At 40.5% G+C, this 144,179-nt stretch overlaps 7 protein-coding genes and 1 long non-coding RNA gene across 22 annotated transcripts in view; 3 read left to right on the forward strand and 5 right to left on the reverse strand.

The window, feature by feature from the left end:
• Positions 1-1,032: 1,032 nt before the first annotated feature.
• Positions 1,033-7,701, reverse strand: polr2f (RNA polymerase II, I and III subunit F). The gene is made up of 5 exons (XM_053684016.1): positions 7,545-7,701; positions 6,404-6,473; positions 6,155-6,285; positions 4,091-4,162; positions 1,033-1,546 (listed from the first exon to the last, which is right to left on the reverse strand). The coding sequence occupies exons 1-5, from the start codon at positions 7,562-7,564 to the stop codon at positions 1,456-1,458; spliced, it is 384 nt and encodes a 127-aa protein (XP_053539991.1). The 5' UTR covers positions 7,565-7,701; the 3' UTR covers positions 1,033-1,455.
• Positions 7,702-22,207: 14,506 nt separating this feature from the next.
• LOC124628704 (uncharacterized) lies at positions 22,208-46,507 on the reverse strand. Of its 4 annotated transcripts, none has more exons than XM_053684017.1 (11): positions 46,349-46,507; positions 40,186-40,248; positions 38,080-38,382; positions 36,831-37,118; positions 33,959-34,021; positions 30,834-31,133; positions 29,695-29,982; positions 27,640-27,702; positions 24,864-25,163; positions 23,719-24,006; positions 22,208-23,138 (listed from the first exon to the last, which is right to left on the reverse strand). In XM_053684017.1, the coding sequence occupies exons 2-11, from the start codon at positions 40,244-40,246 to the stop codon at positions 23,086-23,088; spliced, it is 2,007 nt and encodes a 668-aa protein (XP_053539992.1). In that variant the 5' UTR covers positions 40,247-40,248; positions 46,349-46,507; the 3' UTR covers positions 22,208-23,085. The 4 variants fall into 4 exon arrangements, with proteins under 4 accessions (XP_053539992.1, XP_053539993.1, XP_053539995.1 ...); XM_053684018.1 differs by having other exon boundaries at positions 40,186-40,276; XM_053684020.1 differs by lacking the exons at positions 30,834-31,133; positions 33,959-34,021.
• Positions 46,508-47,517: 1,010 nt separating this feature from the next.
• LOC108272517 (uncharacterized) lies at positions 47,518-54,569 on the reverse strand. 2 transcript variants are annotated; one of them, XR_008397252.1, is made up of 3 exons: positions 54,327-54,569; positions 54,195-54,247; positions 47,518-48,226 (listed from the first exon to the last, which is right to left on the reverse strand). It is a non-coding gene; the product is annotated as an uncharacterized LOC108272517 (long non-coding RNA). The 2 variants fall into 2 exon arrangements; XR_006983322.2 differs by lacking the exon at positions 47,518-48,226 and adding an exon at positions 50,938-51,687 and having other exon boundaries at positions 54,327-54,562.
• Positions 54,570-55,400: 831 nt separating this feature from the next.
• On the forward strand, positions 55,401-108,189 carry LOC108272504 (GTPase IMAP family member 7). 7 transcript variants are annotated; one of them, XM_047158855.2, is made up of 4 exons: positions 55,402-55,535; positions 55,742-55,810; positions 99,480-99,557; positions 103,920-108,189. In XM_047158855.2, the coding sequence occupies exons 1-4, from the start codon at positions 55,523-55,525 to the stop codon at positions 104,831-104,833; spliced, it is 1,074 nt and encodes a 357-aa protein (XP_047014811.1). In that variant the 5' UTR covers positions 55,402-55,522; the 3' UTR covers positions 104,834-108,189. The 7 variants fall into 7 exon arrangements, with proteins under 7 accessions (XP_017336440.1, XP_047014811.1, XP_017336438.1 ...); XM_017480949.3 differs by lacking the exons at positions 99,480-99,557; positions 103,920-108,189 and adding exons at positions 56,474-56,542; positions 59,035-61,581 and having other exon boundaries at positions 55,403-55,535; XM_017480945.3 differs by lacking the exons at positions 55,402-55,535; positions 55,742-55,810 and adding exons at positions 95,648-95,734; positions 96,538-96,606.
• Positions 79,534-88,903, forward strand: LOC108272501 (GTPase IMAP family member 9). Its single transcript, XM_017480939.3, has 7 exons — positions 79,534-79,612; positions 79,756-79,848; positions 80,470-80,719; positions 81,918-82,632; positions 85,190-86,175; positions 86,417-86,522; positions 86,640-88,903. Exons 4-5 carry the CDS (start codon positions 82,056-82,058, stop codon positions 85,939-85,941), a joined length of 1,329 nt encoding a protein of 442 aa, XP_017336428.1. The 5' UTR covers positions 79,534-79,612; positions 79,756-79,848; positions 80,470-80,719; positions 81,918-82,055; the 3' UTR covers positions 85,942-86,175; positions 86,417-86,522; positions 86,640-88,903.
• A 13,585-nt stretch (positions 108,190-121,774) lies between the features above and the next one.
• On the forward strand, positions 121,775-128,575 carry LOC108272945 (GTPase IMAP family member 8). The gene is made up of 3 exons (XM_017481833.3): positions 121,775-121,858; positions 126,178-126,788; positions 126,977-128,575. Exons 1-3 carry the CDS (start codon positions 121,791-121,793, stop codon positions 128,038-128,040), a joined length of 1,743 nt encoding a protein of 580 aa, XP_017337322.3. The 5' UTR covers positions 121,775-121,790; the 3' UTR covers positions 128,041-128,575.
• Positions 122,976-124,151, reverse strand: LOC128634062 (actin nucleation-promoting factor WASL-like). The gene is made up of 2 exons (XM_053684027.1): positions 123,818-124,151; positions 122,976-123,454 (listed from the first exon to the last, which is right to left on the reverse strand). The coding sequence occupies exons 1-2, from the start codon at positions 123,819-123,821 to the stop codon at positions 123,006-123,008; spliced, it is 453 nt and encodes a 150-aa protein (XP_053540002.1). The 5' UTR covers positions 123,822-124,151; the 3' UTR covers positions 122,976-123,005.
• A 3,589-nt stretch (positions 128,576-132,164) lies between the features above and the next one.
• LOC108272942 (trinucleotide repeat-containing gene 6B protein) overlaps positions 132,165-144,179 on the reverse strand; it is a 15,799-nt gene continuing 3,784 nt past the window's right edge. Inside the window, exons 5-21 of one of the 5 annotated variants that reach the window (XM_017481828.3) lie at positions 140,872-142,674; positions 140,546-140,701; positions 139,989-140,167; positions 139,803-139,877; positions 139,476-139,601; positions 137,934-138,056; positions 137,607-137,708; positions 136,296-136,400; positions 136,000-136,057; positions 135,485-135,625; positions 135,222-135,389; positions 134,975-135,100; positions 134,783-134,860; positions 134,485-134,679; positions 134,320-134,387; positions 133,832-133,971; positions 132,165-133,564 (exon numbers count right to left, since the gene is read on the reverse strand). In XM_017481828.3, coding sequence (XP_017337317.1) covers positions 133,216-133,564; positions 133,832-133,971; positions 134,320-134,387; positions 134,485-134,679; positions 134,783-134,860; positions 134,975-135,100; positions 135,222-135,389; positions 135,485-135,625; positions 136,000-136,057; positions 136,296-136,400; positions 137,607-137,708; positions 137,934-138,056; positions 139,476-139,601; positions 139,803-139,877; positions 139,989-140,167; positions 140,546-140,701; positions 140,872-142,674 — 3,992 coding nt within the window. In that variant the 3' untranslated portion in view covers positions 132,165-133,215. Of the gene's footprint in view, positions 133,565-133,831; positions 133,972-134,319; positions 134,388-134,484; positions 134,680-134,782; positions 134,861-134,974; positions 135,101-135,221; positions 135,390-135,484; positions 135,629-135,999; positions 136,058-136,295; positions 136,401-137,606; positions 137,709-137,933; positions 138,057-139,475; positions 139,602-139,802; positions 139,878-139,988; positions 140,168-140,545; positions 140,702-140,871; positions 142,675-144,179 lie in introns of all 5 variants that reach the window. The other 4 variants (XM_017481831.3, XM_017481830.3, XM_017481827.3 and 1 more) reach the window with 4 other exon arrangements.

Consider the following 144,179-nt stretch of genomic DNA (forward strand, 5'->3'; position numbering starts at 1 on the left):
TTTACAATTATTGGATCTCAAGTGACTATTTCCAAAATCAAAACTACCAGATCCACATGTACAATGACCAGATCCAGATCTACAACCACCTAATCTAGATCTCAAACAACCAAGCAGAGATCTTAAACCACAAAATCTATTTGCAACCATATTTGCAATATCCAGATTCAAATATAATCAGATCCACATTTGTAATAATAAGATCCAAATGTTTGCTATGCTAACAAAATTGGCTGCAAGGGTGTCGCTATGATATTCCAGTTGGTCGCTAGGCGGTTGCTGTGTGGCCGTCATGGTGTCCCAGGTGGTTGCCATGATGTTTCTAGATGTTCCAGTATGATCCAAGGTGGTCGCAAGGTTGTAGCTAGTTGGTTGCTAAGGAGACTCAGCTGGTTGCCAACACTGGTTGGTTGGGAGGGTTTAGTAGGTGGAACAGTGCAGTGTTAATTGTCCTCAGTACAGCTGATTAAAGAAAAGCTGAAATCCCACAAAAGCACAAAATGTATTCAGTGTATTTTTCCAATAGAAGAACTCCTCTAACTCCTAAGAGTTTTGTGGTTCTACGTCAAGATGTGACCCATGAAAACAGAAAGAAATGAATAATAATAATAATAATAATAATATTGCGAACACTTACTACTCGTAATCTCATTTACTACGACTTTATCCACAATCCAAATAAACATTCAGATTTAGAACAAACAGGTCAACACTTTCTGTACATGGTCATTATAAATCTGATCTAAAACTCATATTCAAAGTAAAAAACAAACCCCGTAGAATCAGATTTAACAATCCGACCATGATCTAAAACAGTGAAGAGAGAAAACAACTGAAATACATTTACATCAACACTACTTTAGAAATATACAGTTTCATTAAATATTAACTCGTTCAGTGATTGAGATCCACATGTGTCTGCAGAACACATGACATTATTCAAGATCCTTCCCTCAGTAACTTTATATTTATACTCAGATATTCTGCATCTTCTGTCGAGATTTAATGACAAACAGCCCAGAACTCACCAGATCCAGAGCTACTAGTTTATTTATTTCAACATCCTACAGGAAAATTGAGCTTTACTGAAACATCCGAGCTCTTTTCAAGAGAAACCAAACATAATGGCTCCGGATATCTTTTATACAAAAACATTTACTGTGTTACATTAATAATAAAACCAACTAAAATCCCCTTCACAATGAAAACGTGACTGTACTGCCTCTAGTGGAGAGAGTTACTCACTGCACACATACACACACTGAGGCCATTGTACAGGATGAGTACTGGTGTGTGTTTATTTGTGTGTTTATTTTAAACCAGAGACCCTTGCTGATGATTAAGTTTACATGTGTGTGTTTTAGCATTAATCGCTGTTTACAGATTCACCAGTGTTTCGTTCCCAGTCAGAACACTGAGACTGTATCAATGTGTGTGTGTGTGTGTGTGTGTGTGTTAGTCAGTGATGATAAGCTCGTCACAGCCCCAGTCCTCATAGCTCCCGTCAGGCAGATACCTCCGGATGATGATAGGGATTTTTCTGCCTCTGTAAACCACACAATGAATAAGGTTTAAACACTACCTCAATGTCTGAACACCAGAATAAAGGTTTCAGTGTTCGAATACTAACTCCTGTTCCACACTTCCTGTTCAACAGGAAACAGGAGAACGTGGTACTGTAAACCAGACAATACATTCAAACTATTATAAGTCTCATGGCTGCTAGTTCTGGACTGTGATTGGTCAGAAGGTGTTGATTAGTTCTCTATAACAGCAGCTCAGACAGTAGCACAGGTTTATATTAATACACTCCCTCTGATATGTTATCGTTTCTATAGTAACAGTTCATACACAAGGACGTGTGCAGCGCACGCTTCACTGGTTTAAAAAGAAAAATGTGTGTAACAGTGAAACAATATGGGGAAGTGTGTAAAGTCAATCAGGAGAAATGTGTTTATGTAACATTTATGGAAGGAGTCTCCAGTGTCAGTGTTGTGTAACAGTCAGAGGTAACGCTGTAATGCTAATTCTTCCCACATCTTCAGGACAGAGGAGTTTACACGTCTTTATGATTTCTCTGAAACATGACAAGTTGCTATTTGTTTTTATCTTATTAACTTTGAGAGGGAATAAAAAGAGGGAATAGAAAGACCGGGAATAGAGAGAGGGAATAGAGAGAGAATAAAAAGAGGGGGCATAGAGAGAGAGAATAAAGAGAGAAAAGAAAGCAAGAGAATAAAGAGAGAGAATAAAAAGGGGAAACAGAGAGAATAGACGAGAGAAAAGAAAGAGAGGGGGAATAGAGAGGGGGAATAGAGAGAATAAAGAGACAAAAGAGAGAAAAGAGAGAGAATAGCGAGAGAGAACAGAGACAGAGAATAGAGAGAGAATAAAGAGAGAATAAAAAGGGGGAATAGAGAGAGAATAGAGTGAGAGAAAAGAAAGAGAGGGGGAAGAGAGAATAAAGAGACAAAAGAAAGAGAGAAAAGAGAGAATAGCGAGAGAGAACAGAGACAGAGAATAGAGAGAGAATAAAGAGAGGGAATAAAGAGAGGGAATAGAGAGATGGGGTATAGAGAGAGGAATAAAGAGAGAATACAGAGAGAAAAGAAAGACAATAGAAAGAGAGAATACAGAGGGGGAACAGAGAGAGAATAGAGAGGGGGAATAGAGAGAGAGAATAGAGAGAGGGAATAAAGAGAGAATACAGAGAGAAAAGAAAGAATAGAAAGAGAAAAGAAAGACAGAAAAGAGAGGGGGAATAGAGAGAGAGAATAGAGAGAGGGATGGTGAGGGAGTGAGTGTTTATAGCTGCTATAATGTAAGTGAGAAAAGGAACTAACTCACTGTCCAGTATTAAAAGTATGGCGTGCTCTTTAATAAGTATAAAATTGTAAGTGTTGGTAAACTGCTGTGGTGTAAGAGGAATGTGCTGGGGATTGGGGATGTGCTGTTAGAGGAAAATAATCAACATCAGTATGAAAGTAACAGAAAGTCCACTTCATCACACACACACACACACACCCCATTACTAAGGGTTTTTATGCATGTTTGTTTTACTGATTATTACAGTTAATTACAGGCAGAAATCATGGGGTTTTACTGTGTATACACAACTTAGTCTTAAAAACAGAATAGTTAAAAATAAAAACTGTTTGTTGAAATATAGAGTATATATAGATCAATTAAATATTAAACTAGAATTGAGATTTTTTAGAAGAAAATGTGAGTGGTGTTTGCCCATGAAAATTCTGACATGCCGCTGCACATGTGGGCCAGTAGGGGGCGCTACATGTGTATCTACATGGCTATCTGTAAGATTGCATTTCACTTGAGTTTTAATGTTATAAGCTTTATGGAAGTCCGAATACCCATAATGCAGTTCTCCTCACTGAGCCGAGTGCATTTGTATCATGTGTTTGTTGCGGCAGTTTTGTGATTCCAAATAAGTAAGTAAACACTAAAGTAGTCCAAAAAATAAAATATAAAGTTACAAATACAATATAAAGTTAAAAAATATATACTGAAAAATATGAATCTAGTTAAAATATAAAGTGTAGATATAAAGAAATTAAATATAAAATGAACTCAAGATAAAGGCGTTTGTCCCAAAGTGTACAGTGCATAAATAGTGCGTAAATGTACAGTGCGTAAATAGCAAACACTTTAATTAGTTTCTGAGTAACCATGGAGACGGTTCAGGGAGTGGGTGATGTCTCCATCTGGTGGTGACTGTTGGAGTTGTCATTGTGGTGGTGATGGAGAACGTAAATAATTTGGGAAAACAATGAGTATCAAAATATTTAGTTTAATTTCTATACACTAATAACTCCACAGTGTCACTGTACTGAAAACTGTATTTACTAAATATTATAAATATACACTACAGAGAAATTTTAACATCAGATGATTTACATTTCTGAGAGCACACACGCACGCACACCCCGACACACGGTTTGAACGTCAAGTATAAATTAGTATAAATTATAATAAGTGCGGCATTTACCAAATTATTAATAATAATAATAATAATAATAATAATAATAATAATAATATGGTGTGTGTGCATGTATGTGTGTGAGAGACGTACTTAAGCTCCTTCATGGCGATCTGCAGAGGGTCTGTCTCTCCTTCCAACTCCACCATTACTGGTGCACACATCCTGTGTGAACAGGAAGTGACATCACTCAACGTTTACTGGCTTACCATTATAATATTAATACAGTGAGATGGTATGCATCAAGTGAATATGTATGTGAGAGAACAGATACAATCACTGGTCACTTTATTAGGAACACCAGTACATATCTATGTAATCATTCCATCAGCCAATCACGTGATTCATTATTTATGCCAGTTATCATAAGGTTATGAGTTTATATCCCAATTAAAGCATACTTGAGTAAGACCTTTAACCCTCAACCTCTCAGCTGTTTCCTGTGTTGTTTCAGCTAAATGAGATGAATGTAAATAATTGCACGAAAGAGCAAGTGTTTCTATTAAAATGGACAGAGAATGTGTGTGTGTGTGTGTGTGTGTGTGACTAGCAAGAACAACCTCTAGATCAAGGGTTGCCAAACTTTTCCAGGGCAAGGCCCCCCAAATGGCATTAACATTTGACCGAGGCCCCCTTTTGCAAGATGTCTTTAAAACACATTAAACATACAGACTTCTGAATATATCCCCCTTTTTTAATTAATATTTACATCTTTACATTACATATTTATTTTTCACAGCAAATTGTTGAGGCCCCCCGGGCACCCCCTGGCCCCACCTTTGAAAACCACTGCTCTAGATATCTGTCCTCATCCTACTCCACCTCTCTGCTGCTTTCGACACTGTGAACCATCAGATCCACCTGTCAACTCTCTCCAGCCTGGACATCACTGGAACGGTTCTGCGCTGGGTGGAATCCTATCTCTCTGACAGATCCTTCAAGGTATCATGGAGGGCAGGTATTTCTGAAACTCAGCAACTCACTACTGGCGTTCCACAGGGGTCAGTTCTGGGTCCACTCCTCTTTTCTATCTACACCACATGTCTAGGGCAGGTGATTGAGTCTCATGGCTTCTCATATCATTGCTATGCTGATGACACCCAGCTCTATTTGTCCTTCCAGCCTGACGATCCATCTGTCTCTGCACGCATCTCTGCTTGCCTGTCGGACATCTCGGACTGGATGAAGGAACACCATCTTAAACTTAACCTGGCAAAATCTGAGCTTCTCGTCATCCCAGCCTGTCCCTCAATCAACCACAACCTCACTGTACAGCTTGGCTCACTCACACTCAAGCCAACCAGGACGGCCAGGAACCTTGGGGTGACTCTTGAGTACAGCTTGACCTTTACAGACCACATCTGAACAACTGCACGGTCCTATAGGCTCATACTGTACAACATCAAGAAAATCAGACCCTACCTCACCGAACAGGCTACACAGATACTAGTCCAGGCGCTTGTCATCTCTAAACTGGACTACTGCTACTCACTACTCTCGGGCCTTCCAGCCAGCTCCACCAAACCCCTTCAGATGATTCAGAATGCTGCAGCATGCCTCGTCTTCAACCAGCCCAAGAGAACCCATGTCACACCCCTCTTCATCTCCCTCCACTGGCTTCCTGCAGCCGCCCGCATCAAATTCAAGGCCTTGATGCTCACCTACAAGACCTTGTCAGGAACAGCGCCCCCTACCTCAACTCTCTCGTGAAGGCTTACGTTCCCTCTCGCAATCTGTGATCGATCAGCGACCAGCGCTTAGTAATATCTACCAAGTGTGGCTCAAGATCCCTTTCCAGAACATTCAAACTAACTGTTCCTCAGTGGTGGAATGAACTTCCAACCTCAATCCGGACCGCAGAATCTCTCACTATCTTCAAAAAACAGCTAAAGACCCACCTCTAATGTGAACATCTAACCTAAAAAAACATCTACAAAATTTTGTATATATATATTTTTAATCTGCACCTCTACTCTGTGCACTTTGCTTCTTCTGGAACTCAATTAAAGATCTTGTACAGTAGCACTAATTGTATTGTTCTCTGCTTGATATATCGCTTTGCTTGTATTTTCTCATTTGTAAGTCGCTTTGGATAAAAGCTTCTGCTAAATGAATAAATGTTATGTAAAATGTGTGTGTGTGTGTGTGTGTATTTACGCAATCTGTAGTGCTCTAGTGCCCAGCACTCTGGCTCTCTCGTATTTGGTCATGTACGGTGTAGTGATCCTCTTCTGATTGGCCTGCTGTCCTTCTCCTGCAGGGAGGATCTGTACGTTCTCCTGATCCTCCTACACACACACACACACACACACACACACACACACACACACAATGAATTGAGAGTATGATGAATAGTATGCTTTCACATTACTAATAACTAAACTATGGATTGGTGATAAATCTTACATCCTCCACGTTCTCCAGATCGTCCAGACCTTCATCCTCCTCCACATCATCAAAATCTCCATCATCAAAACTGTTAACCCCACACACACGCACACAGACACACAGACACACACACACACACACACACACACACACACAGACAGACAGACACACAGACAGAGACACACACGCACACAGACAGAGACAGAGACACACACACACAGAGACACACACACACAGACAGAGACACACACACAGACAGAGACACACACACACAGACAGAGACACACACACACAGACAGAGACACACACACACAGACAGAGACACACACAGACAGAGACACACACAGACAGAGACACACACAGACAGAGACAAAGACACACAGAGACAAAGACACACAGAGACAAAGACACACAGAGACAGACACACACAGACAAAGACACACACAGACAGAGACAGAGACACACACAGACAGAGACAGAGACACACACAGACAGACAGAGACACACACAGACAGACAGAGACACACACAGACAGACAGAGACACACACAGACAGACAGAGACACACACAGACAGACAGAGACACACACAGACAGACAGAGACACACACAGACACACACACACACAGACAGACAGACAGACACACAGACAGACAGACACACAGACAGACAGACACACACACACACACACACACACAGACACACACACACAGACACACACACACAGACACACACACACAGACACACACACACACACACACACACACACACACACACAGACACACAGACAGAGACACACAGACACACAGACACACACAGACACAGACACACAGACACACACAGACACAGACACACACACACACACACACACACACACACACACACACACACACACACACACACTGATTTGACTCTGTGATCATGTGAAGAGTCTCAGCTCCACTTTCAGCTTTTATGTTACACTGTTATTGTAAAACAAACTGTAATACTTCATTCTAGGATCAGATCAACTTCTACAACACTTTATAATATAAAATAATGATGAACTGTGAGTTTGTGAAACACACGGACGCCATGTTCATGTAAAACTACCGCATTATTAACTCTTATTAAATAATATAACGGCTTTAAATTCGTTAAATAAGTATAAAGTTAACTTACTTGTCCTCGTTGTCAGACATTTTCCTTCACAACCGAACACTTACACCGCGGAAACAAAATAAACTGCAACGAAATGTTCCCCTAACACAGAACACACGCCGGGAGGATAAGTAAACTTCCGGTTACTTCACACTGACTTCCGGTTGTCGCGTTATAATATCTCCGGGTAAAAACTTGCGCTTTAACGGTAAAGTTCCGTAATTCAGTATAAACTTACTGTAAACGTACACCTTTATTTTTATTTATTTATTGATTAAACCTTCCTCAAAACGGCTCAGTAACACGAGCTCGTGCTCTGAATCTGCTTTCTGAAAGTCGGTTATAAACCTTCACACAGCGCGCTACAGAAACGAATAAAAACACTATAAATCAGTGTATATAAACTATAATTACACCATTATACATTATACTGGCGTGCATGATATAAAAAAAAACTGACATTACTGGAGCTTAAAACTATTTAACAAGATCTAATCATAAAATTTTCAGTACTTTCTGAGTTATTACGGTGTAAACTATGTCCTGTAGGTGAACTGACAGTGTGTAGACTTTGTGACCTTATGCTCCTCCACCTTACTTTTGAGGATGCTCCACAGAGGTTCAATGGGGTTTAGGTCTGGAGACATGTTTGGCCAGTCCATCACCTTCACCCTCAGCTTCGTTTGGGGCATCCTCAAACAGAAGGTGGAGGAGCACAAGGTCTCGAACATCCACCAGCTCCGTGATGTGGTCATGGAGGAGTGGAAGAGGACTCCAGTGGAACCTGTGAAGCTCTGGTGAACTCCATGCCCAAGAGGGTTAAGGCAGTGCTGGAAAATAATGGTGGTCACACAAAATATTGACACTTTGGGCCCAATTTGGACATTTTCATTTAGGGGTGTACTCACTTTTGTCGCCAGCGGTTTAGACATTAATGGCTGCGTGTAGAGTTATTTTGAGGGGACAGCAAATTTACACTGTTACACAAGCTGTACACTCACTACTTTACATTGTAGCAAAGTATCATTTCTTCAGTGTCATCACATGAAAAGATATTAAATATTTACACAAATGTGAGGGGCACATTCACTTTTATGAGATACTATATATATATATATATATATATATATATATATATATATATATATATATATATATATATATATATACAGTGAGGGAAATAAGTATTTGACCCCTCCGCAAAACATGACTTAGTACTTGGTTTAAAAACCCTTGTTGGCAATCACAGAGGTCAGACGTTTCTTGTAGTTGGCCACCAGGTTTGCACACATCTCGGGAGGGATTTTGTCCCACTCCTCTTTGCAGATCTTCTCCAAGTCATTAAGGTTTCGAGGCTGACGTTTGGCAACTCGAACCTTCAGCTCCCTCCACAGATTTTCTATGGGATTTAGGTCTGGAGACTGCCTAGGCCACTCCAGGACCTTAATGTGCTTCTTCTTGAGCCACTCCTTTGTTGCCTTGGCCGTGTGTTTTGGGTCATTGTCATGCTGGAATATCCATCCACGACCCATTTTCAATGCCCTGGCTGAGGGAAGGAGGTTCTCACCCAAGATTTGACGGTACATGGCCCCGTCCATCGTCCCTTTGATGCGGTGAAGTTGTCCTGTCCCCTTAGCCGAAAAAAACCCCCCAAAGCATAATGTTTCCACCTCCATGTTTGACCGTGGGGATGGTGTTCCAGGGGTCATAGGCAGCATTCCTCCTCCTCCAAACACGGCGAGTTGAGTTGATGCCAAAGAGCTCCATTTTGGACTCATCTGACCTCAACACTTTCACCCAGTTGTCCTCTGAATCATTCAGATGTTCAGTGGCAAACTTCAGACGGGCATGTATATGTGCTTTCTTGAGCAGCGGACCTTGCGGGCGCTGCAGGATTTCAGTCCTTCACGGCGTAGTGTGTTACCCATTGTTTTCTTGGTGACTATGGTCCCAGCTGCCTTGAGATCATTGACAAGATCCTCCCGTGTAGTTCTGGGATGATTCCTCACTGTTCTCATGATCAATGCAACTCCACGAGGTGAGATCTTGCATGGAGCCCCAGGCCGAGGGAGATTGACAGTTCTTTTGTGCTTCTTCCATTTGCGAATAATCGCACCAACCGTTGTCCCCTTCTCACCAAGCTGCTTGGCAATGGTCTTGTAGCCCATTCCAGACTTGTGTAGGTCTACAGTCTTGTCCCTGACATCCTTGGAGAGCTCTTTGGTCTTGGCCATGGTGGAGAGTTTGTAATCTGATTGATTGATTGCTTCTGTGGACAGGTGTCTTTTATACAGGTAACAAACTGATATTAGGAGCACTCCCTTTAACAGTGTGCTCCTAATCTCAGCTCATTACCTGTATAAAAGACACCTGGGAGCCAGAAATCTTTCTGATTGAGAGGGGGTCAAGTACTTTTTTCCCTCATTAAAATGCAAATTAATTTATAAAATTTTTGACATGTGTTTTTCTGGATTTTTTTGTTGTTATTCTGTCTCTCACTGTTCAAATAAATCTACCATTAAAGTTATAGACTGATCATTTCTTTGTCAGTGGGCAAACGTACAAAATCAGCAGGGGATCAAATACTTTTTTCCCTCACTGTACATCCACCCAAAAATATGACACACACACACACACACACACACACACACACACACACACACACACACACACACACACACGAGCACTTGTGCTCCTAATTACAAAAATATAGGAGCACGGATGAGGTTTAGTTTTTTCTGTGTTTTTTTTTTATGGTAACATTAATGTGCCACAATATAACACACAAGTAGGCACGAGAAAACTTGAGCAGGTCAATTATGACAGAATTTAGGAACATAGTGTGAGCCGTGACACATTAATTTACCTTCTGATAAACTAAATCTAATATTTTCAGTTAATTTTACAGACTGTATGCAAAAAATAACATTTAACCTGTTCCACCTTGTAAACAAATACAATAAACATCAATGTTCAGTGTTTGAAGTCGGCTCCTTTTAAATATATTTAAAGCTACTGTGGGCTAAAATTCTGACCCCTACACAGTTACTATTATAAGTTATTTACAAAATCAAGTATACTTACAACCAATTGCCCGGGTGCAGAGTAAAGTACCACACGGAACCAGAGAGTGAGGAAAAGCAAGGTCCAATTTTATTGTTCCACCACACGAGATCCCCATAGTTTGAGACGTCCCAAAATGCAATCTGACACCCGGAGCTGAAGCTAAACATCATCACTGGGCTTTCTAAAGCCAAACATCATCATTTTAGAAATAGTTTTCCCAGACTACCATTACAAACAGGAATCAACAATTTTGAGAGACCTTGTTGTCTCTTTGTTGTAAAGTCTGCTGATCTCATAGACAGTTATGATGCGGCCTTTGCCGTTCCAGGGACAGTTATCTAGTAGGTGTAGCCCAGCTCCAATACCCATACAGTATTGTCACGTATCGTGACAGATCGGAGATAGAACGGATGCAAGTGCAGTATGAACAGTTGTTTATTTTAAAAGAGAGACAGGCAGACAAATCCAAAACGTGATCCAAAAACGTAATCCAAAACAGGCGAAGGTCAGGCGATCTGCAAACAGGCATACACAGGGTTAAACATGAATCAAGGTCGTGGTCACGGAAAATAGGGTCGATAAACTAAACGAGAAACATGAACTATGACGAGGAACTGGGAGTGGATAACCCAGCATGAACTAACTCTAAACATGGAACATGACTATGATTACTAAACGAACTACTCTAACTCTACGATAATCTTCCGCGCCGTGTGCTGGGAGGCGTGCGGTAATTATGTGGACATGACCAGCGTCTAAACTGCTAGCAGCTGAGGGCAATACAGACACACGTGAAATCCCAGCCAATGACAGAACAGGGAGGAGACATGACAGAAACATAAACAAAACACACGTGTCCAGATGTCACTACTGTCAACAATGGAAAAGCAGGTACTCGCGCATTCGCGCTTAGAGCACGCTGCTTCAAGGGGAAATCATGACAGAACTCCCCCAAAGGCACTCCTCCCGGAGTGCCATGAGTCATCCCATTTCATTGGCAGCCCTGGCCCCCTGGGCTGAATGTCCCAAGCAGAGCCAGGAAACTGCACGGTGTTCTTGGTGGTGCAGGGAAGCGGAGCGACGTCCCAGGCTGAACAGGGAGGCAGAGTAACGACCGCAGCCAGGCAGACAGGCTGAGCGACATCCTCGGCGGAGCAGGGAAGCAGGGTGACATCCTCGTCGGAGCATGAAAGCGGAGCGACGTCCCTGGCTTGTTGTCGGGTCCAGAAGGCGGCGCAGACGGCGGAGGGAGAGGAAGCAAAAGCGGGGATGCAGGTCTGGTATTATGCTAAGGCTAAGAAAACAACCACACAAGCCACCTTTACCGAGCCTGTTTCTCTCCAATGCCAGATCCCTAGTGAATAAAATCGACAACTTGGAATTACAACTAGCTGGAAATCGCTATGTTCGCGACTGCTGTGTTTTGATTATTACTGAAACCTGGCTTCATTCGAGGATACCCGATGCTAGCATGCAGCTAGCAGGTCGTACTATGCTTCGCTGGGACAGGACTGAGGACTCCGGTAAGAGCAGAGGGGGGGGGGGGGGGGGGGGGGGGGGGGGGCTCTGTATGTATGTGCATGAGAATTGGTGTAACAACGGAACAATGATAGACAAACATTGTTCCCCTGACCTCGAGTACATGTCCGTAAGATGTCGGCCCTTTTTTCTACCGAGAGAGCTAACAGTGGTGATTATCACGGCTGTGTATATTCCACCTGATGCCAATGTGAACACGGCGCTCTCTCTCCTGTTGAACACCATAAACGAGCAGCAGAGGGCTTACCCCGACGGTGTTCACATAATTGCAGGTGACTTTAATAAGGCGAGCTTGAAGACTGTACTCCCGAAATTCTATCAACATGTTAAGTGTTTTACTAGAGGGGCGAACACTTTGGATCATGTTTACTCCAACATCAAGCACTCGTATAGAGCCATACCTCTCCCCCACCTCGGCCAATCAGACCATCTCTCCCTCCTGCTCTCCCCTGCCTACACCCCCCTCAGACGCAGTGTCACGACCACTATAAAGACTGTTACCACCTGGCCTGATGATGCATTCTGCAAACTACAGGACTGCTTCGAACAGACAGACTGGGATTTGTTTGAACATCAAGAGCTAGAAACATTAACAGGAACGGTACTGGACTACATCAAGTTCTGTATCGGAAATGTGACTGTGGAAAAAAACATCCGGATTTTCCAAAACCAGAAACCATGGATGACCAAACAGGTCCGCACACTATTCAAAGCCCGCGACGCTGCCTTCAGGTCTGGTAATAGAGCTCTGTACAGAGCTGCCCGTGCCAACCTGAAAGGCGGTATTAAGGAAGCTAAGGCGGTCTATAAAAGGAGCATAGAGTCCCACCTGTCCAGCAAAAATAAACGGGAGGTGTGGCAGGGTATACAGAACATCACGAACTACAGAGGCCGTGAGGCGACAACAGGAGACCTGAGTGCGATTCTGGCAGAAGAGCTAAATTGCTTCTTCGCTCGCTTTGAAACATCACAACAACAGCACTCATATGCTCCAGCCCCACCTCCACCCTCATCTGGCCCCCGTACCAGTCCAGCCCTGCCTCCATCCCCTTCTGGTTCCTGCACCACTCTACTTACTGTGAGGGAACACGATGTTAGACGGATGTTTCTGGCAGTGAACCCCAGGAAGGCTGCTGGCCCAGACGGTGTACCTGGTAACGTGCTCAGATCATGTGCCCACCAGCTTGCCCACATCTTTACCAGAATTTTCAATCTCTCCCTGGCGCAAGCAGTCATCCCGTCCTGCCTAAAATCAGCCACAATCATTCCAGTGCCAAAGAAATCGCCCACCACTAGCCTGAATGATTATCGTCCTGTAGTCCTCACTCCAGTTATCATGAAGTGCTTTGAGAGATTGGTTCTTCAGCACATCAAGGACTACCTCCCCCCAGATTTCGATCCTTTTCAATTTGCTTATCGTGCAAACAGATCCACAGAGGATGCTATCGCCGTAGCTGTCCACTACGTGTTGAGACATCTTGAGCAGCAACAGAGCTACGTACGGATGCTTTTTGTGGATTACAGTTCGGCTTTTAATACAATAATTCCGGACATTCTCGTCACCAAATTGGTCACCCTTGGCCCCCCCCGCCTCACGTGTTCCTGGATAAAGGACTTTCTGACCAACCGGTTCCAGACAGTGAGACTCGGGCCCCACCTCTCCTCCACTCGCACGTTGAGCACAGGTTCTCCACAGGGCGGTGTGTTGAGCCCCCTCCTGTACTGTCTCTACACATATGACTGTAGAACATGTCTACAACAATAATATTATCATCAAGTTTGCTGACGAAACCACAGTGGTCGGACTTATCTCAAAAGGAGAGGAGGCAGCCTACAGAGAGGAAGTCCTAAACTTGGCAGCCTGGTGTTCAAAGAACAACCTGACTCTAAACACCAAGAAAACCAAGGAACTTATTGTAAACTTCAGAAAACACAACACGGAGCTGGCCCCCCTCTTCATTAATGGGGAGTGTGTAGAGAAGGTCCACACCGTCCGGTTTGTTGGCGTCCTTATCTCTGTTAACATCTCCTGGACGGACAACATCACAGCGGTCATCAAGAAGGCTCAAACGCGGCTACACTTCCTGAGAGTTCTCAGGAAGTACAATCTGGACTCCAATCTGCTGCTGATCTTCTACCGCTCGTCTGTCGAGAGCTTGCTGACATACTGTATCACGGTGTGGTATGGTAGCTGCACCGCAGCAGACAGGGAGAGGCTTCAGAGGGTAGTAAGAGCAGCACAGAAGATCATTGGCTGCCCTCTCCCCTCCCTGATGGATATTTATACTTCCCGTTGCCTCAGCAGAGGAAAAACTATCATTAAGGACAGTTCTCAAACTGGCTTTGATCTGTTCAATCTGTTGCCCTCAGGGAGACGTTACAGGTGCATCAAAACAAGGACTAGTAGATTTAAGAATAGTTTCTTCCCAAAAGCTATTACCATGATAAACAAACACATGTACTGAGTCCACAGCATATGTATATATTGTCTCAAACTGTGCATTTCATAGTACCTCCCCCATCCACCCTAATATCTGTATATCGTGCATATATCTTGCATATATTGTATATCTTGTTTATTTATTTTGTTTATTTATCTTATTTATTTATCTGTGTATTATCTGTTTATTCTTCTTGTGTATTGAATGTATATGTTTGCACGGAACAAAAAGGAGTGGCTCTTAATTTCATTGTACATATGTATAGTGACAATAAAAGGCATTCATGAACAGGTAGGCAGAGCGACGACCACAGCCGAGCAGGCAGGCTGAGTGAAGTCCTCGTCGGAGCATGAAAGCGGAGCGACGTCCCCAGCTGAACAGGTAGGCAGAGCGACGACCACAGCCGAGCAGGCAGGCTGAGTGAAGTCCTCGGCGGAGCAGGAAGGCGGAGCGATGACCACAGCTGAGCCGGCAGGCTGAGCGAAGTCCTCGGCGGAGCATGAAGGCAGGGTGACGACCACAGCCGGGCAGACAGGCTGAGCGAAGTCCTCGGCAGAGCATAAAGGCAGAGCGACGTCCTTGTCGGAGCAGGAAAGCAGAGCGACGTCCTCGTCGGAGCATGAAATCGGAGCGACGTCCTCGTTGGAGCATGAAAGCGAAGCGACGTCCCCGGCTGAGCAGGAAGGCAGAGCGACGTACTCAGCGGAGCCTGCAAGCTGAACTTGGCTGGTCACGTCAGCAGACGGGGATGTGAGCAGAGCTTGGTTGTCCGTGTCAACAGACACTTGGTTGTGCATGTCAGCAGACGTGGACGTGAGCAGAGCTTGGTTGTCCCCATCAGCTGACTTGGGCGTGAACATAACTTGGTTGGTTGGGTCATCAGACAGGAACATGAGCAGAGCTTGGTTGTTTGTTTCAACAGACACTTGGTTGTGCATGTCAGCAGACATGGACGTGAGCAGAGCTTGGCTGTGCATGTCAGCAGACTCGGGTGTGAACAGAACTTGGCTGTTCGTGTCAGCAGACTCGGGCGTGAGCAGAACTTGGCTGTGCGTGTCAGCAGACTCGGGCATGAGCAGAACTTGGCTGTGCGTGTCAGCAGACTCGGGCGTGAGCAGAACTTGGCTGTGTGTGTCTGCAGACTCGGGCTTTGGCAGAACTTGGGCAACCGGGTCGGTAGACTTGGGATTGAGCAGAACGTGGTCGGCCGTATCAGTAGACTTGGGTGTGACATCAAGAATTTGAGACTTGACCTGGACTTCAGAGACTGGAGACTTGACTTGGACTTGGACCTCAGGGACTTGAGACTTGACTTGGATTTCAGAGACTTGAGACTTGACTTGGACTTCAGAGACTGGAGACTTGACTTGGACCTCAGGGACTTGAGACTTGACTTGGATTTCAAAGACTTGAGACTTGACTTGGACTTCAGAGACTGGAGACTTGACTTGGACTTCAGAGACTGGAGACTTTGACTTGGACTTCAGAGACTGGAGACTTGACTTGGACTTCAGAGACTGGAGACTTTGACTTGGACTTCAGGGACTTGAGACTTGACTTGGATTTCAGAGACTTGACTTGGACTTCAGAGACTGGAGACTTGACTTGGACTTCAGAGACTGGAGACTTGACCTTCAGAGACTGGAGACTTGACCTGCAGAGACTAGAGACTTGACTTGGACTTGGACCTCAGGGACTTGAGACTTGACTTGGATTTCAGAGACTTGAGACTTGACTTGGACTTCAGAGACTGGTGACTTGACTTGGACTTCAGAGACTGGAGACTTGACTTGGACCTCAGGGACTTGAGACTTGACTTGGATTTCAGAGACTTGACTTGGACTTCAGAGACTGGAGACTTGACTTGGACTTCAGAGACTGGAGACTTGACCTTCAGAGACTGGAGACTTGACCTTCAGAGACTAGAGACTTGACTTAGACTTGGACCTCAGGGACTTGAGACTAGACTTGGACTTGGACCTCAGGGGCTTGAGACTTGACTTGGATTTCAGAGACTTGAGACTTGACTTGGATTTCGGAGATTTGAGACTTGACTTGGATCTGGACCTCAGGATTGAGCTCTGGTGCTGGAGCCTCCCTGTTGACCTCTAGCTGGAACTCGGCAGGTGAGCCCACCTCGTGGGTCACAGGTTCGAGCTCTGAGGTCGCCAGGTTAACCTCCAGCTGGGGCTCTGATGCTGGGGCCGCCCTGTTGACCTCTAGCTGGAGCTCGGCAGGTGAGCCCACCTCATGGGTCTCAGGCTCGAGCTCAGAGGTCGCCAGGTTAACCTCCGGCTGGGGCTATGATGCTGGAGCCTTCCTGTTGACCTCTAGCTGGAGCTCGGCAGGTGAGCCCACCTCATGGGTCTCAGGTTCGAGCTTAGAGGTCTCCAGGTTAACCTCCGGCTGGGGCTATGCATGAGTTTGCCTGTAGTAGTGGGTAAACGGCAGGGCAGGTTTGCCTGCCAGGTTTGCCTGCCCCCCCCCCCCCCCCCCCCCCCCCCCCCCCCGCATCTTGAACTCCCCCACAAACTGTTCTACATTATCCAGGTTCCTACAGTGCTTATCCAGTTGGAGCTGCACCCCCTGACGGGCCGGTCCAAAGAACCGGGACCACATGAATCGGAGCCATTGCTTCTCCTCTGGCTTAGGGCCTAACAGGCTGGAGAAATAGAATTGACAGTCTACCAGAAAATATTCTGGGGCACCGAAAAAAATCCGTCAAATGGATCAGGAAGCTCCATAAATGTCCATTGTGGGAATTGGACTGAGTCCATAGCGGGGACGGTTGGTGTCAACTTCCGGGTTCTGCGTTTTCTCTGTTCTCCTGCTGCATCCATGTTTATTTTAAAAGAGAGACAGGCAGACAAATCCAAAACGTGATCCAAAAACGTAATCCAAATCAGGCGAAGGTCAGGCGATTGGCAAACAGGCATACACAGGGTTAAACATGAATCAAGGTCGTGGTCACGGAAAACAGGGTCGATAAACAGAACAAGAAACATGAACTATGACGAGGAACTGGGAGCGGATAACCCAGCGTGAACTAACTCTAAACATAGAACGTGACCGTGACTGCTAAACGAACTAAACTAATTTGAAACATGGACCACGACTACGACTACGACTACGACCTAATCTAACTCTACGATAATCTTCCGCGTTGTGTGCTGGGAGGCGCGCGGTATATATGTGGACATGCTCAGCGTCTAAACCGCTAGCAGCTGAGGGTAATACAGACACACGTGAAATCCCAGCCAATGATGGAACAGGGAGGAGACATGACAGAAACATAAACAAAACACACGTGTCCAGATGTCACTACTGTCAACAATGGAAAAGCAGGTGCTCGCGCATTCGCGCTTAGAGCACGCTGCTTCAAGGGGAAATCATGACAAGTATAATATAATTGGCCCGTCACATTTCATCCTTAAAAAATAACCAGTGTCAGTGTCAGTCCTGACTGGTTCATCGTGAGAAGAGGATTCTCCACACCTACACACACATTATGAGTAAGTTTCTTTCATAGTTGTTCTACATTTTCTGTTTATAATGCTTGCAAATAGTTTACCCCCTTTACTTTACTCTATACCTTATAATATCCTTATACTCCTTATACGCCTTTTATTATCCTTATAATATCCTTAGAATCCTCATAATATTCTGCATTCCTTCCGTGTATGTGTGTGTGGCTGCATAGGCCTCTGTGTGTGTGTGTGTGTGTGTGTGTCTGCACGTGCCTCTGTGTATGTTTGTGTGTCTGCATTCCTCTGTGTGTGTGTGTGTGTGTGTCTGTGGCTGCATTCCTCTGTGTGTGTGTGTGTGTGTGTGTGTGTGTGTGTGTGTGTGTGTATGTGTGTGTCTGCGCATGCTTCTGTGTATGTGTTCCCCAGTTCCTTGGTTTCATTGTGAATAATAAATTAATCTTAACGTTAATCTTAATCTTTAAGTAGAGTCCAACTCATCAATATCACCGCCTCATACATTTCATTCTCTTCTATGTGTCCTAAGTGACCGTCACTTTTCCTTATCTCCTCTACTGGAGGGGCTGGATTTGGATCTGAACACTCGCAATCAGCTTGTGCATCTCACTGCTGACATCATTATGCTACTCGAGGTTCTTCACACCCCCTCTGGAGATGCGGGGTTCCCCCCACCTCTCAGATATAGAATCCAGTGAATTCCCAATAAAGTTACTTAGTACTTATCCTTGGTCTCCCTCGTGTTTATTTCTTGTATTTTTTATATACAACACTACACTATGAGACATTTCCCACTGTCGTGATTCTGGGCTGGAGTCAGTTCTCGAACCGCTCTGTGTATATTGTGTATATATCATTACTGATGCATTAGTGATGCTCCGATCAGGATTTTTACAGAGGATACAGATCCAGATCTTTTTAATTTAAACTTTAATCAGGAGTCCTGTCATAAACAGTTAAATGTAAGCTCTCTGCTCATGGTCACTGTTAACTGAATTAAAATAATAGCAATGAGAAATACTGTTGGTTAAATGATAAATAAAAAAACAGAGTTACTCGTCATCATAATGGCTTCTCTGCAGTATTTCCACATTTGTTCGGTTGTCTGAAGAGATGAAAAGCAGTATGAAAGTAACTGTTGTGTGGTGTAGATGCATTTAGGGGTCTTAGTTTTTATTCCGATTGTATTATACAACTCAGAACAGGTCACTGGCACCGGTGCGAATAAATATTTATTCAGTCGCACAAAATACAAAATACAAAAAACTTTTCAGTCACAAATGTGAGTGATGGTCGCAATGTAGAGCCCTGCACACACACACACACACACACACACACACACACACACACACACACACACACACAAGATACTCCCTGACCAATCAGAACAAAGAAATTAAAATGCTCCATCCATTAGATGGCGGTATATACACCATAGGTTTTTAGAAGAAGAAGAAGACCACACCCACCCTCTTGATTTTAAATACTCTGGATGAAGAATAAACTGTATTATCTTTCAACATGGCTGCTGCTTGCCCTAATTCACCAAAAATGTTCACTCTACTTTGGGAAGATTCTAATAAATTTTAGAGCAGGAAAAGGTTCAGTATTGTTTAATGTTAAACGGTTGTACAGACGGATTTTATTTCAATGCCGAAAAAGGAGACGTTGTGCTTTTCAGGTTCTCGGTCCGGGGTCACATCCACTGGAGCCATGCTACTGGAACTTTTGACGAGTGTGACTGGAACAAGGTCAGAAAACGGTGTAAGGATTTTGACTACATTGTTAGAATGGACTTCTTTTCACCGGATGTGTACAGGCGTAAATGGAACAGTACACCTCTGCAATGCAAATACCACATCAGAGCAGAAAATTTCTCCAAGAACCAGGTTTCACTGCACTGTGCTGCTGTATTAACCGGTGACGATGCTCCTGATAACAAAGAGAACTGTGAAGTGAGGTATGAACCAACCAGCTGGCACGATCTACAACACTACTTCCAACAAATCCATGAATTATTCCAAAAATTTGGAAGAAATAAAGAAAAAGCAGAAATAAAAGTAAGCCTAGAAGATCTCTTCTGAGATCATCAATATACTATTCTTCATCAGAAACCCCACCTTCCCCAAGACTCCTCCCACATGATGTATAAATGAGTCTAACTACATATCTAGTGAAAGCCTTCTGAGCATCAACAAGCGATATGGCTCGTGAACTCAGACCCGGTTTCTACAACTCTGGTGCTACCCTGGATGATGATGATGATGATGATGATGTGACCAGTTCAGGATTTGAAGATAGTGAAAACCTTGGAAAAATAAATCTGACCTATCTGACAACGAATTATGAAAATGACGGGTCTGACCATCTCTCTCTCTACCGGTTTAAAGTTTAGGTTACGTCTAACATCATCATCTGCTGAGATCACAAGACGACTTTGGTTTTAACAGGAATCTTAGAGAATCAAATCACTCTCGCTTTGTTTGATGGTGAGAAGCTCAGACTTATTTATATTCAGAGATAATCCAGAGGAAGCAGAGGTTATCTTTTTCTAGTCACTCGTAGGTTTTCCGTCAATTTCCGAAGAGTATTAACGAACACCACATCATACTTCTTTATCCTTTTATACTTACATTTAATGTTGTGGAACATCTGCCCAGAAATGTAGCTCCTGTGCTACCAGGTGTCTGAGTTCTGGACTGTGATTGGTCAGTTGTTCCACATTAAATGTAATATAACCTGATAAACCTGTGATGAGTTTTTCTTTAATAAATGTTAAAATAGTTGGTAAATTGCAGCGCTATAAGAGAAATAATCCACATGGAGACTTGCTGTTGTAGGAAAAGAATCATCTTCAGGATGAACTGCATTGTGTGTCAGCCGCATCACACCAGCCTGCTGTGGATTATTTACCTAGAACTAGCCCCCAAGTGTTTTATTTAGAACTCATCGTCTGTTTGTTAGCGCTTCATGATGCAGGTGGATCAGGACCTGGTGGCCTGGATCACTGACTACCTCACTGACAGGCCGCAGTATGTCAGGGTACATGGCTGCCTGTCAGATGTTGTAGTGAGCAACACTGGCACACCCCAGGGAACTGTACTGTCACCATTTCTGTTCACACTCTACACTTCTGACTTTTGCTTCGACTCCGGAATGAGCCACCCCCAGAAGTTCTCAGATGACTCCTCCATCGTTGGCTGTATCACAGATGACTGAGAGGAGGAATACAGAGACTTGATTAAGAGCTTCATCGGATGGTGTGACAGCAACCACCTCCAGCTCAATACAGGAAAAACCAAGGAGCTGGTGGTGGACTTCAGACACAGCAAGAGGCCCCACACCCCTGTTGTAATAAGGGGTGAAGGGGTAGAGATGGTGGACACCTATAAGTTCCTGGGGGTGCACCTAAACAATAAACTGGACTGGACAGACAACACAGAGGCCCTCTACAGGAAAGGACAAAGCAGGCTGTTCTTCCTGAGGAGGCTCAGGTCCTTCAATGTGTGCACCAGGCTGGATGTTCTACCAGTCTGTGGTGGCCAGTGTCATCTTCTTTGCTGGGGTGTGCTGGGGAGGTGGTATCGGGACTTGTGACGCCAACAAACTGGGCAAGCTGGTGAAGAAGGCCAGCTCAGTGGTGGGGATGGAACTGGACGGTGTGGAGGTGGTGACTGAGAGGAGGATGAGAAGGAAGCTGAAAACCATCATGAACAACCCCTTTCATCCTCTCTATGCTGAACTGAGGCAGCTCAGGAGATCATTCATACACAGACTCATCCAGCCTCGAGCCTCAAAGCGCTTTGGAGGCTCATTTGTGCCATCAGGCTCCACAACACCACAGCATCAAACTGACAAATTTATGCCTGATCATATGTGAGACATTATCTGGCTGTAACTAATTATTATTGATTGTAAAGTGTAAATAGTGAGTGAATACTTCTATAATACGGCATCTGTTCTGTTCTATTCTTTTATATTCCTTCGTGCTGCTATGTCGACCTAAATTTCCCCCATGGGGAATTAATAAAGTTAGATCTTATCTTATCTTATCTTATCTTATCTTATCTTATCTTAAGTGGAACACACACTGATAGATTTTAGTCCCCTTCCCCTCCCCCACACACAGCTGTCAATCATTCAATTCAATTCCATGTGATTTGTATAGAGCTTTTAATGATGGAGGTGATCACAAAGCAGCTGTACAGAAATAAAGCGAGTGTTAGAATAAAACATTCCACAGATACATGCTGATTTTTATTGGGGAGAAGAAGAGAGGAACTTCTGGTGGAGTTTTGAGTGAGAACTTGTACCACCGTGCTCCAACCTTCAATTGTCGAGCTCCTACACAAAGTGTAAATGTTTACAGAAGGAATTCTGATGGATTTCCTTCCAACTAAACACTCTTCACTTACTGGCCACAGCGGAGGAGTCAGTTTTATTGCTATGCTGCTAAACCAGATTAGACTATTGTCCATGTGGCACTTCAGCACCTTCTCACTATCTCTACAATGGCTCCTTACGTGTACTACTACTACTACTACTACTGCAATATGGCCCCCACTCTGCTCCAAGCGAGGGTGGGGTGCTGAGGTCTGACTTCTCCCTTGTGACCTCGGATTACACACGAAATATGAAAAAATAATAAAGAATGATGTTGGATATTGTTCACACACAAGCCTGAAGAATTCTTCTTCTCTAATTACTGCTCAAACATCACGTCTCAACTGTGATCACATTCATGCTGCACAGAAGAGGAAGTGCTCCAACACACACACACACACACACACACACACACCCCTTATTTCCTACACAATACAGGTGTGTTAGTGTCCTACACAGTAATATAATGCTGAAAGATTATAAAGATATGATTCTACAGCTGGTTAGTCAGTTTATATAACGTAATATGTGCTATCACTGTGCTTCTCCTTGAAGATGTCTACATTATTTCTCTTCTTCTTGGACCAGGTTGCTATATTCTTCAGCTGTGATTCCAGATGGGTATACACAAGGACCAGCAGCATAGACGATTCAAAGCACTTCACCATCTCCTCCAGCAACTGGAGAAGAGATACACTTACATCCTGTACACACACACACACACACACACACACACACACACACACACACACACACACACACACACACACACACAGGGTAGTAATGAGAGTGGTGTGTGTGGAGGACGATGTTCTTGCTAGTGCAGTTACAGTGGAGTTTAAGTATTAGGATTAAAGCCCAAGTTTGTAAACTATTCACTAAAGTGAAAATACACCCACATGTCCACGAAAGATTTTTCCAATAAAAACTCAGAGCTTCAGTATAAAATGAATCTTTGTGGGTCACTGAAGATGTTCATTCTAAAAATGAAGATCTCCGCTGTTCAGGGTGGAGTTCTCCTTTTAGAGTTCCTCTAGAGAGAAGCTTCTAGATTCGACCTCTGTAAAGGTTCACAGGTTAAAGAGCTACTTCTCAATAAAATGCTGAAAATGACAAGTAAACGTTCCTCCTGAATCCTCCGAGTGCTGCCTAATAACGTAAACACCACAAACACGTTCATGCAGATCGGTGTGGAATTCTTTAAGAACGCTGAACACCACCGTATATAACGTTTCCCATAATTCAGTGTTTAACCCCTTCATTACACATCACACTGAGACGTACCTGTCACAGCGACGGCGTACACACGGATGTCTTCATTATTCTCCGTGTCCCGGATGGTGTAAAGTCCACTATCACTGTGCGTCACGTCTCTCAGTGTGAGCTCTGGGTATCTGAGTGATGCTCTGTGTGTGTATTCAGCTTTACACTGTAGTGAGTGTTGAGTCACAGTGCAGATCCGTTCACCATCAGCTGAATCACTGCTTGTATAAATCACCTCCACTGGCTCTGGTACGGTCAGATCCAGGATCAGATCTTCACCAGGGTTCTTCTGAACTGCTGAGATCACGGCTGAAGAGAAAACACATTCAGCTGTATTTATTCAGAGTCCACAACTAAAGTTCAAAGGTCACGTCAGTGTTTGCGTGGGGAAAGTTGCTGGTATTCAGAGTCGGTTACGCAGCTGCTTCAGTGGATTTTCTGAGCTCTAAAGCTAAGATGATTAAAATAAGACAATTTAAAAATGAAGAGATCTCAGGTTTAGATTTGTAATTAATGTTTAAAAACATGTTTTCACTTCATCATTAGGGGAGATTAAGTGTTGATTGATGGGTAAAAATCTCAATTCTATCCGTTCAACATCAAATCCACAACACAATAACGTGTGCACCAAGTGAAGGGGTGTGAATACTTTCTGAACCCACTGTGTGTGTCTGAACGAACAGCACTAGCTGTAATTATCAGATTAATCACCGGTTTCATTAAACAATAATGAAAGAAGCATTTCTACATGATTATGTGAAGAACTGTGATGATGTTGTGCTCCAACAGCAGCACTTCATGAAGCTACGAGACTCTAAATGGAGGAGATGAAACTGTAAGTGAAACTGTCATTTAATAAATTGAGAGTGTCATTTAATATTGTCCTTGAATGGTGCTCTGTGTGTGTGTGTGTGTGTGTGTGTGTGTGTTCAAGATCAGAATCGAGTGAAACCGAGACATGCCTCTGTTTTAGATAAACTCCGCCCCTGCATGCGTGACTCTCACCTGACTTCTGAACAGTGTTGAGTGTGTAGTTACGTCTGAGTTCTGAGTACTGATGTGTGGAATTTCAGGATTAAATCCTAACTGTGCTCTTAACTCTGAATGTGACCCCAATAATTCAGACTGAATGTTTTATCAGCAGTAGAAGAGATAAAGACACTTACTATCAATTCTGAGACGCCAAACAGCGTAATCGTTGCTGTGACACTCACACACGTACGTGTCCCTCATACTGAATTCAGCTGCAGTGATGGTGAGAGAGAGATCTCCCTTCAGGTACTGATCATGAGACATTTCATATCCCTTCACCACTGAGCTGCATGATGTCTGATCACACCGAGCGAAGACAGATCGAGTACTTTTCAAGGTCCACATGGCCTCACCAGAACATTCATGTTCACATGGGAGAGTCACACGCTGATGAAGCTTCGCCTGGACACGACAGTCAGCAACTGCTACAGGAGCTGAAAGAGAGAATAAACCCTTTATGTCAAGGCCAAAACTATGAAGATGAGTTTAGATTTAAATTGAAGAATAAAGTGATAGCACTGCGCTCTTTTCCACCGTGTGGATTAATCTGACTGCTGCAGGTGTAAAAACTCATACAGACAAAATTCAGGGCTGTGTCCCAAACCACGTAAAGTGCACTAAGATTCCTAAACATTTAATAACATGGTGTAGTGACATTTAATGTGAAAGTGCAGCGAGAGTGTGCAGTGAGAGTGCACATTGACAGTGTGCAGTGAGAGTGCACAGAAAGAGTGTACAGTGAGAGTGTGCAGTGAGAGTGCACATGGACAGTGTGCAGTGAGAGTGCACAGAAAGAGTGTGCAGTGAGAGTGCACAGAAAGAGTGTGCAGTGAGAGTGTGCAGTGAGAGTGTACATTGACAGTGTGCAGTGAGAGTGCACAGAAAGAGTGTACAGTGAGAGTGTGCAGTGAGAGTGTACATTGACAGTATGCAGTGAGAGTGTATATTGACAGTGTACAGTGAGTGTGTACAGTGAGAGAGAGCAGTGAGAATGTGTAGGTGAGTGTACAGTGAGAGTGAGCAGTGAGAGTGTACAGTGAGAGAGAGCAGTGAGAATGTGTAGGTAAAGTGTACAGTGAGAGTGAGCAGTGAGAGTGTATAGTCAGTGTGAGCAGTGAGCGTGTATAGTGAGTGTGCACTGGCAGTAAATGTTGTGAGTGAGAATGTACAGTGAGAGTGTACAGTGAGAGTGTGCAGTGAGAGTGTGCAGTTAGAGTGTGCAGTGGCAGTAAATGTGAGTGAGAGTGTACAGTGAGAGTGTGCAGTCAGTGAGCAGTGAGATTGTACAGTGAGAGTGTGCAGTGAGTGAGCAGTGAGAGTGTACAGTGAGAGTGTGCAGTGAGTGAGCAGTGAGAGTGTACAGTGAGAGTGTGCAGTGAGATTGTACAGTGAGAGTGTGTAGTGAGTGAGCAGTGAGAGTGTACAGTAGGAGTGTGCAGTGAGAGTGTGCATTGGGAGTGACCAGTGAGAGTGTGCAGTGAGAGTGTGCAGTTAGAGTGTGCAGTGGCAGTAAATGTGAGTGAGAGTGTACAGTGAGAGTGTGCAGTCAGTGAGCAGTGAGATTGTACAGTGAGAGTGTGCAGTGAGTGAGCAGTGAGAGTGTACAGTGAGAGTGTGCAGTGAGTGAGCAGTGAGAGTGTACAGTGAGAGTGTGCAGTGAGATTGTACAGTGAGAGTGTGTAGTGAGTGAGCAGTGAGAGTGTACAGTAGGAGTGTGCAGTGAGAGTGTGCATTGGGAGTGACCAGTGAGAGTGTGCAGTGAGAGTGTGCAGTCAGTGAGCAGTGAGAGTGTACAGTGAGAGTGTGCAGTGAGAGTGTGCAGTGAGTGTACAGTGGGAGTGTACAGTGAGAGTGTGCAGTGAGAGTGTGCAGTCAGTGAGCAGTGAGAGTGTACAGTGAGAGTGTACAGTGAGAGTGTGCAGTGAGAGTGTGCAGTGAGTGTACAGTGGGAGTGTACAGTGAGAGTGTGCAGTGAGAGTGTGCAGTCAGTGAGCAGTGAGAGTGTACAGTGAGAGTGTGCAGTGAGAGTGTGCAGTGAGTGTACAGTGAGAGTGTACAGTGAGAGTGTGCAGTGAGAGTGTGCAGTGAGAGTGTGCAGTGAGTGTACAGTGAGAGTGTACAGTGAGAGTGTACAGTGAGAGTGTGCAGTGAGAGTGTGCAGTGAGTGTACAGTGGGAGTGTACAGTGAGAGTGTGCAGTGAGAGTGTGCAGTCAGTGAGCAGTGAGAGTGTACAGTGAGAGTGTGCAGTGAGAGTGTGCAGTGAGTGTACAGTGGGAGTGTGCACTGAGAGTACACACACATGCACACCATTCATACAGTCAGTACACACACACACACACACACCATACTTACAGTCAGTACACACACACACACACACACACACACAGGGTAGTAATGAGAGTGGTGTGTGTGGAGGACGATGTTCTTGCTGGTGCAGTTACAGTGGAGATTAAAACATGAGTGATAACGGTCAGGTTTCACTGTTCGCTCCTAAACACACAACAGCAGGAGTTTCTTTCTCACTCAGCGTTTTCCAGAAGCTTCCAACCTACCCTTAAACAATAATAAAAAAAGCATTTATTAATGATTATTTATGTAAAGGATTCTGTTTGATGTTGTGCTCCAACAGCAGGACTTCATGAAGCTACGAGACTCTAAATGGAGGAGATGAAACTGTAGTGAGAGATGTAGGAGATTTTAACTCTCTTTAATTAATTAATCAAATCATCTCAGTGTTTGTGGGAATTCGATGCGCTCTCCTGTACAGAAAACTTCACATTCTTTACAGTTTAATTTTTATAAGTTTTATTTTTAAGTTAATTCACAATTTAATGTCTGATTACACCGAGCGAGGACAGCTTGAGTACTTTCCAAGGTCCATTTAGCCTTACCAGAACAATCATATTTACCTGGGAGAGTCACACGCTGATGAAGCTTCGCCTGGACAGGAAGGACCGCATCTGCTACAGGAGCTGAAAGAGAGAATAAACCCTTTATGACAAGGCCAAAACTGTGAAGATGAATTTAGAGTTAAATTGAACAATAAATGTGAGTAAATGTGAGTGAGCAGTGAGAGTATGGTGAGAGTGAGCAGTGAGTGTCCAGTGAGTGTATTGTGTGAGTGAGCAGTGAGAATGTGCAGTTAGAGTGAGAGTGAGCAGTGAGAGAGAGCAGTGAGAGTGTGCAGTGAGAATGTGCAGTGAGAGTAAATGTGTGTGTTGTGAGTGAGAATGAGCAGTGAGTGTGCAGTGATAGTGTGCAGTGAGTGTATTGTGTGAGTGAGCAGTGAAAGAGTGCAGTGGGAGTGAGAGTGAGCAGTGAGTGTATAGTGAGAGTGAGCAGTGAAAGTGGGCACTGAGAGTGAGAGTGAGAGTAAGCATTGAGAGTGTACAGTGGAAGTAAATGTTGTGAGTCGTGAGAGTGAGCGGCAAAAGTGTGTAGTGAGAGTGAGTCGTGAGAGTATGGCGAGAGTAAGCAGTGAGTGTGCATTGAGTGTGTGCAGTGAGTGTATTGTGAGAGTGAGCAGTGAAAGAGTGCAGTGGGAGTGAGAATGAGCAGTAAGAGAGTGCAGTAAGAGTGTACAGTGGAAGTAAATGTGAGTGAGAGTGAGCAGTGAGTGAGCAGTGAGAGTGTACAGTGAGAGTGTGCAGTGAGAATATGGAGTGAGAGTGTACAGTGAGAGTGTACAGTGAGTGTACAGTGAGAGTGTACAGTGAGTGTACAGTGAGAGTGTACAGTGAGAGTGTGCAGTGAGTGTACAGTGAGAGTGTGCAGTGAGAGTGTGCAGTGAGTGTACAGTGAGAGTGTGCAGTGAGAGTGTTCAGTGAGAGTGTTCAGTGAGAGTGTACAGTGGGAGTATGCACTAAGAGTACATACACATGCACACCATTCATACAGTCAGTATACACACACACACACACACACACACACACACACACACACACACACACACCATACATAGTCAGTATACACACACACACACACACAGACACCATACATACAGTCAGTATACACACACACTCACACACACACACACACATACACACACACACCATACATACAGTCAGTATACACACACACACACACACACACACACACACACACACACACACACACACACACACACCATTCATACAGTCAGTATACACACACACACACACACACCATACATACAGTCAGTATACACACACACACACACACACAGACAGAGTAGTAATGAGAGTGGTGTGTGTGGAGGACGATGTTCTTGCTGGTGCAGTTACAGTGGAGGTTAAAACATGAGTGATAACGGTCAGGTTTCACTGTTTGCTCCTAAACACACAACAGCAGGAGTTTCTTTCTCACGCAGCGTTTTCCAGAAGCTTCCCACCTCATATTCATGAGAAACCCAGTGCAGAAGCAGTGGAGACGTCGGAGCTATCGCTGGACTCAAAGTCCCAGAATGCACTGCAGCTACAGGACGCAGAGTTAGGAAGGAGAACGGGCTAGGCTAGTTAGCGATCTAGGAGGTGAGGAGCGTGATGGAGGATTAGGATTAAAGCCCAAGCTTGTAAACTATTCACTAAAGTGAAAATACACCCACATGTCCATGAAAGACGTTTCCACTAAAAACTCAGAGCTTCAGTATAAAATGAATCTCGGAGGTCACTGAAGATGTTCATTCTAAAAATGAAGATCTCCGCTGTTCAGGGTGGAGTTCTCCTTTTAGAGTTCCTCTAGAGAGAAGGTTCTAGATTCGACCTCTGTAAAGGTTCACAGGTTAAAGAGCTACTTCTCAATAAAATGCTGAAAATGACGAGTAAACGTTCCTCCTGAATCCTCCGAGTGCTGCCTAATAACGTAAACACCACAAACACGTTCATGCAGATCGGTGTGGAATTCTTTAAGAACGCCGAACACCACCGTATATAACGTTTCCCATAATTCAGTGTTTAACCTTCATTACACATCACACTGAGACGTACCTGTCACAGCGACGGCGTACACACGGATGTCTTCATTATTCTCCGTGTCCCGGATGGTGTAAAGTCCACTATCACTGTGCGTCACGTCTCTCAGTGTGAGCTCTGGGTATCTGAGTGATGCTCTGTGTGTGTATTCAGCTTTACACTGTAGTGAGCGTTGAGTCACGTTACAGATCCGTTCACCATCAGCTGAATCACTGCTTGTATAAATCACCTCCACTGGCTCTGGTACGGACAGATCCAGGATCAGATCTTCACCAGGGTTCTTCTGAACTGCTGAGATCACGGCTGAGGAGAAAACACATTCATCTGTATTTATTCAGAGTCCACAACTAAAGTTCAAAGGTCACGTCAGTGTTTGCGTGGGGAAAGTTGCTGGTATTCAGAGTCGGTTACGCAGCTGCTTCAGTGGAGTTTCTGAGCTCTAAAGCTCAGATGATTAAAATAAGACAATTTAAAATGAAGAGATCTCAGGTTTAGATTTGTAATTAAAGTTAAAAACATGTTTTCACTTCATCATTACGGGAGATTAAGTGTTGATTGATGGGTAAAAATCTCAATTCTATCCGTTCAACATCAAATCCACAACACAATAACGTGTGCACCAAGTGAAGGGGTGTGAATACTTTCTGAACCCACTGTGTGTGTCTGAACGAACAGCACTAGCTGTAATTATCACATGAATCACCGGTTTCATTAAACAATAATGAAAGAAGCATTTCTAAATGATTATGTGAAGAACTGTGATGATGTTGTGCTCCAACAGCAGCACTTCATGAAGCTCCGAGACTCTAAATGGAGGAGATGAAACTGTAAGTGAAACTGTCATTTAATAAATTGAGAGTGTCATTTAATATTGTCCTTGAATGGTGCTCCGTGTGTGTGTGTGTGTGTGTGTGTGTTCAAGATCAGAATTGAGTGTATCTGAGACACGCATCTGTTTTAGATAAACTCCGCCCCTGCATGCGTGACTCTCACCTGACTTCTGAACAGTGTTGAGTGTGTAGTTACGTCTGAGTTCTGAGTACTGATGTGTGGAATTTCAGGATTAAATCCTAACTGTGCTCTTAACTCTGAATGTGACCCCAATAATTCAGACTGAATGTTTTATCAGCAGTAGAAGAGATAAAGACACTTACTATCAATTCTGAGACGCCAAACAGCGTAGTCTATGCTGCGACACTCACACACGTACGTGTTCCTCATACTGTATTCAGCTGCAGTGATGGTGAGAGAGAGATCTCCCTTCAGGTACTGATCATGAGACATTTCATATCCCTTCACCACTGAGCTGCATGATGTCTCATCACACCGAGCGAAGACAGATCGAGTACTTTGCAAGGTCCACATGGCCTCACCAGAACATTCATGTTCACATGGGAGAGTCACACGCTGATGAAGCTTCGCCTGGACACGACAGTCAGCAACTGCTACAGGAGCTGAAAGAGAGAATAAACCCTTTATGTCAAGGCCAAAACTATGAAGATGAATTTAGATTTAAATTGAAGAATAAAGTGATAGCACTGCGCTCTTTTCCACCGTGTGGATTAATCTGACTGCTGCAGGTGTAAAAACTCATACAGACAAAATTCAGGGCTGTGTCCCAAACCACGTAAAGTGCACTAAGATTCCTAAACATTTATTAACATGGTGACATTTAATGTGACAGTGCAGCGAGAGTGTACAGTGAGAGTGCACATTGACAGTATGCAGTGAGAGTGCACAGAAAGAGTGTGCAGTGAGAGTGTACATTGACAGTGTGCAGTGAGAGTGAACATTAACAGTGTGAAGTGAGAGTGTACATTGACAGTGTGCAGTGAGAGTGAACATTAACAGTGTGCAGTGAGAGTGTACATTGACAGTGTGCAGTGAGAGTGAACATTAACAGTGTGCAGTGAGAGTGTACAGTGACAGTGTGCAGTGAGAGTGTACATTGACAGTGTGCAGTGAGAGTGTACATTGACAGTGTGCAGTGAGAGTGTACATTGACAGTGTGCAGTGAGAGTGTACATTGACAGTGTGCAGTGAGAGTGCACAGAAAGAGTGTACAGTGAGAGTGTGCAGTGAGAGTGTACATTGACAGTGTGCAGTGAGAGTGAAGATTAACAGTGTGCAGTGAGAGTGAACATTAACAGTGTGCAGTGAGAGTGTACATTGACATTGTGCAGTGAGTGTGTACAGTGAGAGACAGCAGTGAGAATGTGCAGGTAGAGTGTACAGTGAGAGAGAGCAGTGAGAGAGAGCAGTGAGAATGTGTAGGTGAGTGTGTACAGTGAGAGTGAGCAGTGAGAGTGTACAGTGAGAGAGAGCAGTGAGAGTGTGTAGGTAAAGTGTACAGTGAGAGTGAGCAGTGAGTGTGTACAGTGAGTGTGAGCAGTGAGAGTGTGTAGGTAAAGTGTACAGTGAGAGTGAGCAGTGAGAGTGTACAGTGAGTGTGAGCAGTGAGAGTGTGTACGTAAAGTGTACAGTGAGAGTGAGCAGTGAGAGTGTATAGTGAGTGTGAGCAGTGAGAGTGTGTAGGTAAAGTGTACAGTGAGAGTGAGCAGTGAGAGTGTATAGTGAGTGTGAGCAGTGAGAATGTGTAGGTAAAGTGTACAGTGAAAGTGAGAGTGTATAGTGAGTGTGAGCAGTGAGAGTGTGTAGGTAAAGTGTACAGTGAGAGTGAGCAGTGAGAGTGTATAGTGAGTGTGCATTGGCAGTAAATGTTGTGAGTACTTTCACGTATACAGTGAGAGTGTAGAGTGAGAGTGTGCAGTGGAAGTAAATGTTATGAGTGAGAGTGTGCAGTGAGAGTGTGCATTGGGAGTGACCTGTGAGAGAGTGCAATGAGAGTGTACAGTGAGAGTGTACAGTGAGAGTGTACAGTGAGAGAGAGCAGTGAGAATGTGCAGGTAGAGTGTACAGTGAGAGCGAGCAATGAGAGTGTATAGTCAGTGTGAGCAGTGAGCGTGTATACTGAGTGTGCACTGGCAGTAAATGTTGTGAGTGAGAGTGTGCAGTGAGAGTGTACAGTAGGAGTGTACAGTGAGAGTGTGCAGTGAGTGAGCAGTGAAAGTGTACAGTGAGAGTGTGCAGTGAGAGTGTGCAGTGAGAGTGTGCAGTGAGAGTGTGCAGTGGCATTAAATGTGAGTGAGAGTGTGCAGTGAGTGAGCAGTGAGAGTGTGCAGTAGGAGTGTGCGGTGAGAATATGGAGTGAGTGAGCAGTGAGAGTGTACAGTAGGAGTGCGCATTGGGAGTGACCAGTGAGAGTGTGCATTGGGAGTGTACAGTAGGAGTGTACAGTAGGAGTGTGCAGTGAGTGAGCAGTGAAAGTGTACAGTGAGAGTGTGCAGTGGTAGTGTGCGCTGAGAGTACACACACATGCACACCATTCATACAGTCAGTACACACACACACACACACACACACACACACACACCATACATACAGTCAGTACACACACACACACACACCATACATACAGTCAGTACACACACACACACACACACACACACACACACACACACACCATACTTACAGTCAGTACACACACACACACACACACACACACACACACACACACACACACACACCATACATACAGTCAGTATACACACACACACACACACACACACACACACACACACACACGCACCATACATACAGTCAGTACACACACACACACACACACCATACATACAGTCAGTATACACACACACACACACACACACACACACACACACACACACACACACACACACAGGGTAGTAATGAGAGTGGTGTGTGTGGAGGACGATGTTCTTGCTGGTGCAGTTACAGTGGAGATTAAAACATGAGTGATAACGGTCAGGTTTCACTGTTCGCTCCTAAACACACAACAGCAGGAGTTTCTTTCTCACTCAGCGTTTTCCAGAAGCTTCCAACCTACACTTAAACAATAATAAAAAAAGCATTTATTAATGATTATTTATGTAAAGGATTCTGTTTGATGTTGTGCTCCAACAGCAGGACTTCATGGAGCTACGAGACTCTAAATGGAGGAGATGAAACTGTAGTGAGAGATGTAGGAGATTTTAACTCTCTTTAATTAATTAATCAAATCATCTCAGTGTTTGTGGGAATTCGATGCGCTCTCCTGTACAGAAAACTTCACATTCTTTACAGTTTAATTTTTATAAGTTTTATTTTTAAGTTAATTCACAATTTAATGTCTGATTACACCGAGCGAGGACAGCTTGAGTACTTTCCAAGGTCCATTTAGCCTTACCAGAACAATCATATTTACCTGGGAGAGTCACACGCTGATGAAGCTTCGCCTGGACAGGAAGGACCGCATCTGCTACAGGAGCTGAAAGAGAGAATAAACCCTTTATGACAAGGCCAAAACTGTGAAGATGAATTTAGAGTTAAATTGAACAATAAATGTGAGTAAATGTGAGTGAGCAGTGAGAGTATGGTGAGAGTGAGCAGTGAGTGTCCAGTGAGTGTATTGTGTGAGTGAGCAGTGAGAATGTGCAGTTAGAGTGAGAGTGAGCAGTGAGAGAGAGCAGTGAGAGTGTGCAGTGAGAATGTGCAGTGACAGTAAATGTGTGTGTTGTGAGTGAGAATGAGCAGTGAGTGTGCAGTGATAGTGTGCAGTGAGTGTATTGTGTGAGTGAGCAGTGAGAATGTGCAGTTAGAGTGAGAGTGAGCAGTGAGAGAGAGCAGTGAGAGTGTGCAGTGAGAGTGTGCAGTGGAAGTAAATGTGTGTGTTGTGAGTGAGAATGAGCAGTGCGTGTGCAGTGATAGTGTGCAGTGAGTGTATTGTGTGAGTGAGCAGTGAAAGTGTGCACTGGGAGTGAGAGTGAGCAGTGAGTGTATAGTGAGAGTGAGCAGTGAAAGTGGGCACTGAGAGTGAGAGTGAGAGTAAGCATTGAGAGTGTACAGTGGAAGTAAATGTTGTGAGTGAGAGTGAGTCGTGAGAGTGAGCGGCAAAAGTGTGTAGTGAGAGTGAGTAGTGAGAGTATGGCGAGAGTAAGCAGTCAGTGTGCATTGAGTGTGTGCAGTGAGTGTATTGTGAGAGTGAGCAGTGAAAGAGTGCAGTGGGAGTGAGAATGAGCAGTAAGAGAGTGCAGTAAGAGTGTACAGTGGAAGTAAATGTGAGTGAGAGTGAGCAGTGAGTGTGCAGTGAGAGTGTGCAGTGAGAATATGGAGTGAGAGTGTACAGTGGGAGTGTACAGTGAGAGTGTACAGTGAGTGAGCAGTGGCAGTGTGCAGTGTGAGTGTACAGCAGGTGTGCATTGGGGGTAACCAGTGAGAGTGTACAGTGAGAGTGTGCAGTGAGAATATGGAGTGAGAGTGTACAGTGGGAGTGTACAGTGAGAGTGTACAGTGAGTGAGCAGTGACAGTGTGCAGTGTGAGTGTACAGCAGGTGTGCATTGGGGGTAACCAGTGAGAGTGTACAGTGAGAGTGTACAGTGAGAATATGGAGTGAGAGTGTACAGTGGGAGTGTACAGTGAGAGTGTGCAGTGAGAATATGGAGTGAGAGTGTGCAGTGAGTGAGCAGTGACAGTGTGCAGTGTGTGCGTGCATAGGGAGTGACCAGTGAGAGTGTGCAGTGAGAGTGTGCAGTGAGAGTGTTCAGTGGGAGTGTACATTGAGAGTGTGCAGTGAGAATATGGAGTGAGAGTGTGCAGTGAGTGAGCAGTGACAGTGTGCAGTGAGAGTGTTCAGTGGGAGTGAGCAGTGAGAATATGGAGTGAGAGTGTACAGTGAGTGAGTAGTGACAGTGTGCAGTGTGTGTGTGCATTGGGAGTGACCAGTGAGAGTGTGCAGTGAGAGTGTGCAGTGAGAATATGGAGTGAGAGTGTACAGTGAGAGTGTGCAGTGAGAGTGTGCAGTGAGAGTGTGCAGTGAGAGTGTGCAGTGAGTGAGCAGTGACAGTGTACACTAAGAGTGTGCATTGGGAGTGTGCAGTGAGAGTGTGCAGTGAGAGTGTACCGTGAGAGTGTACAGTGAGAGTGTACCGTGAGAGTGTACAGTGAGAGTGTACAGAGGGAGTATGCGCTAAGAGTACATACACATGCACACCATTCATACAGTCAGTATACACACACACACACACACACACACACACACACACACACACACACACCATACATACAGTCAGTATACACACACACACACACACCATACATACAGTCAGTATACACACACACACACACACACACCATACATACAGTCAGTATACACACACACACACACACACACACACACACACCATACATACAGTCAGTATACACACACACACACACACACACACACACACACACACACACACACACACACCATACATACAGTCAGTATACACACACACACACACACACACACACACACACACACACACACACACACACACAGGGTAGTAATGAGAGTGGTGTGTGTGGAGGACGATGTTCTTGCTGGTGCAGTTACAGTGGAGGTTAAAACATGAGTGATAACGGTCAGGTTTCACTGTTTGCTCCTAAACACACAACAGCAGGAGTTTCTTTCTCACGCAGCGTTTTCCAGAAGCTTCCCACCTCATATTCATGAGAAACCCAGTGCAGAAGCAGTGGAGACGTCGGAGCTATCGCTGGACTCAAAGTCCCAGAATGCACTGCAGCTACAGGACGCAGAGTTAGGAAGGAGAACGGGCTAGGCTAGTTAGCGATCTAGGAGGTGAGGAGCGTGATGGAGGATTAGGATTAAAGCCCAAGCTTGTGAACTATTCACTAAAGTGAAAATACACCCACATGTCCATGAAAGACGTTTCCACTAAAAACTCAGAGCTTCAGTATAAAATGAATCTCGGAGGTCACTGAAGATGTTCATTCTAAAAATGAAGATCTCCGCTGTTCAGGGTGGAGTTCTCCTTTTAGTGTTCCTCTAGAGAGAAGGTTCTAGATTCGACCTCTGTAAAGGTTCACAGGTTAAAGAGCTACTTCTCAATAAAATGCTGAAAACGACGAGTAAACATTCCTCCTGAATCCTCCGAGTGCTGCCTAATAACGTAAACACCACAAACACGTTCATGCAGATCGGTGTGGAATTCTTTAAGAACGCTGAACACCACCGTATATAACGTTTCCCATAATTCAGTGTTTAACCTTCATTACACATCACACTGAGACGTACCTGTCACAGCGACGGCGTACACACGGATGTCTTCTTTATTCTCCGTGTCCCGGATGGTGTAAAGTCCACTATCACTGTGCGTCACGTCTCTCAGTGTGAGCTCTGGGTATCTGAGTGATGCTCTGTGTGTGTATTCAGCTTTACACTGTAGTGAGTGTTGAGTCACAGTGCAGATCCGTTCACCATCAGCTGAATCACTGCTTGTATAAATCACCTCCACTGGCTCTGGTACGGTCAGATCCAGGATCAGATCTTCACCAGGGTTCTTCTGAACTGCTGAGAACACGGCTGAAGAGAAAACACATTCAGCTGTATTTATTCAGAGTCCACAACTAAAGTTCAAAGGTCACGTCAGTGTTTGCGTGGGGAAAGTTGCTGGTATTCAGAGTCGGTTACGCAGCTGCTTCAGTGGAGTTTCTGAGCTCTAAAGCTCAGATGATTAAAATAAGACAATTTAAAAATGAAGAGATCTCAGGTTTAGATTTGTAATTAAAGTTAAAAACATGTTTTCACTTCATCATTACGGGAGATTAAGTGTTGATTGATGGGTAAAAATCTCAATTCTATCCGTTCAACATCAAATCCACAACACAATAACGTGTGCACCAAGTGAAGGGGTGTGAATACTTTCTGAACCCACTGTGTGTGTCTGAACGAACAGCACTAGCTGTAATTATCACATGAATCACCGGTTTCATTAAACAATAATGAAAGAAGCATTTCGAAATGATTATGTGAAGAACTGTGATGATGTTGTGCTCCAACAGCAGCACTTCATGAAGCTACGAGACTCTAAATGGAGGAGATGAAACTGTAGAGAGACGTAGGAGATTTTATCTCTCTTTAATTCACTATGTTGATGTGCTGAATTAATCAAATCATCTCAGTGTTTGTGGGATTCGATGCGCTCTCCTGTACAGAAACTTCACATTCTTTACAGTTTAATTTTTATAAGATTTATTTTGAAGTGAATCCATAATTGAATGAATAACGAACAGTGTCTCTAATGAAGACGTCACCTCTGACGAGCTCTGTGCTAAATAAAGCCTGTTTTAGATAAACTCCGCCCCTGCATGCGTGACTCTCACCTGACTTCTGAACAGTGTTGAGTGTGTAGTTACGTCTGAGTTCTGAATACTGATGTGTGGAATTTCAGGATTAAATCCTAACTGTGCTCTTAACTCTGAATGTGACCCCAATAATTCAGACTGAATGTTTTATCAGCAGTAGAAGAGATAAAGACACTTACTATCAATTCTGAGACGCCAAACAGCGTAGTCTATGCTGCGACACTCACACGCGTACGTGTCCCTCATACTGAATTCAGCTGCAGTGATGGTGAGAGAGAGATCTCCCTTCAGGTACTGATCATGAGACATTTCATATCCCTTCACCACTGAGCTGCATGATGTCTGATCACACCGAGCGAAGACAACATCTCGATTGCGTTGTACGGTCCATTTGGCCTCACCAGGACATTCATGTTCACATGGGAGAGTCACACGCTGATGAAGTTTCGCCTGGACACGACAGACCGCAGCTGCTACAGGAGCTGAAAGAGAGAATAAACCCTTTATGTCAAGGCCAAAACTATGAAGATGAGTTTAGATTTAAATTGAAGAATAAAGTGATAGCACTGCGCTCTTTTCCACCGTGTGGATTAATCTGACTGCTGCAGGTGTAAAAACTCATACAGACAAAATTCAGGGCTGTGTCCCAAACCACGTAAAGTGCACTAAGATTCCTAAACATTTATTAACATGGTGTAGTGACATTTAATGTGACAGTGAAGCGAGAGTGTAGAGCGAGAGTGTACAGTGCGAGTGTGCAGTGAGAGTTTACAGATAGAGTTTGCAGTAGAAGTGTCCAGTGAGAGCGTACAGTGGGAGTGCGAAGTGACAGTGTAAAGTGAGTGTGTGCAGTGGGAGTGTACTGCAAGAGTTTGCAGTGAGAGCATACAGTGAGAGTTTACAGTGCGAGTGAGAGTGTGCAGTGAGAGTGTACAGTCAGAGTGTGCAGTGATAGTGCACAGTGAGAGTGTACAGCCTGAGTACAGTGAGAGTGTGCGGTGAGAGTGAGAGTGTACAGTCAGAATACAGTGAGAGTTTGCAGTGAGAGTGAGAGCGTACAGTGAGAGTGTAGTGAGAGTGAGAGTGTACAGTGAGAGTGTAGAGTGAGAGTGTACAGTGAGAGTGTACAGTGAGAGTGAGAGTGTACAGTGAGAGTGTGCAGTGAGAGTGAAAGTGTACAGTGATAGTGCACAGTGAGAGTGTACAGAAAGAGTGTACAGCCAGAGTACAGTGAGAGTGTGCAGTGAGAGTTTGCGGTGAGAGTGAGAGTGCACAGTGAGAGTGAGCAGTGGGATTGTGCAGTCAGAGTGAAGAGTGAGAGTGAGAGTGTGCAGTGAGAGTGTACAGTGAGAGTGAGAGTGTACAGTGAGAGTGTACAGTAAGAGTGAAGAGTGAGAGTGAGAGTGTACAGTGAGAATGTACAGTGAGAGTGTACAGTGAGAGTGAGAGTGTACAGTGAGAGTGTACAGTGAGAGTCAGAGTTTGCAGTGAGAGTGTACAGTGAGAGTGTACAGTGAGAGTGAGAGTGTACAGTGAGAGTGTATAGTCAGAGTGAGAGTGTACAGTCAGAGTGAGAGTGTAGAGTGAGAGTGTACAGTGAGAGTGTACAGTGAGCATGAGAGTGTAGAGTGAGTGTGTACAGTCAGAGTGAGAGTGTAGAGTGAGAGTGTAGTGAGAGTGTAGAGTGAGAGTGTACAGTGAGAGTGAGAGTGTAGAGTGAGAGTAAGAGTGAGAGTGTAGAGTGAGAGTAAGAGTGAGAGTGTAGAGTGAGAGTGTACAGTGAGAGTGAGAGTGTAGAGTGAGAGTGTACACTGAGAGTGACAGTGTAGAGTGAGAGTAAGAGAGTGTAGAGTGAGAGTGTACAGTGAGAGTGAGAGTGTACACTGAGAGTGAGAGTGTAGAGTGAGAGTAAGAGTGAGAGTATAGAGTGAGAGTGTAGAGTGAGAGTGTAGAGAGTGTACAGTAAGAGTGTAGAGTGAGAGTGTAGAGTGAGAGTGTACAGTGAGAGTGTACAGTGACAGTGTGCAGTGAGAGTGTAGAGTGAGAGTGTAGAGTGAGAGTGTAGAGTGAGAGTGTACAGTGAGAGTGTACAGTGAGAGTGAGAGTGTAGAGTGAGAGTGTACAGTGAGAGTGTACAGTGAGAGTGAGAGTGTAGAGTGAGAGTGTACAGTGAGAGTGAGAGTGAGGGTGAGAGTGTAGAGTGAGTGTGAGGGTGAGAGTGTAGAGTGAGAGTGTAGAGAGTGTGCAGTGGTAGTAAATGTTGTGAGAGAGTGAACGACACTTACCAGTGGTGAATGTGAGGGTGAGTAAGAGCAGGACACAGTGGTGAACGCTGCAGGACTGCATGGCTGAGGAGACACAACACCACCATCAGTACTGCACAGGTGGAGAATAAAGCAGGAGAGAGAAACACACTCACAGCTCAGAACATTTTAAAAGCATTAATCAGTAAATCAGTATATTATAGCAGCTGTACACACTCGTTCCCTCACCAGTCTCTCTTTTTTCCCTCTCTCTTTATTCTCTCTCTCTATTCCCTCTTTAGATTCACTCTGTTCAAGTTAATTAGATAAAAACTTGTGTTAGTGAGAAATAGTAAAGTAGTCTAAACTCCTCTGTGATGGAGATGGGAAACCTTAAAGAAACAGCTTAACCTCTGACTGTTACAGAGCGGTGACACTGGAGACTCCTTCCATAAATCTGTCTATGTGGAGCTGTTACTATAGTTATGATATATTAGAGCGAACGCATTAATATAAACCTGCGCTACTGTCAGAGCTGATCAATTAAGCTGAACTAATCACCACCTTCTGACCAATCAAAATCCAGATCTCAGCAGCAGCAGAGGATAAATTAGGGATAAAATAATACATTTAAAATCTATATCCTGAATGTATATATTTATCTGTAATTCTGCTTTGGGACAACGTCCACTGTTAAAAGAGAAATACAAATAAAAATGATCTGAACTGAATGAAGGTCGTAACGTCATCTGTGTATTAGCAGAACAGCGTCCACACGTGTCACGTGGTATAAGACGATGGTATCAGAGCATGTTTATGAGTACCACACAGTAGTGGAGCGAAAGCAGACCCCAGCATCAGTATCCACACACCTCCAGTCATAATAACACACCAGCTTCCAGTAGCAGTGAGTGTAGTGGTGTAGTATTCAGACATACTGCACTGTTTACTACCTTACTGTGTGGATTACCTTCAACTGCCCTCACCTTCACTGACACACTGTCCATCTGTTTAAAAGCTCACCAAGATCACCACCACTTCAACACTTCTTCACCAGCTAACATGTTGTGTAATCACATCCAGCTGCTTTCATGTTCCACACAACAACTCCAATAAAAACACACAGGACTTCTACACAACAGTCAGGATTTCTCCACAACTGCTGAAAACTCCATCTTGGTCTGACCGACAGGCCGAGCTGCTCCCACTGGTGGACACAAACAGTTACTACATCACAGCTATTAATACCACAGCATAGACCTGCGTTTTAAAGAGAACACCACAACAGTGGGGTCAGTAGAACATCTGAAACACTTCCTGCTCAGTTTAGTCAGTAATGAGGAAGATGGAGGAGAACTGAGCACCAGGAGAAGATGGGCTGCAGTGTGAGCAGCTGGGATTGGGTTTAGGTCACACTACGCTGGAGTTTTCAGCAGGAAGAGCTTTAACATCACCTCACTTCCTGTTTGTTTGTTTAACGCTTTGTGGTTTCTCAGTAACACAACAAGCTGCAGGGGTTTTTGTCTCATTAACTGATTCTGTAGTTGTTTCAGTGATACAATAAACAAATCACACACACACACACACACACACACACACACATATATATATATATATATATATATATATATATATATATATATATATATATATATATATATATAGTATAATACTGTATGTGTGTGTATAGTGTACATATAATACTGTATATGTGTGTGTGTAGTGTACGTATAATACTGTATGTGTGTGTGTAGTGTACATATAATACTGTATATGTGTGTGTGTGTGTAGTGTACATATAATACTGTATATGTGTGTGTAGTGTACGTATAATACTGTATGTGTGTGTGTAGTGTACATATAATACTGTATATGTGTGTGTGTGTGTAGTGTACATATAATACTGTATATGTGTGTGTGTGTGTGTGTAGTGTACGTATAATACTGTATATGTGTGTGTAGTGTACGTATAATACTGTATATGTGTGTGTGCGTGTATAGTGTACGTATAATACTGTATATGTGTGTGTGTGTAGTGTATGTATAATACTGTACAGTGAGGGAAAGAAGTATTTGATCCCCTGCTGATTTTGTACGTTTGCCCACTGACAAAGAAATGATCAGTCTATAATTTTAATGGTAGATTTATTTGAACAGTGAGAGACAGAATAACAACAAAAAAATCCAGAAAAATGCATGTCAAAAATGTTATAAATTGATTTGCATTTTAATGAGGGAAATAAGTATTTGGGGTCAAATACTTATTTCCCTCATTAAAATGCAAATCAATTTATAACATTTTTGACATGGGTTTTTCTGGATTTTTTTGTACATATAATACAGTATATGTATTTGTGTGTAGTGTACATATAATACTGTATATGTGTGTGTGTAGTGTACATATAATACTGTGTATATGTGTGTGTGTGTAGTGTACATATAATACTGTATATGTGTGTGTGTGTGTAGTGTACATATAATACTGTATATATGTGTGTGTTTGTGTAGTGTACATATAATACTGTATATGTGTGTGTGTAGTGTACATATAATACTGTATAAATGTGGTGTGTAGTGTACATATAATACTGTATATATGTGTGTGTTTGTGTAGTGTACATATAATACTGTATATGTGTGTGTAGTGTACATATAATACTGTGTATATGTGTGTAGTGTACATATAATACTGTATATGTGTGTGTAGTGTACATATAATACTGTGCATATGTGTGTAGTGTACATATAATACTGTATATGTGTGTGTGTGTGTAGTGTAAATATAATACTGTATATGTGTGTGTAGTGTACATATAATACTGTAGATATGTGTGTGTAGTGTACATATAATACTGTATATGTGTGTGTAGTGTACATATAATACTGTATATGTGTGTGTGTGTGGTGTACATATAATACTGTAGATATGTGTGTGTAGTGTACATATAATACTGTATATGTGTGCGTGTGTAGTGTATGTATAATACTGTATATGTGTGTGTGTGTAGTGTACATATAATACAGTATATGTGTGTAGTGTACATATAATACTGTATGTGTGTGTGTAGTGTACATATAATACTGTATATGTGTGCGTGTGTGTAGTGTACATATAATACTGTATATATGTGTGCGTGTGTGTAGTGTACATATAATACTGTATATATGTGTAGTGTACATATAATACTGTATATGTGTGTGTAGTGTACATATAATACTGTATGTGTGTGTAGTGTACATATAATAATGTATATGTGTGTGTAGTGTACATATAATACTGTATGTGTGTAGTGTACATATAATAATGTATATGTGTGTGTAGTGTACATATAATACTGTGTATATGTGTGTGTTTGTGTAGTGTACATATAATACTGTATAAATGTGGTGTGTGGTGTACATATAATACTGTATATGTGTTTGTGTAGTGTACATATAATACTGTATATGTGTGTGTAGTGTACATATAATACTGTATATATGTGTGTGTGTGTGTAGTGTACATATAATACTGTATATGTGTGTGTAGTGTACATATAATACTGTGTATATGTGTGTAGTGTACATATAATACTGTATATGTGTGTGTAGTGTACATATAATACTGTGCATATGTGTGTAGTGTACATATAATACTGTATATGTGTGTGTGTAGTGTACGTATAATACTGTGTATATGTGTGTGTGTGTAGTGTACGTATAATACTGTGTATATGTGTGTGTGTAGTGTACATATAATACAGTATATGGGTGTAGTGTACATATAATACTGTATATGTGTGTGTAGTGTACATATAATACTGTGCATATGTGTGTAGTGTACATATAATACTGTGTATATGTGTGTAGTGTACATATAATACTGTGCATATGTGTGTAGTGTACATATAATACTGTATATGTGTGTGCAGTGTACATATAATACTGTGTATATGTGTGTAGTGTACATATAATACTGTATATGTGTGTGTGTGTGTAGTGTACATATAATACTGTATATGTGTGTGTGTAGTGTACATATAATACTGTATATGTGTGTGCAGTGTACATATAATACTGTATATATGTGTGTGTTTGTGTAGTGTACGTATAATACTGTATGTGTGTGTGCAGCGTACATATAATACTGTGTATATGTGTGTAGTGTACATATAATACTGTATGTGTGTGTGCAGCGTACATATAATACTGTGCATATGTGTGTAGTGTACATATAATACTGTATATGTGTGTGTGTGTAGTGTACGTATAATACTGTGTATATGTGTGCGTGTAGTGTACATATAATACAGTATATGGGTGTAGTGTACATATAATACTGTATATGTGTGTGTAGTGTACATATAATACTGTATATGTGTGTGTAGTGTACATATAATACTGTGTATATGTGTGTAGTGTACATATAATACTGTATATGTGTGTGTAGTGTACATATAATATTGTGCATATGTGTGTAGTGTACATATAATACTGTATATGTGTGTGTGTAGTGTACGTATAATACTGTGTATATGTGTGTGTGTAGTGTACATATAATACAGTATATGGGTGTAGTGTACATATAATACTGTATGTGTGTGTGTAGTGTACATATAATACTGTATATGTGTGTGTGTAGTGTACATATAATACTGTATATGTGTGTGTGTAGTGTACGTATAATACTGTGTATATGTGTGTGTGTAGTGTACATATAATACAGTATATGGGTGTAGTGTACATATAATACTGTATGTGTGTGTGTAGTGTACATATAATAATGTATATGTGTGTGTAGTGTACATATAATACTGTATATGTGTGTGTGTAGTGTACATATAATACAGTATATGTGTGTAGTGTACATATAATACTGTATATGTGTGTGTAGTGTACATATAATACTGTATATATGTGTGCGTGTGTGTAGTGTACATATAATACTGTATATATGTGTAGTGTACATATAATAATGTATATGTGTGTGTAGTGTACATATAATAATGTATATGTGTGTGTAGTGTACATATAATACTGTATATGTGTGTGTGGTGTACATATAATAATGTATATGTGTGTGTAGTGTACATATAATACTGTATATGTGTGTGTGTGTAGTGTATGTATAATACTGCATATGTGTGTGTGTGTGTGTAGTGTACATATAATACAGTATATGTGTGTAGTGTACATATAATACTGTATATGTGTGTGTGTGTAGTGTACATATAATACTGTATATATGTGTAGTGTACATATAATAATGTATATGTTTGTGTAGTGTACATATAATACTGTATATGTGTGTGTGGTGTACATATAATAATGTATATGTGTGTGTAGTGTACATATAATACTGTATGTGTGTAGTGTACATATAATAATGTATATGTGTGTGTAGTGTACACATAATACTGTATATGTGTGTGTGTAGTGTACATATACTACTGTATATATGTGTGTGTTTGTGTAGTGTACGTATAATATTGTATGTATGTGTAGTGTACGTATAATACTGTATGTGTGTGTGTGTGTAGTGTACATATAATACTGTATATGTATGTGTGTACACTACACACACACACACACACACACACACACACACACAGATAGATAGATAGATAGATAGATAGATAGATAGATAGATAGATAGATAGACTCGGGATATTTATTTATATTATATTTTCTCCCAAATGCAGCTGAGCAACTTCCTGTTCCACCCAGCAGATGGCGCTGTCGGTCAGTTTCTCTCCACAGTGTTTTCCTGGAGCTCCAGTCTCAGCTCCACTCCCTGATGACGGCTGGAATAAATGTGGGGTTCTGTGCTAAAGCTTTATCCCTCCAACACTTTTACACTGTAGAGAACCTGCACTACAATCTGTACACATACTCACACGTGTGTACTGAGGAAACACATCAAACCAAAGCAATTTGTCTTTAAAGAAGAAGCGCTGTAGTGAAAGAATGTGAAATGTAACTGTAAACAGATCAAAGCACCGCGGTGATGAATACAGTGTACAGTAGTGTGTGCAGTAGAAGAGGAAGAACAGAGGAAATGATGTGAGAGGAAAAGAAGGCGCTAGAAGGCGCTATAACGGGCCTCCGCGACCCCACCCAGCCTGGAGGATTCACTTCACACACACTTCACACACACTTCACTGCGTTCATCTGCACTCTGTCCTCTGGAACCTGCAACATTCAATTCTGTTCACAATAAACTCACCTCGAGATCTTATTCACTCCGCTTTCTCTCTTTCTAACGGCGCACTTCTGACTTTCGATTTCTGACTTTCGAGGGTTGGCCTCGCAGCTAACTATGACATCACCACTGCACCACTCTCCACAGCCACAGGCGGCGCTAAAGCGCTGAAACTTTCCTCGTACAGTTCTGCTCTTTCTGACTAATAATAACTAACAATAATAACAAATAGTAATAATCATCATCATCATCATCATCTGGTTCTCTCTCATCTTCATTATCATCTGTTACTGTGATCACTAACACAACGCTTTATTCATCTTTACACCAGCTGTGGAAAATTATTTATACACCAATACACTTACTTACTTAATTTTTTATATTTAGTCTGTTTTTAATACACTTTTATATCTACACACAGACACACACAGTGGCACCAAAAGTATTGGGACACTTGGCCACTTTGACACGTCTGAATTTCACTGCATTAGAAAGCAACACGTCAAACCAAGCTGCATTTATTTGAACGAAAGATGCTCCAAGGAGACTTTTCAAGCACGACATTTTACAAAAAAAAACAGACTGTATAAAAATATTTTTAAAATCATAGATGTACTGGTCAAAAAAGTGTGACAAAAAGTATTTGGACACTCAGTAGTGGCTTGATTAAAGAGCACACTTCCAGTGTGTAGTATTTAGTTTGCTATGGTTTATTTGTGCAGTGGTGAGGGATCTACTCAGGTCCACCTAAAGTCAACAATCATCTCTTTATTCTTATCCACAATAAGAGATAGATTAATGTCTCTACACCATTCTGCGAGCTGCTACACCTCCTCCCTGTACACTGACCCATCATTGTTACTGATGAGGCCCAGGAATGTAGTGACATCATCAACCATGATGATGTGATTAGAACTGAACTTTGCAGCACAGTCATGAGTCAGCAGGGAGAACAGCAGTGGACTGAGTACACAGCCCTGGGGGGCGCCGGTGTTCAGTGTGGTGGTGCTGGAGGTGGAGCTGCTGATCCTGATGGACTGGGGTCTCCAGGATCCAGTTGCAGGGGGAGGTGGTCAGACCCAGCAGCTCAGCTTTGTTATCAGTTTATGATGGATGATGATGTGAATGGGTGTTAAGAATTTCCTTCAACCCAGTGTGAGAGCTGAATGCAATCTCTCTCGCACACACACACACACACACACACACACACACACACACACACACACACACACAGTTTATTAGTACATAAAAAAGAATGATGCAATTTAAATCAGAACTATATTATAATACAGATCACTTTTAGGCACTGCCTTCATAGTTCAGGCTACGCCCCCAGATGGAGGTGTGGCTGTTTAGGTTAGAATATGAATCACACACACTGGGATAAATGGAGTACGTTTAAAACATTTCCCAATTTTTATTTCATTTTTGCATCCTTATTTTGTTGATCTCTTATTTGTCTAGTGTGAATCACACATGGTTCCACTTTCTTCCACCCCTGCCACCCATCGAATTCCTTAACAACCATGCCCCCACAACAGCCCCACCCCTTCCCATAACCGCCAGTACGGAGCTGGATTTTTCAGCATTGAGAAATTTCCAGTATATTTAAGTACAGTTTGCAGTGTCCAAATAAAAATATTCAGTTTAATAACATTACAGATCTGTATTAACACATTAAACACATTTCCGTGTTTTAAACCACACTGTAATATCTGAAATAAACTCACCAGGAGAAGAGTCTTAGAGTCTTATTCTTCCACAAAAACCCGAGGAGCATTTGATGTGTGGACTTACAGAAGCATCAGCGTACAAGGAGAGAGCTTTGTACGTTATTCTTCTCCATTTTAAAGTTCGATCTCTCAAGAGCCACAGACTGAATGGTTTCCGTGTCAGTGACCGCTAGAGAGAGAGAGATGGTTTGTATGTTTCATTAAACCGATCTTGACAGTTCTAGGTCAAAGGTTATCATAAATCAATATTATGTTGACATGTCTAGGTCAAAAGGTCATCACCAATCATCCTTATCTTCACAGAAGTAGGTCAAAGATAAATAATGTTACGTGTTCTTTCACATAGATCAATCACATCAACCTTTGAAGGTTAAAGATAAATAATGTTAGGTTTGTTGTAATCTGTTGTGTTCCCACACATCTGATGAATATTTATGTCATTAGGACAAGATTCTTGATGTGTAATTCATCTGGGGTGTAGACAGATCGCTGCCCACAAAAGAGAAACGGAATGAAAAAAAAAATGGCACAAATTGTCTAAGAAATAATAGACACATTGTTCAAAAGCACTGTTGCATATTGTATATATATATTATATTAAATGTTAATTGTTGTTGAAATGTGCAATAATCTATGTGCTCATGTTGAAGCGACAATGTGCCAATGGTATTGAGATTATACTGCTTGAAATTTATTAGAGACCTTGAAGTGGCTCTTTAGCCAATCCACGGCTGTACCTCACATTGTCTCAAAGTTATTTTGTTTTTTTTTATGAAGGGGATGTAATATAGTGGATGTATATACAGTATCTCACAAAAGTGAGATGATACATATTGATCATAATATTTCCACGTCGCCTCGCTACTGCGTAAAACATACTTTCACATCAGCTACTGCACCGAGCTTCATAAATGACCTCGCAGAAACATCAATTAGATTTGGATCACCGTCATATCCGATAGAACTTGATCAGGCGACTGAAAGCTTAGAGTCAACACTCCGCTACACACTAGATAGAGTGGCTCAACTCAAAAGAAAAATAATTAGAGAGAAAAAATTAGCACCCTGGTATAACAATCAAACGCGAACCTTAAAACAGACAACTAGACAATTAGGACACAAATGGTGTCAAACCAAACTGGTGATATTTCAAACAGCATGGAAGGAGAGCCTACTGAAATATAGAAAATCTCTTATAGAGATTTAGAAATATAGAAAAGATATAGAAATATAGAAAAGTCTCTCTCCACCTTAATAGGAGATAACAAAAACAATTCTAGATTCCTTTTCAACACAGTAGCAAAATTAACTAGGAATAAAACCACTACAGAGAGAAACACTCAATCATTACATAGCAGTGAAGATCAAATAGATGCAGGCTATTTGATGGTACCTCGAATAGTGAAGGCTACAGACACAGACTCAGTGTTTAAGTCTAGGCTTAAAACCTATTTGTTTACTCAGGCCTACCCTGACTAGACTTTCTATTATGCTAATTCCCAGTCCTAATAATCTTTTGCCTCCCTCTCTCCTGTCGTGCCATACACAATTTTATGGAGATACTAGAGATCCTAATCCTCTCTGCTCTCCGGACCTGCCTGATCCGTTTCGGATGTCCTACCTCTGGATGGAGCTCTCATCTACTCCAATTCCAGACTGCTGGGACTACGGCTGCTCCTAAGGCTATACAGACTTCATATAAATCCATAATGAACTTTTTCACACTATCTGTTGTTACCCAGATGAGGACGGGTTCCCTTCTGAGTCGGGTTCCTCTCAAGGTTTCTTCTTCTTAACATCTTAGGGAGTTTTTCCTCACCACCGTCGCCACTCAGTGGCTTGCTCAGTTGGGATAAATTCGCACCTTTAATATCTGTATACCGTGTTGATATTTCTGTAAAGCTGCTTTGAGACAATGTCTATTGTAAAAAGCGCTATACAAATAAAACTGAATTGAATTGAAAAGTGAGTGCACCCCTCACATTTGTGTAAATATTTGATGATATCTTTTCATGTGACAACACTGAAGAAATGACACTGTGCTACAATGTAAAGTAGTGAGTGTACAGCTTGTGTAACAGTGTAAATTTGCTGTCCCCTCAAAATAACTCATGGATTATCTAAGATGAATCGTTCCCATCAGGGGTATATTCTCCTGCCTCATGCCCAGTATTCCCAGTACAGACTCTGTTGTTTTACCCTCCATTTGTTTCAACATAAACAAAGAGTCGACCTAGTCGCTGTCCGCCTACATTTTTTTTGGACTAAATAAAACACACAACGCAGACTACAACCAGTTACACTGAGGAACCGGAAGTCCGAAAGTTCATCAGGACAAACAAAGAACAAAATTACTTTGTTCTGAAATATTTCTGAAATAGTTGAAATATTTTCTCATGAGGTAAGTTATAATAAATGGTTTAATGAATGATTTTAAACTTTATTGTTTATTAATAATAAATAGTGAGACATTTATAGCAAGTCACATAGTTTCCTCAAATTTCAGCTGCATCACAAAAATAAGCTTCAGACCAGAAAAACCCGGAACTCACACTTTATCTGTTTAAATAACACACACACACACACACACACACACACACACACACACACACACACACACACACACACAGGGTGAATTTAGTGTTTAGAGGGCCCTCATTTCAGTATTTTAAGATGGATATTTAAATTTTCAGCACATGTTATTCAGCATTAACAATAATCAGGGGTGAACTGGGACCAAAAAGTGTCCCTGGACTTTCAGGTCCTGAGTGGACCTCCACACCCGGTCCACAACACACCCCATCATAACACACGGCTTCACTGATGGTTAGGACGATTTTTAACACCAGTTACTAGCATAAAAATATAACAATACACAAATTCTATTTTAAACATTTATTTGAAGTAGCACTGAACAGATATTAAGTCATATTTGTAAAATAAACAGAAACAGAAGAACAGTGTGACAAAGAATATAAAACAATCAAGACAGCATTGTTCATTAGACAGGGCATTATCTGGGTGCAGTGTAGTAGAACTTCACCACTCACCTGTACATCTCCTCAATCAGGACTGAAACTTTATAAACTTTATATTTAACACACACACACACACATACATATACATACATTATGTTTATATCATATTTAATTAAAGTAGCACTGAACATGAATCCACATCTGGATGGCCCAATATCTTCATGTGACATTAAACTGACATATGATCATGTCTGCATAATTCAGAGGAGGAGAAGAGGGGTGTAAACATGAGAGAGAGAGAGAGAGAGAGAGAGAGAGAGAGAGAGAGAGAGAGAGAGAGAGAGTGTGTGTGTATGAGGAAATGTATATTTGAAAGAGCATGTCTGTGTGTATGAGGGAGAGGGGAGAGAGAGAGAGAGAGAAAGACACCTCAGTGCCTGCAGAACTGCAACTTGCCTTCATGCCAAAGGCAAAATCTGTTCATTAAAAACACGTCACAGGCTTTTATAAAAAGTTTTGGTTTCCTCCCTCTTCCTCCTTTTTTCAGCACCACTGCTTAATTTTTGCTGTCTCTACACTACACGTGTACTACACCACAGCATCCTTTTCTTAGGGAACATTCATGCAGCAAAGTACAACCCAGAGGACATCCCTGAAATGAGAGAAACACATGATCTAATCATGCTGCTTTTTCCAGAGCCATTCCAGTGTTACCGAACCCACGTGCCTTTACGGACACATTTCTCCTACTTTCTAGAACTGGTTAGTGAAGCGTGATTTGTATTTTAAAAAAATGATAAACAGAAAATTGTTTGTTAAATTCTGAGGTTCTGCACCAATATAGTTTGGTGTAATATTTTTTACATTTTGTATTTGAAAAATATTTTTTGCAGATTCTGAAATGCTATGGTCAAAACAATGAAGAGACAGTAAAAGACACACTGTCCAAAACATTGGAAAAGTATACGGAGTGTGGCGACAGGCCGGCGGCCGGTGCACAGGAAACAGAGATCGCTCCTCCCGCTGCCGCTGTGGCGTGGAAGAGACAGCTCCACTTCAGCGCCACCAAGTGTTTTGGATGACCCGGGGGCAAGAAACACCTTGGAGAAGCTGAAGGACCAAGCTCTCACCTCAAAGAAAAGTCCCACCGCTGTCACTCACAGAGAGTCTCACACAGACCAGAGTGATGATCAGACACCAATGCCCAAGAAATTAGTCCATTCTGGTGAGTTATTTTTCTTCTGGATTCTATCACTTCAGGTGAACAGTGTTCACGAGATCATTCATGTTTTATGGGTTAGCTTATAAATTATGTAACAGTTTATATGTAATGTTTTGAAATTTTGTAGATAACTTAAATATTTTATTTTTCTTAAGCAGTACCAGATCTGCGGAGAACAAAGGCAACTGTAAGCAGCAGCAGTTCTGACTGTCTCTTTGACACATCTGCTGATCCTGATGATATAACTGAAAAGCTAGGGAAGAGTATATATTTGTCCGGTCCAGGACCTCATGCTTTCCTCATTGTTCTGCAATTGGGCATGTTTACAGATCAGGAAATGCAAATTATTGAGCAAATTGAAATTATATTTGGAGAGGAAGTGGGGAAATATGCAACGGTTCTCTTTACCCATGGAGACCTGTTAGATGAAGAGAATAAGACTGTAGAGGAACTCATTAAAAAGAACAAGGCTTTAAATAAACTTGTCCAGCAGTGTGGAGGTGGATATCATGTCTTTAATAATAAAGACCTGAGAAACAGAGAGCAGGCCAGTAACCTACTGCAGAAGATAGAAGGAATGGTGGAGAAGAAGGGAGGAACCTGTTACTCCAATGAGATCTTTCAAGACGCAGGGTCGAGTTGCAAACAATAATGTGTAGGTGATCGATACTCCAGGTCTCTTTGCTGATCCTGATGATATAACTGAAGAGCTAGGGAAGAGTATTGTGGCGACAGGCCCACGGCCAACGCACAAGAAACAGAGATCGCTCCTCCTGCGACTGCCACAATGGTGCTGAAGCGACAGCTCCGCTTCAGCAACACCGATGTTTCGGACAGCCGGAGAACGCGTGGATAATGAGAAGAGTACAATAATGAGAAGAGTCCAAGTGGACTGGAGTGTTTTATGAAGAAGTACAAGAGATGGATTCTTGCAGGTGTAATTTCCAGTGGTATTGTTGGTGTAGGAGCTGGCGCCTACTTGGGATATATGGTATGTGTGAAAGCAATTTGTGCCAGTACTGCTGCTGCTGTTGGTGCTATTGTTGGTGGTGTTGGTGGTGCTGCTGTTGTTGCTACTGTTGGTTGTACTGTTGGTGGTGCTGCTACTGCTGGTGTTTGTGGAGTTAACAGATGAAGCTCAGACAGGGTGTAAATTGGGGGTTTAGTGGAGTTAACAGATGAAACTCAGACAGGGTGTAAACTGGGGGTTTAGTGGAGTTAACAGATGAAGCTCAGACAGGGTGTAAACTGGGGGTTTAGTGGAGTTAATAGATGAAACTCAGACACGGTGTAAACTGGGGATTTAGTGGAGTTAACAGATGAAACTCAGACAGGGTGTAAACTGGGGGTTTAGTGGAGTTAATAGATGAAGCTCAGACAGGGTGTAAACTGGGGGTTTAGTGGAGTTAATAGATGAAACTCAGACACGGTGTAAACTGGGGATTTAGTGGAGTTAACAGATGAAGCTCAGACACGGTGTAAACTGGGGGTTTAGTGGAGTTAATAGATGAAGCTCAGACAGGGTGTAAACTGGGGGTTTAGTGGAGTTAATAGATGAAGCTCAGATACGGTGTAAACTGGGGGTTTAGTGGAGTTAATAGATGAGGCTCAGACAGGGTGTAAACTGGGGGTTTAGTGGAGTTAATAGATGAAACTCAGACAGGGTGTAAACTGGGGGTTTAGTGGAGTTAATAGATGAAACTCAGACAGGGTGTAAACTGGGGGTTTAGTGGAGTTAACAGATGAAGCTCAGACAGGGTGTAAACTGGGGATTTAGTGGAGTTAACAGATGAAACTCAGACTGGGTGTAAATTGGGGGTTTAGTGGAGTTAACAGATGAAACTCAGACAGGGTGTAAACTGGGGGTTTAGTGGAGTTAACAGATGAAGTTCAGACAGGGTGTAAACCGATCCAGCTGTAAAAGGAAATGGACTTACAGTAGGAGGAGAAATGGTGTAGACTGCAGCAGCTCTCAGAACGGCTTCTTCACCTGTCCCAACATTTATGCATTCAGTTTAAACCTTCTGTCTAATATACTGTAGTCATTTAGAAATTCATAAAACACTTACCGCGATATAATCCTCCAGCTTCACTCACCAAACTGAGGGGAAATCTCCGGACACAGCAGAGAGGTTCACCGCATTAACGCCATTTTAATGTCTGAAATGTTTGAAGGCGCAGATTCACAACAAAATGTCGGACTGTTTTCACTTTCTGTTACAGCTGACACTTGAAGAGAGGACAGTGAAGGGGCGTGGCCAGGATTCAACAAAGACCGCCCCTGAAATGTGAGTGGCCACGTTAAATGACGCCACATTCCTCCACTGTGATTGGCCAGCAGTCGCGTGAGAGGCGGGGCTTTCCGTTTTAAAGCGCTATTGCTTTATTTATTTTTTGGTTCTGCGTTCCAGTATTAAGACAATATAATATTTTTATGGAACTGTTGTTTTATATTTCTCCTTAAAGGTATTTTAAAGTATATAAATATATTCTGCTTCTTCTTCTATTTAACAAACTATTTGTTAAATATTTAATTTGTTATTTCTATTTAATAAACACCAACCAACTTAACAAAGAAAAACAATTTTTAATAAAAATGTTATGTTATTAGGATTTGAGGATTTGATTGATTCATTGAGTCGTTGATTCATTGTAATGGTGCCCTTTAACTGTGAAGAGTTGTGTTCTTTGTTTGTGCTGCTCTCTAGTGGTCATTAATGAAACAGTAATTCCATCCAATCCTGATTAATGTATTATTTTATGTTATGTCTGTAGTTTCGTGTTTGTTCTGATGATTGTACTGTTTGATCCTTGCATGTTTGGATATGCAAAGCTGCACAAAATGTGATTAATTATGTATTGTTCATTAATTCATTGTAGAATAACCCAGACATTTCACATACTATCAGTGCATTTATTTTTTTTATTTTTATTTTTTATAAAGAATGTCGTTATTAACTGAGCTCCAACAGCATTACAGCAGATCTCTGAAGCGCAGTGAGATCATCCAGCTGAGCACACTCATCATTAACTGATGTCCCATTGAGGTGACGTGTTGCTCCGGGTTCTCTCCGTGTGCTCAAGGGATTTTATGAGTTGTATGCGCACTTGTTTAAATGATATTACCTTTTCTTCCATCTTCGTATTTCTTTCCAATGACTGAAGGAGTTGTACGCATGCGCGTTCAGCCTACACCGTTTGGAAGCCTCTCGCATGTGATCGTTTCCTGAAAAGAGAAGATTTTAACTGAAAAATTACGCGGAACATGTCGAGTCCAGGTACAGACAGTACACTTAAGTTAGTTATAAACACACACCAGCAGTTCTGCTTGTTTAAATGTCAGAAATGTTTTGTTTTAGGTTTACTTTCGGTTTCAGTGCTACGACTGCGTCAGGAACACAAGCATCAGGCCATCATGACCATAATAAGTCTAATGCATATGATTGTTTATTTTAAGTCATATCTATTATCTTATTATTTCTAGAGAGGAAGGACGAGGGTGAAGAGAAGAAACCATTAGGAAGAGCTAGTCCTGATTTAGACCGTCCAAACAGTAGGACACGCACACACATACACACATACTTTTTTTGTCCTGACCTTGTTTAGAGGACTGAATATCTGGAATATCTGTAACAATTCGACATAATACAGACATAATAAGACATAATCCATACACAAATCCATTATATGTCTAAAAGTATGTGCACCGCTGGCAATCACACCCATATGAGGTTCTTCCCCAAACTGTTACCACAAAGCAGGAAGCACACACTTGTATAAAACGTCTTTGTACACTGTAGCTTTACAATTTCCCTAAAACTTAGAGCCCCAAACCTGTTCCAGCATGATGATGCCCCTGTGCATAAAGTGAGCTCCATGAAGACGTGGTGTGTTAAGGTTGGAAGAACTTTAGTGTCCTGCACAGCTTTGGGATGATCTGGGACTGGAGTCTCCTCACATGAACATCAGCACCTGACCTCAACCTCACTAATGCTGTTGTAGCTGAATGAACACACATTCCCACAGCCACGCCCCAAAATCTAGTGGAAAGGCTTCCCAGAAGAGCAGAGTGTATTATAATAGCAAAGGGGGAAATAACATAATATTAATGCCCATTGTTGTGGTATGGGAATTTTAACACATGGGTGTCCACATACTTTTGACCTTAATGTATGTGTGTAATGTCACTAAGGTAATGAATGTTTTTTTTCTAAAGTGGGAATGGAGGAGCGTGCAGAGAAGAAACCATCAGGAAGATCCAGTCCTTATTTAGACCGTCCAAACAGTAAGAACATCTTCATCTACAACACACATATTGGACTTTTTTTTTTCTAATCTTGAGTTTGTGTATTTAAAAAGCAGATTATTATCATTTGTTAGCTTCTTGTTCATCAGCTGCACTACCAATCCACTTCTAAACTTCTTTCTCAGAAAGGCTTGTGTAAAATCACCCAAGTTTAATATCATGCTTTTATGATCAAATGTGCTTTTTTTGTGGGGTGGGGAATTAATGGACAGTGCAGAGGGAAATTTAAAAAAATTCTCTCCAGTGGTTTTAGCACATTCTTTTAAACAGCTAAACATCTCATTTGTTACCTGTTGTTTCCTGATAAATTAGAGTGCATGTACAACCATGACTGTGTTTGATGCTTTATTAGGAACTTATCATCTATTTTATATTTCTTTGTCTTTATGACATGGGTAACATATTGAAGAATCAATATACACTTACTGTCTACTTTATTAGGAACACCTGCACATTAATGCACTTATCTAATTAGCCAATCATGTGGCAGCAGCACAAACATAAAACCTGCAGGTACAGGTCAAGAGCTTCAGTCAATGTTCACATCAAACATCAGAATGAAGAAAAATTGTGATCTCTGTGACTTTAACGGTGGTACCAGATGAGCTGGTTTGAGAATTTCAGAAACCGCTGATCTCCTGGGATTTTCACACACACACAGCAGTCTCTGGAGTTTACACAGAATGGTGAGAAAAACAAAAAACATCTTGTGTGTGGAGGGTCTGCAGGCTGAAACACCTTGTTGATGGGAAAGATCAGAGGAGAATGACCAGACTGGTCTGAACTGATAGGAAGTCTACTGTAACTCAAATAATCACTCTTTACAAGCATGGTGAGCAGAAAAGCATCTCAGAATGCACAACACCTCAAACCTTGAGGTGGGTGAGCTACAACAGCAGAAGACCACATTAGGTTCCACTCCTGTCAGCCATGAACAGGAATCTGAGGCGATCATGGGCAAAGACTCACCCAAACTGGAATTAGGATTAGAAAAAAAAAATCACCTGGTCTATTTCCAGTCTTCAGCTGTCCAGTTTCGTTGAGACTGTGCCCATGATAGCCTGATGCCACAGGATTGGCTGATTTGATAACTGGATGAAATCACAGGTATACTTAGTAAAGTGGCTGGTGAATGCATTTCTATACCATTAAGTCATGTAATCAGTAATCACTGTAGAAGTTTCATTTTAGCAGCAAATGATTAATCAACAAAAATGTCTGCAAAAATCCAGAGATAATAAACCAAAGATGTTTTTAATTGTTGTCTACAATATGCAAATTGATCATGACAGAGCTGGGAGAAATCATAATTAATAGGCTGTACACTAGATTACTTAACCACATAGTCTAATATGTACACCAGGCACTGAAAATGAAATGAGTAATATAAATATAAGCAGAAGAATGTTCTGAATTATACATCTCTCTGTTAAGGTGTTTTCACATATAGTTCATTTTAAAAGAACCAAACCCAGTTCACTTAAAGTGAACCAGAAAGGGAACCAGCCAAAAGTGACCTCAGTCCTTTTGCTGTTCAAAATATAGTGGACTCAAAAGAGAACCCGGTTATTTCTTTGGTCCTCTTCAGCAATGAAGTGATCTCAGACCCTTTCTTGTTCACACCACAACTTCATAAGAACTCAGACCCCAGCTTGCACCCAAACTTTCATGCAATTCATCATAGAAGGGCCATTAATCCTTAATTTCAGTGGACTCACCACTTCGACGCATGTCACGGGTGTTCATGTACTTCTATAGTAGTGTTTTGTTTTTTTTTACTTTTACCCGGCATTGTAGCGCTGTTCTGTTATAGCCTCTATTCTTCATTTTTTGAGAAAACAAAACAAACACTTTTATGTTCTTATGTATTGAAGATAGTTGCCGTTTAATGCAATCCTCTTTCCAAATTTCAAGAAGTGCACAGCTCTCCTACTGAGACCACAGGACCCCACGACCTGACACGCTGAAATGTTCTGTGTTGTTTTCAGCAGTGACGGAACATGGCCTCAGGTATAGCAAGCCTCCAGGTACACATGTCAAAACGAAACGCAAAGTGCACCGGGACCTCATTGCTTTCACAGAACACAAAGAAATCGAACCACAAACAGACCCACAAATGAACCGTTCTTAGACCACCTCCGGAGATGGTCTGAGTACATTTTGCTTTTGGGTCCTTTTGGGGAGTCTGAGATCACTTGGTTTGTCACATATACAGGCTGAACCGCTCCGAGAGAGTTTGGAAGGCTCAAACAAACTAGGTGTGAAAACACCCTTAAACACAGAGTAAATCTAAGAAATATAACATCTACTTTACCTCATATTAACAACAAAATAAGACAAGAACAAATAAAGAAAGAACATCAAAATGCTTCACATTTTCTAAGTAATGACCTTTGAAAAGCCTCCAAATAACACAGCTTAATATCACAAGGTTTTGATAAATCCTTCTGCTGTTTCTTCATTGTCCACAGTGAGGTTGGTGCTGGTGGGAAAAACTGGAGCTGGGAAAAGTTCCTCAGGAAACACCATCCTGGGCAAGAAAGCCTTCAGAGCTGCACAGAGTGGATCATCTATAACTAAAGAGTGCTGGAAGGAGACTGGAAAAGTGGCTGACAAACAGCTGGTCGTGGTGGACACTCCGGGTTTTTTTAATGACACACTTTCTGAGAAAGACTTGAAAAAAGAGATCAGTAAATGTATTAATATGACGGCTCCAGGACCCCATGCCATCATCCTGGTCCTTCAACCTGGTCCCTTCACAGAGGAGGAACTTCTCACAGTGGAGAAGATTAGAGCCCTTTTTGGAGAAGAAGCAGATAAATACACTATGATCCTCTTCACCCATGCAGACCAACTAACAGGAACCATTGAGGAACATCTCTGTGAGGCTGGAGGGAAACTCAAACCCCTGATTGATGTGTTTGGAGGGAGGTATCATGTGCTTGACAACACAAGAATGGATGATCGGGCTCAGGTTTCGGAGTTCTTGGACAAAGTGGAAAGTATGGTGTCTGCAAATGGGGGTGAAAACTACACCAGCGACATGTTTCAGAATGTGGAGGAAAAGCTGAAGGAGAAGGAGGAGGAGTTAAAGAAGCACTATACAGAATCAGAGAGAAAATTAACATCTCAATACAGTGAGGAAATCAGAAAATTAAAGGAGACCATTGAAAAGCTAAAAGAATCAGAGCACAAAAAAGATAAAAGGATTGAACAGTTGAAAGAGTTAATTAAAAAGAAAGATAGGCAACTGATGGAATACAGGAGATTTTTTGATGAAAAGTACAGGAATATTAGACTGGAGGCAGAACAAACAGACACTGATGAAAACATATCTGTGTCAGTGTGTGCCAGGTTAAGAAGACTTCGTATCTAAGGTAGACTGCAGTATACAGCAAAACCGTAACAGAAAAATCTGTAGTGTGATTAAAAAGGATGTACTTAAAAATATAAGTGGTTAATAACTATGGCGTACAGTATATGAATATTATTCTCTAAGATAATATGAATTCTTTTATTTTAGCTATTATTTCTAAATAATACTGGCTAGATACAAGTGCTGTATTGATACAGTGCATTACAGAATATTAGGGCTGTCACTGTCGATTAGTTTGATAATTGATTAATTGACCATTTACTTCGAATTCATAATCAAATTGCCCCACTATTTTGAGTCTTTCTGGTTGATTGGGCTCACTGGCACGTTTTTGGCTGCCGCTCCTCGCACCGTCTGTTTGTTTGTTTTTATGTTAACGTGGGTTCTGTAATCCTGCTGTTTTAATTTTTTAAGTCATCCTCTACACTTGTAATGTGGCGGGAGTATTACACACACACCCTGGATTCTTGCTTTTATCTGTTTTTGTTATCTGGAGGACGTTGGAGCTTAATCGGAGGAGTTTACCCTGTGGCATTACTGAGAACATATGCTGCCTTGAGACTGGGTCCTGGACTCAGAGTCACACCAGCTGTTGAACTTCAAACAGAATTATTGTTTGCAAAATGACGCTTATGAACCCTGTCGAAATGCTGGCCTGTTCAAACAAAGGTGCTATATACACTGGAGTCTTGGACACAGTTACAGCCTTTCTTCTTCTACTTCTTCAGACATCAGTGTTCTTATGAGTCGGTGACAGACTAAGAGTGTCTCAAACTGGTGCGGTTCTCAGTAATTTATCTTTGTTTGTCCGATCGGAGTTGCCTTCTGCGGTGTCCCAGAGTAGTAATTGCTGCGTTATTTAATGCTCGTTCGGTTAACAGCAAGGCTCTGCTTTTATCGGACATCATCACAGATAGAAAACTGGATTTACTGCTCTTTAACCGAAACATGGCACAAACAAAATGATGGACTTCTCTTTAGCCAGATTACTCCAGAATACTATGGGCTGTTTGATCTCCCGCGACTCACTGGCAGAGGTGGGGGAATCATTGTAGTACACAAACTGCAACTTGACATCAGCACTGTGTGTGTACCACAGTTTACATCATCTGAAAGCCTTGTGTTGAGTCTCTCTACCTCCAAAGCAACTGTCATCGCTACTGTCTATCGACCATCAAACCCAAATGAAGCGTTTTTGCTGACTTGTTGTCAATGTTGTGTTTTAAATTCAAGAGTACCCTGCCATGTGCCTGATGCTTCCTGGGATAGGCTCCAGGTTTCCCTGTGACCCTGAGAAAGGATAAAGCGGATGAAGATGATAAGTGAGAATCCTTATTTTGGGGGATTTTAATATACACGTGGATCAAAATGACTGTGTGATGACAAATTACTTTTTTTTATTTTTACTGGATCTTACACAGTTTATTAGTGGCCCCACACACAGAAAAGGTCATACTTTATCTTTGTTTTTGTACCTTGTGATTGCAAATGATTCATTAGTGTCTCAGCTGTCTTCTGTTGATATTGGTCTTTCTGACCATTTGGTAATCTTTTTTAATCTGGAATTTCTTCTTTGTACATCATCTTCACAAATTGTTAATTTTTGTAAATGGAAATCAATTAATCCAACAATGACTCTGTCGTTTCCTCTCTTTATGGTCTTTCATCAGCTTCTCTTGAAGATATGATTTTACAGTTGAATAATGTTCTCGCTTCTAATCTCGACTCCTTTGCACCCTTGAAGTCACACAATGTCACTTGCTCGATCTGCTCCTTGACATAATGACAACCTGCGCTCTATGAAGGTAGCTTTCATAAACTGGAGCATAAAGTGGCATGACTCTGACTTGAGTGTACTTTTTCAAGCTTGGAAAGACAGTTTAAGCGAATACAGAGCTGCAGTTGAGTCTACAAGATCTGCTTATTTTTCTCAGATTATTGAGAATAATCAAAGCGATCCCAGGGATCTCTTCAGTATTATAAACAAACTCCTCAAAGTTAATCTGAGCACCTCTTTGCCTGTTTCAAATCAGTTATGTGGTAAGTTTCTTCAATTTTTCACTTCTTAAATTGACAATGTTTATAACCTAATTCATTCTAAACATTTTCCTCTTCAACACTCTGCTTGCCTAATTTCTCTGGCACATCTTTCACTAATGTTTCTCAAATTGACTCAGAGTTACTAGGGAGTTATCACGTATAAAAGAAACCACATGCACGCTTGTTTTACCTCTTTGTTCCCGGCTATTCTCAGCATTATTAATGACTCTCTGCACACTGGTGTTGTACGATCAGCATTGAAAACTGCTGCTGTAACCTCAGTCCAAAAATAACGTTTTTGGACTTTGATACAGTTGATACAGGACTGGGCATAACATTGATTTGAACAGTTTAAATAATTATCATCCTATATCAAATCTTCTTTTTTTGGCAATAATTTTAGAACCTGTTGTGGCTTTGCAATCTTTTTGAGTCCCTTCAGTCTGGTTTTCGTAAACTTCACAGTACAGAGTCAGCTTTGGTTAAGGTCATGAATGATTTGTTAATAGCCTCAGATTCTGGTTCTCTTGCCATCCTCATCCTTCTTGATTTTAGCGCTGCTTTTGATACTCAATCACAACCTCTTACTCAACCGACTTGAAACTGTCTTTGGTGTTTCTGAAACTGTTATAACCTGATTAGATCTTATCTCGATGATCGCCGTCAGTTTGTTTTATGACTGGTTTCAGGTCTGAGATCAGCTCTGTTCCTACTGGTGTTCCACAGGGATCAATTTTAGGCCCTTTACTTTTTAGTATTTATATATTTCTTCTTGGATTGCACTTAAGATCACTCAGGCTTAATTATCAATATGTCTATGCAGATGATACTCAGATTTATATTCACTTTTAGCCTGGTCAAAATGTGGATGTTTCTTTTCTCTCACATTGTATTTCTGACATAAAAACATGGATAACCCAAAACCTTTTGTGTCTTAATAGTGACAAGACTGAGAATTTGCTTATTGGCTCTTAAAGCTGGTTCAGTAATGTTGAAGGTAGATGGCTCTGTTTTGGAGTTCCAAACTAAATAATAAAATTTAGGAGTTATATTTGATTAGAGTTTGTCTTTTGACCCACACATACAATCTAATGTCAAGAATTCCTTTTTCCATCCCAGAAATATCGCTAGACTTTGCCCTATGCTATCTTCTCCTGTGACTGAAAGGCTTATTAACACTTTAGTATTTTCTCATATTGATTACTGCAATGCACTTCTTGCTGGGGTTCCTAAATTGCAATGTGTGCAACATTCTGCTGCTAGGATCCTGACTGGTGTCAGGAGAAATTAACACATCACTACAATACTGAAGTCCTTGCACTGGCTATCAGTCAGCTTTCACCTTGATTTTAAAATACTTATGCTCACATATAAGGCACTGCATGGTCTGGCTCCCCAGTATCGGGCTGCGTTTTTAACTTCTTATACTCCCAAGCATCATCTGCGCTCCTCTCGAGCTGGTTTAAAAAATAGCTTTACTTTTATTAAGGTTTCTTAACCCTCTGAAATTAAGAGAGATAACAGACAGAGGAATAAGAAAAGAAGGAAGAAATAACAGAAAAATAAAAGTAAATCAGTAAAAAATAAAAGTAAAAAATCAGTGTAGATTGTTATTTTGTTTAAATATCTTTTGTTTATTTAGTGCTGCTCTTCAGACATTAAATAAGATACTTGCATATTTCCAGAAGCCAAAATAATAACAATTTACACTGACCATCCAGTTCAAAATTTTACAACCCCCATGTATCGTGTTACCTTCTTGAGCTTCAGTGAATGTGTGCACCTTATGTAATAGTCGTGTATGAGTCCCTCAGTCATCCACAGTGTGAAAAGATGGATCTCAATATCATATAGCCGCTGTTGGAAAGGAGTGAAATATGCAGAAGATGCTGCAAAAGTAAAGAATGTGCAGGACCTGGAGGATTTTTCTGAAGAACAGTGGACAGTTTACCTGCTCAGGACAAACATGGGACTAGTGAACAACTCTCACAACACATAAAAACCTGGATCAATCCAGGTAACGACACACAGTATTAATAATCAAGGGTATGTAAACTTTTGAACGGGGTAATCTTTATAAATTCAGCTATTATATTATCTTGTGGACTATATGTAAACATCTGTTATGTGAAATAGTTTATTCAGGAGGAAACTAAATAAACAACAAGATTTTTATGATCAATCTTATTTTCTTAAGAGTATTAAGATATAGTAAATTCTGCAAGGGGTATGCAAGTTTTTGAGCACAACTGTACATCTGAAGTGTCAACATTAAAATTATAAACAATTAAATTTCCCTTATCGCATTCAGAACTTTCCGTCTTCTATATACAAGCTTGTGCTCTGAAACCACTTTGTGAAAGTGCAGTCTTTTAAAAACCTCAGAACAGCTTGTTTATCAGACCGGAGTCATTTGCCAAATATTTAATTATGGCAGCTGTATTGAAATTATTACAATTTAATTTTCATAATTGATTTTTATTTATTTATTTGAGTATTTGTGACAACCCTACAACGTACAAATCAACATGACTCTGGCAACACAAACTATCACCAGAATAAGAAAAGTCCTGCATAAAATAAAAGGTGAATAGAATCAAGCAATCTCCACAGACAAACATTGACAGTTATTTTGGATTTCAGCCTTGGGGCTGATGGGAATGAAATGACAGATAAAGTGGCAAAACAATAAAGACCAGAGATTAAAGTACCAGTAACAATCAGCAGGGGGGATGCTAAAATCAAATAGCCTAAAGTAAAATTTGGTATGAATTCTTTTCTATTCATGCTCAACACATTACATTACATTACATTTATTCACTTAGCAGACGCTTTTATCCAAAGCGACTTTCAAATGAGAAAGATACAAGCAAAGCGATATATCAAGCAGAGAACAATACAAGAAGTGCTACCATATAAGATCCATTAATTGAATTCCAGAAGAAGCAAAGTGCAGAGTAGAGGTGTAAGTGCATTTTTTATTTTTTTATTATTATGAGCTTGTTAGGTGTTCATAGTAGAGGTGGGTCTTTAGCTGTTTTTTGAAGATGGTGAGAGATTCTGTGGTCCGGATTGAGATTGGAAGTGCATTCCACCACTGAGGAACAGTTAGTGTGAAGGTTTTGGAAAGGGACCTTGCGCCACGCTGAGTGGGAACTGCTAAGCGCTGGTTGCTAATCGATCGCAGAGTGCGAGAGGAAACGTAGGCCTTCAGGAGAGAGATGAGGTAGGAGGGTGCTGTTCCTGACAAGGTCTTTAGGTGAGCATCAAGGCCTTGAACTTGATGCGGGCAGCTACAGGAAGCCAGTGGAGGGAGATGAAGAGGGGTGTGACATGGGTTCTCTTGGACTGGTTGAAGACAAGGCGCGCTGCAGCATTCTGAATCATCTCAAGGGGTTTGATGGAGCTGGCTCTACACACCTCTGAATATCCAGACTGAAATAAAATAAGCATAATGAAATTACACTGAACAGCATATGCACATACGGTTAAGGCATGCGTGAAGTCCTCAAAATATTGTGGTCTTAAGAGATTCAGGAATCTACAAAAAAAAAATTATTCTGATAATTAATAGCAGGAGTTGGAGTGGCTTAGTGGTTAGCACATTTGCCCTGCACCCACAGGGTTTGAGGTTCGAATCCCACCTCCACCCTATTTGTGCAGAGATTGCATATTCCATGTGCTTCGGGGCTTCGTCCAGGTGAAAATGCACATTAAGCAGGACTACCAACCACCAAGAAGAGGAAAGTCCAAGAAAGGTGCAGATGTGTAAAGAAACTGTCATAGCTGTGTTTTTGACAAAGAAAAAGTGAATGATATGCTGTGGAAAGGTGGACTTTTAATTCAAATGCAATCTTTGGGTATCGGAGGTAGAGCTTATAATTGGTGTTGGACTTTTTATTCAATCAGACAAAGTTAAATTGGAAACATCTTATTCTATCACGTCAACATGTCAAATTGAAAATGGAACACCACAGGGAAGTGTTTGTAGTCCTTTCTTATTTAATATCATGATTAATGTTATCTTTATGTAATTTGGGAAGATCATTGTATGCTGATGATGGAACATTGTGGAAGAGAAGGCGGAATGTGGTATAAATTGCTGAAAAAGTTCAGATAGAATAAAGACCAAGTTGAAGAGTGGACTAAGGGATTCTGGAGATTCCGGTTGTCAATAGCAAAGACCCAAGTTTTATGCTTCTTAAAAAAGAAACATTCCACTTGATCTGGCACTATATGGTCATCCACTTGTGCAGGTGTCTGTGATTAATTTCTTGGGAGTGTGGCTCGATGGAAAATTAACATTTGGTATCCATAAGAGAGAGATACTTTGTATATATTGCAACCTTAGTTTTGACAGGTATAGGTCAAAGGTCAAAAAGATACACATTCTAACTCTCTATATCGAGATCAAAGGTCATGATCATAAAAATATTTATAGTTATGTTAAATCTGGATCACATCCATTCGTTACCATACATGGTGCGGTCATGTGTTTTCCGCCCCACACACGTTGCACACATGGTCCTTCTAACACTCTGTGGTAGGTCATAAAAATATATATAGTTATGTTAAATCTGGTTCACATCCATTCGTTACCATACCTGGTACGGCCATGTGTTTTCCACCCACACAAGTTGCACACACGTTCTTTCTTTTCACATAGAATATGAAACTCTCTGAGGTAGGTCATAAAAATATATATAGTTATGTTAAATCTGGTTCACATCCATTCGTGACAGAAACGTTACCATACATGGTACGGCCATGTGTATCCCACATCCAAACAAAAATATGACACACACACACACACACACACACACACACAAACACACACGTGCACGTACAGACAAACGCATGCATACGAACCTGCTTATAAAAGTCGAGCATCCCTCTAGGTTTTATAATACTCTGTACTTAGAACAACGTGTGCGATCTTACAACATGGCTGATGTTTGTCCTAACGCGCCGAAAAAAGCTCACCCTTTTTTGGGAAGAATAGAAAAAATGTTAGAACATGAAAAGATTCAATATTGGGTAATGTCAAACGGATGTACAGCCGGGGTTTTTTTCGATGCAGAAAAAGAAACCGTTTTGCTTTTCAAGTTCTCGGTCCCGGGACACATCCACTGGAGCCGTGCTACAGAGAACGTAACTTTTAACAAAGGTGACTGGAAAAAGTTCAGAAAATGGTGCAAGGATTTTGACTACATTGTTAGAATGGACTTCTTTTCCCCGGATGCGTACAGACGTAAATGGAACAGTACGTCTCTTCAATGCAAATACTGTATCAGAGCAACAAATTTCTCCAAGAACCAAGTTTCACTGCACTGTGCTGCTGTATTAACCGGTGACAACTCCCCTGATAACAAAGAGAATTGTGAAGTGAGGTATGACCGAACCAGCTAGCACGATCTGCAACCCTACTTCCGGCAAATCGATGAATTATTCCAAAAAACTGGAAGAGACAAAGAAATGATGCAAATAAAAGTAAGGCTAGAAGAAGTTTTATTCTGAGATCGCCAATATACTATTCTTGATCAGAAACTCCAGCTCCCCGAAGACTCCTCCCACACGCTATATCAATGAGTCTGATTACATATCGAGTCAAAGTATTCTGAACGTCAACCAGCAATATGTCTTGTGAATTCAACCCCGTTTTCTACAACTCTGAGAGACGAGCCTCACATCAAAACCGTGCTGAACGAGGTCAAGGAGAAGACCTCGTTTTCAAAGACGTTTTCAACGAGTAAGTGTTCGTAGACGTCGTAGATTACTGGACCTTTCACTCATCTCTGGAACCTGCTGAACCGTCGCATACATGGGAAACTTCAAAACAAGCCACGTCTATTCTGACTGCGAGAAAAGTCTGAAGCCGATTAAAACAAAAATGCTGAAGACATTCATAAATAGCGTGTGTCCTTAACACATAGGTGTGTAACAAGTTTTTATATGTATTGCTGAAACATTTGAATGTAAACTAAACATGTATCTAAACCTGCGTGTGTTTAGAATGGAAAATGTTACTTTGATTGAATATGTAATACCTTACTCGCGTGTTCTGAGATAAATGCTTATTCTACACTGGTGTTTGATCATTCTTGCCTTGACACTCGAAATGACTGAACGATTGATGAAGAATATATATTATACACCGTCAGAACCTGGTTCGTACGGTGGTGTTGAGAGTTTGCAAAGAGCTATTGTTGAGAAAATAGGTAAAAGAGCTAATGATACTAAAATAAAAAACTGGTTAGCAGAGCAGGATGCATACAGTCTACATAGACCAGTATCTACAAAGTTTAAAAGAAACAAGGTTTTTGTGAAGAACATCGATGAACAATGGCAAGCTGATTTAGTCGATGTTTATAACACCAGTTTATGAGCAACTTGTCAGAGAGTAACGACAATGCAAAATTTATGACCACGTGTATAGATATTTTATCCAAATATGCCTGGGTACGTGTGTTACGAAACAAGACCGGACTCGAGGTAACTAAAGCTTTTGATTCCATTCTAAATGAAGGTAGGGTCCCCAGAAAACTACAAACTGATCAAGGGAAGGAGTTTTTTAACAAAAATTTTCAAACATTAATGAAAAAACATGACATTATTCACTTTGCTACGGGAACGGGGCAAAAAGCATCGGTGTGTGAAAGGTTCAACAGAACGCTAAAGACCAGGATGTGGAGATATTTTACCGCTTTTAACACGAGAAAATACATCAACATAGTTCAGGATCTGATTCAAGCGTACAATCACAATTACCATTCCAGCATCAAAATGAAACCTGCCGAGGTCAACGAATCCAATTCCTTCAGAGTATTTAAAACCCTCTACGGATTGTTCACACCTAAATTGAAGAAACTAAATTTCAAGTTTAAAGTTGGTGATATCGTTAGAATTTCTCGTTTAAAAAGACAGTTTGAGAAAGGATATGAGCAAAATTTTACGGTTGAATATTTTACAATCTCCGAATGGATACCGAGAGATCCCCCAGTGTATAAATTACAAGACTGTGATGGTGAAAAAATTGAGGGAACATTTTATGAACCTGAGTTACAAAAGATAATTATCGGTTAAAATTGGGAAAATCTTGTCTGAAAAGACCCGAAACCAGAAACAAGTCTGCCTGGTGAAATGGGTGGGTTGGCCCGATAAATTTAATTCGTGGGTTCCGGTCGAAGATGTAGTTAACATAACAAAAGGATAGCCGTGAACAAAACTGAAAACTATATTCATTAAACCATGGAAGAGTGTGGATTCTTTGTGACTCTTCCAAGCAACGTGTCTTTGGATATTTAATAAGATTAGGTTTACTAATACACACTGCACTACTAAATTCGCCAAACCAATCGATTTGAACGGAATATGGGAAGTCTCGCTCTCAGAGGTTCAATATATCCAGAGTTGGTACTCGTTAATGGAGGAAGACAGTATGTGTCATATTATTCAGAGGGATGGAAAGAGATCACAAAACAGTAACTTTAATATTACTCCAGGATATTATAAAAATATCGATGAAGTGGTTAGTGAAATCAACAACAACATAAAGAAATTGGAGCTCGAATAGAGCTATTCTATAACCCTATGAAAAATAAAATACGCATCGTATCCCAAAAACATTTCGCGTTCAAAGCTAATGGAAAATTAGCATATATGCTCGGTATGAACCCTGGTGTTCCGATAACGGCCCGAGAACCAGACGCGCCTAACCCCGCTGATATTCACGCAGGCTTTTATACGATGTATGTATATACAGACGTTATCGAGTATCAACGAGTTGGTGACAGTTTTGCTCCGTTACTGAGATGCGTACATATAACGGGTGAAAACAACAAAGTCGTCACAATTACTTATGATAAGCTACATTACGTACCTCTCACCAAGAACCACATTACCGATATAGTAATCGAAGTCAAAACGGATCAGAACAAGCCTATACCTTTTAGTTACGGGAAATTTATTGCTAAACTACACTTTAGACCCGCTAAACATTCGTTCCGTATGTAAAATGATGGATAGGGGCTACGTTCATCCGCAGACCTACGTGGATTATTATGTCCACCAGACTGGAAATGGTCTTCCTGGGTTTCAAGGCGCCCCCACCATGTATGGGTCGGGGCTAGGAGGACTGTTCAAGGGTCTTTTTAGAATGGCGGTTCCGTTCCTCAAAAGGGGTTTTGCTATTGCAAAGCCTCATTTAAAAACAGCTGCTAAAGGGTTCGTAAGTGACGTATTCAGCAATATTATGAGCAAGACACAAGCTCAGAATCAAGACGGATCGGGGCTTGTGTTGATTGCGTGTAAAAAATCTAAAAGGCTCCCAGGGCGTCGACATGTGGTTCCTAATAAAAGACGTAAGGTTACTAAAATCAAGAACAGTGTGAAAAGACCGAGCAGAGAGGCAACAGGCACCCTTACATCTCTCACAAGAGAAATCGGCTGAACATTTTCTAACATCGTGGTGTTCTTACACAGTCTATCCTCAGAGTGTACCAAGACAGAATTGGATATTTTCACATTACCTTTTACCCAAACGAGTATCGAAAAGTACACTTATGTCGAAATACCTCCACTTTCCGCTCTTACGGACAACGGACCCCTGGAGTTCTACGTGGCTGGAAACGGGGAGGATTACCTCGACTTGAACAACACTTTTTTACATCTGACCTGTAAAATCGTGAACCCCGACGGTTCCAATATGGCTAACGATGCAAAGGTTGGGGTCGTTAACTACCCCATAGCCTCACTTTTTTCACAAGTGGATGTCATGCTCGGGGATCGTCTTATTTCTCAATCTAGCAGTACATACCCATACCATGCTACCTTTGAAAGTCTTATCAACTATGGAAAAGATACACTGGAAACACAATTTTGCACCAGGCTATTCTACAAAGACACAGCGGGGCATATGGACGCCACAGACCCGGACGGACGAAACAAAGGCCTCAAAAAAAGGGCCAGTTTCAGTGCTGAAAGCAACACCTTCGACCTGATTGGACACATTCACTCGGATATATTTTTTCAGGATAAACTTTTACTGAACGGGATCGATTTGAGGATTAAAATGGTTCGCAGCAAAGCTGAATTCTGTTTGATGAAGGAAGGAAATGCAAATTTCAATCTGAAAATACTCAATGCTTCTCTTTTTGTGAAGAAAGTAACCGTCTCACCGTCTGTAAAAATCGGTCACGGACAAGCACTTCTCAGCGCCACAGCCAAGTATCCGATCGGAAGAGTCTGTCTGAAGACCTTCAGTCTAGCTGCAGGGAGCCGCATTTGTTCACAAGAGAACCTTTTCCTCGGTCCCTTACCTAAAACCATTATCTTTGGGATGGTTGACAACGATGCCTTCAGCGGGTTGTACAATAAAAACCCTTTTAATTTTAAACATTACGATGCAGAGTTTATCGCGCTGTACGTAGATGGTACGTGATATCCTGCAAAGTCGTTTCAGCCTGTTTTTCAGTCCGGTAACGTGGTCCGTGAATTCCATTCTCTAATTTTAGCATCAGGAAAGCAGCTGAAAGATCAGGCACTGTCGATAAACAGAGAAGAGTACCTGAACGGATATACTTTATTCGCTTTCAACCTGAATCCCGATGACGATTGTGGGCAACATTTGTCATTAATAAAACCGGGCAATATGCGATTGGAACTTAGATTTCATCAACCACTTCCGATCACGGTGAATCTAATAGTGTATGCCAGTTTTGACAGCATTCTAGAAATAAACAATCGAAGAAACGTGCTCATCGATTACCAGTAACTCATGGATACCAGAGAACTAACGGAGGTTATGAGAAGTTGTCCTGAAATAGATAAAATATTTCATGGCGTGATGGCCTGTGACGAGCTACCTACAAGTACTCTGAGAAAGTTTCCAGCTTTATTCATCGTAAACACACATCCGAGACACATGCCGGGTGAGCACTGGCTAGCGTTATGCCTTAATGACGAAAACACAGGAGAATTTTTTGACTCGTATGGAAACCCTCCAGACTACGAACTCTTTCCTCGATCGATTCGTTATTTTTTGACAAAGAACTGCTGCAAAATAAAATATAACCCTGTACAAGTTCAAAACTTTACGTTGGTTTGCTGCGGGCAACACTGTGTTTTTTCTGTGTCACAAAGCTAAAGGTTATTCATTTAACCGTATTATGTCTATGTATAGCAAAGATTTAATTAGAAATGATAACACTTGTGTCATTCGTTAAAAAAATGTACCCTAGAGTAAATAAAAAGCATTCAATTACATGTGTACAATGTGTTAACTCTCTAGATATGTTTCATTTACATATGTAGTGGAATGTCTGAACACGATGCTTGAAAAGAAAAATGTATAACGAACTTGAAAAGGTGGAAAGGGGTTCTATGAATTAGTAAATGGGAATCTCTCTCTCTTTATATCACCATTACAGCAGTGTTTAAACAGATACGTAGCAGACAAATATACATATAGACAGTTTTATTTTGTACATGCATACCAACTTAATCTTCACCTATCATCGTTCCCTGTTAATGAAATCTGTCAATACCTAATAAAACAGTTTAAGTCACTAACCAAAGTAAGTATACAAACTGAAGCTATGATAAAAGAACAAAAACAATGAACCTTTCTCAAAGAAATTCCTAAATCCTCTGACCAAGTATATGGCTGTACCATCTGTCTATTAAATAAATGCCGGTCCTTCATGCTGAAAAAGAAGGATCCGAATATAATACCAGTAGCTTGGCACTGTGACTCAAAAAGTTGTTTTATATCTGACATCTGAAAGCTAACTACTGTTCCCCAACTGCCGTACAATACTGATGATGCTCTTACAGTTAAGAGGGCTGAACGGTAGACCTTGTTAAATAATATTTTATGTTTCTTCCCCATAATGTGTTATATTTTATAATATTCTTATACATCTTATATTACTTTTTGGTTTTTCTTATACATTGAAATGGGAGAAGAGGGGTCCGATGCTGGTGTGAAGGTGATCCTGCACAAGGACATGTCTTTGTAACTGTAAGTGACGAGTCAACTTAATCCTTCACATGGTATTCATAAGGTGCCATAAGTTTCTGCTTCTCTATGGGTCATGCTGAAGTTTGAACAAAATGGTTTGACTTAATATCCGCAGCAGTAGTGCACAAGTCATTTCTTCCTAATTTTTTATGAACTTTTATTGTATGCCTAAATGCAATAAAAGTTATTTGCCAGATTCAGATGCTCCTAAACAAATTATTATAAAGTATGAGTTGGTAACTGATCAACAAAGACTGTACTATCATTTCTAATATAATGCATTAAATATGGACCACTATTTTCACTGAAATGTTTCAGAGATTTTTTTTTTACACTAGTTTACACTAAATGTCTAATATTCTGTTCTGTTGGAAATATGCCTGAACTGTAATCCCCTACATCCCCCGAACCCCCAGATCAGGAGTGGGTAAAGACAGACTGGTGATCTGATCTATATTATATATAGATCACACAATCTAAATTTAATGTGTGGTTGCAAGATAAAAATTCTAATTTATTGAATTAATTAAATATTTAAAGTCGTACACATTATTTTGATGAGTTGTGTTGACATAATAATGTTGATAATTACATCAACTTAATATTGTGTGTAATTTCTGCGTTAATTGATTTAAAACAAAAGTTATGTCGTAGTACATTTACATTTATTCATTTAACAGAGTGTTAGAGGACCTGTAGACTGAACATATACTAAGGACATTACAATGTGATTATCATTTCACTTACCATTAAATTCTACTAAAGCAATGAATTTGGGGCATGTTCTCAGTTGTGATATGACCAATAGTGGACTTGTGTATAGGCTACACCTGCTAATACATTTGATGGACTATTTTGCACTACTACACGTAGCTAATGCTAGTCATATTTAGCAGTGTAATTTGAATATCTACACTTTAGTTTATCGTAGCAGTGGATAAGAAGGAAAAAGTTTCATTTGACAAATCTGTTCATCTAGAGAGGGCTTTTCATTTGTGCTATAGGAAAGATAAGCATGATTACATTTCTGCTTATTCGTGTAAACTCAACTACATTGTGTAATCTAATTTCATGTATTGATACATTTTTTAAATTTATTTTTAAAAATCTTTTGTCATTCGCACACGTAGCCTTCGAGCTCCACAGCCTTTGGACTGTGGATAGTTCTATGAGAGATAAAAGTAGTAGACACAGAGTGTTTATTTTTTGTCTATATTGCTCATTTCATTCAGTGCTTTAACGTCTATAAATCCTGCAGAGATGTTACGTATGAGATTTGTAATGTAAATCACGCTGGATTTTACGTACTATTGTTATAAAACTTTTTTTGTTATAAAACTCATTTTTCCTGGTTTAAAAGACTGTATTCTACTGCAGACAATCTAAAGAACTTGTGTTCATAATTATGGTAATTTAGTATATAACACTTTAATTCCTTTTAAATAATGTGAAAATAAAGTGCGTTTGTGTGCGTCATATTTTTGTATGGATGTGTAATACACATGGCCGTACCATGTATAGTAACATTTGTGTCAGGAATGGATGGGAACCCGATTTAACATAACTAGTAACGTTTGTGTCAGGAATAGATGGGAACCCGATTTAACATAACTATATATATTTTTATGACCTACCTCAGAGAGTTTCATATTCTATGTGAAAAGAAAGAACGTGTGTGCAACTTGTGTGAGTGGAATACATATGGCCGTACCAGGTATGGTAACGTTTGTGTCACGAATGGATGTGATCCAGATTTAACATAACTATATATATTTTTATGACCTACCACAGAGTGTTAGAAGGACCATGTGTGCAACGTGTGTGGGGCGGAAAACACATGGCCGTACCAGGTATGGTCACGAATGGATGTGATCCAGATTTAACATAACTATTAATATTTTTATGATCATGACCTTTGATCTAGATATAGAGAATTAGAATGCGTATCTTTTTGACCTTTGACCTATACCTGTCAAAACTAAGGTTACAATATATACAAAGTATCTCTCTCTTCCATACAGAGAAATTGGTCAGTAAATGTCAGGAGATGCCTGGTTTATGGTTCAGCATGTGAAACACTTCTTAAGAAAATTGATACAGTGCAGACTCCAGGCACTTAGAATATGTTGTGCTTTCCAGAACATCTCCAGAAGCGGCTCTGCAAGTGGAGATGGGAGAAATGCCGCAAACAATTAAACGTCAACAACTGTTGTATGTGCAGATTCTCTGGCATCCCTGAAAAGATTGCACTCTGGGCATTCTTATAGTAGACAAGATATATTTGAAATCTTGCACGTTTTGTATAGAGAACATAATTTTCATCAGATTTCTGTGGGTTCCTGCACATGTAGGGGTACAAGGGCAATGAGGTGGTAAATAAACTGGCAAATAACTCACCTAAAGGCAGTAATGTAGAGTTTACCATCAATATGAGTTTATCAGAAGCCAAGACTTGTATTTGTAAAGCAGTAAATAACATCTGGCAAAATCTATGGGAAAGAAAGGTGAAGGGGAGGCATCTGTTTAAGATTCAGAAAAAATGTAGGAAAGGACATTCTGACTTCAGTGTCAAGAAGAAGGGGAAACGCAAGAATGATCAGACTCCATATAAGACAAACAGTGTTAAATACCAATTTACATAGAATCAATAAACATCCTACAAGGATATTCAGGGAGATAACTGTATTTATGGACTTTAATGTTGTGAATTCTTTATATTTCCAGATTTCTTGAGTTAATACTGATGTCTGGTGAAAATTTCATGTGGAAAACTTCATTGGAAATATATTTACTAATAAAAATGACGTGTTCAATACTTATTTCCTGCACTGTACATACTGTAACTTTAAATATTTTGCCACTTGCTTGAGCAATGTAATATATAAATCTGTATAGAATTAATGAATTGAATATTATGCTGTTTATATTTATTGTGACCACACGACCCCACGACCTGACATGCTGAAATGTTCTGCGTTGTTTTCAGCAGTGACGGAACATGGCCTCAGGTATAGCAAGCCTCCAGGTACACATGTCGAAACGAAACGCAAAGCGGACCGGGACCTCATTGCTTTCACAGATCACAAAGAAATCAAACCACAAACGAACCGTTTCACTTTTGGGTCCTTTTTGGGAGTCTGAGATCTCTTGGTTTGTTCACATATACAGGCTGAACCGCTCCAAGAACGTTTGGAAGGCTCAAACGAACTAGATGTGAAAACAACCTCAGGCGCCATGTCGTGGACATGCTGTGTGTTTTGGTGTGAAAGCAAAACCTCTTTGTTTAGCCTTCCAAAAATGCACGAAATCGGTGATTACTGTATATTTATGACACTGTTCCTGAGCAGTACATCCCAGACGTTTGCACAGCACATTTTATGGAGGACAGCTTCCTGAACCTGGGCGAGTACAAGGCAGGCTACACATAAAGGCTACTCCTGAAAACTGGAGCGATTCCCACTTTGCTTGGACAATCTTGTGCTTCTGAATCAGAAACTGTAAGTGTGTTTGATTATTTTATGAAGTATCTGCTATTAACTGTTCAAATGGGGAGTTTTGTGTTGTGGCTCAGTTGTGGACCTCTGCTAACATGCTAGCTAAAGTTTGCTAAGTTGCCTCAGTTTTTTAAGAGTTCATTTGTATGTTGGTGGTCTGACAGAGACGTTGATTGTAGATGCTGTTGTGATTGTGATCTTGAAACGGTTTATATTAGTCCAATCACAAGAATCATAGCTTTCCAAATATGTATTGCGTGAGTAACCATGTACAATACATGTATACAGCCGTGGTCTTATATAGGTTTGAAAAAATACAGAGGGGCAAAAATTAAGTTTGATAGCGGGGTTGGGGGGTATTGATTTCCCTGATCGACATATGTGCATTTTAAGAGACGTTGGATCATCTTTAAAATCATGTCAGTGTGCAGGATGAAATAAATGTAGAAACGTGTCTCTTTGACTAACATCAGCTCCATCACCTCTCATTCCTTCTGTCTCTCCTGTGCTCGTCTTCTTCTCTCAGCCTCTTTTTCTGTATCCCTCTGCTCTCGATAACCTGCTTCCTGTTTCTCATCTCTTCTTCTTCTCTCTGCCTTCAACATTACAGTCTTTCTGTTCATTTCTCCCTCCGTCCTCTTCTCCTCTTTCTTCTCTCTCTACGTCTGAATTCACTGTCCCTTTCTTTGTGTCTCCTCACTTGTGTTTCCTGCCAAATAAAAATGTGTCTCACACAAAATGATATCTACAATACTATACTTTATTATGACACTATACTTATGAAATGAAATTGAACCTATAGGCTTCACTGTAATTTCCAAAGAATATATATCTCTGTGGTAATTAGGCCTACGTTGTGTGTTTGATCGAGATCAGGTCAGTTTGTGTTAAACAGCACAGTAACATAATGCTAATCATATTCTGGCCACAGTGGGTAGTACCCGCTCTTCCTCTCTCATCTCCATCATCTTCTCTTTTTCTTTTTCTCTCAGTCTCATCTTGTCCCTGTTGCTTCCCTTCCCAAAGCTGAGCTTTAATTGATGCAGTCTTTTCATTTTCATCTGTGTCAGTAAAGAAAGTAAACATGGGGTAAATTGATATTTATTTGTAATTGTTACCTAGCTAATTAATACACTCATGATGGACGGCCACTGTTTAACGAAGCGCAACCACACAGGAGCTATTTGTCAGATGATGTCTGACTGGGTGAGGATGAATCATGGTACTGAACTACAAGCAGATGACTAGTCAAATTCTCTAGTTACCCCATAACGCTTTGGCGCCATTGATGACATTCATCAACTCAAGATTATCTTTGTGTTGTATGATCTTTGCAGCACCAAAGAGTTATATTTGGCAATTATTTTATGACTTTTAATATACACCTCGGAAAAAAATACAGAGATCCAGACCACGGTCACACTTGGCTTTTGCGCTCCAGTGACTTCCGTTCAAATGCATCTGAAAACGGCAGACCAGAAACGCAAGGTCATCCATAGAAGTTTCATACTACGCTGCATGATGAAAATTCAAATTTGGTGAATGCTGACCTGCGTAATCATATTACGTGAAGATATGTGATCAATAGGTGATCTCGACATCACTGCGTGACCTTTTTAGTTTAAAAAAAAAGACAGAAATTCAAAAATGGAAGTGCTAATTTTAACGGTATTGGGCTATCCTAAACTTTACAATACATTTTTGAAAGATTATAAAAACAATTTTAAAAAGAGAGTCTGGTTGGTTTGCTGTGTCGTTGAAAACAGGAACAGATGGTATATTTAAGAGATGAAAACAAAATTATTTTTTAGTTGCTTCAAATATTGTCTGCTGTAAATGCTGTAAAACATAATTACATATGAAAACTTTGTCCTGAAGTATGATGATGTCATAGCCAGCGGTGTCCTACAAAAATATGCATGCTTAAAGCCTATGCTGTGTCTGAATCGGCTCCCTGTCTCCTATACAGTGTACTATATCGGTGTCAGCCATTTTGTAGTGGTGTCTGAATTCTGAGTGAACAACTAGCTTCATTCCCTACATTCATTCACTCATTTATACCCACAATGCACTCTGATTTCAAGTGGACATCCGATGTACACTCACCAACACACTATTTGCCATAATCCAACGTGAGATGGCGAAAAAGCGCAAAAGAAATATAAACATGGCGGACAGTAACATCAGAGATGGCAACTTTAACAAATGTAAGTGTAACTTTTTAATTAAAATACTTCTGTATTGAGATATTTCGAAGTGAAATGATACAGATTATTGATTAATTGGCACTGTTTTTATTTTCACCCACTTACTAGTTTGTGATTTAATTTCTGAACTTTTAAATGACCAACTGTACACATCAAATGATAATTTGGTGAATTGTTCACATTTATTAGTTAACACATTCACAGTACAGTATTCACATATATATTATAAAAGACAGTATTGACGACTTCTTACCAATAGGTGGCATCTTCGAGCTAACTCAGCACACTTTAAAGTTATTATTCTTTCTGAAATCCCCCTTTTTCTTCTCAGGAAAAACAAATTTCTCCAAAACGAAAAATATTCAGATGGATTAGATTTAATGGCAGGTTTCAGTAATCAGTTTGAGGACACTGACAGGAAACGCCTCGACAATTAAACCCAGCAAATAGTAATTATTATTTTCTACTTAAAAAAAATAAAGAAAATAAACAAATTAAAATAAATGTGACAGACAGTAGTTTTTTAAATTCTTTTTATAATTTTTAAAATGTAATAAATGAGCCTAATAGTAAATGAACATGACCAGCAGTTGTTTTTGTTCTCTTTATCAACTAATACAATAAACGTGATAAATGAACTGTGAGAAAAGGAACTTTACTGTTTTATGATATAATAACAATAATAATGTCCGAGACAGAGTTCTCTCTGATTCATTATCAGTTTCTGAATTCACTCGTTTTCCTTCACTTCTTCACCATATAGTGGACTCTAATGTCATTCACTACACAGGGAATAGTGAACAGTGAACGGTTTCGGACACAGAACTACGGACACGTGACTTTTCCCCGACACACGGAAGGCTTTTGGCGCTCTGATGAAGTCGGAGCGTTTTATTCAGCCTGGGGATAGAGGTACGTCGATAATATACAGTATTTCACAAATAATGCGATATTAAAACAAATACAACAATTTTTTTTAGAACATTAAAGCATGTTAACCTATTCTATTACACTAATTAACAGCATAATTAACATTTAAAACGTTTAAAAATCAGGATCTGGCCGCTTTAAAGAAGAAGTAACAAAAAGAAGAAGTAGAAGAAGGATTTTCCAACTGACTCTATCGGAGTGTTCAACTCTCTTTTAAGGTAATTATCGTGATTAATGGTGTTCTGATGATTGTATTTGTGTTTGGTGGTTTGTGCTGTGTTTATTAACCAGTTTAAATAACATCCAATGGTTTAGTACCAAGGATATTCAAGGTATAAAAAGTTACTCACACTAAGTTACACTTTTAGCAACACACAATAATTCAGTGATTATATTTAACTTTTCTAGTATAAATCGAGTAATTTGTTTTGTTTCGATGTATTCTCTCCAATATCTTAACCATTGAGCTACCACTGACCAGGGATAGTTCATTGGAGATGACTCACTAGAGATGACTCATTAGAGATGGTTCATTGGAGATGACTCACTAGAGATGACTCACTAGAGATGGTTCGTTCATGAACAATTCGTTCAGTTGGAGTGAATCTTTTATACGACTCGGGAATAACAAATTGAATCAGAGAGTGATTTGTTCCTTCTGTGTCATTTGTATTGTGAAACTGCATAGACTCTGTACAGGAAACAGATATGAGTAGTCCCCCTCCTGAGTCGCTTTTTGAGTCTTTCATTCATTTGTCATTTGACAGCTGCGTATAATATATATAATCCATCCATCCATCCATCCATCCATCCATCTTCTACTGCTTACTCATTTTCAGGGTCACGGGGGAACCTGGAGCCTATCCCAGGGAGCATCGGGCACAAGGCATGGTACACCCTGGTCCATCGCAGGGCACAATCACGTACACATATTCTGCCATCCAGAGCAGGACAACGCCAAACCACATTCTGCCCAGATTACAAGCGCATGGTCGTGTAAGCAGAGAGTGCGGGTGCGAGCATGGCCTGTTGCAGTCCTGACCTGTCTCCCATTGAGAATGTGTGGTGTGTTTTGAAGCACAAAATAAGGTGATGAAGGTCATGTACAGTTACACAGCTGAAGAAATGCATAATGGATGAATGGGGAAAATTCCTCTCGCTAAACATGACCAACTGGTGTCTTCACTCAGTGTCCAAACGCTTAATAAGTATTATTAAAAGAAAAGGTGATGTTACACAGTGATAAACTGTCGACTGTCCCAACTTCTTTGGAGTGTGTTGCAGTCATCAGAATTTAAATGAGTGTATATTTTCAAAACTAAATTAAATTCACAAAGTAAAACATCTAATAATGTGTTTTCAGTACAGTACAAGATTAACTGAATTTTCAAATGACTCTTTTTGTTGTTTTTTGCATTTTCCATACTGTCCTATCTTTTTCTGAATTAGGGTTGTAGATTGCTCCCGTTATAGTAAACGGCAGAACTTACACTACACGTACTCAAATACAGAATATAATGACAATAAACTTGAATTAAACTAAACCGTTTAGGCAACTCACTCCAGTTTCCCCAATCCCTTGCACAAAGTCAAGTATTTTGGATATAAACATAAGTTTGCACTCGTGCATCACTGTTGTGCTTCCGTGCTACACAACCTCTATTTGTAAAGTTTGCATATTATAATCTTCTGCACCACATTTAATATAAAATGATCCCCTGCCTTAGAAGACTTGGAGGTTGTACACTTTCTTCCTCAGTCACTTGATGATTACGCCTCCATCTGCTGGTGACTGAGGTCATGATGGGAATAAAAGTTAACTCTGACATAAACAGTAAGCCGAAGAAAGTCATTGTCGGTGACTCTGGGTGTCTGCTAATGCTAGCGGCATCACATTACGTGCATTTGATTTCATGTGCCATTGACTGGGAAAAAACTGCCAGTGTTCCTCTAAAATTCATACACTAGACAGTAGAGTACTATACATAGTGTAAGTGTGTAGTACTTCGTTTGGGACACAACTTTGGTCTGTACTTTCTGCCATAATTTCTGTGTGTTTTTGGAACAGAAGTAATGCAATGAGTAAACGTGCCTTGTGTCATGTCAACTAATCAATAATGAGATTCGTTGACAATGATTTTCATAATCAATTATTCTTGATTTTATTGATTAGTTGTTACAGCTCTATACATATGTATTAGCCATTTTTTTTGCTTCTTTACTACTTTAATGTATTTCTGCATAAACGATATAAATCACTTAACATCTTTTTGATAACTTTCACCAGGTAGACGATGCCATGAGGGAGCTTCACACAGACACATCATTAAAAAAAAACCCTGAAAGAACACTGAAGACTGGAGTTGATTGTACATCGCTAGTAAATGCAGACCTCTTTACATGGTCATTGTTCAGGCATTGACCAATGGCATCAAAGAACACCTCTCCTCTGAGTTATAATGTTATTCTGTTTGGAAAAGCAGGAGCTGGGAAAAGTGCTTCAGGAAACACCATACTAGGAAGAAATTGTTTTATTTCCAAGAGGAGCTTTAAATGTGTAACTCAGGAGGTTCTTATGGGGAGTGTGAATTTTGAGGGCGTGACTCTTAATGTCTACGACACACCAGGACTCTTTAACCCAGAAAGAAGCAATGAGATTACAACAAGTAAATGGCCATCTCTCCTTCAGTTAGACGAGTCAGCTCGCACTGTGATTCTGTTGGTGATTAAAGCAGCTCGATTCACTCCTGAAGAAAAAGAAGCTGTTGCTCTCATTGAGGATTTCATACCTAAACAGCTCCTCCAGAACACGTGGATCCTCTTCACCGGAGGAGACGAGCTGGAGGCAGACCATCTCACTATAGAAAAGTTTATAGAAGATACACTTGGAATGAAGAAAGTCGTGCAGAGATTTCAGAACAAATATCACGTCTTCAACAACATGTCCCAAGATCCAACACAAGTCACAATATTAATTAATAAAATCAAACAACCAAATAATTGTAAGTATATTATATACTATATTATAATATCTTTTTAATTATAAAATTCTAAAAAAAATTCCTTAGTGGACATGGTTACATGTATATTGCTGCTTGTGGTGTAAACCTCAGGCTTCGACAAAAATAAAATACAATATTTAATGATACCATTAAATTTGGCACATACACACACACACACACACACACACACACACACACACACACACACACACACACACATACACACACATATATATATATATATATATATATATATATATATATATATATATATATATATATATATATATACACACACACACACACACACACATACATACATGTGTGTGTGTATGTGTGTGTGTCCATCGATGACCTTTGACCTTGGCCTGGTTCAGGTTCAGCATTTACTAATGCTGTATAAATATGCTGTAATTTGTACTTGGTCAAACAAATATTTATAAATACCCTTTATTAAAATCTTAAAATGTGCACTTTAACCTCATGTGAATTGTTTGAGTACAAATTTAAAACTAACTGTGGTGTACAACAAATAAAATCTGCCTTTGTCCCAAACATTATACAGCGCACTGTATACTCATGCTACGTCATTTTGATTACTGCAAAAGTACTTTATTAAAAACGTGCCCCCAATTTGTGGGTGCATGATTCTTACAACTGTTAATTCATGAGTATGGTGATGTAAAGAAGGACTATTTAAAAAGTAAAGTGCTGTGAAAAAGTACCTGATTTCACCTGTGTTTGTGTATATCTCATAATAAATAGTTCAGAAATTAAAACAAACTCTAAGATAAAATAAAGGCAGTCTGAGTAAACACACAATACAGTTTTAAATGATAATGTTGTTTATTGTAGCAAAAAAGTTATCCAGTACCAACTGGGCCTGTGTGAAAATGTATTTGCCCCCGTAGTTACCAATTCCACAATTCTATGAAACTGCATTGATAACGGGGTTCAGCTAGAGTAGACAAAACCAGACCTGATTACTGCAAACCCTGTTCAATCACATCGACACTTAAGTATAACTTATTCAACAGCATGAAGTTGGTTAAACGATCTTACCCAGTAACACACTATGCCAAAGTAGAAAGAATTTCCAGAAATGATGATGAAGAAGGTGATTGAAATACATCAGTCTGGGAAGTGTTACAAATCTCTTTCAAAGGTTCTGGGACTCAAAAGAACCGCAGTGAGAGTCATTATCTCCAAATGGAAAAACTCTGCACAGTACTGAACCTTCCCAGAAGTCCGACCTTACAAACTTCCTCCAAGAGCACAGCGATATCTCATCCAGAAAGTCACAAATGACCCAAGGACAACATCAAACGACCTACAGGCCTCTCTTGCATCAATAAAGGTCACTGTTCATGACTCCACTATCAGAAAGACACGGGGCAAAAATGGCATCCATGGAAGAGTGGTGAGGTGAAAACCACTACTCACCCAGAAGACCATTAAGGCTTGTCTGAATTTTGCCAAAACACACCTTGATGATCCTCAAGCATTTTGGGAGAACGTTCTGTGGACTGATGAATGGAAAGTGTAACTGTTTGGAAGAGAGGGGTCGTGTTACATCTGGCATAAACCAAACACAGAATTCCACAAAAAGATTATTATTCCTACAGTCAAGCATGGTGGAGGAAGTGTGATGGTGTGGGGATGCTTTGCTGCTTCAGGGCCTGGGTAACTTGCACTAATTGAGGGAAACATGAATTCTGCTCTCTACCAGAAAATTCTAAAGGAGAATGTCCGGTTTTCAGTTTGTAAGTAGAAACTCAAGCGCAACTGGATTATGCAGCAAGACAGTGATACAAAGCATAGGAGTAAATCCTAGTCCTAGAAATAAGTGAAAGACTAATCTCCAGTTATCAGAAGCGTTTGGTTGCAGTTGTTGCTGCTAAAGGTGGCACAACAAGATTTTAAGTTTAAAGAGGCAATTAGTTTTTCACATTGGTGAAATAATTGTATTGTGTTTACTCAGGTTGCCTTTCTTTTATGTTGTATTTTGTTGGAAGATCTAAAACTATTATTATGAGATATTCACAAAAACAGAAGAAAATAGTTACTGTGTATATGTGTGACAGTAACCCAGTAAGGAGAACAAATCTTCGTAAGTATATAAATAGGTAGTGGTTAAAGTAAATACATGCAACAATAGTAATGCAAAAAATACAAAAAAAGAACAAATAACTTGTGTGTACCAAATCATTTATATTTATAAACTGATTTGTAAATAATTTAATAGGATAGCTAGTGTTGCTATAATTTAGATACAGTACTGTGAAAAAGTGTTTTCCCCATCCTGATTTCTTCTGTTTTGTGAATATCTCACACTAATTTTATTTATTTATTTATTTTTATTGAAGCAAAAAAAGTTATCAGGATGGGGGCAAACACTTTATCACAGCACTCTAACTACATGTTGGGGAAAAAAAATTAGGATACATAAATTATCACCTGTTTGGTGGTTATAGCAAGTCCCACTGTGTCCTAAACCACAACAGCATGTCTGTGTAATATATATAATCCTGATTCTTTTCTTTTTATCCACTCTCAGCTCCAGAAATGGGATTTCATCAGACAACACCAGATTCTGTTTACAGGAGGATTGTGCTGCTGGGGAAGAGCTGTGTTGGGAAGAGCACTACAGGAAACACCATCCTGGGAGAGAAGAAATTTAAATCTGACATAAACAGGAAATCTGTCCCCCAGAGTGAAGCTTGTCAGGGCCTTATTGGAGACAAGAAGGTGTCAGTGATTGATACACCAGGTCTCTATAACACATCTGCTGAACCTGGTGAAGTAGCCTCAGAGCTAGGAAAGAGTATCTATTTGTGCAGTCCTGGACCTCACGCTTTCCTCATTGTTCTGCAATTGGACATGTTTTCAATTGAGGAAAAGCAAATTATTGAGCAAATTGAAAAGATATTTGGAGAGGAAGTGAAGAAATATGCAATGGTTCTCTTCACCCATGGAGACCAGTTAAAAGGAAAACGTATAGAGGAACTCATTAAAGAGAACAAGGATTTAAGTAAACTTGTTCAGCAGTGTGGAGGTGGATATCATGTCTTTAATAATAAAGACCTGGGAAATAGGGATCAGGTCACTGAGCTACTGCAGAAGATAGACAGGATGGTGGAGAAGAACGGAGGAAACTGTTATACCGATGCGATTTTTAAGCGTGTAGCAAGACTCGAACAGGGGGCAAAGGAGAAATTTAGGAAAGAGCTGGAAAGCAAGTTGAAGAAGGAAATGGAGGGACATTTGCAAAAAGGACAAGCGCAAAATTCCGCTTGTCTTATGATGTGAAACAGGAAAATGGCTGGGAATCCCCGTAGATGAAGGTTTATGTGTGTAACCATAATCTATAACACAGGATGGAGTGAAACAGCACAGGAGAGTCTCTACTGCCTGTAGTGGAGGTGAGCACACTATACTGCCCTGATATTGGTGAAAAGTGACAAAATCAAAATGAGGAGGCTGTTGGACCTGACTGTAGCAGACTGGAAAACTGTGCACCTCTTACACCAGTGAAGAACAGAGGTGAAAATGATTTATTGATATCTGTTACTATCAAATGACAGATGTTTTGTTTTGTGGGATATTTCTGTACATTTTGTAATGGGGTGGGGGTCCTGTTTTCATGTTTTTAAAAATATTTAAAATGTATGTCTTTAAAGCCATTAATGTCTTCAACTTTTGTTTTGTGTGTGTGTGTGTGTGTGTGTGTGTGTGTGTGTGTGTGTGTGTGTGTGTGTGTGTGTGTGCGTGTGTGTTTACAAAGGTGAATATGCAGCTGTGTCAAAGCTTTGAGATGCATAATTATGGCATTGAGTGGATGATGGTGTAAAAGTCTGTGGGATTAAAATATAACCCAGTCTGTTATGATGGTAAGTATAGCCCCATTTGGAAAAAACAAATCTATAATACATTAAATGTAATGTAAACATCCTCTACTAAATTACAAAAGGTTAATTGTGTTCTATTTATTCTTTATTGCTCCACAGGAGCGTCTGTGCATCATTGGATGAATCTCAAATGCAACTCATCTGTCAAAATCTGTCAAAAAGTCATAGGACTTTTAAACACTGTAAAGCATCATGTAGTTACTATGTGCATCAAATATGGACCACTCCAAGATTATTAGCACCCTTCTTATAAATGAACAAGAATGAATGACATGCACAGCGTGATATTTTGATCTTACAAAGATGGAGACTGTATATTTCACCAAGCACATTTCTTAAATAGTGTACTCACACAGTTAATATTCTGTTAGAATAACAACTAGGTTGGAGAGTACACTAGTGAGGTGAGAAAGAAGGGGGCGTGGCCAGACATACATAACATGTGTCATTATTTTAAGTGATTACAGCAAAAAACTTCCTGAAGCTAAGTAGTCCAGCTGTAGCTGCTAGTCTGAATGCTCTTGTGTTGTCTAGCACTCCCCCTTACATTATACCCACTGTTGTATTGTTAGTATAGTATAGTCTATTATTGTTATGCAGAGGTTTCAGAGAGGCGACATCTCATTTCTCTGCTGAGAAATGAGAACTGAATCTTGACTCTAGTCACTAGCATTAGCATGTAGTCAGTTTTTTTTTTCTGATGAATTACACATTACCAAGGTCAGCAGTGCTCTCCAAACCAAAGTGGGGACTAATTAAATACACTTCCTGGCCAAAAAAAATAAAAAATGTTCCACCGCCTTTGAAGTTCGGGAAGTTCGAATGACCCCCCCCCCCCCCCCCCCCCCCCAACAAAGAGTTTTATTTCTTTTTTATGTGTACATTTAATATAATCCTTTAAAGGAGTACTACACGAGCAGGAACTGACGTTATGCACTCATAGCTAAATCATTAAATGTAGCAGTAGAGATGGAAGAGAAAGCAGGCAGCAGCGTCAGGTCATAGAATATTGAGCATATGTTGAAAAAGACTGCCAAACAGGGTAAAGTTGTTATATTTACTACCGAACCTAACAGTTGAGATTATAGCCTTGTTATAGCCAAAGTTACTTTTATTTTTTTATTGAATTATGTTTCTAAAAGTTGCACAGTGGATTAATTTGGAGGCTGTCTAACTCTGAAATCCTCGGAGACAAGAGGGCAATTCAAAATAAAACTTGAGATTAGGAAAAAGTGGAGGGGACAAAACCTAGATTTTGAAATGTGGGGGGGAGACATGTCCCCCTCTATGTATAATAGCTCCTACACCCATGGCATTACTTTATCTCTTGCAGTGCCAACTAACAAGCTGCTCTGAGTGGGAGAGAGAGTCGTTGAGAATGGTCCAATCACATGAGGTCAAAAAATATAAAAACAATATTGATTTGCTAACAACAAAAGTGGGAGTGTCACCTGCTTTTCAAAAGTTTAAGGCCCTATAAAGACATTTGGCCTGAGTCCCGCACACAGATATGAACGAAATACAATGTTGTGATAATAAAAAAATAATAATAATTCTAACATGACTAAAAGGCAAATAGTACGATTAAATAATTGTATTTCATAACTATTTTACAATATATATGTAACTTATGTTTTGCATGTTTAAACAGCCGCCTTCTCTGGATAATTTAAAGGGGCGGGGGGCCCTAGAGTGTGACCACAGCGCCCCTATTGAGCAGCCACCACTGCCCCATTCATGTTTTGTGAGTGGAGACATTCATGACTTCATCTGTTCAGCAGTAAGTTGTTCTGTAGCTCTGATCTGAAATCAGACAGATGGTTATTAAATTGCTAATAGAATACAAAACTGCCCAAAAGAAAAGCTATTACAAAACACACTTTATTGTTTGTCATTTTGGAAGCTAAGTTATCAAATGTAAATTTAAATTATTTGACTTGATAATGAGATTCTCTATCAAGGATAATCATCTCAAGACTCTTGAAGACGTGTAGAAGGTCATAGTTCACTCCATACGCTATGGTTCAAATTGTCCACTCAGTCATTTTTGGACATTTTTCTGAAGGGTGTCAATAAATTCTGGAGTAAAGTGTATCAGTTCTACTGCAGAGAGAATGTACAGCAGTAATCTGAACTGAAACAGATTGAATTGCTCGGTGTTAGTGATATCGAAGTGTATGACAGTCCATAATACCAATTTCTTCCTTGCTGCTGCTTCACTACTTTCATTCCTGTCCACACAGCCACTGGCCATGTCCTGTTTTCTTCATCTAGTCTCCATTATAATAGATTCTGTTATCTATTGTGTTGTAGATAAACTGTTTCTAATTTTCTAGAACCATTTCCATTAACACTGACGAAATAAAGGCTATTTTAATAAAAAAATGTAGGTGTGTAATTCGTGACTGTAGTCCAGCTGTTGCTGTAGTATTGGCACCCCATACCCCTGTTCATCAATGGAAAAGGAGCATCGGACAACCACTGGACAGATATAACTTAGATGATGTTCGTGCTCTGTAGCACACGGACACTGACCTGAATGTGTATTGTCTTCATAAGCGACATGCTAGTACAGTAAGAATAATACAGTGTAAAAATGGTGCACACTGTAAAAATTAGAACATTTGCTAAGTTATTTATGAGCACAAAACCATGGTATTCAGGCCATAACTAAAGGATGCAGAGGGGGAAATACATCACATGTGTGTGTTAACACTGTTTCAGTGTCGCTGTGGTTCATTATAAATTCAGAACCCCAGAACAAATTCAAGCAGAAGTCTCAGTGTTTATTACTCTGCTGTATGTGTGTCTATAATTAAACATCTCTTCTGTAAAAACTCCATACAGGACACACACACCCACACACACACACACACACACACACACACACACACACACACACACACACACACACAAACAATTACATCACCTTTTTAAACACGTGTGAAGCATGGAAAAATGGCATCACACGTGTATTTAAAATGATCTTAATGCAGATTAAAAAAGACTACATGAAGGAACACTATACACACACACACGCACACACACACACACACACACACACACACACACACACACACACACACACACAGCATGTAGCAGAAAATAGCAGTGCATAGAGTACATAGTACATACAGGTCACAACATACACTCTCATAAAGCAGCCACATACACGACAGTAAAGTAAAGTTCTCTCAAGCTTTCTCTCTCTCTCTCTCTCTCTCTCTCTCTCTCTCTCTCTCTCTCTCTCTCTCGCACACACACACACACATACACACACACACACAGTAAAGCAGTGTGAGAATGGAGGGTGTGTTCACAGTGGCAGTGATGTGATTACAAAAAAAACCAGCCAGATGTTGTACAGATTTAATGAGACAAGAGGTGAAGCGCAGTACAGAGGATGTCTTAGTTTAGTGCTTTGTAACATTCATAATGGTTTTTTTTCTACATTTACAAACATTTAGGTGTGAAAATAAGTAAATTAAATTCCAGTTTTACAGAGTTTCCCTAAAACTAGAACCCTGGTTGACTGAGTTAAATAAAAGTATGACATATCGACCCTGACAGAAGAATGATCTGTGTATTGCACTACAGCAGAGTTTTAAAGCATGAGTCCTACTTTCCAGGTTTTGGAGAACAGAAAAAATATTTTATGGAAATATAAAATAACGTACGTGAACATAATTTTTCATCAGTAGTGAAATATATGAAAGTCAGGTCATGAATACCTGAAGTCATTTTTCATGAATCTTTAGGAGTTTATGGAATCTAATAAACATTTACTATGAATTAGTTTTAATGTATTATAATGTTTATGGACTTTTCTGTGAACTCAGCATTATATAGGCTCAGTTCTAAAGGTTTCTGAGATTAAACTATATTACTTCTAATTCTTTTAATCTCTTCATTATTAAAGGTTTTTTTTTAAAAAAATAATAAATTCACAAATGTAAAAGTTTTAATGCTTTCTTTTAGTAAGAGTGATTTTTTCAGTAGGATGTGTTTAAAGATGACCACATTTTCTACATCCTTTCTCTAACGGGCCATCAAGTGTAATGTGCAGATATATTCCAGTAGATGGCGTGACCACAGTGCAGGAGAGCAAAGCACAAACAGCGTTTTAAATCACTGTGTAATTATAATTACCTGTATTTGAACTGAAAGGGTGTAACCCACAGGGGGCGCTCAGATTACTTTCAGGAGGAGGAACTTCTGATCTAATCTGATCTGGAGGAGTCTGACACAGAGATTGATTTGGAGTATAAACAGCATTCAAATAACACAGAAAATGTCAATTTCAGGTAAAGAGAGAAAATATAACCTTTAAAAAACATTTATAATGGGATATATGTGTGACTCAGATTAATGTAAGGCTACACATTTAGTTTCGGTTTAAACTAAATGTGCTTTCTTTCTCAATCTGACTATAAGATCCTGAGGGATGTGGATCAGTGATTATTAAGAAGATCAGCATTAGTACCTGATCTGCTGCTAGTAAGGATCAATGTGTATATTTTAAAATCAGCAGGAGGGAGTGCTGAATAATCACTCAACATGGACTACTGCGTGTACTGATCCTACTGTACCCTCCGAGAGTTCTGGAACAGCAAGGCCAGGTCTTTTGTTTTTGCAATAAACTGAATACATTTGGGTTTGAGGTGAGATGATAGATTTTCATCTTTTATTTCCTTACATTTAGATGTGTTAGGCGACTTAGATATGCCACCTTTGGTGAGAGACCACTCAATTTATATGAGTGCAAATGTATTGGTACAGATAGTTCTAAAGTAAATAACATTTAATATTCGGCTGCGTTTCCTTTACTCGCAGTAACTGCATCTTTCCTGCGACTCACTGACACCAAACTGCTGGTTTCTTCTTCTGTGAAGCTTCTCCAGGTTTTTCCTGCAGCTTCTTTCAGTAGTTGTGTGTTTCGGGGGGTTTCTCCCTTCAGTCTCCTCTTCAGGAGGTGAGATGCTGATCAGTTGGGTGAAGGTCTGGTGATGGACTGGTGATGGTCCAGTCTAAAACCTTCCACTTTCCCCCTGATGAAGTCCTGTGTTGAGGTGGAAGTGTGTTCTGGATCGTTGTCTTGCTGCATGATGAAGTTCCTCCTGATTCATTCTGCTGATACCATCATCAGTTCATCATCAATAAAGATTAGTGAGCACATTATCAGGAAATAAAAGTTAAAATTCTGATCTACTGCCTCACATTCATCTTTTGATCTTAAACCCAAATGTATACAGCATATAGTAAAAACAATAGACATGGTCTTGCGGTTCCAATACTTTTGGAAGGACTGTATTTTTTTATCTTATCTAAACAGAGAATTCAAGTGTTACAACTCTTAACCAGAGAATAATCTGTAGTGATCTGACGGTGCTTGTATGTGTGTGTGAGATTATATATAGGACTAATATTTAGTTGATTATGATGTGACTTCTGTACTTTTAATTCTCTAGTGGAAGAGAATGAGAGGGAAAGAGAGAGACCATCAGGAAGACAAACTCCTGATAGGGACAGTCCAAACAGTAAGAACGAACGCACACACACACACACACACACACACACACACACACACACACACACACACACACACACACACATCTATAACATTGATGTGTGTTTTTGTCTGATTACTACTTTATTGCAGTACCACTTTATATCAGTTTATTAGAGTGTTTACATAAATATTCATTAGTTAAAAAAATTCTCAGCATCCAAACTCGCCCTCAGCTCAGTCCTGTAAGGTCAGACTATGTCTCTCCGGAGTCTGTCACTAAAAAAACCCCAAACAAACATCTGGGTTATGTATGTAAGGGAACGAGATGTTGCGTTTAGCATAACGTTATTGGAGCACTCTCATGCATGACCGGCAGAGAGCTTGTAGATCTCCTACTTGAGAGATGTCAGGGCCAGCAGAAGAGCTACCTTTAGAGTCACAAGCTTCTCAGAGGCTGACTCTAAGGGCTCAAATGGGGCACCTGACAGACCTTACAGGACCACAGTTAGGTCCCAGGAAAGTGTGCGTGGCCTGCAGATAGGCCTCAGCCGCCTGACACCATGCATAAACCTCGAAGTTAGAGGATGTTGCCCCACAGATACTTATGTTTCAAACAAACTTCTTTCACGTTGTCATTACGGGGTATTTTTGTAGAATTTTGAGGAAAATAATGAATTTAATCCATTTTGTAATAAGGCTGTAACATAACAAAATGTGGAAAAAGTGAAGCGCTGGGAATACTTTCCGGATCACTGTACATCGCTGGTCAAGCATAACGAATCTTTTTGCTTTTCAAATGACAAGAAACAATAATCGGGCACAAGGAGCATCGGGAGCATCGGGCACAAGGCAGGGTACACCCTGGACAGGGTGCCAATCCATCGCAGGGCACAATCACATACACACTCACACAGAGGTTTTTCTTAAAGGAAATTCTGACATAAAACTAGAATTTAATATATTTTTGTTATGGTATGTAGTATTTTGACACAATGTATTGTATCATATTTCCTTCATAATATCAAATCAGACAGCATTCCAAACCAACGGAAGACAGTGGAAGGAAGGACAACCCTGTTAGCATGATGTTGCTATGCTAGTCGGTTCAGTAATTTGGTTAATGATGACAAACACTACCTACCTAATATTTATATACCACCTGAAAATTTATGGATATTTACAAGTGTGCAACCAGCACCTTAAACCTTAGGACTATGAAAGAGATCTGAAAGCAGAGTTACTGGGTCCTCGGCCAAAGACGATGCTGAAAGAAGAAAATAGTGATTCTATATTTAGTACAACAAAGGATAGAAGAGAAATTCCATGTCTGCTCAACTGAACAAAAGGAGACAAACTGAGGTTGGGTTAGCATCAAGGGACTAGCATGCCTTCATTTTCTCTCTAAACACACAAAGATACTATGAGATGTGAATATACTGTATGTCCAACCTGTAGAGCACCACTTAGCATCATGTAGCTAATGCCAATCCCATTACATTCTTTTACAGATTTTCAGTCAGATTATAACAAAGTGGCTAAAATATGAGCCTATAGTTGTGTAATGTTCTGACCAGGATATCCGTTTTCTTTACAAACACAAAATATATAGACAGCAATAAAAATGATGGATATTTACAACTACTGTTGAGTATTTTCTGTTGTTTGTATAATCCATTTGCTCCATTGCAATAATTTACTAACTAAGCAATCAATGCTTATTAGCATTAGCCAGCTAGCTAGCTCGCTTTCTTGAATATACCATTATCTGGTGAGCACAGCCCCCATTTCCCTTTCTCCCCCCATTCCTCTTCCACCCAAAAATCTACCACAACCATCATAGATTTCAAATGTTGCATCCAAGATAAGTGTTCAGAACCTGCTGTGTCATTGCAGTAAGATACCAGTAGACATGTTTACACCAGCTTTATTGATGGTTCAAGTTTAGATTTTGGCCAGAAGTATCCCATTAAACTTAAAAGTTCTACTGGAAATCTAATAAAATAATAGATGTTTTGTAGACTTTTTTTTTTTTAAATTAAAATTAATATTCTGTGATTACTTAACAACAAAACATTTACAAAGTTGGGTGATGTGTTGTGATGTGTTGTGAACCCGTTACAATTTTCAGTATTTTTGCATAAATTTGACCTTAAAAGTGATCAGATCCAAGTCCTAAAGGTAGATAAAGAGAACACAACTAAACAAACCATGCAAAAATATTATAGTTTTAAAAAAAACACACACAAAAAAACATTTATTTACTGGGCAAAATTATCCTACATTAAATATCTTTATGGGGAAAAAGAAGGGGATAAAAGGGTAATGGAAGTCAGGTGTTTTAGTTGAGGGGATGGCAATCAGGTATGCGTTTTGCAGGCTCTCACATGGATCAAAAACATAAACCTGAGTCTTCACTATCAAAGTCTGGTGTTCACCACACAGGTTTATGGAAGTGTGGAATTTCTCAATCAAAGGAGATTCCTGAAGACCTCTGACCTGAAGATTTCTTGCTGCTCACCATCCCTTAACTGAGAATTTATACCATGGGCCAAATTTAAATAAAAACTAAAATATAAAATTAAAAAAAGGGGAAAAAAAGTCTTGCAAAAAGGGCACTTATCTAGTCAGAAGCCAAAAAGGTCAGGTGCTTGAGCACCACCTGGGGTCCACTTGTGCACGTGCCTGTCACTCATAACCGATATGATCTAGAAGCTGTGTAAATCTTTCTGGAAAACGTTTTGTCTAAACTGAGTAAGCTAGCTTTGTTTTTAACAACAATTACCCAATAAACAATTCCCAATCAATAACTATCTAATATTTTATCTCATTTACTTCAGTTAAGGTTTCTTACATTCCAGAAAAAATATTATTTTTTGCTCAACATGCGATCAGATTCTGCTATAAAGCTGTGATGCTTTTTTCTTTTAGTAAATAAGTACATTAATAAATTAATGTAGGGAGTGGTTAAGACTTTAGACTTCTGGTTGGAAGGTCATGAGTTCAAATCCCAGCACTGTGAATCTGCCACTGCTGGGCCCTTGATCAAGGCCCTTAACCCTCACCTGCTCAGGTGTATAAATGAGATAAATGTAAGTCACTGTGGATAAAAGCATCTGCCAAATGTGTAAATATAAATAACAATAAAGAATGATAATTTAATAAACATGAAAGGTGTGATTTAAACCTATAAAGTTTTTATTATTTTTAACATTTATTTTATTATTTTTAAGCCACTGCAGTAGATAGATGTAATAGTCCTAATTTTTAATACAAGCTTTTCCTCTGTATAACATCTCAAAAATAGACATTAATCAGAATCACCTTTATTGCCAAGTACTATGGGTTTACATGTACAAGGGCTTCGTGTTGGTGTACTGCTGCTTAACAATAACAGTAAAATCATATGAATGCTTAACTATACTTTCAAATAAAAAATCTAGTTCTCATGTAAAAAAAAAAACAAAAAACAAAAAACAACAACAACAATATATCTATTAGGTAAACTCTATTTGACATGCAGAGGAGATATCTGAGGTGAAAAGTTGAGGAACCTGCTGTAGTTTACCTCCAGGGGGCGCAAGGGTATATTTCCACAGAGTGACAGTTCGGATTTGATCTGGAGGACTTCGGCATGAAGACTTGTTTGGAAACAGCTTCTACATAACACTCAAAATGTCACTTCCAGGTAAAGAAAAAAATATATATATACCATATATATATTTTTAAAACACGCATTGATAATGATATTTTTAAATAAACTAGAATAATCTAAAACCTTACAGTAAAACCAGACTTTTAGTTTCGGTTTAATCCGCGACTCGAAATGACTTTATTTTCCGCTCGGAAGTGTTCGAGCTTCTTTCAGAGCATGTTATCTACATCTCAACATTTTAAATCAACATGGTGACCGTTTATTACGCAATGTTTTGTGGTTTAAACTGTAAATAGATTACAGATCGGTGATAGTCTGATGTAGTTCTTAAACTGATCATTGTGAGCTTTAAAAACAGCAGGAGTGTCAGAAATCTGCAGGAATTTCCAGGTGCTGCAGTTCGAGAATATTTTAATCATCTAAAATGTACTCTATTTATAAAATGTACTCTGTTTATGAAAAGTTAATCCAATTTTTTTTGTGAAAAAATAATTCCAGAGTTAACTATCTTAATAAGAGATATTAAGAGAATAATCTATTTAAAAACATTAAAAATAAATCAAATAAAACGTTTTCCCATAAAATAAATCCTATTTGGAGGATCTATGTATTACTCTCCTTTTATTTTCATTTCAAAATGAAAATAAAAGGAGAGTAATACATAGATCCTCCAAATAGGATTTATTTTAATAAATAAAAGTTGAAAACAAATGTGCCTTTTTTGTTGTTGTTGTTTTTTTTTTAGCTCCCGAACGTCCAGGCAGTTCATTGTGTTTGTGTGACTGATTTTAACTGATTATGTGACTTCTTCATCTCTAATGTCAATAATTCTCAAGTGGGGAGCCATGAGGGAGAAGAGAAGCACCCATCAGGAAGACGAAGTTCTATAGAGGAACGTCCGAACAGTAAGAATACACACCACACACACGCACGCGCGCGCGCGCGCGCGCACACACACACACACATACACACAAATTTCCCAAATTAAAAAATCACATGCAAAGTATTACAGAACTTGATTAATAATAATGGTTTAAGCCATGGCCATGGTTGTGCTGAGACTGTATTATGTGGCTGAATAAAAGCATTTGCAATAGTTCACTCCAGACCGTAATTGTGTGGATGGGCCTCGTGTTAGACACACTCCAGACATGCCCCAACGCCCCTTCACTCCACCCCACAGCATGCTCCCAGTGCACCAAATAACTCCTGGGTTATCAGAAATCATGCTGTGCTTCAGAAAGAAAACAAAAATGTAAAGACATGAAAGATAGTAACACTGGCAGTGCTTCTCCAAGATGGAGTATTTAATTTTTGCTGAAGGGATTAAATTTGATGTGGAGTAAGTGATGTAGCTCCTGGACAGGTCTGTAAATGCAGTCTGTACAAAGCTTTGAACTGTTTCAGTGGCCTTCTTTACATAACGAATCCTGCAGAAAGTAGATCAATTCTTATCACTTAGAGAGTCATGTAAGGAGATGCTAGGCTATACAGCTATGCTAACAATGCTAATAGTAAGTTCTGCTGAAAACTGCTGCGTAAACAACAGGGCAGCAGAAGCTCTTAACCATCTTCATAAAACACTATGAGTCAAATTTCTCTTATGTCTACTGCTATAAATGTTGAGTGCTGATTTTACAGATCATGCTGCTGAATGGCTGAGTGAGCAAAAGCTAAATGCTACAATGCTAACATCAGCCGTCCAGCACATTGGAGACATGGAACGCCGATGCTAACTGCTGTAACAGGCAGCTAGCAGTGTAAAATGATAATTCACTCAGGAGAAGAGAAATCTAATAATCATAAATATAATCAGTTGAATATAGTGTGTTTTAGGGCTATAGTCTGACTTCCAAACACTTGAAGGTCGGAGCTGGCAAACGCTAAATGCTTAAATGCTAACATCAGCCAGCTTTTATACAGAGCTCCGTTGCTTGTTGCTCTAACAAGCAGAGCAACATAGGACGATAAAGTCACTCAGAATAAATTAAATAAAATACAATAAATCAGTATCTGTTTAGGGGAGATATTAATCTAAGAGCTTAGTTAGACACACTGACAGGTGAAATAAAAATGAGGTAGTTAGTTTCTGGCTTTATTGGTTATTAAAAGCTGTGCGCTGGGTAAAGTGTAAAGCATAATTAATTAAAGTTTTTGTTGTATAGAGAAAGCTCCACAATTCCTAATTATTCTACAGTGCTTAATGAGGATAATGCTTTATAATCTTTATAATAGTTGAACTTGGTAACTCAAGCTGAACTTTACTGCCTACCATAGCGCCTGGGGTGGAGCTCTGTGAACACAGGTGGAAAAATTAACCATTAGAGAATTAATCTGGAAAAAAGACATTTTACATTCATTTTCTGTACCGCTTATCCTTACTGAGTTGCAGGGAACCTGGATTCTATCCCAGGGAGCATGGGGCACAAGGTGGGGTACACACTAGACGGGGTGCCAATCCATCGCACACTCAAATACACATTCACACACCCATTCATACACTACAGACACTTTGGACATGCCAATCAGCCTACCATGCATGTTTTTGGACTGGGGGAGGAAACCGGAGTACCTCAGAGGAAACTCCCGAATGATGGGGAGAACTTTGCACACACAGGGAACTGCCAACCCTTGGAGGTGTGAGGAGAACATGCTAACCACTAAACTGGCATGTGCCCAGTGGAACAAAAAACAAAACAAAGCAAAACAAAACAACAATGCTTATAATTAAGTGTGGACATCAGTGTTAGGGAAGCTATTTTGAAATTGTAGCTTTTCAAAGCTACAAGCTACTCATTAGCAGTTAAACTATAGTCAAGCTACCTTTTTGAACATATCGTTAGCTACACTACAAGTTACTAAGAAAAAGTAGCTAACTACACTGAAGCTACTCGAATGTCATTATTCTGAATCAGCTTGTGAATAACTGTGTATAATTTCGCATAAAGAAATTAAACACAATTTAAAAATAATTCAGATCAGTTATGAATGTATAATGTGCACATAAGGCTACTTATCAATTTAACATGACAATGATGTTCATTTCTATACGTGTCCTTAAAATTGTGCTTGAACTCTTGGATGTTGTATTATAATCGAAGATTTCAACAAAGAATTTAAATCTTTGGTATGTGAAGATTACATGTAAAGGTGTAAGATTAATTAATTCATTTCTTAAGGAACAAATAAATACACAGATATTTGGTTTTCCCATTATCAGAATCAGTCACCATCTCGCGCTCCATCATGGATAATGATGAAGGACGAGTGTGTCTAACTTCAATAATTGATAGGAACCTTTTTTTGGCTGTTCCCTTAAACGAGATGTTGAGAAAAACAGTCAGAGTGACACACAGCTGAGAAATGTAGTTAAGGTAGTCACGTCACTATTTTAGTTAACTACTCCCCAACACTGGAGCATATTATTAAACTTTCTCTACCACATAATTGTCATTTTGACTAAATAATATTCTACTTCACACAGTATCATGCACTTTCTTTATTACATTAGGACAGCTTTATACATGTATATACTATATATGTATAGTCAACGGAGCATCGGAGCATCAGAGCACAATTTCTTGCAGGATTCTCTGTGCAGGTCATCATGATATTTGAGCACCAACCATGTAAGCTTGTTGTTATCTGTGCTTTAGTGTCAGTCTTTATTGGCTAGTTTAATTAAACTGTGAATTGAGTTGGTTCTCAGACTGTTTTGCTTTTTTGGGCCAAAATAAGATTATATATGACTGATGGTTTTAATGAATGTATTTTTAAGTGTCTGAAGTGGGGAAGGACGAGCGCTCAGAGCAACAACCGTCAGGAAGACACAGTCCTGATGGGAAACGTCCAAACAGTAAGAACACATCCTACCTATATATACCTCAAAACAATGACATTTATAAACATTTATAAAGTTTATTAATAACACCATTCATGACTATGACAGTGATTATTATAGACAGCCACAATGACAGGGCTTTACTGCTGTGTGAACTAATTCAGCTCTCATATAGGGGAGTTAGTCATAGTGTCCTGTAAGGGTACTGTGAACACTGATCCTGTACATGGTGACTACATTTTAAATGATTTAGAACCCAATTCTGAAAAAGTTTGGACAGTATGGAAAATGCTAATAAGAACAAAGAGAGTGTAAATGTACTTTGACTTGTATTTACACAAAATTGTATAAAGACAAAGTATTTGATGTTTTATGTAATCAACTGCATAGTTGTTTTTTTAAGGTAAACATTTATTTTGAAATTGATGCATCAACACATTCCAAAAAAGTTGTGACAGGGGCAGTTAAGGACTAATAGCGATGTGAGAAGTTGAAATAAGAAGGTGATGTGAAACAGGTGAGGCGATCGTCTAATCATAGTGTATAAGGAGCCTCCAAAGAAGACCTAGTCCTTCAACAGCAAGTATGGGTCGAGGTTCAACGATCTGCCCACACATATGTCAGAGAATAATCCAACACTTTGAGAAGAACATTCCCCAAAGACACATCGGAATGGATTTTGGGTATTTCACCTTCTACAGTGCACAATATAATTAAAAGATTCAAGGAGTCTGGTCAAATCTCGGTGTGTAAAGGGCAAGGCCAAAAACCACTTCTGAATGCACATGATCTCCGATCCCTCAGACGTAACTGTCTTAAAACCGTTATGAGTCTGTAACGGAGATCCTGACATGGGCTCGGGAATACCAAAGATTTGTTACTCGACACCATTCGCCGGTGCAGGTTAAGGCTTTACTATGCAAAGCAGAAGCCATACATCAACACTGTCCAGAAGCTCTGCCCACTTCTCTGGGCTCGGTCTCGTCTGAGATGGACAGTAGCACAGTGGAATTGTGTTTTGTGGTCCGACGAGTCGACATTTCAAATAGTTTTTGGATACATTTCGGAGCAACATATTCTGCCATCCAGAGCAGGACAACGCCAATCCACATTCTGCCCGGGTTACAAGCGCATGGTTGCGTGAGCAGAGAGTGCGGGGGCGAGCATGGTCTACTGCAGTCCTGTCCTCTCTCCCATTGAGGACGTGTGGTGCATTATGAAGCAAAAAATAAGTCGACAAAGTCCTCGTACATTTACACAGGTGAAGAAATGCATAATGGATGAATGGGGAAAATTCCGCTTGTTAAACTTAACCAACTGGTGTCTTCACTCAGAGTCCAAACGCTTAATAAGTGTTATTAAAACAAAAGGTGATGTTACATAGTGGGAAACAGTCGACTGTCCCAACTTTTCTGGAGTGTGTTGCAGTCATCAGATTTGAAATGAGTGTATATTTTCAAAAATAAATTAAATTCACAAAGGAAAACATCTAATAATGTGTTAATAATGTATTTTCAGTATATACAGGGTGAACTGAATTTTCAAATGTCTCTGTTTTTTTTCTCTTCATTTTCCATACTGTCCCAACTTTTTTGAAATTGGGGTTGTACTTCTTGTAAGGCCAAATCCCAACAAAGGGCCATATACAGCTTCAGTGACTTAACTCCATAAGTTACATTGATACTTAATTGAGGCAATATGAATAATATGCAGGTGCTTATACCCATTTTATCTGGACACCACTTATCACCTTCATACAGGACATCAGTGACTTACTTCAGAACAACCAATCACACAAGGTCTGGACTCTTACAGCTATGGTTAATTTATTCTGTGTTATTCTGTCTTTATGGGACCTTCCAGTATATTGTGATGAATCTAAACAACTCTAAAAACGTTGAGCACTGGTGGTGTTGTTGCACTTCAGTCCTTAAAAAGAAATAAAAAGACCTTTTTAAAAAGTGAATAATCTTTTGTGAATTACAAAAAAAATTAAAATGAAAACTAAAAGACTAATATGATGATATCTGAAAGAGAAGATGACGAGTGTTTAAATAATCTAATAGGAGTCTCGTAAATCACAAATACATCATATATATATAGAGTGGCAAGAAAAAGTATGGGAATGCTTCACTTTTTCAACATTTTGTTATGTTACAGCCTTATTCCAATATGGATTAAATTCATTATTTTCCTCAAAATTCTACAAACAATACCCCATAATGACAACATGAAAGAAGTTTGGTTGAAATCTTTGCAAATTTATTACAAATAAAAACAAAAAAAGCACATTTACATAAGTATTCACAGCCTTTGCTCAATACTTTGTTGAAGCACCTTTGGCACCAACTACAGCCTCAAGTCTTTTTGAGTATGAGTTTGAGTATGATGCTACATGCTTGGCACACCTATTTTTGGGCAGTTTCTCCCATTCTTTTTTGCAGGACCTCTCAAGCTCCATCAGGTTGGATGGGGAGCGTCGATGCACAGCCATTTTCAGATCTCTCCAGAGATGTTCAATCGGGTTCAAGTCTGGGCTATGGCTGGGTAACTCAAGGACATTCACAGAGTTGTCCTGTAGCCACTCCTTTGTTATCTTGGCTGTGTGCTTAGGGTCGTTGTCCTGTTGGAAGATCAACCTTCGCCCCAGTCTGAGGTTCAGAGCGCTCTGGAGCAGGTTTTCATCAAGGATGTTTCTGTACATTGCTGCATTCATCTTTCCCTCAATCCTGACTAGTCTCATAGTTCCTGCTGCTGAAAAACATCCCCGCAGCATGATGCTGCCACCACCATGCTTCACTGTAGGGATGATATTGGCCAGGTGATGAGTGGTGCCTGGTTTCCTCCAGACATGACGCTTGCCATTCAGGCCAAAGAGTTCAATCATTGTTCAGTCTTTGGTCTGAGAGTCCTTCAGGTGCCTTTTGGCAAACTCCAGGCGGGCTGTCATGTGCCTATTACTGAGGAGTGGCTTCCATCTGGCCACTCTACCATTCAGGCCTGATTGATGGAGTTATGCAGAGATGGTTGTTCTTCTGGAAGGTTCTCCTCTCTCCACAGAGACATGTTGGAACTCTGTCAGAGTGACCATCGGGTTTTTGGTCACCTCCCCGACTAAGGCCCTTCTCCCCCGATCGCTCAGTTTGGCCGGGCGGCCAGCTCTAGGAAGAGTCCTGCTGGCTCCAGACTTCCTCCATTTACGGATGATGGAGGCCACTGTGCTCATTGGGACCTTCACTGCTGCAGAAATGTTTCTGTACCCTTCCCCAGATCTGTGCCTCGACACAATCCTGTCTCGGAGGTCTCCAGACAATTCCTTGGACTTCATGGCTTGGGTTGTACTTTGACATGCAGTGTTAACTGTGGGACCTTATATAGACAGGTGTGTGCCTTTCCAAATCATGTCCAATAAACAGAATTTACCACAGGTGGACTGCAATCAAGCTGTAGAATCATCTCAAGGATGATCAGTGGAAACAGGATGCACCTGAGCTCAATTTTGAGTGTCATGGCAAAGGCTGTGAATACTTATGTACATGTGCTTTTTTTTGTTTTTTATTTTTAATAAATTTGCAAAAAGTTTCAAACAAACTTCTTTCATGTTGTCATTATGGGGTATTGTTTGTAGAATTTTGAGGAAAATAATGAATTTAATCCATTTTGGAATAAGGCTGTAACATAACAAAATGTGGAAAAAGTGAAGCGTTCACATACTTTTTCTTGCCACTGTGTGTGTGTGTGTGTGTGTGTGTGTGTGTGTATATATATATATATATATATATATATATATATATATATATATATATATATATATGTATATATGTATATGTATATATATATATATATGTATATGATTACTCAGCAGCACATGGAATAGCACTTGATCCAGACTGCATTTTAATATTTTGTCATTGTGCTCATGAAATAGGAGATTGTGTCATACTCTCAGTTCACTATTTGAGTTTAAAGGTGAGTTCTGTTTGAATATTCTTCTCAAGGAAAATCTGGCAACCTCGAAGGCATGAACTAAAATACAGGTGATTTTAATAATCTGGAGGTGGACCTTATAAAATCCACTTAAGCAGCTGTGTAATCCGATTCCTCCCCACTTTATATGAGGAATAAACATCTTGTAGACGACTAATGGTCAATATTACCTATTACCTATAATATTACCTATGGCCTATTTTCCATAGACTCATTAGTTTCTCTCTGTAATCACACAAGCTAAGAAATCTAATGTAAAATATAAACTGCTTATATACAAACACAGTACAATATGTGATAAAAAAAATTATTGAAAGCTACAAAATAATGAGTTTTTGAAAAATCTAACACAAGATGTGCGTTTTGACAAGTTATTCTTCTGTGTCTTAGTGTCTACGTTGAGGATGGTGCTGGTGGGAAAAACTGGAGCTGGGAAAAGTTCCTCAGGAAACACCATCCTGGGCAGGAAAGCCTTCAGAGCTGCACAGAGTGGATCATCTGTAACTAAAGAGTGCTGGAAGGAGACTGAAGAGGTTGCTGGTAGGCAGCTGGATGTGGTGGACACTCCTGGTCTTTTTGATATAACTTACTCAGAAAAAATCTTTGAAAAAGAAATCAGTAAGTGCATTAACATGACGGCTCCGGGACCCCATGCCATAATTCTGGTTGTTCAGCCTGGTCCCTTCACCAAGGAGGAACTTCTCACAGTGGAGAAGATTAGAGCTCTTTTTGGAGAAGACGCAGATAAATACACTATGATCCTCTTCACCCATGCAGACCAACTAACAGGAACCATCGAGGAACATCTCTGTGAGGCTGGAGGGAAACTCAAACCCCTGATTGATGTGTTTGGAGGGAGGTATCATGTGTTTGACAACACAAGAATGGATGATCGGGCTCAGGTTCTGGAGTTCTTGGACAAAGTGGAAAGTATGGTGTCTGAAAATGGGGGTGAAAACTACACCAGCGACATGTTTCAGAATGTGGAGGAAAAGCTGAAGGAGAAGGAGGAGGAGTTAAAGAAGCACTATACAGAATCAGAGAGAAAATTAACATCTCAATACAGTGAGGAAATCAGAAAATTAAAGGAGACCATTGAAAAGCTAAAAGAATCAGAGCACAAAAAAGATAAAAGGATTGAACAGTTGAAAGAGTTAATTAAAAAGAAGGCTATAGAGCTGAATGAATACAAGAGATTTTACAAAATTAAGTGTAGGAATGTGAGACTGGAGGCAGAAGAAACAGAATTTGATGAAAACATACCGACAACTGTATCTGCCAAGTTAAAAAAACTTCGCATTTAAGGTGGAATCCAGCCCAACTTTAAATCCTAGTGTTTAGGTGCTGACGACATGGCTTAAATGATAAAAGCACTATTCGGATAAAAATGACCACAACTTCACAGGGTTTATCAACATTAGGTATGACACTTTTTAAACCCATGTACATGTATACACTGTATGGCCAAAAGTATGTGCACCCCTGACCATCACACCCATATGTGCTTGTTGAACATCTCATTCCAGACTTTGAAATGAATATTATAAATTCTGTTATAATACACTCCACTCTTCTGGGAAGACTTTCCACTAGACTTTGGGATGTGGCCGTGGGGATTTGTGTTCATTCAGCTACAAGAGCGTTAGTGAGGTTGAGATCAGGTGCTGATGTTGATGTGAGGAGATCAAGTTCATCCCAAAGGTGATGAGTCAGTGGGGTTGAGGTCAGGGATCTGTGCAGGACACTCGAGTTTTCTACCTTCTTCCAACTTTCACACACCACGTCTTCATGGAGCTCACTTTGTGCACTGTTAGGTTCCACGTATCTCAGGAATCTCAGATTATGCATAAGGGGAGTAGGCGAAGCCATCCCATATAACATTTTGCCATATACCCATAATCCCAAAACGGATCACCTTCCCCATCATAAATCATTAGTTTGATCTGAGCAAATACATGCGGCTCAAAGGAACCACGGAGTGAAATAATTTGAAGCTCCTGTGCGCATGCAACTGACCAGCCGTGTACACAATCTAAATATGGAACTGTATATAATCCGCCTAACACAGTCTCAATCCAGTCTCTGGGTGTCATGCCAGGAGATGGAAGAACCGGGCTGGACAGTGACCCTCCCATAACTAACTTGGAAAACAACACGCACAATAACACAATAATACTTAACACACAATACTACAATACAAATATAACACTCTCTTAGGCAAACCACACAGACAGTTTTGCAAATTATTCTACAAATATAAAATGCAATTATTAGATTAGGCAGGCATAACTTTACAGAGGATCATAGACCAGAGTATAGATTATCGGTGACAGATAATCACTCACTTATCTAATTATAATTATAAATATGGGTACGAAATTTCACCGCACCGGGGAGGAAAGAAAAACACTCACCTGTCCCGGAGTCATCGCACTTCCGACACCAAATTGTTAGATTTCATGTATCTCAGGAATCTCAGATTATGCTTTATACCTGTCAGATCGTCCGTCATGCCTTCCAGCCTGTTTTACCATTAACTTCTATTAACTTTTAGAAAGCGTGGTTTACCGTGGAGCGTTCAGGACTGGAGGGTCTAAAATGAACACACACTGATTTCATGCATGCTCATAAAGACACCCCACTTTATTCGTGCAACCCATGTTTAAAATGGGATGTATTTATACACATTGATAACAACAGTGCGTGCACGGTTTCTACTGGTCCAGGTGTCAGACAGATTTAAACACACAGTACATAGTCATAATACAAAATAAGTCCAGTGTCAGGGTGACACGGAAATATATAATAATATAATCAAGGATAGCAGTTGATCACATTATTTAAAGAGGCAATCAAATGAATACAGAGGTAATTAAATGATTACATTCATCATAGGTATTTGATAGCAGTTCATAATATAAGAGAATATATGGTATAAGAGAATTTCCTTTCATGCACTTTGTGTCATGCTGGAACAGTGTTTGGGATTCTTAGTTCCAGTGAAGGGAAAGTGTAAAGATACAGCATACAGAGATGTTCTATACATTTGTGTGTGCTTCCATATACCACATAAAGGTGCACATACTTCCTGCCATATAGTGTATATCAGGGATATTTCAAAATTCACTTAGGCCATTAGATTTTAACTATTTAGAAAAAGTCACAACCCTAACAAACAATTAGCTAACAATCACATATAGAACAACTGAAGAGGTGAGCATCAGTAAAATCCAAATATAGAATAAAAATATTTTTTATAGAATGTGAGCAGTAGTGTAGTGCAAATGCAAATGTAACTGAAATTACCCTCTGAAGGAGCAGACAAATCCTGATTAACCACATGCATACTGTACAATTGGTGCAATACCATTTTTCAAACAGGAATTAACTCAACGAACAACTTCTTACAGGAGTGACCTGACTGATGGATTTATAAGCACAAGCAAAAACTAAATCTTGTGTATAGCATAATATTAAAAAAAACTGAATTTACACTGATCAGTAAATGCTGACAAAAGTAAATAGTTGTTTACTATAAGAACCATGGGCTCTCATTAATATAGATGTACATTTAAGAAGACTCACTAACGTGAACTTCAATTAACTGGCTTCAACTTTTTTAATTGCAGGACTTATTTAAGTTACACACCAGTTTAACATTTTATGAAATGCAGTCAGTTCATATTAATGGCCTATGAGAAAGTGATTCAAAAACTAATCCAGAAATGAACACAAATAAAACTAGCCTTTTAATTAGGATAAAAGAAAAGGTTCCTTTATAAGAGGAGGAAGAATTGTGTCTATGGTAGTCAACGTGCTGTGATGGCTGAATTGCATTACTGTAGGAGTTAGAGCACACTCTGCTTAGGAAGCTCTCCTCCACTGTTGAGCTTTTTCTTTGTCTTTGGAGTTGTGTGGGCATGGCTAAATGTAAGTGAGATGCAAAAAATGCAAGTTTTATTTTTCTCTCAAAAAATGGAGAAGCAGGCCTCATGGTGAAAATGTTTGAATTAATACATTTAAGCCATAACTGTTTTTGAATACTAAAGATAAATTAACAAACTAGCTAGCATTTTTGTCAGCATTTATTCTGAATATTTATAGATGTTATGTACTGATAGCCAGCTAATGCTTAGGTGTGTTCTTGTAAGCTAATTGTAGTTAGCTGATTAGAATTAGCTAGGTTAGTAAACATTAGTTTCATAGCTATTGTTAATGTTGACCAACATCTTGTATAATGTTTTTGTAGTTGAATGTTTACCTTTGTTACTTCTTCAGCTTTGCAGTGTTCATTTCCTGTTCTGCAAGAAAGCTATATTTACTGCTGTGGTTACATCCTGTGTTCAAAATTGATGTGGGCAAGATGAAAAAAAGAGAAAGTTTCAAAGACAGAGCAAGGTGGTGAATAACAATGCTTTCTTAACTGTAAATCAGGTCAGAAATAAAACACTTTATAATTGTAAGGAAGTTGTATGTATGGCATAATCATAGTGTAAATATTAAATTGTATTTTACTTCTTTAAAATTTTGTTTTTCTTTATATTTTATTTAATTATATGTTTTTATTTATCAGGACCTAAATAACAATGTGCGGTCCTCAACAACTTGTAAAACCAAACAAAGGACCTCAGGTGCCAATAAAAAGCATGACAGATTTCAATATACAGTCATTTTTTCCCTCCAAAATAAACCAACATTACAATAAACCAGGCAAGAAAAAAATAAATACACCCTATAGTAACATGTAGCACCTTCAGTAACAATAACTTGAAGTAAATGTTTTCTGTAGGAGTTTATCAGTCTCACATCATTTTGGAGAAATTTTGGCCCGCTTTTCTTTACAACATTGCTTCAGTTCATTGATGTTTGAGGACATTAGTTTATACATAGCTCTCTTAAGATCCCACCTCAACATCTCAATGGAGTTGAGGTCTGGACTTTGACTTGGCCTTTCCAACACCTTTTTTTTTTCTTCTTCTTTAGCCATTCAGATTCTGTTGATTTGTTGTTGTGTTAGCACACTCTAAAAAATAAAAATAAACACTGGGTTAAAAAGAACCCAAATTGGGTTATTTTTAGCCCAATGGCTGGGTAAATATAGGACATAACACATTTGGGGTTAAACTAACCCATCTAGTTGGTTGCTAATTTTAACCAGCAAAGGATGCAATTTTAACATTAATTTTATTTCATAAATGGATTAATATTTTTAGGGTTATTTTTACCCTTTGAAAATATCAAATCTACCACATTATAAACAAACACATCAACATGGTCTCTCCTTTATTTATACACAAGAAGGTGTTCAGGAATGTATTGCTAGAGCTGCTAAAGTGGTGTTTATATATAGCTGTTGAAGTATGATGACTGAAATAAGTCATACAAGATGAAATCGTGAGATGTTTAAAGGAGATGTTTAAAACCTTAAAAAAAAAACCAACAACTGAGTAACCAACTTATGAGCATTGAGCATTACAAACAAGTTTGCTAAAGCTAATGAACATAGCGGTGCATTTAAGGTCATATAAACTGGACTGTTATCACACATTTCTGCTTTTTCTAGTGTACAGTAATGCTGTTATGGATAAATATATTGGTACGAACCTTCACTCAATCATGTGTTCAGTGTTAACACACCTGTGTGTCTGTTTAAGGACAACAGAATTTTGTGTTGTTTTATTAACCCCATCAGTGAGTTAGTACATTTACACATGCTGGGTGTTAAACATTTCCACACAAAGATGTGTTAAAAATAACACAAATAGCACGGATGTGTTTATACTTTTGTCCCTTTAATGCACTTTGTTTGTCAAAATCCTAGTAAAAAAGCTCAAAACTCTTCCATGTGAAAAGCTGTAAAGGAGCAAAAAGAGTGTTGGTTAGCGGTTAGCTACAAAATATGGACAAATGCCTTTGGGCTTTAACTGAGAAATTGTTACAGAATCCCAAACTGTAATTTTAGAAATGTGACCTCCACTCTCATCTCAATTCTCACCTGGAGAATCTATCTGACTTGTGAATATTTATTTACAGTCTAAATAACTGTCAAGTATAATTTGAACATCACTCAGTGAAAGACACACAGTAGGCTACTCTATTCTCTCACAAAACAAGAGTATTATTTTTAATTCATGCACCAAACGTAAGAAAATACAGATCTCTTCATTTATAGAAACCAAAATAATAATTAAAAAAACAAGTTCCCATACAGGGAATGTCCCATAATTAATAGACGAAGCAATAAGGAAGCCAGCCTCTAGTCATAAAAGAAAAATTTTGGAAATGTGACCTCCACTCTCCTGAACAAAATGGTGCTGTAGATTCACCAGATATTTATTTTCCTGCCTTTAGCACCTCACCAACAATTTTGTTTCATCTATCCATCTTCTATACTGCTTATCCTTTTCAGGGTCACAGGAAACCAGGAAACCTGGAGCCTGTCCCAGGGAGCATCGGGCACAAGGCAGGGTACGCCCTGGACAGGGTGTCAGTCCATCGCAGGGCGAACACACACACACACACACACGTTCATACACTACAGACACACCAATAAGCCTACCGTGCATGTGTTTGGACTGGGGGAGGAAACCCCCACAGCACAGGGAGAACATGCAAACTCCGCAGACACATGGTCACGGTGGGAATCGAACTCCTGACCCTGGAGGCATGAGGCAAACGTGCTAACCCTAAGCCACTGTGCTCCCGCCAATTTTGTTTGCATATTAATTGCTAATTGCTAATTAATTTAACCAACATTACAGAGATAGAGGAAAACATTACAACCTACTTTAACCCTATCCTCTCTTTCTGTCACGTTAACCTTGTGAAGAACTTTTGGCCTTGACATTACTGAGCTAGCTAAGTTCCGTTATCCAATGATCCTGCACCTGTAACCCGGTATTAACATTCACCCAACACATGAAGAAACACGGCTCTATCCCATCCTACTAATGGTAATTACTACAGATTGCCTTGTCCAAAACACCTGCTAAATGTAGTTAACCTTAACCCACTCTCTGTATTACATCATGGTGAACAGCCGTAATGCTACATTATTGCTAACTTTCCCAAAAGGTAACATTTTAACAATTCTATTTTATTCCAACATCACCGCGAGCTGTATGCTAAAGTAATGTTATAAACTCAGGTGAACATCTCGGTTAGCATCACTCATCCCTACTGTGATTGGTGACAGCATCCAGGTAGATAACCCTAACTCAAAGCCTCAGACAAGATGCAGAGCCAGAGAATTATATAATAACCTCAGTCCATATTTCACAGCCGACATAAACACATGACACTTGTAGTGTAACACTAACACTGAGGAAGCTCAGTGTTGTACATCATGTTCACTGGTGAAGCTGTCGCGATAGGTAAATTTAATTATCACTCGCTGAGTTACTGTTGTACAATGAATACATTTTCGAGAGCTCCCTGCCTAAATAACTCGGCCAGGCATTTTCCACAACATTAACGCTAAATAGTGATGAACGCTGTCACGAGTTCCCCTTTAAGCGGCGTGCTGTGGAGCATGTGAGCGCGCGTGCACGAGCAGGTGCATGAGCACCTGCTTTTCCCTTGTGTATAATCGTGACATTTCGACACGTGCATTTGTTTATGGTTCTGTTACGTCTCCTCCCCGTTCTGTCACTGGCTGTAGTTTCACGTGTGTCTGAATCGTCCTCAGCCGTCAGCCATTACAACGCGGATTATGTCCACATATATACCGCGCACCTCCCAGCACACGACGCAGAATATTGAATGAGTTATAGTAGATTAGTTTCGAGGCCTTACGATAGATAACCACAGTCAGTCCATAGTTTCATGTTTCGATTCATAGTTATAGTTCATGTCATGTTTCATGTTTAGGTTCGTTTGTTAAGTTCACGTTGGTTTCTCCGCTACCAGTCCCTCGCTGTAGTTTGTTTCATGTTTGGTATATCGACCCTGTATCCTGTGACCACGACTTTGATTCCTGCCTTGCCTCGTTTATGCCTTTTTGCCGATCGTCTGAACTTCGCATGTTACCGGATTACGTTTTTGGATCACGTTCTGGATTTACCTGCCTGTGTGTCTCTCAATAAAATGTTCACACTGCACTTGCATCCTACCTTATCTCCGTTACATCATGAAACGTGACAAACGCTAACTTACCAGTGGTTATTTGGTTTCCTCACCTCAAATACCACTACCTCCACCTTAAGCAAATTCTAAAAACATCAAAAGTGCAAAACATCAAAGTAAGTGTTAGTAAAAAGAAACAGCTGGAGGTCAATTGGAAACAGGTTAGTAACATGATTGGGTATAAAAAGAGTATATTAGAGAGGCAGTGTCTTTCAGAAGTAAAGATGGGCAGAGGTGCACAAATCTAATTTCAGAATAAAGTTCCTCAATGTAAATATCATTATCTACAGTACATAGTATCATAAAATGTTTCTGAAAATCTGGAGAAATCTCTGTGCGCAAAAGACGAGGGCGAAAATCAATATTGCATGCTCGTGGTCTTTGGGCCCTCAGGCAGCACTGCATTAAAAACAGTCCTGATTCTGTAATGGAAATCACTGCATGGGCTCAGAAACACCTCCAGAACTCATTGTCTGTGAACACAGTTCACCGTGCCATCCACAAACACTGTTTAAAGCTCTATCATACAAAGAAACCATATGTGAACATGATCTAGAAACGCTGCCATCTTCTTTGGTCTAAAGCTCATTTAAAATGAACTGAGGCAAAGTGGAGAACTGTTCTGTGGTCAGACGAATCCAAATCTGAAATTCTTTTTGGAAACCATGGATTCTGCATCCTCTAACCTAAAGAGGACTAAAGAGGAGAGGGACCAAACAGGTTTTAATCAGCGCTCAGTACAAAAGCCTGCATCTCTGATGGTATGGGGGAGCATTAGTACCTATGGAATGGGCCGCTTGCACACCTGGAAAAGCATCATCAATGCTGAAAGGTATATACAGTTGCAATCAAAATTATTCAACTCCATTGCAGTTGAAATAGTTAGACACAACAAATGCTTCAAGCGGTTTCCCCAAATTCAACGGAAAATGCAACTTATAATGACCTCTTCAGTTTAAAAATTATTCACCCCCTTCATGGCAAGCGTCTTTAGTATTTAGTAGAGCTCCTTTTGCTGTTATGACCTGCTGCGAATGAGACACAGAGCTTCTGCAGCGTTCCTGAGGAATCTTCTCCCATTCCTCATGAGCAATGTCCTCCAGTTCAGTAATATTCTTGGGTTTGCGTGCTGCAACCGCTTTCTTCAAATCCCACCAGAGATTTTCTATGGGGTTTAAGTCAGGTGACTGTGATGGCCCTTTAGAATCTTCCAGGACTTCTTCTGCAACTGAGCCTTGGTAGAATTTGAGGTACGCTTGGGATCATTGTCCTGTTGGAAGGTCTGATGACGCCCAAGCTTCAGCTTCCTCACAGACAGCATGATGTTTTTTCCTAGGATTTCCTGATACTTCACTGAATCCATCTCGCCTTCCACACACTGCAGGTTTCCAGTGCCAGAGGATGCAAAGCAGCCCCAGAGCATCACCGACCACCACCATGCTTGACTGTGGACAGAGTGTTCTTTCTTCATTCTTCTTCCTCCAGATATACCGCTGATCCAATGTGCAGAAAAGTTCCAGTTTTGTTTCATCGCTCTACAAAACAGAATCCCAAAACTTCTGTGGCTTATTTATTTTCTTGTGCTTTTAGGTCAGTAGTGGTGAACGTCTTGGAGTTCTAGCATGGAAACCTTCTGCGTTTAGTAGGTGACTTACTGCCTGTCCCAACTTTTTTTAGATGAGTTCCTGCCATCAAATTCAGAATTCCCTTATTTTTTCCTTAAAATAGTACATTTCCTCAGTTTAAACTTGATACGTTTTCTATGTTCTACTGTGAATAACATATGGGTTTATGATCAAACTTGTAATGAATCGTTCAAAGGTGCATGGTGAGGTTTTTGGCGGAAAGATGGAGCAGTTAGCAGAGCTTCCTTTACAGTGCTACGCAGCAGTCTCGTAATGGCGAGTCTTCGAATTACTTCATGAGCCACAGGTAATACGGAAAATTAAAATGTATATTACTATGCTATTGTAAAAATAGTGAATGCGGCAGCATGTGAGTTATGCTAAATTAATTATATATTTTAAAAAGTATAACTTGATTTCTGCCGCATTTCTGAATATGACATTCAATTTGTTTTTATCCAAAACCATTCAATGACAGCAGCACAGTTTAGCCCGTCCTCATGTGATTATTTAAGTATTAGTTACCAGTGAGTATTAGTTATTTAATTTATGAGACTTTTTCACGCTTTTAAGTTTTATGGTATATTTTGAGGTCTATCCTCAGATTTTTGATGATGTTTAGGTCAGGGGACTGAGGGCTATTCGAAAATCTTCAGCTTGTGCCTCTTGTGGTAGTGCATTGTGGATTTTGAGGTGTATTTAGAATCACTATCTTAGTGGAAGCAATTCCCTGACTGCAACAGAGAGAAGAGTCCATTGGTCGAATGGCTGAGCTTCTTCACTATTTTCCGAGCCTTGGTCCAGCAACACTTGCTGTAGATAGACTGCAGATCAGGGAGCTCAGTGCTGATGGTATGCTCTGCTGATTGCACCACCTCTGGAGAGCCTGTCTATCCTGCTGTTCCCAAACCAGGCTGTGATGCTCTCAAAGGTGCAGGTGCAAAAGTTCCTTAGCACCTTAGAGGGCAATTTAAAGACTCTTAAGCATCTGAAGTGGTAAAGACGCTGACAGACCTTCTTCAAAAGGGTGTTAATGTGACAGGACCATGACAGGTAATGCGTGATGTGAACAACCAAGGTATCGGAAACTGTCCCCTCTCTCCACTGGGGCCCCATTGATCTTAAAGCGGTTCTAGCTCCTCTCCTGCTTCATGCTGAAGTCTACTATAAACTCCTTTGACTTGCTGATGTTCAGAAGGAGGTTGTTCTGCCACCAGTTCTCCAGACTTTTAATATCCTCCAGGTAGACCTTCTCGTCATTATCAGAGGTCAGGCCCACAACTGCAGTGTCATCAGCAAACTTGACAATGGTGGTAGAGTTGAAAGTGGCCACACAATCATAAGTGTTCAATGAATATCAAGGGGCTCAGGACAGAACCCTGGGGGGCTCTGGTGCTGAGGGTGTGATGCGGTGGGGTGTGGTGGTGTGGGGTGGGGTGGGGGGGCATGTCTGCCCACCCTTACTGCCTGTGGTCTGTTTGTCAGGAAGTTGGAGATCCACTAACACAGGGATGGATTGCCAAAACTTTGCATGCCGCTGTATACAGTATATACAGTAGTATATTCACTTTTCCTCCCAATTTTATTAAACAAAGTAGACGATATAAAAATTCATGTTTCAGGTATTCCAGGTATTACAAAAAACCTGTTTCAGGTAATCTGGGACAGTTTTAAAAACTCATCTGATGGAAAATGTATTATAGGAACCTTATGGTGCTAGAAACTTTATGGTGCTATCTGACTGTGGATAAACTCCATTCCACATGTTCTTCAGTGTACTCAATGTGAAACCTACATTATTTAATGCTACACCATTAAACCTTTGTGGGTAAATATGCAGTAAATATAGTCTGTAATAAAAACAGTAATATAGTCCTTTTACCAATTGTTTGTGCTGTTGTAACAATAACAGATGATGCATTATGTGCAGATTATTATAAAACTGGCATAGATGTGTAGATAGTATAGATATTTTTGGGTATTGTTGATGTGTTGTTCAGATATGTGTGTTACAGTATGTGCCATGTTCTTTGTGGGCTATGTTACCATATAAAAGATGGAGCACAAAAGTTAAACAACAGTTCAAAATGGAATAAAATACGTAAAATATACACAAGACAACTTATGGTATTTATGTAAAATGAGATGTGAAGTAAGTCAGTGACAATGGCAATTAAAATTAGCTGCATTATGGGCTATATAAAAATCTAACAGATCGCAGGTGAAAACTGCTCTTTAGTCTGTTTGCCCGTGATTGGATCCTACAGCGTTTACCAGATACCAATATGGAGAAGAGTTAAACCGCTAAATTCAAATAAATTCAATTCAATTTTATTTGTATAGCGCTTTTTACAATAGACATTGTCTCAAAGCAGCTTTACGGAAATATCAACACGGTATACAGATATTAAAGGTGTGAGTTTATCCCAACTGAGCAAGACACTGAGTGGCGATGGTGGTGAGGAAAAACTCCCTAAGATGTGTTAAGAGGAAGAAACTTTGAGAGGAACCCGACTCAGGAGGGAACCCGTCCTCATCTGGGTAACAACAGATATTGTGAAAAAGTTCATTATGGATTTATATGAAGTCTGTATGGCGTTAGGAGCAGCCGTAGTCTCAGCAGTCTGGAATTGGAGTAGATGAGAGCTCCATCCAGAGGCAGGACATCCGAAACGGATCAGGCAGATCCGGAGAGCAGAGAGGGTCAGGATCTCTAGTATCTCCATAACATTGTGTGTGGCTCGGCAGAATGAGAGAGGGAGAGAAAAGATTATTAGGACTGTGCTTACATTACATTACATTACATTTATTCACTTAGCAGACGCTTTTATCCAAAGCGACTTACAAATGAGAAAAATACAACCAAAGCGATACATCAAGCAGAGAACAATACAAGTAGTGTTACCATGCAAGATCCATTAATTGCTTAGCATAACAGAAAGTCTAGTCAGGATAGGCTTGAGTAAACAAATATGTTTTAATCCTAGACTTAAACACTGAGACTGTGTCTGAGTCCCGAACACTAATAGGAAGACTGTTCCATAACTGTGGGGCTCTATAAGAGAAAGCTCTTCCCCCTGCTGTAGCCTTCACTATTCGAGGTACCGTCAAATATCCTGCATCTTTTGATCTTAATAGGCGTGGCGGATCATAGAAAACCAAAAGGTCGCTTACATACTGTGCCGCGAGACCATTTAGTGCTTTATATGTTAATAAAAGTATTTTATAATTAATGTGAGATTTTACTGGCAGCCAATGCAGTGTGGATAAGATCTGGGTGATGTGGTCGTATCTTCTGGTTCTAGTTAGGACTCTAGCAGCTGAATTCTGGACTAACTGGACTTTATTTATATTCCTACTGGAACATCCAGACAGTAAGGCATTACAGTAATCTAATCTAGAGGTGACGAATGCATGAACTAGTATTTCTGCATCATGTAGTGACAATATATTTCTTATTTTAGAAATATTTCTGAGATGAAAGAAGACTATCCTAGTAATATTATCTACACGAGTATCAAATGATAGGCTGGAGTCAATAATCACTCCAAGGTCTTTAACTGCTGCACATGATGACACAGAAAGACCATCCAGAGTAACCATGTGATCAGAAAGATTACTTCTAGCTACACGTGGGCCTAATACAAGTACCTCTGTCTTATCAGAATTAAGTAAAAGTTAGTTAGTTAACATCCAGCGTCTAATGTCCTTTACACAATCCTCAACTTTACTAAGCTGCTGTCTGTCCTCTGGCTTCGCTGAAACACACAGCTGTGTATCATCAGTATAACAGTGGAAGCTAATTCCATGTTTACGAATAATTTGACCTAGGGGTAGCATATATAAAGTAAAGAGCAGTGGGCCTAAAACAGAACCCTGTGGAACACCAAATTTAACCTCGGTACGCATGCAGAAATCACCATTTACATCTACGAACTGATAATGATCGGTCAGATAAGACCTGAGCCAGGAGAGGACTGTTCCCTTAATGCCAACAACATTTTCTAATCTATCAAGTAGAATAGTGTGATCTATAGTATCAAAAGCTGCACAAAGGTCGAGTAACACAAGCAAGAGACACAACCCCGATCAGAGATCAGTAGAAGGTCATTTACTACTTTAACTAACGCTGTCTCTGTGCTATGGTGAGGTCTAAATCCTGACTGATACATTTCATGAATGTTATTCCTATCTAAGTACGAGCATAACTGCTTTGCTACAACCTTTTCTAAAATCTTAGAGATGAAAGGGAGATTTGATATCGGTGTATAACTGGACAGTTGAGAGGGGTCAAGGTCAGGTTTTTTTTTTTTATCAGGGGTTTAATAACTGCTAATTTAAGTGATTTAGCCAGTGCTTAGGGAAGAATTGACTATATTTAAAAGTGGTTCATTTACTCTAATCAATTACTCCTGGACAAATCTGTTTAAACAAACATGTAGGTATGGGATCTAGTATGCAAGTTGATGAATTTGCTGAAGAGATTAATGTAGCTAGTTCGGTCTCTCTAAGCAGAGCAAGACATTCTAAACGTTGATCTGATATTGCTATATTATCGTCTACAGGGTTAGTTATAAAACTGTCTGGTTTTAATTTAATAATGTGAATTTCACATCTAATATTTTAATCTTCATGAAATCTTCACTGCTATGTACTGATTGAGTGTTTCTCTCTGTAATGGTTTTATTCCTAGTTAATTTTGCTACTGTGTTGAAAAGGAATCTAGAATTGTTTTTGTTGTCTCCTATTAAGGTGGAAAGATAGACTTTTCTAGCATCGCTAAGAGATTGTCTATATTTCAATAGGCTCTCCTTCCATGCTGTCTGAAATATCACCAGTTTGGTTTGATGCCGTTTATGTTCTAATTGTCGAGTTGTCTGTTTTGAGGTTCGTGTTTGATCGTTATACCAGGGTGCTAATTTTTTCTCTCTAATTATTTTTCTTTTGAGTGGAGCCGCTCTATCTAGCGTGTAGTGGAATGTTGACTCCAAGCATTCAGTCGCCTGATCGAGTTCTATCAGATCAGACGGTGATCCAAATCTAATTGATGTTTCTGCGAGGTTATTTATGAAGCTCGGTGCAGTAGCTGATGTGTAGGTACGTTTTACGCGGTAGCGAGACGAGGTGGAAATATTATGATCAATACATATTATGAACAAGATAAGATAATGGTCTGAGACAACTTCAGACTGTGGAAAAATTTTAATATTTTCTTTATTTAATCCATATGTTAGTATGAGGTCAAGACTGTGACCACCATTATGAGTAGGTCTGATTACGTTCTGATTAATCCCTACTGAATCTAAGATGGACACAACCACTAAATGAAGCTTCATCTGGCCATCAGTAGTCTGTAATGTAGCTCCAGACAAGACACTGACTATGCTTACAGTAAGCAGTAATCTAATTGTTGACCTTATTCTGAGTAAAATAATGGTAAATGGCGCACTTATATAGCGCTTTTTATCCAATTCGCTTTACACTGTTTCATTCACCCATTCACACACACACTCACACACCAATGGTAGCAGAGCTGCCATGCAAGGCACTAACTTGCCATCAGGAGTAATTTGGTGGTCAGTGTCTTGCCCAAGGACACTTCGGCATGTGGCTGGGAATCGAACCGCCAACCCTGGGCTAGTTGACAACCCGCTCAACCACCTGAGCCACAGCCACCCCTGATAATAATGTGATTAAGGTGTTTACATGAGTTACTTTTAGAATACTCCTTTCATGTTCCCGTTTTATATGTTTTAGAACATAATTAGATAAACAGCACGCGTCATTACGTCCCCACGCCACGCCGTCCGACATCCCTCCAGAATTTCACGTATCAACATAAAGTTCGTCTTCGTTATGGGACCGTACACAGTTTTGGGTGTTTCATTTTTTATTTTATGAATGCTTCAAATGCACTTAATTATTTGTTGCGCTACAAGTGCTAATAATCGACTGATTGAAGCTGTGGGCTGCGTCTGAATACGCGTACTTACCGTCTATATAGTAGCCGATATACCGGACACAGCAGTGCTCTCCTGTTTGCCGTCAAACGGTTGAGCACTGCCGTGTGTGTATGTGTCCTGTCGCAAAATGCGGTGAAAACTCTCACATGACGTTAATAGTGTGATTAAGGTGTGTACATGTCTCTAATGCACGTCCATAATGTAACTAAAGGACATCATCACCCGCCTGTGATAGAGATGCCTCCCTTCCAGATGCTCTGAACAACTTCTACGCTCGGTTTGAGGCACAGAATGATGAAGGCTGTTGGACCAGACAATATTCCTGGCAGAGTGCTCAGAGGATGTGCAGATCAGCTAGCAGATGTTTTACTTACATCTTCAACATCTCCCTGAGCAGCCCCATTGTTCCAACGTGGTTCAAGGCTACCACCATCATCCCCATGCCAAAGAAGTCTCCAGTTTCCTGCCTCAATGACTACCTTCCTGTTGCACTCACATCCATCATCATGAAGCGCTTCGAGAGGCTCGTCATGAGGCACATCAAGACCCTGCTGCCCCACTCACTGGACCCACTGCAGTTTGCGTATCGCACCAACCGCTCAACAGATTATGCCATCCCCTCCACCCTACATCTGGCCCTCACCCACCTGGACAAGAAGGACACCTACGTTCAAATGCTGTTCATAGACTTCAGTTCAGCATTCAACACAATCATTCCTCAGCACTTGATTGGAAAGCTGAACCTACTGGGCCTGAACACCTCCATCTGCAACTGGATCCTAGACTTCCTGACTGGTAGACCTCAATCAGTCCGGAACAACATCTCCAGCACCACCACGCTTAGCACTGGCGCCCCCCAGGGCTGTGTGTTCAGTCCACTGCTGTTCACTCTGCTGACTCACTCCAATCACATCATCAAGTTCGCCGATGACACGACCGAGGTGGGTCTCATCAGCAAGAACGACGAGTCAGAATACAGAGAGGAGGTGCAGCAGCTAACGGATTGGTGCAGAGCCGACAACCTGTCTCTGAATGTGGACAAAACAAACGAGCTGGTTGTTGACTTCAGGAGAGCACGGAGCGACCACAGTCCACTGAACATCGATGGCTCCTTCGTGGAGATCATCAAGAACATCAAATTCCTTGGTGTTCACCTGATGGAGAACCCCACCTGGTCCCTCAACACCAGCTCCATGGTCGAGAAGGCCCAGTAGCATCTTACTTTTTGCGAAGGCCGAAGAAAGCCCATCTCCCACCTCCCATCCTCACCACATTCTACAGAGGAACTAGTGAGAGCAACTTGAGCAGCTGCATCACTGTCTGGTTCGGAAATTGTACCTCATCAGATCACAAGACCCTGCAGCGCATATTGAGGACAGCTGAAAAGATCATCGGGGTCTCTCTCCCCCCATCACAGACATTTACACCACAAGCTGCATCTGCAAAGCCACCAGCCTTGTGGATGACCTCACACACCCCACACACACCTCACACACACTCTTCACCCTCCTGCCATCTGGAAAAAGGTACCGAAGCATTCGAGCCCTCACAACCAGACTGTGTAACAGCTTCTTCCACCAAGCCATCAGACTCCTCAATACTCAGAGACTGGACTGATACGCACGCACGCACACACACACACACACACACACACACACACACACACACACACACACACACACACACACACACACACACACACACACACACACACTGCATTGACACTGTTGCATTTTTGCTGCTACTGAATTATAAAAATGTAGTATTTAATTTATTGTCACTATATACACTTTATATACACTTTGCCTGGCTGCTATCACTATAACTGCTATGTCCATGTTTGGTATAAGCTAATCTTCTGAATACTCAGTCTTAGCATATTATGTTTACATTTGTACCATTTTGAAATGATGTTGTTACTCCATGGCATCTGTCTTTCGCACTACCTGTTATATCACACACTTGTGTACTGACTGTGTGCTACACTGTCACTTACTGTACCTATTGTACTGTTTTAGTAGTTACTGTATTGTCCTGTGTTTTTAGCACACGTCTGCATGTGCACTTTATGTAGAAATGTGTAGATCTTATTTAGTTCTGTGTCTCATGTGGTTAGTGTGTTTTTTTATGTAGCACCATGGTCCTAGAGGAACGTTGTTTCATTTCACTGTGTACTGTGCCAATTTTATATGGTTGAAATGACAATAAAATCACTTGAACTTGAACTTATAACAGGAATACTCCACACGTCTTCATTCGATTTGTGTTTACTTCGAGTATGACTAATCATATTAAGGTCATCAATAATCACTGTTGACATGTTTGTTTCTTAATCAGAGTATCGTTTTAATCATGTTAATATCGGATTATTGTTGTCCACGTAAACATGCTGATAGAAAATGTGTTATGTTTGAATGAGAAAATGGTTGTGTATTGAGAATGAACACAATTCTACACTTCTGCTTTTATCTTTACATCTACACGAGTCACAGCATGCTCTTACCCTGCGTATGAAGATAGAGGGAGGAGAATAAAGCACAACCACTTTCATGTTCTGTCTTACTTTCATTATCATCAAGTCACTAGTGTCGACGAGTCGTTTACACTTCACTAAAGGGTGAGTTATACAAATGTTTTAAATTACTTTTTTTGAGCACACATTAATTTTATTTTACCTGTCTGTTTACATTTCAATGTCAGTACGTTTCTGTTTCAAACATCCAAATCACGTCAGTTGTGCATGTATAGAGTACTGTAAGACTGAATCAGTTGTGTATATGTAGAGTACTGTATGGCTACGTCAGTTGTGTATATGTAGAGTACTGTATGGCTACGTCAGTTGTGTATGTGTAGAGTACTGTATGGATGAATCAGTTGTGTATGTGTAGAGTACTGTATGGATGAATCAGTTGTGCATGTGTAGAGTACTGTATGGCTACGTCAGTTGTGTATGTGTAGAGTACTGTATGGATGAATCAGTTGTGTATGTGTAGAGTACTGTATGGATGAATCAGTTGTGCATGTGTAGAGTACTGTATGGATGAATCAGTTGTGCATGTGTAGAGTACTGTATGGCTGAATCAGTTGTGTATGTGTAGAGTACTGTATGGCTGAATCAGTTGTGTATGTGTAGAGTACTGTATGGCTGAATCAGTTGTGTATGTGTAGAGTACTGTATGGCTGAATCAGTTGTGTATGTGTAGAGTACTGTATGGATGAATCAGTTGTGTATGTGTAGAGTACTGTATGGCTGAATCAGTTGTGTATGTGTAGAGTACTGTATGGCTACGTCAGTTATGTATGTGTAGAGTACTGTATGGCTGAATCAGTTGTGTATGTGTAGAGTACTGTATGGATGAATCAGTTGTGTATGTGTAGAGTACTGTATGGATGAATCAGTTGTGCATGTGTAGAGTACTATATGGCTAAATCAGTTGTGTATGTGTAGAGTACTATATGGATGAATCAGTTGTGTATGTGTAGAGTACTGTATGGATGAATCAGTTGTGTATGTGTAGAGTACTGTATGGATGAATCAGTTGTGTATGTGTAGAGTACTGTATGGCTACGTCAGTTGTGTATGTGTAGAGTACTGTATGGCTGAATCAGTTGTGTATGTGTAGAGTACTGTATGGCTGAATCAGTTGTGTATGTGTAGAGTACTGTATGGATGAATCAGTTGTGTATGTTGTTGTGGATAAAAATGACATGAAATAAACACGAGGGAGATTGAGTATGAGTAAAAATGTAATTTTATTGGTAATTCACAGGACGGGTGGGTGCGTAGTCTGGAGGAGAGTAAGAGGGGGAGGAAAATGGGGTGCGTCCTGGGGACATGGGGAAATCAGGGTGGGTGAAGTGAGCGGACCACTGAGAGTCGGGCGGACTGGTGGGTGAGAAGAGGGACGGATGGTCGGGGCCCGGATCGGAGAAGACAACATCATCATCCTCGGATTGGAAGCTGGAGGGGGGTTCTGGGTCTGACTGTGTAGAGGCGTCAACACGCACGTTCGTGGGGCAGATTCTGTACCGAAGAAGAGGGGGGAACCCCGGATCTCCATTCTTGGGGGGGGGGTGCTGCGAAGATAGTTAAGTAGCATCATGATATCAGCAGTGAGATGCACAAGCTGGTAATGAGTGTCCAGATCCAGGTCCAAACCCTGATCCAGGTCCAGTAACGGAGAGAGAGGGGACTGACGACGGGCACCGGCACCTAGACACATAGAAGCGGGATTAGGCGGATTGGAATTACGAGCAATTTAAGAGCAGTAATAGTAAAAAAGTCAAAAAGAAGTGTACGAGCTGAGGAGTGCTAAAAACATACATACACACACACTCTCTTCCTCATACACACACATGAATAACTTTAATAGAATCTTATAGTAATAGAGAAACTCTATAAAAAGCAGAATTGTAGGATATGCAGGACAGTAGAACTGTAATGATATTAAGAAGTTGGAAGTACAGTAAACCGCTTTTCAAGTAGTATAAATATATATAAACTAAGAAATATAGTGCAAATATGAAAATAAATTATAAACGAGAAATACAGGAAAAAAAGGAAAATATAACTTACTCATGATTCAGATGGTGAAGATTCTCGTCTCGCAAGGAAAGCCTTAATTTTTAGAGAACCATGAAGAAAGCCAGTTATAAGGGTGGCTGCCCCCCCCTCGAGATAACGATAAGACCAAGGTCCCTCCCGGTTGTTTAGTCGTCTTGCTTACGTCATTTTTTTAACCTAGGGAAATAGGAATCCTGGTTTTTGAAAACCTAGGTAAAAGAGAATCCTGGTTTTTGAAAACCTAGGTAAAAGAGAATCCTGGTTTTTGAAAACCTAGGTAAATGGGAATCTTGGTTTTTGACAACCTAGGTAACTAGAAACCCTGGGTTTTTGTTTCCTGGATTGTTGGAAATGCCTGGGTTCTGATTTTATGTGTAAATTAAAACCCCTGGTTTCAATTCTATGGGTAAGTGAAATAGGCCTTTTCTGGAAACCTATGGGTTATCTAGTGTGTAAATACAGTATAAATACTGGAGCTTAAGCTCAGGGTATTGGGATCACTTCTGAGAATTCTCATCGGTGTGGATCTCGTGTGGTGGAATGGAACAATAAAGCTGGACCCTTGCTTCTTCTCACTCACGGCTGGTGTGTTTTTTCTATCTCCAACTGGGCTCAGAGGTAGATGTGAGTATTGGCTTCTAAGTTGAGTTTTAAATGTTTTTGGGTAATAGGCTAAATTCGAGCCAACAATGTGTAGAGTACTGTATGGATGAATCAGTTGTGTATGTGTAGAGTACTGTATGGCTACGTCAGTTATGTATGTGTAGAGTACTGTATGGATGAATCAGTTGTGTATGTGTAGAGTACTGTATGGATGAATCAGTTGTGTATGTGTAGAGTACTGTATGGATGAATCAGTTGTGCATGTGTAGAGTACTGTATGGATGAATCAGTTGTGTATGTGTAGAGTACTGTATGGATGAATCAGTTATGTATGTGTAGAGTACTGTATGGCTACGTCAGTTATGTATGTGTAGAGTACTGTATGGATGAATCAGTTGTGTATGTGTAGAGTACTGTATGGATGAATCAGTTGTGTATGTGTAGAGTACTGTATGGATGAATCAGTTATGTATGTGTAGAGTACTGTATGGCTACGTCAGTTATGTATGTGTAGAGTACTGTATGGATGAATCAGTTGTGTATGTGTAGAGTACTGTATGGATGAATCAGTTGTGTATGTGTAGAGTACTGTATGGATGAATCAGTTGTGCATGTGTAGAGTACTGTATGGATGAATCAGTTGTGTATGTGTAGAGTACTGTATGGATGAATCAGTTATGTATGTGTAGAGTACTGTATGGATGAATCAGTTGTGTATGTGTAGAGTACTGTATGGATGAATCAGTTGTGTATGTGTAGAGTACTGTATGGATGAATCAGTTGTGCATGTGTAGAGTACTGTATGGATGAATCAGTTGTGTATGTGTAGAGTACTGTATGGATGAATCAGTTGTGTATGTGTAGAGTACTGTATGGATGAATCAGTTGTGTATGTGTAGAGTACTGTATGGATGAATCAGTTGTGTATGTGTAGAGTACTGTATGGCTGAATCAGTTGTGCATGTGTAGAGTACTGTATGGCTGAATCAGTTATGTATGTGTAGAGTACTGTATGGCTGAATCAGTTGTGTATGTGTAGAGTACTGTATGGATGAATCAGTTATGTATGTGTAGAGTACTGTATGGATGAGTCAGTTATGTATGTGTAGAGTACTGTATGGCTGAATCAGTTGTGTATGTGTAGAGTACTGCATCCGAAACTATACAGGTAAGTATGAGGTTTCGGACACAGTGTGTGTTTTTAGCAGGAAATATTTTACGAATATTATTTTTCTGTACAACTCCAAAAACTGCAGTTATGTGCACATATTCGCAAAGTGTTCACCTTTCGCATAGTATTCAGAGTTTGTGCATGCCAGTATAGTTTGCAGGACTGCGGTACCCCTGTAATACCTTTCTGTCTTGCTTAAGACCGAGGAGGTGGAGGAGTGAACTTAAACAGCATCAAGACGCAAAAGACTCTAATATTTATTATAATATCTAGATATTATAATATCTAGAGATATATAATATCTCATTTGTAAGTCACTTTGGATAAAAGCGTCTGCAAAGTGAATAAATGTAAATGTAAATGTAAATATGAGGCTGTAAAGATGAAGTTTGTAGTAGTTGCAGAGCTCACAAAAACATTGTGGATAAACCAAACACCATATATCAAAACAAGCAGAAATAAAATTATATTGTGGGAAGTATCAAGTCTGTAATTTAAACCATCATTGAGTAATTTAATCACATACAAAATGTGTTCCAATTGCACTGAATCTCCACTAAATGCAGTCCCCGCCCCCATTTTTTTTAATAACCTATAGGTACATTTACGAGCATAGAAAAATGGATTCAGCTACAAGCAACACTCATTATCTACACTATGACATTATTCTCCTTGGAAAAACAGGATCAGGAAAAAGTGCTTCAGGAAACACCATACTAGGAAAAAACTCTTTTTTTTCCAAGAAGACATTTAAATCTGTAACTCAGGATGTTATGATGGAGAGAGTCATTTTTAACGGAGTGACTCTTGATGTCTCCGACACACCAGGACTCTTTAATACAGAAACAAGTGATGAAAATGTTTTAGCTAAATGGCAGCCTCTGCTCCAGCGAGATGAAGCAACCTGCACTGTGATTCTGTTGGTGATAAACATAGGCAGATTTACACAAGAAGATAAAGAAGCTGTTCTTCTGATTGAGGACTTTATACCAGAAAGACTCGTCCAAAACACATGGATCCTCTTCACCAGAGGAGACGAGCTGGAGAGTGAAGATCTCACTATAGAGCAGTTTATAGAAGACACAGAAGAACTGAAGAAACTGGTGCAGAAATTTCACAACAGATATCATGTCTTTAACAACAACTCTCAAAGTCCAAATCAAGTCCAAAAGTTAATTAATAAAATAAAAGAGACTGCACAAATCGTCTGTAAGTATATTTCCTGTATAAGCGTTTCCATAACACAGTCATTTTCTAATTTAATTTACTTTCTATATTGTCCATCTAATTTAAAAAAAACTGTGCTTAGCACCACCCGTGTACAGAAGTGGAATGAGTGTAATGAAATGAACAGTATAACTGTGCAGTGATCATCTTCTTTTTAAATCCATATTTAGCTTCAGAGATAGGACTACCAGACCCTGAAGATCCTCTTCATAGGAGACTCGTGCTGGTGGGGAAGACTGGTTTTGGGAAGAGCGCTACAGGAAACACTATCCTGGGAGGGGCGAGATTCAGATCTGAGATTGGTTCATTGTCTGTAACATCAACAAGTGAAATGCAACAGGATGTAGTTTTAAGGAGGACTGTGTCTGTGATTGACACCCCAGGGTTATTCGACACAACAAAATCCCGTGAGGAGTTAAGTGTGGAGATAGGGAGGAGTATTTATCTGTCCAGTCCAGGACCTCATGCTTTCCTTTACATCCAGCCCATTAACATCAGGTTCACTGAACAGGAGGAAGATCTTATAGAGAAATTAGAGGAGATTTTTGGAAGAGAGATGAAAAAATACACAATGATTCTCTTTACTCATGGAGACCAGTTAGAGGGGAAGTCTGTGGATATGGTGATTCAGCAGAACAAATCTCTCAGCAGTCTAGTTAAGCAGTGTGGAGGTAGATATCACATCTTCAACAATAAAGACAAGAGAAACCGAGAGCAGGTCGCTGAGCTACTGGAGAAGATAGACAGAATGGTGGAGAACAATGGAGGAACCTGTTACTCCAATGAGATGTATAAGGAAGCAGCAAGACTCAGGAGAAATATTAACGGGTTTAAGGAGTTTTACAAAAATAATGAGAAATATTTGCTTATTGCTGGTGGTATTGGATGTGGAGGTGGAACTCTATTTGGATGTGTAATAGGAGCTGTAGTGGGTAGTGCTGTTGCAGGTCCTGTAGGTGCAGGTATTGGTGCAGGCATTGGCACAGGTATTGGTGTTATCATTGGCGCAGGCATTAGTGTTGGCACAGGTATTGTTTTATGTAGAAATGCAGACCAAAATAATCAGAGAAGTCAAAGCACAGAGAGACAGAGTGCACCAGACAGTGATGGTGGACATGAATCACCTGATTCGGAGTACGTGCTCTTTGAAGACACTTCAGAGACATCTCGCTTGATCCATAGCTCTAATATCAGGCAAAGGTCAACAGGTGGGAGATATCACAATCAGGAATAAACTAGGAAAGTCACAGTGACATTTATAACATTATTTTGGTACATTTTCTGTGGATGTATTCATAATACAATAAGTCACGATTCTACATCTGTTCAGTTCTTTACATGAAAATGACTGGTGTATGTGGATCATGTTAAATCATGGTGTATTTCATTCTTGTTCAATCTACACTGATCATTTACAATTAAAAATTAAAAAGAGGTTATATTACATTTCTCACCTATTTGCTTATGTTAAATTTCAGCATATCATATTACTCATTGGGAAATTGTGCAGTAGTGTATGCAGTAGCCTGTCAGCAATATAGTGGATTTGATTCATCAATCTTTTAAGATCTTTTAGAATTTCTGATCGTTTTGAACAGCATTTGAACACATTACATAACATTCTAGGAATATCTGTCTTTTTTTTTAGTCCATATATTCTTTAATTTGAGAGAAATAACAATTTTAATTTCAAGAAACACAAATATGCATGTATCATATGACAGAGCTTTTTGTTTGTTAATGTAATAAAAGTAGTGTTTTGATCCAAAGATAGTTTCTGTCTTCTTTTATAGTAAACTTTACAGTTTTAATAATGCATGTCTCATCATTTATGTGTATTGTTATTTTAATTGATCATGCTTAAATATTCGTTGTCTTGAAAAGTGAGGTGTGAAGTACAGCTAAAATATTGTTTTGTGTTATGATTTGAGATACACACACACACACACACACACACACACACACACACACACACACACACACACACACACACACACACACACACACCTTCCCAGCCTTACCTAACCTGTGTGACCTGCTCTGGTGTGTTTTCTTTTCTGCTTACAGCCCCAGCAGAAACTGGAAACACCAGCTGATCATGTCCTCTAAGAGCCTGAGAGTAACCTGCAGCTGAATCGTCTATAAATGACTGCAATAATATATTCTAATAAATACCAAACTCTTCTAAGGTGTAAAGTATGATGTGGTTTATTATAAGATTACATTTACCGTTCTCTGTGAATATCAGCTGCTATAGACTGACGGGTTACGCTGTAACTGGGGTTCTAACACCTTGACGTTACTCAGGGAATTACTGTGTGTTACATTACAGGAACCAAGAAAGCTCAAATCCTATATTTGCGTGTGTGTGTGTGTGTGTGTGTGTGTGTGTGTGTGTGTGTGTGTGTGTGTGTGTGTGTGTGTGTGTGTGTGTGTGTGTGTGTGTGTTGTGGGACAGATAACACTACACTTCAGCATGGTCATGTGAATATAAAGTATGTGAGCTGAAGTATGTGTGTTCCTGTCAGAACTTGCCATGAGAGCTGAGCAGCAGTGTTTTCTTGCTACTGTGTGTGTGTGTGTGCGTGAGAGAGAGAGAGAGAGAGAGAGAGAGAGAGAGAGAGAGAGAGAGAGAGAGAGAGAGCTAACATAATGAAATGTTTCCTTACAGAAAACTTCACCATATAAATGATTACACGCAGGTACGTGCACAGGTAGACCCCTAGTGGTGCATGAGTGCCTGCCCTTTTTGTAAGACTTTTAAAAATTTTATTTTATAGTTGAGTTTTTATTTAAATTTAGCCCATGGTATCAATTCACAGTTAAGCGTGTGCCTAAGCTTCAACATTGTTCATCACTGCTGTGAAATTAAACCACTATTAAACCATCTCAGTACAGCCATAGTCCTCTATTAAGCTTCACAACAAACATACTAGTCTAGTATTGGGGTAAAATAGCATCCTGCAGGGTCTTAAATTCCCCCCAAATTAATAAACATGTCCCAAAATTCAAGATATGAATTACCCCTGTATGAGTTTAAAAAAAAAAAAAAGATATATAAATAATATAATATAGTTAAATAATATCACACGGACCAGAGTGCTGTTTTCCCGAATATCAACACCATCTCAAACGTGATATTCATTTCATACAACAGTTCAATAAACAATAAGTTCATATTAAATTATTAATATTTTAGACACAATATTGTGAGTGTTGACTGTTTTTGCTCGATTTCACCAATAACAAAAGTCCAAACAAAGCGGAACGGTTGCGTTTCCCAGCAACACTGACGGTCTGAATCCGCTCCCGATCTCCTATACAGTGTACTAGATCAGTGTCGGCCATTTTGTAGAGGTGTCTGAATTCTGAACAACTTCATTCATTCGCTCATTTATACCCACAATGCACTCTGACTTCAAGTGGACATCCAATGTACACTCACCAACGCACTATTTCCCATAATTAAAAAATAAACATTGCGGATGGTAACCTCAGTGGCGGCAATTTTAACAAATATAAGTGTAACATTTTATTAATTTAAATACATCGGCATATTTCAAAGTGAAATGAAACAGATTATTTAGATTTACACATTATTGATCCAGTTTTTATTTTATTTTTTACTAGTTTGTGATGTAACTTTTAAATTACGAACTGTACACATCAAATAATAACTTTCTGGATTGTTCACATATTAGGTGTGTGTACAGTGTTCACAAACATATTAGAAAATAATGTATTGACGACTTTTAATTAAATTAAAGACGGATGGGGGAAATATAAAGTTGCATTTGTTTCTTACTACAGTTTTTGAAGGTCGTTAGTTATTTACCGATAGGTGGCGTCTTCGTGCTAACAAAGCACACTTTAAAGTTATTATTCTTTCTGAAATCCCCGTTTTCATCACCTCAGGAAAAAACAAGTTTCTCTAAAACCAAAACTATTCAGATGGAGTAGATTTCACGGCAGGTTTCAGGCGTCAGTTTGAGGACTCTGACAGGAAACGCCTCGACATTTAAACACAGCAAAAACAATTATTTTCTACCTTTTAAAAAAAATAAACAAATAAAATAAATGTGACAGACAGTAGTTTTTATTCCCTTTAACATATGGTGGACTCTAATGTCATTCACTACACAGTGAACGAGTGAACAGTTTCGGACACAGACAGTGACTTGGCGCCATCTACTGGCGGGTTTAGTTTCATATATAAAAGTATCGGTTCGTTTATTCCAATGTTTCGTATTTCTCTGAGCTGCATTAATTAGCTTTTCCACAGGCTTGGAGATGAGAACATGCAGCAAGTGTATAAACAACATTATTGTGGTAACGACAAATTTTAATTTAATGATCCAAAAGTACGAGTTTATTGGTGAAGCAGAGTGGAGGTACTGTCATTCAGAGACATTTTGATTGCCAATTTACAGAGAACTGCATCCAGGAACCTCAGCAAGACAACATCATGCAGACTTTCACCCAACCGATCTGATTTCACCTCCTGAAGAGGAGACTGAAGGGAGAACCCCCCCAAAACAAACAACTACTGAAAGAAGCTGCCAAATATTAGGTGTCATTTATTTTAAAACAATCTGTTCCAATACTTTTTCTCCTCCAAAAATTGGGAGGAAATTGTTTACTACATCTGGTTGTAAATATCAGAAACTGAAAGCTAAATCTCTCTCTCCTCCCCCCGCCCTCCCCTCCCCTCTGGTCTATATATCCCTGCTGCTGATGAATTATTTTTTATCTGGAGTGAAATTACAGCTGAAGATGGAAAGGTGCTATCCAGATATTCACTCTTTCTTCATGGATGCTACAATCTGTCACAGAACCTGCAGTATATGTAAGAGCTCAATCTATTCTCTAACCTAAGGCTTATTTCTTCAAAGCTCCCTCAAAAGTTACGAGAGAGGTGGAGGTCTGCAGCATTTGACATCCTGGAGCAAAGGAAAATGAAGGCTACCTTCTGTGATCTTCTTAACTTCATGGAGAGGCAGGCTAAAACTATACAAGATCCTCTCTCTGGTGAATTACATCAACCATTCTCCAGTAAGAGGTTGACACACAACAAGTCCATGTTAGAAAAGCTTGCATTCAAGCTGAAGAGCAAGGGCAGCTCTACCTCTGTCCCTTACTGCACAGTCATTATTTACCAACATCTTTAGCAATCGTATGAAATATACACTCGTCTGCCACTTTATTAGGAACACCGTACTAATACTGGGTAGCCAGTCTAGAACAGCTACAGTTCTTCATGGCAGGGATTCCACAGTGTGTTGTAAATGAGTGAAAGTCGGTAATTTACCCTGAATTAAAGGAGCCAAAGGGGAACCCCAAAATAATCAGAACAGAAGATTAAATCCAAAGTCTCAGTGTTTATTACACAACAGTATGTGTCTATTATTAAATAACTCTTCTGTAAAAACTCCATACAGGATACACACTGTACATCACACACACACACACACACACACACACACACACACACACACACACACACAGATATACATAACCTCTGTTTAATGTGTGTAAACCAGAGAAAAACATTGTCACACACTCAGCTGTCTTTAAAAGCACTCTTATTGCAGATTAAAAAAAGGCTACATGAGTGTACACTAAACACACACACACACACACACACACACACACACACAGAGTACGTAGCAGAAATCAGCAGTGTGTAGAGTAAGCAATATATACAGTACACAACAAACAGTCTCTTAAAGCAGACACACATGACATTAAAGTGCACACATGCATATTAAACTATAAAATCAGCTCTTCATTCACTCCTTCTCTCTCTCACACACACAGGCATCACAGTCACTACACTACTGGTCAGGCTGAGGAGGGCCACACTTTCGGGGGTGGAGTCAGTGTGAACCAATCAGTGATGGTGTGAAGTGGGCGGGGCAAATCAGTGCTATAAAGCAGTGTGAGAACAGAAGGTTGTGTTCACACTGGCAGCGGTGTGTTTAGGGAAAGTGGCCTGGTGTGCATATTCAGTGAGACAGGAGGCGTAGCACCAACTTAAGAAATAAGTAGGCGGGGCTAGATAAACATTTTCTATATTACCTAAAGGTGCCTTTAAATTCCAGATTTTTCATGATCTGCACTAGAACCCTGGTTTATTAAGTGTTAAATAAACGTCGGACACAATGACCCTTACAGAAAGACGTGGGTATTGCATTATAGATATATATTAACGATGAAACCATGGCAACTGTAAGTAGAGTCTAGTTACAAGTGCAGTGAGTAAATTATAACGCATCAGACCAGGTGAGGTGATGAAATCACTGCCTGTGTGAACACCGAGAAATCCCAGTCCAGTGTTCTGAACTTACATCTGTGTGTGTGTGTGCGTGTGTGCGCCTGTGTGTTTAAATCAGCACTCAGCCCTCCATAATCACAAAGTGTCAGACCCACCCCCTAACAGGTTGCCCGGCAACAAGCCAGGCCCTCTGTCCTCAACCTGAGGAGAACCCCATAGGTTGTTGCCGTGGTAACCCGATGCCACACCTCCCCAGACCCCACCCTCCCGGCTGTGGCTCCATCGGTTAAACAGAGAGAGTCCGGCTCCGTCCAGGTTCTCCCAGCCGAGCTTCACCTGTCCTCCTCCACCCGTCTCACTCTCCATCTCCCTGTCTGTCTCTCCGTCTCCGTCTGTCTCTCTGCTCTGGGAATGTGTGAAGTAACGGGCCACGTCCTCCTCACTCACAAACTCAGCCAAGATGGTGGTGTTACCCAGGACACACCTATAGAGACACGATGATGTCATTATTCTCATTTAAAACCAGAATACTAATGACCCTGTGCTAACGAGAGTGCTAATTATACAGCGTTATCACTAACACTGATTACACAGTAGTGATAAACTGATTAATAAGCTGAGTAATACGAGAAGACTACGGCTGCTGAGATGTTCAGATAAGTAGGTTAAAGGTTACAGGGCAGTTTGACTGTATCACAATACACCATTCGAAGAATAGATAAGTAAGTAGGTTAAAGGTAATGAGTCATACATGTGCAGTGCACTCTGGGCCTTGGCCGCCTCGTCCGGGCTGCAGTAGCGAATCAGAGCGCTGCCTGGAGCAAAGCCAAGGTTAAAGGTCATCAGTGGGCCATGCTGCAGGCAAATTGTCTTCAGAGTTGAGCTATCGATCTACACACACACACACACACACACACACACACACACACACACACACACACACAGAACATACAACACCGAATGCATAACCGTAAGTGTGTTTCAAAGAAAGTGTTTTTCCAAACATATCGTCACAATCATAAGATAGCATAGATTTATCTAGAAGAAGCTTGCTGAATCTCCCAACACCAAAGAACCACCCAGGAAAACTCCTCAACTCTCATGGAGTCACCCCACTTCCATTTTTTCTTCTCTACATGCATAACATTGTGTGCATCTTACACTCCAGCTTTCATCTAAATTCATCTAAACAAAGCTAGGTCCATGATCTACACTCACACACACACATTCTTCAATCACCTGTGGTGTGAGGTTGCTCAGCAGCAGCCATGAACTTCCTGCAGATGATCCACCACTCCATGAGCTCTCTGAAGCACCACAACACAAAAACAAAACAACATGATTGAGCTCCAACGTTCTTCATCTTCATCCTCACCATCCCTGTAGTGAAGCGTGAAACGTCACCTGTAACAAAAGGTGACTCCTGGCTCTGCCTCTCTGTACTCCACCCTCTGGGCATGTGAGGCCCCACCCCTAACCACGGAGACTGTTTCTGATGGGTCAGGCCGGGAGGGGGGCGGGGCAGCTGTGAGACGTTTCGATTGGTCCTGTGTCCGATCGGCTCAGGAGGCCAGCTGGTGGCCAGCGCTGGGAATTTAACTACAAACATCAGAGCAGTGTCTGTATTACAGGGCACTGTGTCTGTGTGTGTGTGTGTGTATGAATGTGCATGTGTGTGTGTATGTGTGTGTGTGTGTGTTACCTGAGTTGTGTGTGTCGGAGGCACAGTAAGGCCAGGCACCAGGTGAAGGCAGTACGGTATTCATCTCTAACAAAGAGACTGAGATTTCATTAATTTAATCTATAAAACCATTAGCTGTGAAGAGTAGGAGGCCACGCCCCCTCCGGGTGTGTGTGTGTGTGTGTGTGTGTGTGTGTGTGTGTGTGTGTGTACCTGTGTTATCCTGCAGTAAGTGGTGTTCAGTTTCAGTGAGTGTGTTCTCCCCCAGCATTCCACTGTAGGGGTTTGGGTCAGGCTCGGGGCTCTGAACACCTTTCCAGGGAACACCAGGCTGAAACTCTGACACACACACACACACACACACACACACACACACACACACTCTCAAAGTCAGACATGCGTGCAGCTAAGTGAAAACATCCTGTTTAAAAAAAAAAAAAACTGTGCATGTGCATTATACCTGGTGGCCAGGTGGGGGTGTTGGGGGAAGCGCCTAATTTACCCCCAGGGTTTCTATGCCAATTGTCAATCAGATTTGGAGAGGCCACGCCCATATTCTCCACTCCCACAAGATCATAGTGGGGATACGAGGAGTCGCCTCGGAGCTTCATCGGACCTGGCAAGAGACCTACACACGCACACGCACACACACACATTAAATACAATATCCAAATGTGTGTGTGTGTGTGAGTGTGTGTGTGTGTGTGTGTGTGTGTGTTATACCATTCTTAAGCATTATGGGATCAGGAGGGGAGGGGCAAAGTGGATGCCCTGCCTCCATCATCCATTTAAACTGAGGCTGAGCTCCTCCTACTTCTTTTACTCCACCAATAACTGACTCAGGCTCCACCCCTGGCACAAAGCCTGCTGGGGGAACAGAAGATATGTATTAGTGGAAGTTATTTTGACTCACTTCAAGGTCAATAAAATACTTATTAATATATAAAATCACTACTAAATCCTCCATCAGCTGAGGCTTTTGTTTACATGGCTCTGCACAGACAGACCGGCCTGTACTCCTTTTTTTATTTGTCTTAATTTATGGATTTGTGTTGGCTCAGTTTCTTTATTTTTTATAGTCTTTAATTGAATAATATTTAGCTAATGGTTTCCACTAAATGTTCTGGATGGAGCGCAGTGTCCTTGACCATTAATTTTTATAAATAATTTATAAATAAATCAGTTCATGTCCAGCTTGATAAAGGAAGCACAGTGTGAGGTACTGCACTCCAACTCACCCGGGAAGGATGTAGGGGTTTTGGGGCGTTGCTGAAGAACTGCCATGATGCGGGCCAACTATAGAGAGAGAGAGAGAGAGAGAGAGAGAGAGAGAGAGAGAGAGAGAGAGAGAGAGAGAGAGAGATAATTCCCACTGTCTTTTAGTCATGTCCACACTTTCTCAGGACGTGGTTATGTTACTATATGTTATTACTGTAACAGGATTAATCAGAAAGTGCAGTGTGTACAGCAGTGTGAAGTCAGAGTCCCGTCTATAACGATCAATGGATTTAATACTTGTATTTTGTATGAGTACCTGCTGTGGATCCTGATGCTGAAGCAGAGGAGGAGGATGAGGGAACTTCCTCTGAGACAGGAAATGTTGCTGTTGCTGCTGCTGCTGCAGGAGGAGCTGATACGCCTAAGAACAAGACCAAGATGAAGTAAGAGAGACTGAGACAAGACTCATTTATTTGTCTTATTTACTGGTCAATGTATAAAAGAGCAGTTCCAGATAAGAAGTTCCAGTCAAGTGAAAATGTTATGAATCGACCTGGAATTGGACGCGTTGTCTATATTGTCTCAACGCACTGTGAAGAGGACGGTTCGAGTGGATAAAAAATCTCCAAGGATCACAGCTGGAGAACTGCAGAAGTTAGTTGTGTCTTGGGGTCAGAAAGTCTCCAAAACTACAATCCTAAGTCACCTACATCACCACAAGCTGTTTGGAAGGGTTTCAAGAAAAAAATCCTCTACTCTCATCCAAAAACAAACTCGAGCGTCTTCAGTGTGCAGACACTACTGGAACTTCAAATGGGATCGGGTTCTACGGTCAGATGAAACCAAAATAGAGCTTTTTGGTGATAAACACCAGAGGGGGTTTGGTGCACACAGAGAGGTAGCCATATGGAAAAGTCCCTCATGCCCACGGTTAAATATGGAGGTGGATCTTTAATATTTTGGGGCTGTATTTCTGCCAGAGGACCTGGACGTTTTGTTAGGATACCTGGAATCATGGACTATCAAATATCAACAGATATTTGACAACAGACAACAGAAACCTGACTGCCTTTGCCCAAAAGCCTGAAATGGGCTGTGGTTGGATCTTCCAGCAGGACAATGATCCAAAACATACATCCAAATCAACACAGAAATGGTTTACTGACCACAAAATCAAGATCCTGCCATGACCATCCCAGTCCCCTGACCTGAACCCCATAGAAAACCTGTGGGGTGAACTGAAGAGGAGAGTCCACCAGCATGGACCTCGAAATGTGAAGGATCTGGAGAGGTTCTGTACAGAGGAACGCTCTCAGATCCCTCGCCATGTATTCTCCAACTTCATCAGGCGTTATAGGAGAAGACTCAGAGCTGTTATCTTGGCAAAGAGAGCTAGCACAAAGTATTGACTAAAAGGGTGCCAATAATTGTTGCACACCTATATTTAACAAATATAATTTTGGATAAACTTGTGCTGTATTTGATCTCATGGACATCAAACAATTGCAGAGTATTTTTGTGAATTTAATTTAACAAAATACCAATGGTTAAACAAAAAAGACAATTTTTCACAGCCTTCTATATTAGGGTGCCAATATTAATGGAGGGCACTGTAGGATATATTTACCAGCTGGACCTGCTGCATGTGGGGGTTTATCCCACTGAGCATGGCTAGGTGCTGTGGGGAGAGCTGTGGGGGAAACATCGGATTCAGAACGGACCCCGAAACCTGCATAAACAATAACACACACTGTTCCAGGAGCCAGGAAGAGCAGTTACATAATACACTACAATCTGATACTATGTGGAGGATCACTATACGGTAGGATACAAAAACATTTAGTCATTTATATAACCATATCAATTATATTACTCCAACAAGACACTGTCATTCATGAGAAAAAGTTGCGATAACTTTTGAAACCGATGAAATGAGAACTTTTTTTTAACTTACCTGAGGTGGGAGGAACTGCTGTTGCATGTGTGCTCGTACTCCAGGGGAAGGATTTATGTGATGCACACCTGGCTGTTGCATTCCTCTTAAATGTGCAACACCACTGGTATTAAACACACCGGTCTATAAAAAAAAAAAAAAGAGAGTGTGTGATAAGAGACAACATGAACTCAGATTGCCATGCAATGTTAGCACATGTTTTAATGCAGCATCATGAAGTGGTCAACATTGTAAAACACAGTCCCCAGAACTCCCCCAAGGGGTGTGAGATCAAAAGATCAATTTGAGATGATAAATCAGAATTTCAGCTTTCGTTTTCTGATATTTACATCTAGATGTGTTAAGCAACTTAGAACATGGCACCTTATGTTTGACCCACCCATTTTTCAAGTGAAGACCAAACAGCTGTCTATGGGAGAAAAGCAAACCACTGTATTAACAACCAAACATCAAGCAGATCAAGAAAAACGGCATCAGCTGATGACAAAAACATTGTGAGAGCTGTGAAGAAAGACCCCAAAACAACAGACAGAATCATCAACAACCTCTACAGGTCAGAGGTGAAGGTTTCACAATCCACTGTTCGAAGAAGAAATATAGAGGCCATATCACAAGATGTAAACCTCTCATCAGCAATAAGAATCATAAAGCAAGGATTCACAGAAATTCACAGAAATACAGAGATGATTCACAAAAGTTCTGGAACCAAAATGAACCTCTACCAAAGTGCTGGAAATGCCAAAGTATGGAGAAGAAAGGATCTGCTCATGATCTAAAACATGCAAGCTCATCTGTGAAACATGGTGGAGGTAGTGTCATGGCTTGGGCTTGCACGGCTGCTTCTGAAAGATTCTCACTAATCTTATTGATGATGGAACTTATGATGGTAGCAGCAGAATGAATTCTGAAGTTTACAGGAAAATTTTGTCTTCCAATCTACAAAGAAATGCATCCAAACTAATTGGGAGGAACTTTATCATGCATCAAGACAATGACCCAAAACACACTGCCAAGTCAACAATGGACTTCATAAGGTGGAAAAAGCAGAAGGTTTTAGACTGTACAAGTCAATCACAAGACCTTAACCCAACTGAGCAGTGTTTCACCTCCTGAAGAGGAGACTGAAGGGAGAAACCCCCCGAAACAAACAACTACTGAAAGAAGCTGCAGGAAAAACCTGGAGAAGCTTCACAGAATAAGAAACCAGCAGTTTGGTGTCAGTGAATCACAGGATTGATGCAGTTATTACAAGTAAAGGAAATGCAACCAAATATTAAGTGTTATTTAGTACAAGACAATCTGTTCCAATAATTTTGCTCATCTAAAAATAGGGTGGTCTGCCACCAAAGGTGCCATGTCTTCAGCGTATAGCAAAAACAATACGTCCTTGCTGTTCCAATACTTTCAGAGGAGAATGTAGCTATGTAACATTATTGCCCATTTAAAAAGAAAATGGTTTCTTAACCAAAATCTTATTGTATTTATACTTATATAGTGTATATCGATAGTGTATTTGTGCATCATTTTAGAGTAAGGTCCTACCGTGCCCGGTTCCTTGGAGCTGTGCGAGCGAAAGCTTCCTCCTCCTCTTCCTCCCCTCCTCATCTCCCCATTAAAGTCGTTCATCCCTCTCCTACTTCTGTCCGACGCTGAGATGGCTTCTTCGTCCTGGTCCAAACCAGTATTTTATAGCTGTTAGCTACATTGAGCATGTTGGATATACTATGCTACAGTAATCTTATATGATGTACGTACGAATTCATGTTCTTGCCAAGTCAAGTTCCTGTGCACACTTTACATTCAATAAACAAACACTCTGTTCGCATTAGAATTAAATTGATGCAAAATCATCACTCAATTTTGAGTTACCGTGATCCCCATGTTTGACAACTGCCGAGTTATGGAACCTGTCCAGGGACCCCCACCATTTCCTTTCAGAGGACCCTGAGAGAAAACAAGCCAACGTTTAAAACATGATGGTAGACAAAATCAGCTAGAAACAAGAGTCCGCCAGTTCAATTCAATGAGAGAGCTTAATCAAAGACCCCCATGTACCTTTGCTCCAGTTCTCCTGCCACCCTGACCTTGGTTCCAACCCCCAGAGGAAATGGAGGAAGTGTTGTCCTGAGACCTGTTACCCCACATGCCAGAACCACTGTCTTCCTCCTCCCAACTGGAATGGCGTGAAGTGTTTAAACCTTCATCACCCCAGCCATCTTGCATAGTCTTTGAACCTGTGGACAAATAAGCATATCCAGGAGACCCAGACACAAGTTGAAGTCCAAATCACAGCGTCTAGCCCAAACAGCTGGATCATTAGTGTAGAACATTACCCATGTGTTATACTGGTGTAGGATCTAAACAGAGTGGTAGATCTCCAGGAGCAGTGTAGGAATTAAAAGCTAGGAATTCAACTATCAACCACGCAGGATGGGAAATCTTCAACAGATAGGCTAAAGCTAAACCACTCCAGGATAATACATCTCCAGAAGCAGGAATAGAGTTGGGTTTGTGCTCAGATCATCAGGGTGGTAGATCAACAGAAGAAAGACTGGTAGTAAAAGAGAGTAGAGTATTGCGCATCTGGCCTAAAAATACTAAAAACTTCTTACTAGTCTTGGCTGGATTGGTGCGGGAGCCACCCCATCCTGTCCCTTTCCCAGTTTCCTCTGGATCCCTCCAGCCTGAGGGAGCATCAAAGGCCTTCCCCCAGCCTGCTGTGCTGTTGTCCATGGCCTGTTCAGGAGCTCCAGCACTCCGTTCCCATGCTAAAGATTTTAGGGAAACAAATAAGTTATGAGTGTGTCAGTACAACAATAAGTCAATATTATAAAAGATTACTACCCTATTACAACATGAACCATCTCATTGTTTTACACTCCCACATAAATGTTCCAATCAGTAGATCCTTACAAACTACATTCAATTCACTCCCAACCTGTGTTTTTGTCTCTGCCGGTCAGGGTGTTGGCTGGTATGGACTCATGCTGTTGTTGAGATGGCTGACCCCTCTGTTGCAGGTTGCTCTTATCCCACATGTTGACACTCCTGTTGTCATAGTGAGCGGGGTCACCCCAGGCCGATGTTCCATCGTCAATCTCCATCTTCCTGCTAATGGACTGGGGCGAGGGCTCCTCCCAACCACTTGGCTCAATGTCTGAAGACATGTGAGGGATGGGACCCGGCTTCCATCCTGAGCTTTGGTTCTTTGCCACTGGGCCTGCGGGTGGATCCCTGGACTCCTGTGAGCCTCTTGGTTGAGTAGGCTGGGACTGGGATTGCTGCAGTTGCTGTTGATTTGGGCCCTTCAGTGCTGTTTGATTGTTTGGTATATGTTGTAGCTGGCGGTTGTTCCCCCATCCCTGGTGCTGTTTGCTTCTCCATCCTTCATCCTCAGACTCAGACCATGACTTCTCGCCTTGTCCAGCTTTACCCTTGTTTTCTTCCCACTGAGGGTCACGTGGAACCCAACTGCCCTTGTCCCCATCTCTCCGCTGCCCACCATCTCTCCTATTCCCATCCCACCTTCCTACCTGCTCATCCTCAACAGCCTCCACCCAGCTGTTGCCTGTGCCTGTGAGTAGAGCACCCTGTTTACGATCTATTTTCTGCTCAACTTGCTCCCCTTTACTCCCTACTCCCTGGCTTCTGGCCCCCTTCACCTGACCCTGCAAATCCCTGGACCAAAGAGGACAGCTAGGGCTGTTTAGATCCATCTGAGCATGCCCAGTCCAGTCTCGACCTGATTCAGAGCTACTGTCCACCTCCAAATCCCAGGCTATGCTCTGCTTGATCTGGGTCTGCCCCCAGCCAGTGTTGCAAAGTACTCTGGGATCCAGGTCACTTCGACTGATCATGCTCTGTAAAGTCACTTCACTGCATGAAGCTTGAGCTCTGGAGTTGTTGTGAGACCAAGTACCATCTTCTGTGCTTCCGTGGACAGCAGACTCAAACTCTGGTCCCTCCAGTTCCCCCTCATTCATCTTTTTCTCACTATCTGTTTTTGTTGTTGTATTGGTTGCAATCATTTCAGTGTCCTGTAAACAACCTGGAGAACTTTCTTGTACATGTCCACTCATGCCTTCTTTTGGCACATCACTCTGCATAATTGTTGCTGACTGCTTTTTTAGACCACTTCTTTCTTCATCCCAGACTGTCTGAGATACCTCAATACTGACTCCATCAGTGCCAGTGACTTTCCATCCCACTTGGCTTTCCCCAGATGTTACCCACATTTCTCCAGTCTCCAGCAGTTCTCCACTTGCCCTATTATCACATGTATCAGGAATTAAGGCTTCTAGATTTGAACTGAGAGTAGAAAGCTGCACTGCCTCATTGAACCCTTTGGAGTCATCAGCAATTTCAGCTTCTGCTTGTGGTCCCACTTCTTTTTCCACCCTGTTGTCCTCCCACTTGCCTCCATCCTGGCTTTGTATCTTCTGCTGCATGCTTTCTGCATCTGCCAAATTCAAGGTAGTTTCACAGTAGGAAGGTGGGACTGATACCGAGTTGGCTCCATCTGCAGTGACACCAAGCTCTACCTGTTCCGTCTTGTTCTTTTGAATGCCTTTATTGCATTCCCATGAAGCTTTGCTCAGGGACTCGTTCTTCCTCCTGCTGTCCACAATACTGGGCCATGCCTGCAGGTCAGAGCCGTCCACTACAATCTTATCCATTCCCTGAGACAGCAGCAGTGCTCCGGAGCCCGGGCCACATGTGGAATTTGCATAAGTTAAAGAAGCTAAAGACAGTAAGGAAAGTGGAAAAAGTGAGATCTACATTAGGATCTAGAAAAAAGAACAATAAAACAGAAGCAGTGTCTGGGTTTAAGTACTCTAAATCCCTCATTTGTACATGAGAGCTGAAGAAAGGCAAATTAGGATGTACAGTGCCAAGAAAAAGTATGTGAACATGTGAACCCTTTGGAATTTCATGGTTTCCTGAATAAATTTGTCATAAAATGTGATCTGATCTTCATCTAAGTCAGGGGTATTGACAAATATAATGTGTCTAAAATAATAACACAAAAAAATCTGATCTTTCATGTCTTTATTGAGAACAACCAAAAAAAAACCTCATAGTGGAAAAAGTATGTGAACCCTTAAGTTAGTGACCTCAAAAAAGATTTTTTTTTTTGCACACCTGGAGTCTCGTTAAGAAAATGAGTCTGGAGGTGTCGACTACAGCTACTTTGACTGATAAAAACCCCTAAAACTTTTGGAGTTTGCCCTGCACAAGAAGCACATGCTTATGTGACCCATGCCTTGCCAAAAAGAGCTTTCAGAGGATCTACGATCAAGAATCGTTGATTTACATAAAGCTGGTAAGGGTCACAAAGTGATTTCAAAGACTTTAGAAATTCACCAGTCTACAGTTAGGCAAGCATTCTACAAATGGAGACACTTTGGGACTGTTGCTACTCTACCAAGAATTGGGTGCCTAGTCAAAATGACACCAAGAGCACATCGAAGACTCAACAATGAGGTAAAGAAACAACCCCGAATGACAGCCAAAGATTTGAAGGCATCATTCTAACTGCCTAACATCTCTGTTCATGAGTCTACAATAGGTAAAACATTGAACAAGCAGGGTATCTACGGCAGGACACCACGAAGGAAGCCAATGCTTACTAAAAAGAACATTGCTGCATGCCTGAAATTTGCAAAAGAGCACACTGACACTCCACAGCGGTATGGGCAAAATGTTTTGTGCACTGATGAAACTAAGATTGAACCATTTGGAAAAACCACACAGCACTACATCTGGTGTAGAAAGGACACGGCATATCATCATGAAAACATCATCCCAACTGTAAAGTATGGTATAGGAAACATCATGATTTGGGCCTGCTTTGCTGCATCAGGGCCTGGCCAGGGGAAGATGAATTCCCGAGTATATCAGACAATTCTTCAGGATAATGTGAGAATATCAGTTTCTGCTGAAACTGTGTAGAAGTTGGGAGATGCAACAGCACAACGACCCAAAACACCGGAGCAAGTCCATAACAAAATGGCTTCAGAAAAACAAAATCCACATTTTGGAGGGGCGGAGTCAGAGCCCAGACCTCATCCCAATAGAGATGCTATGGAATGACTTGAAGAAAGCCATACACATGAGACGTCCAAAGAATATGACCGAGCTAAAACAGTTCTGCCAAGAAGAATGGGCTAAAATTCCTCCTGAATGATGTGCAGGTCTGATCCACAGCTAGAGGAAGTGCCTGGTTGAGGTTATTGCTGCCGGGGG

The sequence above is a fragment of the Ictalurus punctatus genome, chromosome 12 (assembly GCF_001660625.3).
Source record: "Ictalurus punctatus breed USDA103 chromosome 12, Coco_2.0, whole genome shotgun sequence".
Classification (NCBI taxonomy): domain Eukaryota; kingdom Metazoa; phylum Chordata; class Actinopteri; order Siluriformes; family Ictaluridae; genus Ictalurus; species Ictalurus punctatus.

Bases quoted from the DNA above. Each gene is read 5' to 3' on its own strand.
- polr2f (XM_053684016.1), bottom strand. From the start codon at position 7,564: ATGTCTGACAACGAGGACAA. The intron at 6,474-7,544 runs GTAAGTTAACTT...TGGGGTTAACAG, and splicing joins ATGTCTGACAACGAGGACAA to TTTTGATGATGGAGATTTTG. The intron at 4,163-6,154 runs GTAAATACACAC...CTGTTCACACAG, and splicing joins ACTAGAGCACTACAGATTGC to GATGTGTGCACCAGTAATGG.
- LOC108272501 (XM_017480939.3), top strand. From the start codon at position 82,056: ATGGCATCAAAGAACACCTCTCCTCTGAGTTATAATGTTATTCTGTTT. The intron at 82,633-85,189 runs GTAAGTATATTA...ATCCACTCTCAG, and splicing joins AATCAAACAACCAAATAATT to CTCCAGAAATGGGATTTCAT.
- LOC124628704 (XM_053684017.1), bottom strand. From the start codon at position 40,246: ATGCAGTCCTGCAGCGTTCACCACTGTGTCCTGCTCTTACTCACCCTC. The intron at 37,119-38,079 runs GTAAGTGTCTTT...TTTTCTCTTCAG, and splicing joins TTGGCGTCTCAGAATTGATA to CCGTGTTCTCAGCAGTTCAG. The intron at 34,022-36,830 runs GTACGTCTCAGT...TCTCTCTTTCAG, and splicing joins GTACGCCGTCGCTGTGACAG to CTCCTGTAGCAGATGCGGTC.
- LOC108272945 (XM_017481833.3), top strand. From the start codon at position 121,791: ATGTTCTGTCTTACTTTCATTATCATCAAGTCACTAGTGTCGACGAGT. The intron at 121,859-126,177 runs GTGAGTTATACA...AATAACCTATAG, and splicing joins CGTTTACACTTCACTAAAGG to GTACATTTACGAGCATAGAA. The intron at 126,789-126,976 runs GTAAGTATATTT...ATCCATATTTAG, and splicing joins AGAGACTGCACAAATCGTCT to CTTCAGAGATAGGACTACCA.
- LOC108272504 (XM_047158855.2), top strand. The intron at 55,811-99,479 runs GTAGGACACGCA...TGTATTTTTAAG, and splicing joins TGATTTAGACCGTCCAAACA to TGTCTGAAGTGGGGAAGGAC. The intron at 99,558-103,919 runs GTAAGAACACAT...TCTGTGTCTTAG, and splicing joins TGATGGGAAACGTCCAAACA to TGTCTACGTTGAGGATGGTG.